The following is a 124,250-nucleotide window of genomic DNA, read 5'->3' on the forward strand; positions in this document are numbered from 1 at the left end:
TTAGCCAATACCCCCTAGCCCCGTTACAACCCTTGACTTCAATCTTGAGTGTTGTGTGTTTCAATTTGTGGAGTTTGAATTTGGTATGAGCATATGGTGTCACTGGTTCTCGCATTAAAGTAGTAGCATTCCATTCATGAGATCATATCTAAACATGCTTACTAACTCCAGAAATTGCTTTCTTTGTTATAACATATGTGAGTACTAGTCTTTCATGTTTACATTAATCTTCTCACATATAACTAGTGTAGGGTGTGTAGTCAGAAAATGTGTGTGAAAATTGAGTGCATATCTAGTAAGGAATTGAGCAAATTGTCTAAGGCATGTTGCTACATTCAAAACATCGTTTTAACTAGTTAAATGTGAACTAGAAAGTGGTGATTGTGATTAAGTATGTGCTTAAGTGTGAAGATGACTTAAATATGTGGGAATGATGATTTTTAACATGTCATGTGCATTGGAAATCCCTGAGGCAAATGTTGAAAGGTTTAGGTTGTGTTTTGTTTTGTTTTGCTTTGTTTTGTTTTGTTTGTTTTGTTTTGCTCGAGGACTAGCAAAAGCTAAGTGTGGGGGAATTTGATAGGAGCATATTTATATGACTTAGTTAGCTTGTTCTTGTGCATTTATGTTGTGTTTTCTTGGTTAAGTTAGTCTTTTAAGCCATTTTCATGTGTTTTCAGGTTTTAAGGGCAAAGTATGCAAAGTAGTGCATTTTGGAGCAAAATTGAGCTTGGATTGGATATCACATGCTTGGAGCGAAAGGAATGGACGAAATTGAAGATTTGAAGATTTGAAGGATTCCTAGTTGAAGAAGGGTTCCTAATCAACGAAGGAGTCCTAATCGAAGAAGGATTCCTAATCGACGTAAGATTCCTAGAAGAATGAAGATTCCTACTCAAACAAGGTTCCCTACTTGAAGTAGGAAAGTTAAGCCTAAGTTTCCTATTTTGGTTTGATATTTCCCAAACCTAAAAGGCCTAAGTTCCAGCAACATTGAAGGCTTCCTAAGCATTTTTTGACACAAAGTAGAGGTTCTAGACACTTTTCCCTCCCTTGCCGTGCCTTTCCTTGTGTTTTAGGGTTTCTAGAAGCCCTATCCCTTCACACCCATCCTTTGCCGCACCTATACCCTTCTAGAATCCTTTTTCCTTGCCTTGCAAGACATTCTAGAAGCCCTATCTAATCTGTCGCACCTCTTAGCCCTTTTTCCCTTTAAATTCTGATTGTTTGGGCCCTAATCCTTATTTTCTGCTAAGTCCAAGTCCTAACCTGATTTCCCTAGGGTTTTATGTGCCTATATATACTCATATTAACTCTATGCCGCAACACCACCTCCCATATTCACAATTCATGCCAGAAATCGTTTTTCCCTCTTTGTCGCAGCCATCCCTCACCATTCTCCATAGTTTCTAATCTAAAACACCTCTTGCCGCACCATACACCTATCCTAGCCTTAACCCCATCCTTACCATTCATAACCCCCAAAACCTAACCCTAAACCTTGTGCCGCAACAAAGAGGAAGGAGGGAAGTTCGTAGACGTGCTTGCTGTTCAGTTTGGATCGCTGGAGCGTCTAAGTGTTTTCTTTCTTTTGTTTTCAATGTCTAAAGTTATTTATCTTTGCTTTGTGAGTATGAGGAACTAAACCCCCCTTAGCTAGGGGGCATTCGAAACCATGTTCATGTTTGCAATATGATTTGATTACTTTCATTTGTGATTCATAAGTTGTGAATTCAATTTACTTATCCGTTTGAATTAGAACTGATTTGTGTGTGTTGGTTGAAAATGCATGCTTAATTTTCATGCATAAATCTGATGCTAGGATATAAAGGAGTTTCACCTAATCGTTATGAACTTATATCCACAAGTAGTGAAGGTTGCTCGTCACAACCGTGTTAAGTAAATTCTTGGCATAAGTTTCATGCAATTCATAGTTACAAGTGCTTCGTCAATGCTTATGATTTTCATAGAACTTAATGATTCTTGCTTTTATCTCTATTATACAATTCATGTAGGGAACTTGTGGGGAATGCTTTGGGTTGTTGTATGCAATCATCCAATTCAATGAAATTAGGAAAATCTGAGGGTTAATTAGTGCAATTCACAGTTAATCTGGGGCGTTGAGAATTCATAGTTTATTGAAAAGCAACTGGAAATCGTTTTTTTTTTTCAAGTGTGTCATGTGTGGAGAAGAACCTCCTAGCTAGCCTTCCATCCATTCAATTTACTCAAATTCGTCCAAAAATCTGTTTTATTTTACAACTTGTTTGTTTTGCTTTCAAATTCGTCAAACACCAAACCCCATTTACTTTGTTGAGTCATATTAGTTAGAAACTTATTTAGTTTGTGTTTTTAAGTGTTTTGAACCAAGTTACAACCTATTTTAGTCCAATTTCACTCTTAGTGGCAGATTTGAGTCTTTTAGCTTGTTTTGTGTTGTTTTGAGTCTTTTGAGTTGTTTTAGTGTTTTAGAGTTTAGTTTTGCATTCTTTGAGTCAGTTTAGAGGTTATTAGCAAACCCTCATAATCCTCGGTCCAGAACAATCCCTACTTACATTCTTTACTACAATTGGTACAAGAGGGTTTAATTTCTGTGCTTATATAATTTGCATCAGGCTTGGCAACACGTTGAGTTCGCGTTCGGCTTAGAGTAACATGGCTTGGGCAGTTGCCTTGGTGCCATGAGCCTTGGATGGCACGGCTCGGGCCGTGGTGAAAGGACCATGGACCTCGCCACTGCGGTGGTTTCCATGGTGGAAACTCGTGGTGGTGGTGCCGCTCCACTTATTGTCACATTTAGCCTCGTGGATCGCTGTGGTCCCATTCCTTAGATATTGGAATTTTCACTCGTGGAATTTTCTAAATTTCTAGTCATTGTATTCTTCTTTTACGTTTTATCAAAGAATCTTTGCAAATAAAAAATTCTAATAATAAGAAAGTATGAAAAAATAGAAGTAGACTAGAAAATAGAGAAAAACCTTTTTTATGCGAGATTCTTCTACGAGTGTGGATTTATGCTTTCAACAAGAGCACCAATTTGTGGATGCAAATTTCTTCCTCCTTGATCTTGGATAAAATTGCACCTACAAATCAATTAACACCTTAGGTCAAGACAAAGAGCCTCACACGCCCACGATGAATGGGGGGGCTTTGGTCGAAGAACCTCCGATGCCAAAGTTAGAATTTAGAGAGAAAAAGTGTTTGAGAATTCTAGAGAATTTTAGAAAGAGTTGGAAGTAGTTTTTGGGAGAGAATGGTGAGCTATATATAGGGATATGGCCGGCCCTATTAAGAGAATAGGGACCGGCCATTTAGGTATTTTTTGGGTGTAAATTGTGGTTAATTAGCCATTAATAGATTAATTAGGTAATAAATCTATTAATTGACTAATTAACATATTTTGAAAGAAATTATGTTGGGAGTTATGGAATGATTAAGATAATTAGCTAATTGATTAGCTAAAAAGGAGAAAATGAGGTAAAAAAATATATGGAATGAAATAGGTTTTGGGAGTTACCTTGTAGAAGGGATTTGATGAGATAGGTTTTGAATTGTTACCTATTTTGGGCACTTTTGACTTGGTTAAGGGATGATTACCCATTGCTCGCACGTAGGAATCCCATTATGCAAGGTATTTTTGTCCTCTTCTGTCCAAAAATCCACGTGTCGCCTTGTGATTATTTTTGGCTCTACATCAACCATTTTGATCTACTATTCTGCCACAAATATAGGTTTAGGGATTTGAACTATTTTTCTTTACAGCTTGAGATCATAAAAATCAGTCAAATAAGGCTTCGTGTTCTCCACTTGTAATATCATTTCATAAAGATTTGAAGCTGATTTCCTATTCTTCCTACTAGGATGAAAACTGAACCTTAAAATATCCTCTATTACACGACAACACAAGCTCTAACACTAATCGAACGAAAGAGAACAAGAAAAACTGACAAATGTGCATGCAGATATTGCATTATTGCAATCTGCATTCCAAGCAATATAAGAAACCAACAGAGATTTACAAAAATATACAAAAAATTGCCACATCATACATACATTCAATTATACACAGAGGTTTAATCATATACAAATATACATACATATACACATATATAGAGATAGAAAGTTAAAGGTGCTGACCTTCTAAGAAGATTGACAAATTCATTTACTATGTTTTACATGGCAAGTCACAAATAAATTGCATTATTCATCATCCGAAATATAATAACTTTCGCTATCGTCGCTATCATCACTTTTGGTTTCCTAATCCTCTTCCTCGATAACTACGTCACCGTCATCATTCTGGCCTACTGCAACATCGTATCGCAGAAGTTCACCGAGGTAAATCGTAATTGAGTGAATCCATATTTCGATTGAAAACATTCATTGTATCTGAAACGGTTCTTGGATAAGATTTGTATCTCAAAATGTTTCCGCATCATTTTCCATTGAAGATTCTAAATGTTGGTCAGCAACGTTGTTGACGTCGTCGTCGTCAATTGGGTCTTGTTCAGGTATATCATACACGTTCTTCTGATCCATCTTCTGAACAACTTTCCAACCTCTCCTGGCTTTATGGTCATCTAGATACACAATTTGTTTTACCATGTTTGCCAAAATGTAAGGGTCATCATCATACCAAGCTCTGTTAATGTTCACAGATAGTAATCCATGGTCAATTTTAACATTTCCCTGCCTATTTGGTTTGTATCAAATCATCGACACTTAAACATAATCACTTGGTATTGGTCTTTGTAAAGCAATTGTACGACAGTTGTTAATTTGCCATAGAAATCAATGTCCGTACTTTCACCTCCACCTGGGACATGGACACCACTGTTTTGCATACAAAACTTGTCATCTAGTGTGAATTGGCAACCCAAGAACAATTCAGTGTGAATTGGGCTGAACGCCAAGTTATATAACTCTTCACTGTAAGTGGGAGAATTTGATGCTTTCAATTTATTCACCTAATATTATACAAAAACATACACATGTTAGTTTGAGAAAATTAAATACTACAGTATATTTCCCAAATAGAAAACACTTATAACTTACATATTCAAGAAACTACTGTGGAAACAATTCTCGGTGTTTCTTCGCATATAAATGTGATGGATGTTCTCGCTTCATCATCTCTTCATGCTCATCTAAGTATGCCATTATCTTGTCACAATTGTTCAGTATGAACCAATGCGCTACCTCCATGTCATTTTTAGAAAACGACTCGCCTCATACAAGATCTCCAAAGGGTCTTACGCTTTGGGCAAAAATAGAAAGTTTCTGCTTTCTCACACCCCCGTCATTATTGCGCTGAGGACGATTGAAAGTCATCTCCACATCTTTTAAATACATTCCACAAAATGTAAGCGACTCATATTGAACCTAAGCCTCTATAATTGATCATTCGAGCTTTGACCTGTTACGTACATTTTTTTTTCAACTCCCCGAAAAGCTTGCCAAAATAAAACAATACGATACAAATTAGTAAGCATGGGTTAATGATGCATAAACAAATAATGAGGATTATATACCTTTCTATTAGATACATCCAGCGATAGTTGACGAATAAACATGACAAGTATAACAAAGTAAAAACCAGACAGAGTAGAGTTTAAGAACGTAAATCTGGTTTTGGAGATAGATGATCTTGTTGACTTTCCACAACTTTGATCTCGAACAGGTTTGGAATTCTGAGTGAGGAATATTAGAGTTCCTTGGTTGTGTGGTCTGCATTCTTCTCTGCTTGTTTCTTCTGCACGGTAGGCAGGCACGAGGTAGAGGTAATGGTCTGTTTCTTTCTTCAATCTTTCCAAGTGCCCATCATTTGCTTTCTTTCTCCTTGTCCCTAGCTGAGGATGAATTATCACATTGTCTCCGCATGCTTCGAGGTATCATTTTCACTTCCCTTATCTGTTACCCAGGCAATGTGGTAGACGAATAGGAAGCATAAGATGTTGAAGATGAGTACTTGAGAGCAAGGCTAGGTAAACAATCAGGAAGGGGTTCCAGGCAGTCGGTTCCAGATCGGAAGATTGATACCAAGTGCTGGCTGATTGCTCTCTTTCTCCTTGTCTCGCAGATGAAAACAACGACAAGGAGAAGGACAGGGAGAAAGCATGATATGAGATACTCTTGCTTTCAACCTTCATGATATGAAATACTTTTGCTTTGGATGAGTTGTTTGCAAAGATACCCCAAGGAATAAGGAACACTGAGTGACTCAAGAGGCTTCGTTGGGAAGGCATTCTCGGAGATGAAGAAAGGTTATGTATGTCTGCCTTGCAATAGAGGGTGAAGGTTGACATGTATAAGAATTAATAACTGGTACTATTCTTTCATTCTTGTCGGCAACCGTTGGATGATTTAACAGTAAACTTCACGTGCTTTCTAATTCAATAGAGGGTGAAGGCTGAGTGTGCATGTGATAGGCGATGACATGTCTGAAAAAGCAGATGCCTCTTCGATATCTGGAATCGGCGCTTCGATAAACTGCCCGTGATTTCCACAAAGTTGAGTGTGCATGTGACAGATGCTGACACGTCTGGAAAAGTATATGCCTCTCCGATTTCTGAGTTTACCTCTTTGAGTTCTGAGCTCACCTCTTCGAGTTCTGATCTCCGTCGAGTGCAGAGGTTGCATGTGACAAGTGCGGACAAATCTGGAAAAAGAAGATTGGCCTGTGGTTTATGAGCAAGCCCAGCTTTAGAGAAAGCTAGCGCCTCTTCGATTTTTGAATTGGCCTCTTCGATCTCTGAAATCCCGTCGAGTGCTGGTTTTTATAGAGGCGTGCAGTACGTTTCAAAGCACACTTGAATTTCTGCCTGTAGAAACTCCCTTCTTGAACTTCTACGATCATGACTTGTCTGACCTCTTCTTTCTTCAACACCTTTGAAAATGTTTCGCCCCTCCGACCGTCGTTTTGACTTGAACCTTGGTGAAGAGGTAGCCATGCCTTCTCCAGACAACATATGGCGCCCATCCTTCATATCCCCTACTGGTCCTCTTACTGTTGGGGATTCGGTGATGAAGAATGATATAACCGCTGCGGTGGTGGCCTGGAACATTGTCACTCCCAAAGATAACAGACTGCTTTCCAAATGGTCTGATGAGTTGGCTGTTAAGGATTCTCTGGCTCTCAGTGTGCAATGTGCAGGTTATGTGTCTAATATGGCCCAACTCCTATTTGCTCGAACCCGTCAAGTTGAATCGTTGGTGGCTAAAGTCATGAGTCTCAAACAGGAGATTAGAGGGCTCAAGCATGAGAATAAACAGTTGCACAAACTCGCACATAACTATGCTACAAACATGAAGAGGAAGATTGACCAGATGCAAGAATCTGATGGTCAGATTTTACTTGATCATCAGAGGTTTGTGGGTTTGTTCCAACAGCATTTTCCTTCGTCTTCTGGGGATGTACTGCGTAATGAAGCTCCAAATGATCAACCTCTGATGCCTCCTCCTTCTGGGGCTCCGCTGACTACTGAGGCTCCGCCGACTACTGAGACTTCTCCTAAACAGCCTTTGTGAAAGCTTCCTCTTGTATTTTCTGCTTAATGTTCCTTTTTTTTCATGAAAATGAATGTAAAAATACCTTGCATAACTGTCAATGTCTCAAAAATAAACCCACACCCAAAAATAATTAAATAAGCAACAAATAAAAATGACAATCATGGCAAAATAAAACTGCAGAAAAGGGAAAGTTTTTAGAAACGCAAAACTGATTGTAGAGCGATTCAAAAATCTTCCTCATTTGAATACATGGGTTGCCTCCTAAGAAGCGGTTGCTTTAACGTCTTCTAGCCGGACGAAACTTCCTTCTAAGCTTAGATAGGGCCCATAACATGGAATTGATCCTTGAATGGAATGTGATACTTGACGTGATCCATCAATGGTTTAAATTCTAGTGTAGGTGCCTGAATCATCAAAATCAGCAAGTTAGTATAAAATAAAATCGAAGTTGGAGAAGATGGCTTACTTGCTTGCTCCGACACAAACTCAATTACGAACACCACATCTTTGAAGGTTGCAGGGATATGGGATTTGGCCAGATTTGCTGTTTTGAGAGTTATGACTTGTCCCGTGTCATAAAATCCAACTTCTTTGGGATTTTTCGTCTCAAGTGTATCTTCTTTGATGAATTCTAGACATTCCCCATCCACTTCTTGCTCTTGATTCTTTGGAAAGGTTTCGAAGATGCCTTTCTTACCCTCTTCTTCCTTGGATTGCTTGATCCTGCAAGGAATAAGGACATTTGGTGAAACGGGGTCAAGACGAATTGAATTTAGGCTTACCTTGGTTGTAGTGGATGGCATAGAGGGCATATGGGGCTACGGCAATGGTGGTTCTTCCCTTACCGTGGCCTTGTTATTCTCCTCTTCTTCGAGCATCAGCTATTCATCCATGTTTTGGCTTGGTTTGGATGTCTTGGGTTCACCTCCAACCTCCATAACACTTCCGAAAGTGATAGCATCATGGATTTCAAAATCTTCCTTTAAATTTTCAATATTTGAGTTGGAGATTTCACTTTGCGCTTGAATTTATGCCGTGAACTCCATAATCTCTCCAAGTTGATTTTTCAATTCGCTCATCTCCTTAGCTTGATTGAGCATTGTTTCATTTTGATTTTGCTACCCCTGCACCAAAGAGGTTAGTAATTGAAAATTTTGATCACTATCCGTGGACATACTTGAATTTGATTGGAATTGTTATAGGGGAAGCTGTGGTGGCTGCATAGGTGTTAAATAAAACTCATCAGATTGCTGCCAATATCCATCTTGTTGAGCCTCCATAGTTTGATTTTGTGAGCCCTGCACCAAAGAATTTATTTCATCAAAAATTCGATCATAATCTATTGACGAACCTGAGTTTGATTGAGCATATTGTATATGAGGTTGTGATGGCTACATAGGTCTTGAATGGAACTCTTCTTCTTGTTGCCAATATCCATCTTGTTGGAATTGTTGAGGTTTCATGTAATCTGAATAATCTCTCCAATCCGAATTGTAAGCGTTGGAAAACATGTTGTCCCATGATTGGCTATGGCCTTGATAACCCCAAGCATCTTCATTCGCAGCGAATTGAGAATATTGCTGAGTTGGATATCCTTGCCCATAGGACACACCACATGTAGGGACACTTTGCATTATGGTCCTTTTGACATATTGTGACAATTGAGAAGTAAGTTCCACCAATTGAGCTTGAATGGTAGCAAAATCCATGTTTTACTTCTCTAGTACCCGAAATCAAGGAAACAAAACTAAATCAAATATCAAAAGTAAAAAAAAAAAAAAGCACAAACAGAAACAAAGCCAGTAACTAAAAACAAAAGACACAAAAATAAACAAAAAGAAATAACAAGGGATTAGCAAAGTTGCTAATCCCCGGCAACGGCGCCAAAAACTTGATGTGAAAATTATCTTAACATACAAATTTAACCCTCTTTTGACAATTGTAGTACAAGTATAAGTAGGGATCGTTCTGGACCGGGAATTATGAGGGTTTGCTAATAACCTCTAAACTGACTCAAAAACATAAAACTAAACTTAAAAACACTTAACAAGACTCACAAGACTCAAAGCAAACTTAAAATACTCAAAACAGCTTAAAACAACCAAATAAACTTAAACTAGACACTAGGAATGACTTTGGATGAAAATTGACTTTTACTTGAATCAAAACACTTAAAAACACAAACTAAAACAGATTTGAAACACTTTGAAACAAGAAACTAAAAGGGGAGTTTTGATTTGGATGAAGTTGAAACAAACAAACAAGTATGAAAAACTAGACAGATTGTAAAACGAATGTGAGAAATAAGATGATGGATGAGATAGCTAGAGGCTTTTTCTCCACACATGACATGTATGCAAATAACTCGATTTCCAGTTACTACTTCATTGAATTATGAACGACAATGCTTCAAATTAACCGTGACATCACTAGTTAATTCTCAGATTTTCCTTGTTTTATTGGATTGGATAACATCATTCGACAACCCAAAACATTCTTCTAAAGTTCCCTACATGACATCATAATAGAGATACAATCAAAGATCATTACATTTAATGAAAATCATAAGCATTGACAAAGCACTTGCAACTATGACATCATGTCACTCATGCTAGGAATTGAACTTAACGCGATCGTTTATAAGCGACCTTCACTACATGTGAATATAAGGTTGTAACGATTATGTGAAACTTCCTTATATTTTAGCAACGGATTTATGCATGCCAATTAAGTGTCGACCCTTAATTAACAAATACAAATAAGTTATCAATCAAATAGTTAAGCCAATTGCATTCACGATTCAAGAGTTCATAACTAGAATTTATCAAATTATATTACACACATAATCATGGCTTTGAAATCACCCCTAGCCAAGAGGGGTTTAGCCACTCATATTTACAACAAAACGAAAGGAAATGAATTTAAACATTAGAAACAAAAGAAAGAAAACACCTAAACGCTCCAATGATCCAAGTTGGACAGCAAGCACATCCAAGCACTTTCCTTCCCTTCCTTTGCTACAGCACAAGGTGTTGGTGAGTGTTTGAAGGTTTGTTTGTATAGAGGAATGGATGTGAAGATGAATGGATGTGTTTGAATGAAGGTTGTGTTGAAATGGGAGTGAATGATCTAACAAAGTATGAACTAAATTTATGTTACACACACTTCCTTTTATAGAGGAAATGCATGGCAATAGAGGGGAACATGGAACATGGAGTGGTGTAGCAATTGAGTGCAATGATGCATGAAATCTGAAATGATGGAGGGAACAAGGAATGGTGTAGCAATTGAGTGCAATGAGTGGTGTTTGAAATGATTCAAAGGTGAAAGTGAAGTGATGATGCAAAGCATGGGGGTAAAATGGAATGGTGTTGCAGCTAGGGAACATGAATGATTATGAACATGGTAGAGAAAGGAAAGTGAGGTGGAATGATGCAACAAATGAGTCAATGGAGGGAACATGGATGATGATGCACGGCATAGGAATCCAAAGGGAGTGCAATGGTGGTGCACAGCAATGATGGAAAGGTGAATGGTGGAGTGACACCCTTTGTGGCTGAGCTCTTTGTCATTTTTACATTAATTCTTCTTTCTCTTTAACACATTCCTAGCCTCTTTAGTCTTCAATTTCGTCCATCCACCTTGCTCCATGCATGTGCTATTCATTCCAAGCCCAAAACTGCTCCAAAATGCATCTTATTACTTTATAAGGCCTATGGACCTACAAACACACGAAAATAGCTTAAAATAAGTAATTAACTAAGAAATAACAACATAAATGCATGAGAACAAGCTAACTCAATCGCATAAATATGCTCCTATCAACAGTCTACATAATTGCTGCCCACAAAGTGAACATCTTCCCAATGGACTTATCGTCCGTGCGTACACCGTTTGTCCATAAATCTTTTAGCTCATCAACCAACAACCTTAAGTAAACATCGATTGACCTACCATTATCCTCAGTTATCAAAAGAGTCATCATCATGAATTCTTTTTTCATGCATTTCCAAGGCGGCAAATTATATGGGAATACGAAAATCGGTCAAGTGTTGTGGTGTTGGTTTAAAACCCCGAACGAATTGAATCCGTTAGTGGCAAGTCCCAATCTAACATTTCGGGGATCAGCAGTAAACTCAGGGAATGTTTGATTGAACTCTTTCCATACCTCTTCATCTGCAGAATGCCTCATCACATCGTCGTCTACCCATTTATCCTTATGCCATCTCATGTTAGTGTCAGTATACGTCAACATATACAATTGCTGTAACCTAGGTTTCAAAGGCAGATAACGCATGACTTTTTGTGGGATCTTAGTCGTTCTATTCTGAGATGTCATTTTGAACCTCGATTCATTGCATACAAGGCATTTATCCAATCCTTTATTCTCTTTGTAGAATAAAATACAATTATTTTTGCAAGCGTGAATTTTTTCATAACCCAATCCAAGACCATTCAACACCTTTTGCGCATGTCTATGGTCTTTCAGCAAACAATTGTCGTTTGGAAGCATTCTCTTGAAAACCCATAAAAATTAATCAAAACACTGGTTTGACATACGATACTTTATTTTTCCGTGCATTAGTTTCACAACAGCCGTGAGAACCGAAAAGCTCTCGCACCCCAGGTATAACTCTTGGTTGGCATTTTTTAATAGTTTTTCATATTGTTCGAACTTTGCACTGTCCATTGGTGTAGACACGTCATCTTCCCCTTCCTGATTAGTGTTTGTCAATGCAAATGGAAAAGCATGATTTATAATATCCATGACTTGTTCATTAGGATCCACAATAGGTTCAACATTATCCACTCTTGTGGCGTTTGAAGATGAAGCATTGTCTAATTGTTCCCAATCATGGTTGTAAGTATATGTCTCAATCATTCTATTCCTTACTAAATGAAATCAAACATTTTCAATTGTCTCCCTTAACGTGTTGTTACACCTCCTACAAGAATACCGAATTCTAGTTGCACCCGAGTTGTGTGTACGTGCAAAGTCAATAAAATCCTCGATTTCATCCAAGTATTTGTCTGCGCATCTATTCGAGTTCTGTATCCATGTTTTGTTCATAATTCCTACAACCACAATAATAGTACAACAATCAAAACAACTTCATACAAATCATAGTGTCACCTTACGCCTCCGGTAAGGGCTCTATCTCATTCGGGAATGCATAGTTATGTCACATAATTTATGGCTACATCATATTATATTTCAACGTTGATGAATTTCGATAGCATCTCGGTACAGTTCTTCAGATGTACGATGTATATACAAAATACCTATGTGCCACCCGAAGAACGTACAGAGATGACACCGAAATCTCCACAACCGAAACTTAATCCTGCAACCATAAACTATGCGCCATAACTATGCATTCCCAAACTATTCAAATAATGAGACAATTAAAGAATTAATTAGACCACAGTCATGCTTTCGCATTCATGCACGAAATCCAACTAATTCTCAAACAGGAAAGTGTGTTTTACTAAAAATAAAAAACAAGTACGAAGTTAATTTCAATTAACTTCATACATCACAACACATATTTGTACGTCACATACAAATTTAACAACATAATATAAACATAATTTCACAACACAATATGAACATAACAACATAAGTTCAACATCATTTAATTAATTTGATATTTTGAAAAAATATAACAAACAAAATACCTTCTCAATCGTTCCCCACCAATCGCTAATCACACACAATATCCCTATAAACAACAAAGTTCATGGTGTTAATATGAATTTACATTAATACTTTTACCCTAACAAAAAAACGCTTACCAAACACACTAAGATAGCTCGATCAACCTAGGAAAAAAGATGGAGGGAGTATTAGATGATGAAATTGAGAGAAAATGGAAATGACGGATGCCAGAACCGAAGGGGATGAGTGCAAAGGCTAAATCTGTAAATTTTGTGCAGTTTGCCTCTTCACTTTTGGACAAATGATTTTGCGTGATGAATATCCATTTCGTCGCTCAAAGAGCCTTTGCGCAACTAACAAATACTTCGTCGCGTTGCGCGACAAAAATAACATATTCATCGTGGAAGTTTACCATTTTTTTATTTATTTCCTTTACTTTATAATTTATTCTTTTCAACTGTGCAGCCTCTGCACAATCTGAATCCAGATTAATTATAAAGTTGATTTTTGGACAAATATTTTGCACGACGAACAAGGTCTTCGTCGCGCAAATAGCCTTTGCTAAACAAAATTAATTTATTCGTCACGCAAGTTTACATTTTTTTATTTTATTTCCTATACTTTATAATTTATTATTTTCAACAAATTACGCGACGAAAGCATGTATGGTCACGCAATGCATATTTTTTAACTTTTTTTAAAGCTTTTCCATTTTCTTTTTATGTAATGTAAAATTTAATTTTAATCTAAATTATAAACTCAAACCTAATTAAACATGAAATTAATTACCAAAACTAATTTACTATCCCAAATACAAATTATAATTAATGTAAATATTAAATATTCATCCATATAACATAAATTTATTAATAAAAATAAATATAGAGTACACAAAATCTTATTTAAACAAAAAAAAATATTTAACAATTCAACTTCAAGCCTCATCCGCCTCTGCATCCCGCAGTACATCAAACTTCCACTACCGGAAACAATGCCTAAAAGCCCATCCAAATGCTTATGCTGCTTCTCATCGGTTTCGTCAATATCCTAATGAATCTACATTAATGCCAATAACAATAAATTAGTAATTTTAAAAATACTACATTTTAACAAAAATAAATATACATTATTTAATACAAACTTACCGATAACTCCCCCAGCATGGACTTCTTCAACTCCTCAGGCACATTTTTCCAAGACTCAAACTCGACAGAACATTCCCTTCACATTAAATCGCCAATATCATAAATAAGTTCGGCGTACGCCTCATCCATATTTTTGTCTGCAAAGTACGGCACTTGCTTTCGTCGATACCTCTCTAATCGCACTATAACTTTCTTTTTGCTAGAACCTTCTCCATAATTGGCCATTGCTTTTGAAACAAAAAAAAAATATTGAAATTTAGGGTTCTAAAACTGTGTTTATATAGCAATAAGAACCCTTTGCGCGACGAACATATTGGTGACGCAAAGGCTGTTTTTGTCGCGTAAACGCGTCATAACTGCGCAATAAATAGGATCGTTTGAATGCAATCTAACATTTTTCTTGCATGACGAAAGAAGATCTTTGTCGCGCGAAGTGTGCTTGAGCGACGACATTTTCGTCGCGCAATCTCTTTAGCGATGACATGATTGATTGTAATTATAAAGTTTACGTAAACATAGATATCTATGTTTACGTAAACTTTATAATTAGAATCAAATTTCCAGTTAAATATTTATTCTAAAAATAATTAATACCATAATCCATTCAATTCTTTAAATAACCAAGCAGGAGTTAAAACCTAATTAAGTCCAAATACGTAGCTTAAAAAACCTTAAATTTAAATATTGTTATACAAAACATAAATTTAAAACTACTATTTTGATGGTCCTCTATTCCGCTAGACGTCATAACGTCAGCGATTATAGTCTCCCTCCAACGCATCCTCCATCAACTTCATCAACTATTCGTTTGTATCATCATCAAGAGTATACTTACACTGTTAGACATATATGCAAATAATTAATTCCAACCTATAACAACAAATTTCACCAAATTAATTATTGATTCATCAACAATATACTTACTAATAATTCATCCATCACCGCCTTCTTCGCATTCTCGGGCACAAATTTCCAAGAACGCCACTCATCAGTATGACAATTATTTCGCATGGCTACAGCAATGGCATGCGTGAACTCAAAATGTTCCCTTAAATCATGTGGGTTGGCGTCACGCACACTTTCATCCTTGTTTTTATCCTCCATCCCAGCATGAACATAATTGTGAAGAATAAGGACAGCAGAAGCAGATATTTATAGGAAAGTTAGGGCCTTTGCAAGACGAAGGCTTCGTCGCGCAAACATGTGTACTAAATGTGGTACAGATTCCTCTGATTCACCTGCAGTGAATGGTTTGAGTGAAAACTAATAGCAACTTATGTGACAAACCTTTTGTCGCGCAAGGTTTTCGCGCCAAAAAAATTACCTCACGTTTTTTTCTTGTTGACTTTGTGCGACGACAACACTTATTCGTTGCATAATTTTTCTTTTCTTTCCTCTCTTTTTTGCGCGATGACAAATATTCTTTTGTCGCGCAAGGACCTCTTGTGCGACAAAATTCTCTTCGTCGTGCAAGCTATTTTTTTCTACTAGTGTGCAAAGATCATCTTTTTAGAGCATCTCCAATGAGAGTCCTACTTATGAATTCCCACCATGAACTTTGAGGACTTATTTAGGGGCTTTAAAATAATATTCGAGTTCTTAAAAGAATATTGTCAATAATGAAAAATCCTTATAGTATAAGTCCTAAATGTAGGGACTAAAATATTAAAAAATTATTGTTCATTTTGTTGGAGTATTGTAACCATTGATAATAATTAAAAAGCTATATCTACCATTAATTTTTCAAGAGTTAATAAAATAAAAAGATACAAGAGAAAATTAATGATAAATTGTCCCATGTGGGTGGGTTCAAAAAATAAGGAAAAACACATAAAGAGCAGTAGCATTCTCACTAAAAATTAATATGGGTCCACTGAGTCTCTATATGTAGTCCTTATATTTGAGAATTTCTTTTAGGTATCCGGCATGTCCCTATATATTGAGATACTTTAAGGACTTCAATTCTAGCCCATTATAAGCTTTTTGTCCCTATATTTAGGGACTATACAATTGTAGGGACTCCATTGGAGATGCTCTTAGTTACTTGAGCTGAAGATTCTAAATGGTTATTAGGAGTGTTAAAAATCCAATCTAATATTAAAAAAAAAATTGTCAAAATTAAATGGTTCTAATTCAGCAAAAGCCTTATTGAGCTCTGGTTATAAATGTTTTTTTTTTTTAACAAACAATATTATCTACTCTAAGAGGGAGAATGATGAACTTAACCTCACAATGTGGTTTAAATTTGGCTTTGGCGATAATCGAACTTAAAACCTCTTACTTACTTACAAGTAAAAAGTAATTTCATTAGATCGTAGTAATAACTGACACATAGTAAAGAAGAGGCATGGATGCCCATATAGCACATAATCCAAAGTGTTTCCTTCTCCATCTCCTGCAAAACTCATATCAGAAGCTTTGGAGCCTTAGACCTACTTTATCCTATCCGCAAATATTTCTCAAATTGTTTTACCTTTTCTTTTCAATCTAAATTGTTCTTCACGCATTTTGTTATAAATTACTGCTTGTGATAATTAGGCCTCATCCATGCTAAACCCGTGGGCTAGCTATCTGAGACTTAAAGCATCTCCTCCTGTTTTAGGAAGACAAAGACAAGGGCAGTGAAATTAATTATCTTTATTGTTCATTCTAAATAATAATTGTTTTTGTGCAAATCTAATCGTTTGAGAAGAGAAAGAACAAGGGCCAGGATAATTACTATTCTTTTTATAGGTTTTACGGACCAATGCCTGTTGCTTCATTGGGGAGAAAAAAATCATAAATATGCCAGTCAATAGAAGGAAGAACCGCCATCACAAATATATTTTTGTACGTTTTGTGCCTTGTAATTTTGTACTTGATAAGTTTATTCTTTGAAAATAAAACTCCGAGATGAGAAGTGGGCTAAACCTTACAATAGGCTAGCAATAATGTGATTCAAATTCGTTTTTTACGAGAATTTATCATTAGACTTCTCACTTACAAGTAAAAAAGAATATCACTAAACCGTACACTAAATGCTAACATTTTGATGTTAATTACAACTTATAAATACGAGTCGATTAGTTTTTAAATCAGATTCAGGTGGAGAATAAACACACATTCAATCATAACTTAGATGAGAAACAATTAAAAATAAGAATTTCTCGAACGCAACTCTGTTCTTTAGTAAGTGATTGTCAAACAAAATAAAGATAACTTGTTGATATGTTTTGTTGGCAATTGACATCTACACATGATTTTTTAAAATTTTAAATTTTGGTAAAACGTCTACACATGATTTACGACATATATTGTCATTAGGGCTGGCATTTTGAACCCGACCGGTTAACCCGATCCGACCTGACCCGTTAAAACTAGTATTTGGGTGAGTGCTTAACGGGTTGGGTTGTTAACGGGTCAACCCGTTAGTCACCCATTAAGTAACGGGTCATTTTGGGTCAACCCGCGAAACCCGTTAACACCCGTTAAGAAGGACTTTTGTGTGATTTTATAGTTGGAATAGAAAACCTAGCTCTCTCTGTTCTCTCACGTTCGAACCCGACTGAGTGGCGCCGTTCTCTCCCTCATCTTCTTCCTCAAAGTTGGCTGCCGTTCACTAAGTTCTACCACCCTCTCTCCGGTAAGTTCCGATTCCCTTTCACCTCTTCTTCCATGGCGATTAATTTTCTTTTTTGCAGATTATATTTTTCGTCTTTCTCAGTTTTTGCTTGAGCTTGGTTTGAGGTGGTACTCTTCAGATGAGCTTCGAATTAATTTGGAATTAGTTGATTTGTGTTTGATGATTTCGATTGCGATTGTGATTTTGTTGTGCAAATGGTGCTTTCTGTGTGTGATTGTGCTTTTGTTCTCTTCCTTCGCAACTTAGATAGAGAGAGATCTTACCACTTCTCCATCCCATCACACACTCGATTCATACACACACACATACATACGTTATTCTTCTATCATAGGTTTGATGGTGATTGAGGAGGAGAAGCAAGCGGTGGCCAAGCCCTTCGACGAAATGGGTTTTCATTAGAATTGGGTTTTGATTAAAATACGTGTTCTGTTTTCGCATTGGAAAAAGGTCATTGCTTTTCTCTTTTGCTTTCCCTTTTTAGTTCCTTTGTTTATTGCTTATTGTTTAGAAAAAGTAAGGAAACCTCATTCTGCAGCCTACGGTTTCTTTTGCCTTTTGCCTTTTATGGGTCCTTTGTTGTTCACAAAATCAAGAACTGGTGGTGGAGATAGAGAGGGAATTTAAGATAGAGATGCTCTTCTTGTTACTTATAAATTAGAAAGTGAATGATTGATTTAGACCTACAAGCAAAAGGCGCATTCGAGTTCACAAAGTGGACTTTGTGAGAGATATTTGCTTCTACCTTTTGGTCATTGTATGTTTGGGTGTTATCTTGATTCACAAGGAAATAGATGTGTGGGCTGCAATGGCTTTCTCTTTGCTCTATATTGCTTATGTGATTGTGGTTTACGTCTCACACAAGCATCGGAAGAAAAGTGTAGAATTGAGCTGTAATTCGAGCAATGAGAGTGACTTAACTGTGCCAATTCTTAGCAGAGGAATGAGCTGCACAAGGCAGTTCTAAAGTAGTAGAAGTTAAGAAATGATGCTCTGATCTTAGATCATCTGTTTTTTTTTACACCGACTGATTTTCATACTTGAGCTACCGCTTTATCTGCCTAGGAGATTGACTATTCCTGTTGTTTGTGAAGCAAGATGGTGTAAGCCATATGTAGTTGCTTCAGTGACACTAGCACCAGTGCTTTTGTCAACACTTTGGAACCATCAATTTGGAAATTTTAGCTTCAAGACAAAGCTTGCAATCTATATTATCGGTTTGATTTTTGGAATTACTTTTGGAACCATCAATATGGTCTTCTGCTGCAATTGATGGATATCTCGCACTCACAACTCACTTTGTTGACAAAGAATGGAAAATGCACAAAAGAATTTAAAATTTTTGTCATATGCCTCCTCCACATACTGAGGTTGCTTTGTCTGAAAAAATTAACGCCTTATTAGTTGACTGGGGGATTGAAAAGAAACTGTTTTCCATTACTTTGGATAATGCCTCTGCAAATGATTGTTCTGTTGAGCTATTGAAGAAACAATTAAATTTTAAAGGTTTGCTATTAATGGATGGAAAGTTCTTCCACGTTCGTTGTTGTGCTCACATCCTAAACTTGATAGTCCAAGATGGACTAAAGGAAATTGATGGATCAGTGACGAAAGTTTGTGAGTGCATCAAATATATAAAGTGTTCAGAAGGGAGAAAAAATAAGTTTTTTGTTTGCGTTGCACAAGTAAGATTGGCAGGTAGTAAAAGAGGGTTGAGACAAGATGTGCCTACTAGATGGAATTCAACATATACAATGCTGGATAGTGCTATTTTCTATCGTCGTGCTTTTCTCAATTTGGCACTTGTTGATTCTAATTTTAGTTCATGTCCTTCATTGGAAGAGTGGAATAAAATGGAGAAGATTTCCAATTTCTTGGGGTATTTTTATGAAGTTACTTGCTTATTTTCTAGAACAAATTACCCTACATCAAACTTGTTTTTCCCAAAAGTGTTCAAAGTCCATTATTGTATTCAAGATGCTATGAAAGATTGTGATGATTTCATGAGACAGATGGGGAGTTATATGAATTTGAAGTTTGAAAAATATTGGTCAGAGTATAGTTTGATCCTTGCCGTTGCAGTGATTCTTGATCCTCGCTATAAATTGGAATTTGTAGAGTGGGGTTATAATAAGCTTTATGGTAAGGATTCCAGAGAGTTGAAGGATGTTAGTGGCACATTATTTTCACTCTATGGTCTTTACATAGACAAGTTCTCACATCTTCTTGTATCCAACCCAGTCAATCAAACTCCTACTCAAATAAAAGTTGGAGACAAACTTTTTGAGGTAGTATTTATATTTGTTATTCCTGTTTTTATACTTTTTATATGCATCTTTATATTGTTCGTTGACGTCATAGTTTCTATTTTGTTTTTATATGTAGGAATTTGATAATATTTACCAAGATGGGTCAACTTCAAATGAAAAAACTAAATTACATCTATATCTTGAAGAAAAGAGACTTGATAGAAAACAAGAGTTGGATATTCTTTCATGGTGGAAATTAGAGCAATTTCGTTATCCCGTACTTTCTCGTATGGTTTCTGATGTGTTAACAATTCTCATCTCAACTGTTGCCTCGGGATCAGCATTTAGTATTAGTGGTAGGGTGCTTGATCAATATCGAAGTTCTTTGTTGCCTGAAACCGTTCAAGCCTTGCTATGTACTAGAGATTGACTTTTTGGCAAAGGAGGTAAATTTTATATTACTTTGTATTTTTTTTCTTACATAATAGATTATAATTGTTTTCCTTTTTTAACTTTTATGTTTAGCTTTAGAGAAAGAGGGTGCTGACTTGGAAGAACTCAGGACAATGCTCCAATAGTATTAGTCTTGATTAAGCATGGTATGTATTTTCACTTGTTCTTTTAAAGATATTTTCTATGATGTTTAATAATTAGGATGGATTATGCAAGAGTAATGTCTGATTTTGTATACTTGCTCATTGCTCTTGATTTTGTGGGTGTGTTGCAGATTTTTGGATGTTCGATATGCAAATTCTTCCTTGAAGTAGCGATGTAATTGGGTGGTACATCTTGGTGATGTTGAATACGGCATTGCCCCATGACTTATAGCTATGCTTCACATTTTGTAAAACCCTTATGGAGTTCTATTAATTAGTTGATTTGGAAGATTGTAGTATGATATACATACATATATATATATATATATATATATATATATATATATATATATATATATATATAATACATCTTGGTGATGTATATACATCAGTTATGAGACCCAAAGTCACAATCTTAAGGTCACAATTTGCATTGAGAAGTAGGCTACTCGGTTTCAGGTCACAGTGCAAAACATTTGCAGAGTGTATGTACTTCAATCCCCACAGATATATATATATATATATATATATATATATATATATATATATAATGTTTGTAATTTTGGGTAAAAGATGTGTAATTTGTATTGGAATGCAAAATGTTAAAAAAACAAAAAACAAAAAAAATTATTAACGGATGAAATGGGTGACTTATTAGGCTTAACGGGTTGGGTTCGAGTAACGGGTCAGATTAAACCCAACCCAAATCCAATAAATCCGACCCGTTTACAGGTCTAATTGTCACGCAAGCCTTACATCTCCTCCTAGGGTTTTCAGTACTCTCAACAAACTGCCTGCTACGTTAGCATTAGCCACGGCTTTCACTAACGAATAAGAAAAGACATGTCTGCGATCCGGTAGATTCAACGGTACAGATCTTTTTTCTTTTTTGGGAAAAACAACGGTATAGATTTTTCAATCACTTTTAACTTTTTCGACTCGGCTACAGCCTGGAGCTAAAGCTGCAGCAGCCGCCTGAAGAATCTCAAAACAAACAGCAGCTTGCGTGTCAATTCCACATCCGTTCGATCAAAGTCCCACACCCTAATCCAACAACGCAAAACCCCCCACCTAACCCACACTTATCGAGAAACATACGGCCCAGAAAAATCCACGTTTATCTTCGGATTCGTTATTACCCCTCCAGATCCAACGGACCCCAACGTCTCCCTCTCTCTCCCTCCTCGCCCCCACGACGAAGCCATCCGAGATTCCCAACCCCCCGAAACTCCCGGAATGGCCGATTCGGATAACGACTCGGGAGGGCCCAACGACGTCAGCCACGGGCAGAGCGGGGAGTTGTCCGCGCGTGAGCAGGACCGCTTCCTGCCGATCGCGAACGTGAGCCGGATCATGAAGAAGGCGCTGCCGGCGAACGCAAAGATATCCAAGGACGCGAAGGAGACGCTGCAGGAGTGCGTGTCGGAGTTCATCAGTTTCGTCACTGGTGAGGCCTCCGACAAGTGCCAGAGGGAGAAGAGGAAAACGATCAACGGCGACGATTTGCTATGGGCGATGACCACGTTGGGGTTCGAGGAGTACGTGGAGCCGCTCAAGATTTATTTGCAAAAGTATCGGGAGATGGAGGGCGAGAAGAGCACCATGGGCGGCGGAGGTGGCGGCAGAGAGAAAGATAGTAGCAGCGGAGGCGGAGGTGCGGCGTCTGGTGGCGGAGGCGGAGGCGGCGGTGTCAGCTCTGGGATAAGTGGTGATGGGTATAATGGAGGGTATGGTGGAATGGTGATGATGGGTCATCATAATCATCATCAGGGACACATGTACGGTTCTGGTGGTGGGTATCAACAGCACCATATGGGAATGGGAGGTGGAGGAGTTGGGAAGAGTGGTGGTTCAAGTGGTGGTGGTGGAGCTTCAGTTGTCAGGTGATTCTCAGGTCAAGGTAGATGCTTTACGTTGCGGATTTAATTAAGGATGATGATGACAAATTTTTAGTCTTGATCTTAATTCAGATGGTCAATTTTTCTTGTGTTTTATCTGCATGTGGAGAGAGACCTCTATGGAACGGAATTCACCGCCATCATGGAAGCCCGGGTCACTAAGAGCAGCTCCAGCGGGAGCTCCTGCTCGAGGGACAGGCTCTGGAACAGGGCTTGATTGCCCGAGGGAGGAAGTCCAGCGTTGGCTGGCGAGGGAGCCCGAGCACCCCCGAGCGCCAGGCCCGTCGATTCTCGCCGGCCCGAGAGCCTGAGGTGGGTCTGACGTTAGCTGACGTCAGACGCCTGTTTTAATGTTTTTTTTTCTGTCGAGCCTCGAACTCCTCCAACATCTTGCCGATCTCGTCCACTATCCCATCCTCTCCAGCTCCAGCGGTGGTCACGGTGGAGGAGGAGAAGGAGCTGACGGAAGATTCGGAGCATGCGATTTCGGCACCAAAATTGTGATCTGATGATGCATGCAAGAGAATGAGAGAGATTAAAGAGAGAGAGAGGTTTCAGAAATGAGGGGGGTTGCGTCGTAGAGAGAGAGAGAGAGAAAGGAGAGACAGAGGGCTAGGAAACATGAAGAGTGTTCTGGAAAAAAATGAGAGAATGGTTGTCGGTTGAGTTTGGAAAAATGAAATGGAAAAGGAATAGGAAAAAAGAAAAAGGAAAACAATTAAAAATGATTTTGTATTATTTTATAAATAAAAAAAATACTAATATTTTATTGCCAATTGCCCCGGCTATTCAGTGCAGGGGTGGAGATGCAAAAGACAATTGCCAGGGGAATGCACTATTTATTAAATGCGATTACTGTTCATTGGGTGGATTAAATAGTGAATAGCCTGGGGGGAGGGCTCCTACACTGGAGTTGCTCTAAGGACGATGAACTAGTTCCATCTCAATCCTCTCTGTAGCTTGTAAGTGTAACTGTGGGGAAGGAAAAGTATAGTGGAAGGTAAAAATGTATTTATAGCTAAAGCTAATTGACGGAGAGATGAAGGTTAAGGTGGGTGTGTCTGTAATTGTATCATATCGTGAGCTGAACTTGTTGAGTTTCATTGTTTTCACTAAATCACAATTCAGTTGTTGGATATTTGGTCTTTTACAAATTCAAATCTGTTTTATGAAATCCATGATTAGAGTAATGGGATTCCAACTTTAACTTAGTTGAAGTAATGATCTCTTATTTTGACGGAAGTTCTAAAAGAGTTGACAAAAATAATTATAGCGGTACGTTTTGACGAGTTAAGAGACTCATGATCACATATTTTTAATTAGAGATTATTGCTTTAATTGAGTTAAATTTAAGTGACTATTACTATAATTTTCCCTTAAAAATTTTATAATGGCTCGGAGTATACTAAAAAAATTCCAAAATATTCGTACTGAAAAATCCCTAATGATTCATGGGATTTGCTTCTATGAAAGTGGGTGGTGTTTGTGTTCTTTTGAGGAAAGGCTACTTTGAACTATGACCCAAATCGGCATTATTGTGTACCAAATAAAGAAACATCCTATGTACTTGTTTCCACGGTTGAGTATTTGGTGGCTGTACAAAGACATTGTGTCTCCTTCACTTGCTTGTCTTCCATATGGATAACTCCACCAACCAAAACCCATGTGGAGCATGACTATATGAAGTTTAGGGTGACCTGCATGTACCTCAAACAATATTGGATGCATGACCTTGCCTATTTACGAAAAAATCAACTATGTTTCGGTATTCCAATGGATCCATGGGCCTTGGTTGTGCTTCTATTGTTAAAAACATGTCGAACACTACTAGTAATGCTTCTATTGTTAGAGCACTTCCACCGGGGGTGGGATAGGCCGGCACACAACCAAAAAAATAGCCCGGCACTTAGGGAAGTCTCTCCAACCCACGGGATTATCTGGCACCCAGCCCAAACTAGTCTCCAGGCCAACCCAAAATTGACAGACCTTAGAACAGGCCCGTATGACGCCATGCTGACATCAGGGATGGAATTGGCAGCTTATCTATGGATGCAATGAAGTTGTGAAGTGTGAGTCCACCGCGAAGAGAGAGAGAGAGAGAGAGAGAGAGAGAGAGAGAGAGAGCGTTCGAACCCGGAGAGGGATTCGAATCGCTGAGAGAAATCTAGCAACACTGAAACCCTTGGACCCGCAAAAGTGAACAAAGGGAGAGAGATCTGAGGAGAGCTCAAGCTCTCAGCTTCAATGGTAGGACCTCGCACTATGCACCGATGCCACATGCAAGGCTATGGTTGGGTTCCTTGAGCTCCAGGGATTACAAAAATAATATTTTGTATTTGATTTGTTGAAGGTTTTGAAGAGGAAGGAGAAGGAGAGCTCATGGGAGTGAGCTGGAAAAGAGAGAGGGAGAGAAAATAGATAGAGAAGAGAGACATCTGGTCAAATGATTGGGTAAGGAAATAGGTTTTTAAAACCTATTAAAATCATTATTTTAAAGGTCCAATTGGATATTCATTTTATTTAATCATATTTTAATAAAATGGACTAGGTTATTTTTTGTTAGGGATGGAGATGCATTTGGCCTATTACTGTTTATTGAGGTCTATCACTGTTCACTGAATGAATAAATAAGTTAGGTGTTGGCACAAAATCTTTAGGGGTGGAATTGTTCTTAAAGACATGTCGAATCCTGCTAGTAATGCTTCCAACTCATTTTGTTCCGTACATCATGCTAACTGTAGCGGTGATAGACGGAACAAATGGCCCATGTATTTGTAAATGGGTGAGCTTGTCATTGGTAGCTTGAGTCCTGTGTTTTTTCGTAATCAACTAACTTTTAGTTTAGTGCCTCTTTTCATTTCAAAGTTCAAACAGAAAGGTTATATTAGTAACATATTTTTATTTATAGTGATTTCCATGCACTATTTGATTATTTTTTGTTATTAAATTAATTGAATTAAAGAAGAATAAAAATAAATAAATAAATATAATGTAGAAAGAGAACAAAATGTACAAGAATCATTTCTCTTTATGTAAGAATCAAAGTAACGTTCCGATGAATTAGACTTTTAAATTGGTTTTTTAAGTTGTTCAAGACATTTTACATCTTTCACCGAAGATGTTACAACTTTTGAACCCCCTAGCAAAATGGAGGAGAAAAACCAAAAAGTTCAAGGTTTCGTATTCCTTATGGGTCAAGGGTTTCTATTCCTTCTAGCTAAAGGATATTAATTCCTTAATGCTTATAAATGATAACCTCTTTTAGTACCGTCGGCATTCACGCATGCATACCCAAAAGAGAGAAAAAAACCCCACAACCTAAACTCCATCATAACCAAAACGGTTATGGCCGTCGTCATGCCATTAGAGTTTCACTTACCTGACCTTGTCATCCAAAACATCATCCGAATCCTTCCCGCTAAAACCGCTGTCCGGATGAGCTTTCTTTCTAAGCAATGGGACCGCGCCTGGTGTTTGTGCTCCATATTGGATTTCGACGAGGGTAGTGATGACGAAAATCTTGATCATGATCAACACAGAAAGTTCATCAACATCTTGAAGAAGTACCTGGAACTCTTTGTGAAGGATGAGCAAAAGAAACATACATTAGATAAACTTAGGGTTCGCATGACAGGGTACCTGTACAAAGAGGACGCCAAGATCGTAGATAAGTTGTTGAGTTGCTCGTTTGAGAGAAACGTCAAAGAGTTAGACATAACCCTAGGTAGATTATTTCAGAGCGATTGGGACTGGAGTCACTACTACATCATATCTCGAATGAGTTTGCTTGATGCAAAATCTTTAACTACTCTCAGTTTGAAGTACGTGAGAATAAAGAACATGGACATACATAATGAGGGGTCTGTGCATATAAGTCTTCTTCCCTCTTTGAAAATTATGAGCCTCAAAACCGTGCGCTTTGAAAGTGATGCTCTATTTTTCTTAATTCAGGAGTGCCCTTCCATTGAGTACTTGTCATTAACTTCCTCCTATTTTGAAAAAGACGATAACATTAATCTTGTGAGTTCTAGTCTCAAGTTCTTGGAAGTTAAACATTGCAATGCTCAGGTTATCGTAGTTTGGGATGCTCCAAATCTTGAATCTTTTACGTTCATTTCATTGAGCTTTTCGCTTCTTGAGAGTATAATGTTGTATGATTCCTACAACTTGAAGAATATCGATGTTCATGCTCAGCACCTAAAACGATTACATATATGGGGATGTCATGATAGTTTGAAAGCCACAATCACTGCTCCAAATCTAGTTTCTTTTGATTTCTCTGGTTATTTAAAGTCCAAAGTTTCTTTGATAGCTCCAAGCTTAAGGGAGACCACCATCTCACTGAACGAATTTTGGGACGAAGATTTACTCAACGCTTTCAACGGACCATGGAAATATTTCCCTACACTGGCAGATTTGCTTAAAGAGTTTTCTTGCTCAGAAAATGTGACCCTCATTGCTTGCAATTTTAAGGTACGTACGTATCCCTTTTTGCTTTCATCAGTCTACGTTGTGCAGTTATATGTTGAAAAATTCCACTTTTTGGATTTCTAATTTGTTGATTGTGAATTTGGTGTAGGTTGTAATCTTTCCAGATGAATTCAGACACACCTTCTCTTCGCCATTGCCTGGTCTCATAAAGTCCCTTCGGTGTTGAGAAAGTCAAGGATCATCATCAAGATACTTGCCATATATTGTAATTAATTATATTCCTATTTTGTATTATGAGCTGTCTATTAGTAGCTAGTTTGTAGGAATTGATTGTAAATATATGACTACATATAGTAGTATTGTAAAGAGATTATTTATTCAATAAGAATCAGTGAATTACTACCTTCCAAAATTTACATGGTACCAGCGCCCTTCCTGGGTTCTTAGTTTCTTTTTTTTCTTGGACTATGGTGGAGGATTCAACGTCAGCAATGGCTAAACTTGAACCATCCAGTGATCCTGCTAGTCCTTTCTTCGTTCATCATTCTGATCACCCGGGAATGATGCTCGTTTCAACCAAACTTACCGGTGAAAATTATGGCACTTGGTGTCGTTCCATGTCAATTGCACTCAGTGCAAAGAACAAATTAGGGTTTGTTGATGGAAGTGTTGAACAGCCATCTGCGAAGACAAAGCCCACAGAATCTGCTCTTTGGCAACGGTGCAACGACATGATCCTTATGTGGATTATCAATACACTTTCCAGCAACCTGGCCACCAGTGTGGTGTACATGACGACAGCCAAAGATGTTTGGGATGATCTACGAGAACGTTTTTCTCAACAAAACGTGTCTCGTCTCTTTGAAATCCAACGTGAACTTGCACGTCTTACACAGAGTCAACAACCTATCAACGTGTATTTCACCAAGCTTAAAGGTTTGTGGGATGAGATGGATTCCTACCAAACTTTAAAGCCGTGTTCTTGCGGGGCTGTTCAATCTAATAACGAACAGGTGGAGAGGACCAAGGTTTTGCAGATTTTAATGGGGTTAGACGACTCGTATTCTGCGATTCGTGGGCAGATCTTACTTATTCAACCATTGCCTTCGATTCGATCTGTCTATTCCATGTTGACACAAGAAGAGAAGCAGAGAGGCATGGCTGTTGGGCCTGGCCTCGTTGAACCTGCAGCTATGGTTGTTCAAACGAACCGTGGCAACAATGGCAACCATGGAAAAGGAAGATCATCCGAGAGGAAGCCACTGCATTGTTCATACTGCGATAAGGATCATCACGTTATTGAAACGTGTTGGAAGCTCCATGGCTATCCACCGGGACATCGTCTTCATGGTAAGTCAAACAGTTCGAGTGGTTCTGGTGGGCGATCCACCGCTGCACCGAGCGGCAAACCAGCTGTCAACAACGTGGCCTCTCCCGCTGCACCGTCCATGCCCAACCTCACCACCGACCAATTTCAGCAACTCTTATCCATGATGAGTCAAAAGATGGGTCTTGATTCCAAGGCTAATCTAGCAGGTGGGCCTTCTTCTTTCCAATGGGTTATAGACAGTGGTGCCACTGACCACATATCTAGTCTCCCATTGACTAATGCAACCTCCAATCCTCCTCTACCACCTGTGGCATTACCTAATGGGACTCGGGTTCCCATCAATTCTATTGGCACCTACAATTTTGGTTCCCAAATATCTCTTTATAATGTGCTTGGCATAGCTTCTTTTTTGATCAACTTAATTTCCGTTAGTCGGATCACTCGATCATTGGGATGCTCAGTAACCTTTTATCCTGATTTTTGTATTTTACAGGACCTGGAGACGAGGACGATGATTGGTTGGGGGCGACAACATAATGGACTTTATTATTTGGTGGACTCCAAAGGGCAAACATCACCTACACCTCCCAAGGTTTTTTCCGTCGCGTGGCACCAACGACTTGGTCATCCTTCACCCTTGAGACTCCAACTTTTAGCTAAACATTTTCCTGAAATTTCCCTTTCTGAAAATAAACCTTGTGACATTTGCCCTTTGGCAAAACAAACTCGATTGTCTTTTGGATTAAGTCATATTAATACTAAGCATGCTTTTGAACTTATACATTGTGATATTTGGGGTCCCCATAGAGTAGCATCCCGTTCGGGTGCTCGTTATTTCCTTACTATTGTTGATGATTTTACTCGTTGCACTTGGGTTTACCTCATGCGTCATAAATCAGACACTCAATCTTTGCTTAAATCTTTCATTGCCTATGCCGAAACACAATTTCACCACAAAATTAAAACCATTAGAACTGACAATGGCAGTGAATTTGTTTCTATGCTTCCTTTCTTTAATGATCATGGCATACTTTTTCAACGCTCTTGTGTTTCCACCCCTCAACAAAATGGGGTTGTGGAGCGAAAGCATAGACATATTCTTCAAACTGCACGAGCTTTGCATTTTCAGTCACATATTCCCTTGCATTTTTGGGATGAATGCATTCTCACATCCATTTACCTCATTAATCGCATTCCCACCCCTCTCTTATCGGGTCTTACGCCTTATGAGAAATTATTTGGTCACCCTCCTTCATATACCCATTTACGCACTTTTGGGTGTTTAGCATATGCCACTAATCTTCACCCCCAACATAAGTTTGATGCTCGGGCTAAAAAATGTGTTTTCATTGGGTATCCTTTTGGCCAAAAAGCTTACAAATTATATGATCTTCATTCCAAACAAATTTTTACTAGTCGAGATGTCACCTTTCATGAGCATATTTTTCCATTCCACCCAAATCCTCACCCACATACTGACCCAAACACTGTCCCACACACCGACCCCTATACTGATCCCCTTGCCGACCCAGGCCCCATTCCCTCTCCACATGTTACCGTCCCCATCCCTTCCCACATAGACCATTCCTCTACCAACCCGGGCCTTTCTCCTGGCCCAGCACCAGTCCCTAAACTACCCACCTCTGCTACTGATGGGCTTGACCAAGTCTCGGTTCTTCCTGGTGGGCCTGCTCTCTCTCTGGACCCGTGTCCACCATCTGCCCAGCCTGCCGCTGCATCCCCTGCTCCTTTGCGCCATTCCAGTCGCATCCGAGTTCCGCCGACCAAGCTCCATGATTATGTTTGTCCGACTATTCCGTTGCCCCTCGCCAACTCCTCGTCTTCCGGTCCTCGTACAAGGTATCCTCTTTCTAATTTTTTATCCTATCAAGGGCTCTCTCCTAAGTATCAATCCTTCATTGCACAATTGTCTACTGTTTTGGAGCCTACCAGTTATACAGAAGCTGCCAAACATCCCCATTGGTGCAAGGCCATGGACGAGGAACTCCAGGCTCTTCAGGCCAATGACACTTGGACACTTTCTCCTCTCCCTTCCGGGAAGGTACCCATTGGTTGTCGGTGGGTTTATAAAATCAAAAGAAAATCTGATGGGAGTATTGAGCGTTACAAAGCTCGGTTGGTTGCTAAAGGTTACACCCAATTGGAAGGTATTGACTATCATGATACCTTTTCTCCCACTGCTAAACTTGTCACTTTCCGCTGCTTACTTGCTCTTGCTGCTACTCACTCCTGGTCACTTCATCAACTTGATGTCCATAACGCATTCCTTCATGGTGATCTCATGGAGGAAATCTACATGCTTCCCCCGCCTGGTCTTCGGCGACAGGGGGAGAATTTGGTGTGTCGCCTTCATAAGTCAATTTATGGGTTGAAGCAAGCTTCTCGGCAATGGTTTTTCAAGTTCTCACAAGCTATTCGATCAGCTGGTTATGTTCAATCTAAAGCAGACTACTCACTTTTCACTAAGAGAAGAGGGAAGTCATTTACTGTGCTTCTCATCTATGTGGATGACATACTGATAACGGGGAATGACTTGAAAGCAATTGATGATCTCAAATCTTTTTTGAATACCAAGTTTCGTATCAAAGATCTTGGTAATTTGAAATATTTTTTGGGAATTGAGGTGGCACGATCGAAACAAGGTATTTTCATTTCACAAAGAAAGTATTTATTGGATATCCTAAATGATGTTGGTTTTCTAGGATCACGGCCTGCAAGCTTTCCTATGGAACAAAATCTCAAATTACTCCCTGATGATGGGCATGCATTGGATGATCCAGTCAAGTACAGAAGATTGATTGGTCGGTTGATATATCTCACTATAACCCGACCGGATATTACATATTCAGTTCATTTATTGAGTAGATTCATGCAATCACCTCAAAAGTCTCATTATGAAGCTGCTTTACGCATCTTGAAGTATTTGAAAGGCACACCAGGGCAAGGCATGATGTTTCCATCTCAAAATTCATTGAAGTTAAAGGCATATTGTGATTCCGATTGGGCAGGATGTCCTACCACTCGACGTTCCACTACTGGTTATTGCGTTTTCCTTGGAAATAGCCTTATTTCATGGAAAAGCAAACGACAGAAAACTGTATCCTTATCTTCTGCTGAAGCAGAATATAGATCCATGGCAGCAGCATGTTGTGAGCTTGCATGGCTCCAAAGCCTTTTTCGAGATCTTCAAGTTCAAGACCAAGGGCCGGCTACCTTATTATGCGACAATCAAGCCGCTCTTCATATTGCGGCAAATCCGGTATTTCATGAGCGAACAAGGCACATTGAGATTGATTGTCATTTTGTTCGAGATAAGATTATGGAAGGAAAAATTGTGATGGGATTTGTTCCTTCCATATCACAACTTGCTGATTTGTTCACTAAAGCTCTTGGGAAGGAAATATTTCATTCTTTGCTTGGCAAGTTGGGAGTTCGAAACATTCACTCACCAACTTGAGGGGGAGTGTTGAGAAAGTCAAGGATCATCATCAAGATACTTGCCATATATTGTAATTAATTATATTCCTATTTTGTATTATGAGCTGTCTATTAGTAGCTAGTTTGTAGGAATTGATTGTAAATATATGACTACATATAGTAGTATTGTAAAGAGATTATTTATTCAATAAGAATCAGTGAATTACTACCTTCCAAAATTTACATTCGGCTCATGGCGCTTAATCCTCCAAGAACTGAGACAGAATATTCTGACACGATAAACTCCTTGTGTTGGGTTGCTCCTTCTGCAGAGACAATTTTTCCACAGTTAGTTGACGTTGATCCACTGGATGCTTTTTGACCCTATGTTTGGATGAGGATTTGCAAATACCAAGAGATTGAGGATATATTGTTAGAGATGAACTATGAAGATTGACTTTTTTCAAGTAGTTATTTGTGAATCCATCTGCATCATATCCATTTATCTACTCGGTTTATATCCCTTTATATAATCTTTCTGCACAGCATATATGACTTAGTCTAAAATTCCTTGGTATGTCTGCCTTCACCATTTTTTTTTTTTTGGGGGGGGGGGGAGGGGGGAAGATAAAGACATGAATTTCTCAACCCAAACAAATAAAACAAGAAGAAATAAGGTTGGGTGGCATCTTGGCATACATCAATGAAATAAGGTTGATTGGGCTCCGTAGCCAAAATTGAATGAGCATATATTCTTGTTATCTTCAAGTTGAAGACTTATACGCTCAATTCTAGGCTATAGTTGGATAAAATTAAGTCCAAGCTAACTATATAAAGTTTTACCGCTTAAGATAAAACTTAGAAGACACGATATGTTGGAATATTATCTAATTTATTAACCCTAGTCTTAACATCTGTGACTTTACCAAACAAAAATTGCGTCATCGAAGGAGCCCTAGTTCACTTTGTAGTAAGGATCTAAAAGACGTTAGGCGTTATTCAGGCGGCAGGCTAGGGTCTAGCGCCTAGATGAAACCTATGGGGATTTACTTAAATTTATTATATATTGTGTAAATGAGAATTGCTGCAAAATGAGAGAATTGCTGCAAAATGAAAGTTATCGATTTTTTGTCTAAATGAGAATTGCTGCAAAATGAAAGTTATCGATTTTTTGTCTAAGTAAGAATTGCGCCCTATGCGGGTGCTTAAGCGAGTATAGGCATACTTTCTTAATTTTCAAACGCCTAGGGACTAATTGGGACGGTGGTTAGCCACCTAACGCCTAGGCGGCGGTAAACAGAAATTTTTAAAACAGTGCTTTCTAATGCATATTTAACGACTTAGCAAGTTTTATGAAGTTTTGAAGAGTTTTATTAAAGCCTTTCTTGATTTTTCTTTTCCTGTGGCCTTTTCTTCTTCTAATAAATTTTCAAACATTGGGCCTTCTAATTATCAATATCCTTGTATTAAAAAAGGTTACCAATAGTCGACAAATAATGGTTGAGTTGGTAAGGATTGTTCTGTTTGTTAGACAAATATTTAGTTTCGAATCCCACTACAAACAATCCCTTTTGGTCAGTGATTTGTAAACCAAAAAAGGACTAAGACCCCCTTTTAAATCTTCAAAGAGACTTGCGGTATGAGCTTCACCTCCCTCTAAACTTTTTCAAAAAAAAAAAATATATATATATATATATATATATTTATATCCTATGGTGTGGCCCCATACATCAGTTAACTTCAACAAGGTCCTACAATATATACCTACACCCACTAAACAAGCAAATAATCACCTACCTTAAGTTCCTTTTTTTCTGTACAGAAGTTCATTAATTTATTCAATCTGCAGCTGAACAGGTTGCGTTAATATATTCATAGTGTGAGGATAGCTTAAGTTAATATATATTCACACAAGAAATGGACCGTTGGAACATGAAAAATGCCAACAAAAGAAAATTAATTTAACTTGTTAGAGAGAAGACAATGCCACCATTAAAAATATGAACAGCCTGGATCCAACACAAGTCTGAAAATAAAATGCTAACCATCATAATATTATTGAATTCTTTTTTATACATTTATTTATTTTGTGTATTTGTATTTTTTGTTAAGGAGATCAAACATCGCTGTCCATGTTGTCCCTCAATTTCTTTCTTCAAACCAGTCTGGCTTTTCTGGAATACACTTCTGCCGACACATGTTGGCTTAATTTATTCCGTTTTATTTGTCTTTTTGCTAATCAGGATTATTATATAGCGTAATCACCTCATGCATGAGCATAATTACTTGCTTGGCAATATGCATGAGGACAATGATGTAGCCATTTTATCTGCTTTAAGTTTCTAATCAAAATTATCTTTTGACATCCCATTTGTTCAAATTTAGTGACCCATAGGCCATATGGGAAGCCAAAGTCCTTAATTATATTCAAATCTGTGTGATTAACCAGATTAATCTATGGAAAATTATGTATCTACTAATTCAATCTTTTCTGTCTCTTACTAATTTATTCACCCCCCATCGCTTTCGTGTTTCAACCAATATGGTTCAATTACAGCTTCAAAGCAATCATTGCTCTTTTTAGGAACTTAAACATGCATTTGAGAGTTGACCCTCACTCTCTTGGCAATGTTGTTGTTAACTCTAGTGTGTGGTGACCACTAGGTGATTTACCTTTTATCAAGAGAATGACTTACCTATATTTTTAGTATGCAACTACGACACTTTAGACTGATAGCACGATGTTGTTTATTTGAACTCACCTAACATTACATTATTAACCCGAATGCCACATATGTGTTTCTAGTTACGCATATGCAAGGCATGAGAAAAGAACTTTCATATAACGAAGATGTCACTATAATGGTATATTAAGTTAACCCCGCACTATTGTGTGTGAAATTTAAAATGCATGACAATGCTTAATTGACTAAACATACCTTCACAATACATCTCTATTTTAAGTAAATTTCTCTCTAAAATGAATCAGTTATTACATGTGGGAGCATGAGTGGCTGATATTACCATAATTATTTTGTGGTTCATTGCAATATTTGACCTTTACTCGGCCAGATATTGCTTATGCCGTCAATACAGTTTGTCAATTCATGTCCTCACCAACTGAAACTCATTTTGGGGCTGTGAAATGAATTATGCGTTACTTGCAAGGGACAATACATACTGGCATCATGTATTCTGCAGCTACAAGTCCACAGTTAAATGCATTTTCATATTCTGATTGGGCAGCCAATTTGAATACAAGGCGATCTGTTACTGGTTATGTCTTATTTTTAGGCAATAATCCCATTTCATGGCAGTCTAAAAAGCAAACTTCAGTGTCTCGCAGTTCAACAGAAGCTGAGTATAAAGCCTTAGCTCATACTGCAGCTGATATAGCTTGGGTCAGAAATATACTCAAGAATCTAGGAGTGTTTTTATGTCATCCACCAAGTCTTCACTGTGATAACATGTCTGCTATTGCCCTTAGTGCAAATCCAGTTTTTCATTCACGTATTAAACATCTTGATACCGATTTTCACTTTGTTAGGGAACGAGTACAGCAAGGTGATTTGGAGATGTTATATGTTCCCACAGAAGATCAGATTGCAAACATATTGACCAAAGGATTACATAGTCCTTCTTTTGTTAAACACTTTCACAATCTCAAACTCGGAGATCCTAGTTGAGCTTGAGGGGGGATGTTGAATGTAATGTGCCATGTCAGCATAAGTTGGAGTGCCATGTAAGCAAGGCAGTTAGAAAGATTGTTAAGAGTCGGTTATATAGTTAGAGTAGTTGCTTAGATATTAAGTGTTGAAGGAATATATATAGCAACTACAGCTATACAATTGTACTCATTCAATATCATCAATAGACAACATTTCATCTCTCTCTCTCTCTCTTATTTCTTATCACTTGTTCTTAGTTCTTGCTCTGCTTTTGTGCGTTCTTCTGCATATTGTAAGAACTGTTATCATTAATATATAGGGGCAGAGCTATAAGGTGACTGGGATGATCGTAGGCCCACCCTGACTTTTTTTCACGCAGAAAAGTTGTGTTATGCTTATGAATTTCAAGGTATTATGTAGGCTCAGGGCCTCAATCCAACCTTTTTACTCTAATTTCTTTCATCGAGTTTGATATGAGGTTGGTGGCTCCTATAGAGTTAAGGTAATATGTTGCTTATGAGCTTTGAGGACTTTGGTCTGGGGAACAGTGTAGGGAGAAAGGAAGAAAGTCATAGAGGCTTGGAGTTTAAGTTTAAGGAAGAGGATGATGAGCACAACACCTTACCGGACTCAAACAATGTTAGTCGGTTGCTCACCATACGGCAAAATAATTTTTGTAAAATCAGGAGAACGTTTCAGATTGAAACATTTGGATCCCTCCTAGATTAAAATTCTAGCTCCACCAATCTCATAAACTTACAATTATATAAATGCAACTATCATCCCAAGGACCCACCACTACATCATATGCCCTCATCCCTACCTAAACCAAGCTGGCACCACTTTGAGGGACCATATACACCACAATACAGCACTACAAGTCTACAACACTACATGCTCATCACATATAACCACACATCTCCTCCTTCTTTTCATTCCCCTTCTTTGCCCTTAAACCCACCTTCAATTCTCCTCTACATTTCACAATGCAGAAACCACCAGCCCTCACCGCCACCCTAGCCCTGTCTGCCCTCTTCCTCTTCCTCCTGTCCTCGACGTCCCAAGCGCACAACATTACGCGCATACTCGACCAGCACCCCTCCCTCTCCACCTTCAACCACTACCTCAGCCTCACCCACCTCGCCACCGAGATCAACCGCCGTCAGACCATCACTGTCCTCACCCTCGACAATGCCGCCATGTCATCCCTCATTTCCAAAGGACTCTCGGTATACACCATAAAAAATGTGCTCTCCCTCCATGTCCTTGTTGATTACTTTGGCGCAAAGAAACTTCACCAGCTCACCCATGGCACCACCTTGGCTAGCAGCATGTTCCAAGCCACTGGGGTGGCGGCCGGGACCTCTGGGTACGTGAACATAACCAACCTCAAAGGCGGTAAAGTCGGGTTCGGAGCTGAAGACAATGGTGGGACACTCAATTCCTTCTATGTGAAGTCTGTGCTGGAGATGCCATACAACATCTCTGTCTTGCAAATCAGTCAGGTATGCATATTTTAACTGAAATTTTGATATAATTATCCAAATTAACGCTATAACCCTAATGTTATGATAATTAGCAAAGGAAAACTAAAGTCAAAGAAAAGTATCAATTTTATTTTTTGTATATTGTTAATGTGTGATTTTTGTCACTCAGTACTATGGTTCGGTGGTATTTATCTTCCCTTGGAAATGAGAGGTTTCGAATTCGATACCAAATTAGGCTGCCCATTGTGTAGTTTAGCTAAACTTCACCTCCCCTAGTATAAAAATATCAATGTATTAAAAAATATATATGATTTTTATTAATTAGGATGTTATATAAGTCTTTTTTATCAATAGTTTAATTTGATGGTCTACTAAGATAATGTGTTAAGCCTCGGTTGGGTCCGCTTTTAAATTCATTGAAAATGTTTTTTTTTTTTGAAAATATGCTTTTAAAATCAATCTTAATTAATGTCTGATGGTAAAGGCTAGACTATATGATTGTTTTTCATATTTAAAAAATAATAATAATTCAACCATTTCTTGAAATTTATATTCTTATTTGATATGAAGAAATACAAAAGTTCAAAATAATACACATTTAATTTTGTCCACTGGACATGTACAGCCACTGCCCATAAATAAATATATAGAATTAGTCCAAATTATTGCCATCACTAAAAAAAGTTGAGATATACGAGTGCAAGTTGCCATGTTACTCCACCGACAAAAATCAGATTTTGAAAAAGAAAGGAAAAGAGAAAATGTGTCCCTTGAAAATTAGAATATTTCGTGTGTTTTTTTTTTTCAACTTGTAGTTCATTAATGTCTATTTGTTTCTAAACACGGTCATATATGATCGACTTAATTTTACGTGCATTGAGAAAAAGGATTGAATCAAATTGTGTAAGGGGTTAACATATTTACGAAATTGTCGATATTTTTTTATCAAAATATTTTAAAAATTAAGGATTGATATTGAAATGTGTGAAATGTAAACTTTATTTTATATCAGTGAGATATAAAAAAATTAATGAATATCGATTATATTTACCAATTCACTACAAAAATTTTGCCACAACCTACCACCTATTTCGAACTTTTGATTATTTTTTTTTTTTTGTTATTTTGAAACTTTTGTCTAATTTCGATTATATCTGAATGAGTTAATATACTTACCCATTGCAAATTTTCATAATTCCGTTGAAGACAATCGATATCCGTATCGATATATCCATCGATATTTTTATAAATTTGTATATCTATATTTTTATCTATATTGATATTTTAAACTCTTCTTTTGACTCAATTTTATAGAAGAAAAATATTAGTTAAAGTTGAGAGAAAAATTGGTTGACAATATAACATGAAACGTTCAGGCACTAACTTCTGCTGAAGCCGAGGCGCCAACTGCCGGACCAAGCCAGCTGAATCTAACGGCCATCATCTCAAAGCAAGGCTGCAAAGCCTTCGCCGACTTGCTCATCGCTGCCGGAGCCGACTCCACCTTCGAGACCAACATCGACGGCGGCTTGACGGTCTTCTGCCCGACGGACTCTGTCGTCAACGCCTTCCTCCCCAAGTATAAAAATCTAACGGCGTCCCAGAAGGTGTCGCTGCTGCTCTACCACGGTGTCCCCGTCTACCAGTCCCTCCAGGATCTCAAGTCCAACAACGGTCTCGTCAACACGCTCGCCACCGACAAGGCGAAGAAGTTCGAGTTCACGGTTCAGAATGACGGCGAGGTCGTAAGTTTGGAGACGCAGGTGGTGACGGCGAAGATCACGGGGACGGTGATTGATCAGGAGCCGTTGGTGGTTTATAAGGTGAACAAGGTTTTGCAGCCGACTGAACTGTTTAAGGAGACGGTGGCTCCCGCGCCGAAGGAGGTGGCGGCGGGGCCGGCTGATGCGCCGTCGGATGATACGCCGGCGGATCAGACGGCTGATAGTGAGAAGAATGGAGTTGCGGGATTGGACGGTGGGAGATTGGTCACGGTTATTTTGAGTTTTTGTGTTGGGGTCTTGCTTATGTGATTGGTTTGGGAAGGGTATGTTTTGTGGGAAATTGAATTTTGTTTTTTGTTTTTATTTTAATTTAATCCAGTGAATAATGAATTGTAAAGATGTATTGTGCTATACAATTATTTTGCATGTTATACCATTTAAATACAGAAAGAATATTGTTGTGAAGAGTACTTAAGGTGTATAATGATTTGCACAATGAAGAAATTCACGTATTAAAGATATTGTACTGGTATTGTGAATGCAAATTTCGTATAAGGTTAGATTGACGACCCTGTTAGCTTAATTCATGAACACCTATAAAGATATTGAAGGTATCCGCTAAATGGCCCGTTAATGCCTAAGTAAAAAAAGTAGTTTGAGAGAAAACAAATAGAGAGAATTCTGAGTAATAAGTGGCAATTACTGATTTCCATGTTCTAAGGCAGCACAAGTGCATGCGCAGTTCTGTAGTGTTTGGAGCTCCTAAAGCAGCGCGTAGTTGGTCATACATTTATTAACTCTAAAAATTTCTTAAGTGTTTGAATGTTACATCAATTTATGGCTTACTATAAAACCAACTGCGCAGGTGTTTTCTTCCTAAAAATAAGTGCTTTTGCAGTCCTAAGTGTTTGAAAGTCCTAAAGCAGCACACATTTGTTCATATATTTATTGACTCTAAAAATCTCTTAGGTGTTTAATGGTAGCTACCTGAATTGAACTCTGACTTCCACTCTGCATTTTCATTGCAGCAAACGTTACTGGTCAGTTTATTCTTCAATTCCAACAGAAGAGAAAGTGAATTTTCACGAAACCATGCTCATGTATGAAGGCCCTTGCTAGCGATCGGAACTCCGTCCCATCGCGAATTGTTTCGAAGACATGGAAAGAGAGCTAAAACAAAGGAAGTTTGAAACTAAAGAATAACTCTCCCTTCTCCCTCGTTTGCTGCTGCAGCTTCTCTCTGTTATAAGAGCTGAAAGTCCAAGTCTGGCAATTATTTGGCAGCTACAACTTGTTTGTAATTGTAGCAGGTGAAAGTTTTCCTACTTTTTTTGTTTTTTTTTTTTTCACTTCCATCACTTCTTGTCTTCACACATGGATGAAACTCTCCTTCTTTTATAATTTAGTGAAAAATTACTGCAAGTTGCTACTGCCTCTCATTGCTCTCAGCTCTTCCTCCGTTCATAGAAGCTAGAAGTCCGACTTATGCATTTTTTGGGCAGCTGCTACAGTTTCCTTAGAGCATGTCACTGTTTCGAGCACAGAATGATACAGTGAATAAATTATCATCAAATTTGTATATGTTACACTAGACACAATTTGGAGAGAATTTCATGAAGTCGTTTTAAGTTGATCACTTTAAGTTGACTTTTTGAGGCCTACAATCTAACTGAAGACCATGCGAATCTGAACATCTATCGGTGTGGGATGAACTGGGAATTCTACAGAGATTACATTGGCACCAATTTTGGATATGTTTGAGTAAAAACAGTTTAAAACCACTTTCATGAAGAAACTCGTTGCTTAGGTAATGAAGAAAATTTACACATACTCATGAGTCTCGAGATTATTTCAAAACAAAAACAAAACCAAAAAGCCAAAAATAAAAATTACATTACCAAAGAAAAGAAGAAAAACGAAATACAACCTAAATACCCAAACTCCATTTTTTACATGACATCAACACCATTACTCATACATCCCATGTCTATTCCCCAATCATTTACCATTTTCCAAATAAGGAGTGAAGAAATGAATATCACCAAGTCGATCATTAGTTGGTGAATTCCCACCATACACCAAAAGGCCTTCTTTCCCCTCCCACTCCCCACGGGCGAACGCACACCAACCGCGAGGCCCGGGATGATGGTCCGAGCCCAAGCCATCATCCCACCTCTTCCACAGCAATGTTTCAGTGTCCAATGCATAAACCTCAGCAGCAAATTTCCCAGCACCCAAGTGGCCCAAGTCACTTGGGTCCACTTCACCGCCGTATATGATTATGTATTTACCAATTGTTACTGTAGAAAATACGCTCCGAGCCGTTGGTTTCTCGCCACTTGTCTCAACTTGGGCCCACTTACCCTGGGCTGGATCAAAGATGTGTACATCATCCACTTCCTCTCCAGCAAAGCCATACACAACCCATATTTTCCCTTGGACCTCTAGCAGGCCCGGCCCACCCCTCCCCTTCAAACTGTCACCCGGATTTGGGTATTGCATCCACTTTTGATCAACGACATTGTAGGCCCATAGATCATTGAGGCGACCGGCGACACCACATCCACCAAATATGTATACATGGCGGTCATCGGAGGTGACTGAGTGGTAACTCCGGTGAGGGGGCCCAGTGTCCCCACTTGAAATTAGAGTCCACTTGTTTGTGGATGTGTCAAAGGAATAGAGCTCATTGAGTTCATTGTGTTCATAATCCCTACCTCCAAATACATAAATAGTTTCTCCAACAGCTACCAGTGTCACACCAACACGTGGAGGTGGGACATCCCCGGTTCCTTCTATCACAGACCACGTCAGCTCCTTGATGTCGAACACGTGGAGCTTGTTGTCGACCGGGACACGTGGCGTGAATTCGCCCCCGAAAACATAGGCCTTCTGTCCTACTAGGGTAATGGCATGTGAGCTTCTTGCTCCAGGACCAGTCCCCTTTTGATCAAGCTGACACAATGATACAGATTTACAAATGGACACAAGTAAGATAACTTTGTAATGAATACCACCATTTGTTTCATATTTTTAAACTATATTTTTCATATGATTTTATGAAGGAAAAAATTGGACAAATGCAGAAGAAACCTTCAGTGGCTTTATAATGGATCTAACCAAGTAAATGGAAACAAACAAATAAGGGCAGTGACATTCACACACCCCTTTCTACCTTCCACACACTTTTGTTAATTTTTATATTTCGATATTCTTCAATTCATTCGATCCGAAAGCAAGAAATCGGGAGAGATATGGGAGAGGTAAAAATGAGTGTGTAGATAGCAATATCCACAAATAATATGTTAACATTGTGGGGAAATGGAAGTCATGCTAGCATCAGAGTCACATGTTGCAACAAACAATATACCAATTGAGATCACACCACATGTTATAATCTGACGATGTAGAAGAGATTCTACCGTACGTAATGGATGAGATATTCACATGGGGGTTCAAAATTTCTTATGTTGTGAGTCTAAACATGTAAAGATTCTACCTTAAACGCTCTTCGGGTCACCTCAAGTGGGTGTTTGCAGGATGATGAGTTAGGATTAAGATGAAGAGTTTGATTTTCTTCCAACGTAACCAAAAACAGAGTATATCTACCAGAAAAAGCAACAAACTTCTAACTCAATCTCTTAAATCAGATTATAGTTGTAACCTCTACAACAAATCATGGAGATTTTCTCGTGTTTTCATTGACTTTAAGGAAGATGGGCAAAAACAAGATAAGCTGAACATGTAACCAAACAACCTAAACCCTAAACCCTAACAAACTTACAAAGGAGAAGAGAGAAATAAAATTAAAAAAAAAGATATATATGCACCACACAGAGATTGGATAAGCATTTGATGATAAAATATAGTACCACTGTAATTAGGGTTTCATTTCATCAAATTTTGAGAGATTAATCTTTGAAATTAAGCTGGGGATCTAAATAAAACACACGTTGAAAGGAAATTAGTGAAAGGGAACGGACCTTGATCCATTTGCCTTGAACCAGAGACATTGCTGGAGAAGTCTCACTCGCTCTTGAAACTCTGTTTTGGTGGCTTTCTCAAATGCCTTGATATCTGTTGGAACAGACTCTACCTTGTACATATATATATACACATATACATACACACATGTATTCGTATCATATGTATATCGTGACAAATTCTCGGTGACAAATTCTCGTCGTTTTCAATGTCTTAGTGCTCTAGTTCGGTTAAGTTGCATTTCTTGCCCTCGTATTTTGATTCAATTTCCAATTTGGTTAATATTACTTTAATATTCACGGTTTTAGCTCCGTAGTTTGGTGCAGTTTACAATCTAGTCCAAATATTAAATTATGCTGAATTTGAACGTTAGATTCAAAGCTTTAAATAATATACAACTACCACACGTGAGGGCATTTTGTTCTCCCCACATTTGCAATCGACTCAAGCCTTTAATCATATCGTTCTGTTTTTTTCTTAACAATTTTAGACTTGTAGGACTTAATTGCTAACTAAACAAAACAACGGGATTCAAATTTCGAAAACTAAAGGGATGGGGATCAAATTGGAAAATGGCTCCAGTTAGAGGACTAAAAATGCGACTTGACCTTGAGACTAAAGGCATGGAATGTACCTTCTCATATTATATTTTATAAGGTAGTGGATTTGGATGAAAGATCTGTTTTGTTTTTTTTTTTTTGTTGGAAAAGAATCATTTAATCAAACTGCCTCGTATATTTAAATATTTTGTGAAATCAAATCTAACCTCCCCTGGTAGAACTCGTTATTTTCTTTTAACTTTTCTGGGGCAGTTTTATTTTTTATTTTTATGACATCAATGTATTTTAGAACCATTGGAGGTAGAAGTTTAAGGTTGTATTTTTCAAATAAGAATGAATATTAAAATAAAAAAAAGAGAGTAATGTAATGTCTACTTGTTGCACTATATGACATGCTATTTAATTTATGTTATCAAATTTTGATTTGGAGAGATTTTTCATTGTGCCTAGAACACAAGCATATGCATTATATGTCAATACATGAGTAGGGGACACTTGAAAAGAAAAAAAAAAGTAACGTTAGAGAGACTAAATTTTTCAAACTAAATGATGTATTTCTAATAACAAAAAAGCACGTTAATTAACACTAATAATCAAATATCAATTTTCATGTCATTCAGTTTACAAAATTTAGTCTACAAATTTAGTTTCACTAGCAATACTCGAAAAAGAAAAAAACCTTTCTCCACTTGTACATAATATCATATGGCGTACTGTCCCGTAATCCAAGCATATAGAAAAATATCTCCAAACTTTGGAGTACGCACATCTGGTAGGTCATAAGAGGAGAGGTGTTAGTGATTGGCCTACAGGCAAAAGCATGGTGTCCCAATTATCTCACAAGAAGTGCTTAACCAAGTGATGAACCTGTTTGCAACTGCATTTAACCGTAGTTAAAAACACTTTATAAACCAATACTCATTAACCAAATTATAAGTTATAAGAGTATCTCCAATGGGAGTCTCATCACTATCCTTGAGGACTCATTTAGGAGCTTTAGAGGAGTATTCGAGTCCCTAAAAGAATATTATCTACAATGAAAATTCCTTACAGTATAATCCCTAAATATAGGGACTAAAATATTAAATTATTATTATTCATTTCATTGAAATATTGTAACCATTGATAAAAATAAAAAGCTATCTCTACCATTGATTTTTCAAGAATTATAAAATATAAAAAAAATAAATGAGAAGTTGCTCCACTTGGGTGGGTTCAAAAAACAAGGGAAAAAAACATAAAGAGCATCACTCTCATTCAAAATAAATATGAAGTCCACTATTTGAGTCCCTATATATAGTCCTCATATTTTAGAAGTCTTTTAAAGTATTCGGCAAGTCCCTATGTATTGAGATACTTTGAAAACTTCAATTACAGCCCATTGGAAGTCATTTGTCCCTATGTTTAGAGACTATACGGTTGTAGGGACTTCATTTAGGGTCTTCATTGGAGATGCTCTAAAAGCACTTGGAGAAACACCTAGATCTCCACTTTAGGTTTGTATTAAATTTTTGGCTTAAATATCAAAATGGTCCTTGTGTTTAACCATTTAGTCAATATAATTCCCGTGTTCTAAATTTAGCCGATTTTAGTGTTAAAAATCCATTTCAAAACATTAAAACTTTAGTTATTTAAAGAAATAGACTCCAATTAAAAAATGATAACATTTTTGCAATAAAATAAATAAAAGTTCAACATATGAAACTATCCAAAAAGCATCATACCCAAGAGGGGTACAGGGGAAGGGAAATCAGGGAAGTGGTGCAGATTGATGCTATGAAGGTGGCACGGATGGGGGAGGGTCATCGCATTTTCATCTCAATCTGTTTCCCGCCCTATCGAGTGGATATCAACTGCTTTAGCATACGAGTCAGGCGCATTCAGTCCTGCTCTCATAGGGAACCGTTGGGTGAAGATTTACGAGAGGGAGAGTGAGTGGTTGCTAGGATAATTCACAGTGATTGGGGTGTTGCCTTGGGTGTGTTCGATGGTGATGGTGGTGTTGCTAGAAAGGACTACTTTGATGATAAGCACTTTTCCTTCCTACAGAAGCGCTTTTTCTAAAATCTGTTTTATTTAAGGGCTGGTTTGGTATTACCGTATTTTGAAAAAAAACTGCTTCTGCTGTGCTGTGAGAATAAGCTCATTTTTTCTATTCATGTTTTCAGTTTTTTTTCACCCAAAATTGTGAAAATAAGATGTTTTTAAGTGTTTACCAAACACATTTTAAAGCTTAGTTTTTTTTTTATATCCACTTTTTATAAAAGCACCTTAATACCAAACCAGTACTTAGAAGCACGTCGGATCAGTAATGTAAGTTGTAAACTTGCAAATGGATCTCTATTATTCGTCAAAGGCAAGATACAACAAAAACAACTTGTGTATTTTATATTGAAGCAAATAGCAAATGCAACATACAGTGTTGAGAACTCAAATCAATTAGCAAGTTCTTGAACTACAGTCCCAAGAGTAATACAGCTTGCAGTAAAAAAAAATGAACGAATATATCCTATCTGTGACTTAGAACACAAGTTATTTAGCATATCATTACATAACGCAAGGTAAATGACATCAATCTATACAGGAACCAATATTCAGATGGCTAGGAATCCACAGTAACTGCTGTTACAACTATATATGTTATTGGAGTATAGGTCGAGGTTTCTACTGCGGATCACCGGTAGCCTGTGTGTTTTCCATATCCCGGTTGTTATAGTACAAGTAGCTTCTTTTTCCAGAGGATGTAGTTGTACTCAGCGCAGTAAAACCGGCATAGTCCTTGTCTGAGTTTGCCAAGCATATTTCTGCTACGTAGTCAAAGAGTTTGTTTTTCTTAACAAAGGGTTGAGCTACATAGTCCCCAACTGGCATCCACTGAAAACAATCCCCAGAAAGTAACACATTAGAATAGCTTCGAATCATGTTAATGATACCTTGAAACACTTGGAAGATATGATCACATTTCCAACGAATAGTTTAAAGAAGATTAACGATTATACTCAATGATAGATTTTTTGTGCTCCAGGAAATTACCTGGGCTGCCTCAATCTCCGAGTTCTGCTTTTGGATGTCGAAGGATTTTGGGGTCAGCATGCAAACAAAGAACAAATCTGACTTTCGAAAGAATGACTTGTGGCTTTGCCTGTAGAGAGATGGAGAGGGTATAAAGAGGGATTTCTATAGAATTATATGCATAATAGTAACCTGATGCATGGCTTGTATAAATTCATACAACACTTGTTTAATTGGAAGGCAAGTTTCTTACCTAAATGCTAAAACCTCCACGAACTCTGTATCAATCTGTAAAATAAAAACAGACGGTGTTTGATTTACATTAAGTTTGATAGCTTATGTATGATCGATACTATGTTCAATCAGTTATATACTTACTCCTGTCTCTTCTTTGACCTCTCTAACTGCAGCTTTACAAATATCCTCACCCTGTCGATGGATAAATTTTTTAATCCATGAGGATAACGTAATTGTAAATTATTAAGAATTTGCTATATAGTTGTGCTGGTGTTTTTACTCACCTCATTAACAGCCCCAGTTGGCAACTTCCACACACCTGTATTTCTGAATCTGCCACTGATCTCCTGAACCACAAGTATCTACCCAAGCGAACAATTTTAGTAGGCAAAGATAGAATGCGGCAATGCAAACATAATGTCGTTGGAAGAGGTTTCAACAGTAAGAAACTTACAGAATTACTTAGAATGATGTCAACGTGAACTATAAGTGCTTTATCAGAAACATGACAGCCAATCCTATTTTCTGATTTAGAACTTCTAAATTGTCTATGCAAATACGAAAGGAATATGCATAGCTTGCATGTATATTAAAAGAAATTTTCCTTTTAAGTTTTAGATTACGATGGATATCAGTACTCTCTCTCTCTGTGGTTATCTGATCTAAAACCTAACAACCACCGCAGGAAAGTATATAAAAGGACCAAGTTACTGTTTGATAATCTCTTTTAAATAGCAGGTTTCAGATCGAGTGAACAATGTTAGAAACTGTTCACTATTTTCTCGTTAAACCGAAGATGAAAGGAAAATGTTAAAAGTTTGAACTTTAATTTTTACATGTCATATATTGTTAAGAACACTAGGGAAACTAGATTCATGTGAGAAGGAATACCTCTCTCTTACTGTTCATGACAAAAGCGCCAATGCCTACTCGGTGCGAAGCATTTGCAGGAAGGGTATCCTCAGTTTCGGGAAGCCAACGTACAAGCATTAAATAATCCGATTCAGCATGGTGGTACCTAAATCCTTCCTGCACAAGTAACAAAAGAAGCCTGAGTGTCGTGGCGCCAGATACCAGGAACAAAACAGCTATACTTTTGCAGCCTGAGAGGTGCCGAATTGCGCGATTATACTAATACCTTTTGTCATTTAAAAGAGTAAAGGATAGTTGATCAAGACAATAAGACTACTTGACAAATAATATTCAGAACAGCTTCAAATAATTGATCAAAAATTCAATCTTTGAGGTGTTTCAGAAGAGATAGGCCAGTAGAATCTCTTGTACCTTAACTGCGGCATCAACAAGATTTGACCGTGCGATAGGCAATTTGATCCAAACGCCCCTCTTCCCCTACAAAATACAATGAAGTAAACAACCTTCAAATCATCAGCATCAAGTGAACACGAGACATATAGTGAGATCGAATAAAATAAAAGTAACAATTACAAACCTTATGCCTCCAATGCGATATGGAAGCTTGAAGCAAAGAAGCAAAAACCACAGAATCCATAGGTTCGGTCATGTCAACAACAACTCCTCCATGTAAATCCTCAGTTGCAGTGAGTAACTCAACCTGTTCGACTTCATTTTCAGGCACGGCTAGTTTTGCAACGGAGGATGAATTCGTTGAAACCGACACGGCTTGAATCAAGTGAGGAACCTTATCTTTTGAATATGAAGAAATAAGTGAAAGTCACACATCAACATTTACTTCAACCATCCACCACAAATTCTTCAGAAATAAAACTCATACTTTTCAATTGTTAGAAGACAGAAGGGATGACAAAAAGAAATTGTTAGAAGACAGAAAGGATGACAAAAAGAAGTAGTTGCACCAATAAATGACATTTCCATCGAATGCAATTTTTTTTTCTTAAAACAGCACTTCAACATTGCTATCATTGAAAGTAACTATGAGGAGAATTTATTAATAAAAAAGAAAAATACAATATATCAAGAGAGACGTAGCACCATTTGAGGAAGAAAAAAAATGCGATAGACCATCAGAATAATGAAGTCTCACAAGACACCCTTTTAAAACAAGGCAGAGCTTCGTTTCTACCACACCACCATTGCACCATGCCAACATGGATTCACGAGGCATTTAGTAACAAACAACTCTTAGTTCAGAAATCCAAACTTTTGTCCTATTTAGAGTTTAGCCTCGAATTATTTTCCTTTTTGTATATTTAATCCCTAAAGGTAGCTTAGCACTTCAAGTTGACTTTTATATATTTTATTTCTCTCATTTATTTATATCTTTTATTTTTGAAAGAAGTACAAGATGAGGTTCAAGATGAAGTTTTTTTTAGTGTTAATAACAACTCTTTAATGTTAATAATTACTTCTAATTCCCAGTCCACATAAAAAGCTCTTCATCATTGAGTCATATTATTCAGTAAGATATGGTTTGACCCTTTCTCATTCTTTTTGTTTGAATCTTGTTAAAGCAAGCCGGTAAGTTGATTTTTAAACAGAAAAACTAATGAAAATGACTTGAAAACTTTGAGTTTTAAAGATAATAATAAAATAAAGAGTAAAGTGAATAGTACCAGGATTGACTTTTTAATGTAAATATGTAATTTTTTGTTAAAGTGAACAGTACCGGATACTTTTCGTTAAAGTTCACTTTTTAAACAATATTTTTCCACTCACATAGTTTAGATTAGAAAAAATCACTCGAATAAAAAGAATATGAAATAAAATTGAAACCTACCTTTGTGATTGCCAAGCAAGGATAACGAGGAAGGTGAAAGAGTTCCAAAGCAAGGCCTCTTTGTTAATGAATGATGAAGGGCTGCAACAGAAGCACCATTGTTTGCAGAAGAAAGATATGGCATAAGCTTGGTGGTGGCTCTGAACCTCTGCATCAACATATTGTTATTTGTGTGTGATTCTGTACGTAATTAAGAATCTAAACGCCTGTTAATTAAGAATTTAAACGCGTGTTAGCAAGAGAAAGTTGATTGTTCTGTTGTCACTTCGTAAGGGAAGCGAAGCGTTTTATACTTTATGCTTTGGCTGCTCGAAAGACATGGTGAATTTTCCTTGGTGGCTGCTGCTGCAGCTTCTTTTGGGTTTGCGACTTTGAACGAGTAAAGTCTTTGCTCTTTTGGCACGGTATTTGGTAAATCTTTGTCAATTTCCAAGAGACAAATATGATAGTTCAGATTAGAAGACACATGGCAAAGTGCCTGCATCTGCTCGGTGTTTTCTTGGCACTTGGTGTGTTCACATGCAGAGAGCCTGCATCTACTCAGTGTTCTTGAAACTTGTGTAATTAATGATATCCCATAGTTGTCTTCAATGTAACATAAACTAATTAGCCAAAAAAAGGATATTCTACGTTAATATATATAGACCTACTGGGTTAAAAATGATATGTTACTAATAGAAAATAAGCACATTAATCAATATTTAAGTAATAATTCAATCATCAACAATTATATCATTTGATTTATACAATTTAATTTAAAAATTTAGTATTCTTAACATTACTCTCGTATAAATATTTGCATTCTCTAGAAAAATTAGAGTACTTATATGGATATTATCTGGTAATTTGGTGTTGAAAACTTCAATGTAAATTGATCGTTGCATCTAACAACAAGGAAACATGAGAACAGGCAAATAGTATGATTGATCAAAATACTCATTCAAATCAAAGTCAATTCTTGTGTCATGGTTTAAACATGTTTTGACACGTACACTAGACAAACACGTTTGGAAATACTTCGTGACTTCCATGCATGGTCAGGGATTGGATAGAGAAACCAACTAGAAGTCAACAACAAACATATTTAGGGTTATTATTCACTTGGACTGGGCCATCACACGAAATAAATGCCTAATTGATTTAAGGTATACTAGTCCGGGTTGGTATGATTTGGTTTGGTTTGGTTTTTCCATTAAACTGCGGTCGAACCAGTAGATAAAGGTTAAGCAGCAGTATAGTTTAGTTCAATTGAGCTAAAAACAATATAGAAACCAAATCACTATTAGGCGGTTCGTGCTTAAGGCAATTAGGTTATGAATACTTCTTTTTCCTACTGCTCTGGCTCAATTATGGTACAAAGTCATAATTTAGAGTTTCGTCTTTCATTTCGCATCATCATGTAAAAAAATAAAAAATAAAAAAATAAAATAAAAATAAAAATAACCGGTGGCGGCGGTGGGTAATTTTGTCTGCTTAAGTTTCTTGAGAAATGCTACAACTGCTGAGAAATTTTGATGTAAGAAGATTGGTATTTTCTACGCATCTTAGTTTCCTATTCTATGATATCCATATGTGCATGTGACATTTTATATGGTTTCTGGTGGCTCAACCCAAATCACACACTTTTTTTATGTCCTTAATCTCTGTATAAATGTATGGCAATTTTGGACTTATAAATAAAAAGCTAATCATAGGGGGCTGCCCATGATGCTTGATATAATGCTTCTCTAATTTTCTTTATCATTGTTTATATATTTGTACTTATTGTCACTAAATAAAGTTAAGGACTTATATGGAATAGCATCTCATTCCAATAAAACAATGACATGTATAAGTTTTTCAACACATGAGATTGTATTATTGAATCAGGATATCACGTGACAGTGAACATATTTCATGTAAGTTGCTTCCCTAAATAAAACAAATTTATGTAACTAAAAGGAATTAAAAACAAATTTGGCTCAAATCAAATTCAACTCCAAACTGCCACGCCATAGGAGTACCTAAAGCCAAATGTTAGGAAGCCCCAACACGTACCAAGTTACCAACCAACTGAATCAGCTAGATATGCTAGATTCACAGGGTTTTAATCGTGCTCGAACTTCATCATGCGCTATTGAAGCATGCCTGATCCAGGTCAGGAAATTTGTTGTTCTGTCGACCAGCTCACATGACTACGCTCATCTTGACATGAATACGATGACTATTTTGTACTGAATGAATGCATCTATTCCTCGACTGAGTCTGTTTTACTTTGATCACCATAATTAACTATTAACCATCTTATCTAAGTGCTTGATTAGCTGGACCTTGCTATTCATGCAGATACTCAGAACCGGTTTCTTCCATGCTGATCCTCATCCATGAAATCTTGCCATTGATGTGGATGAAACGCTAATCTATTACGATTTTGGTATGATGGGCGTTATTAAATCTTTCACCCTGGAGAAACTGCTTGAACTTTTCTATTCTGTATATGAGAAAGATGCAAAAAAGGTGTTATTTCTATGGCATAATCTAAAGGAAACCGATTAAAATATGAACATTAATCGTCTAATATTAATTATCCCTTTTCGCTTTGCTTAGCATATGATGGCTCGGAATCATGCATTTGAATTCATTAGGAACGATCAAAATATATCATCATGTCTGCGTTAGAATATGAGTACGACAAAGAGAAGTTTTAGGGACCGGCTATAGGTATTCAGTTTGATGGAAAAGTCTTGTTGATAAGAGGAGTGCTAGTCCTTGACAAGGATTTTGTATAGCATTGAGATCAGTTCTTATGGCACAAGGAAACAAGTATTGTTTCCCATAGGGATTTTAATAGGGAATTCTATCTGTTATGGAATAAGTATCTATATATATATATATATATATATATAGTAGCCTCTCTTCTCACTGAACACACGCTCATATTGGGACTTAAACCTATTTGTAAGTCGAGTTCTTGATTGTCTGCGAGAGAGGAGAAGGTTCACTGAAAGCTTGGTGTCATGGCTTCAAGTTCTCGAACTGCTGCAGGTATGTTTCTCTTCTTGGTTCTATCATACACGAATTCTGGTTAGTTCTTCTTAGGTTTGTGAGATTTAAGCTGCATACTAACTTGGAATCAGCATTGCAGATGACTATCCTGCATATGAAATTGGAGAGAATGATGAAATCGAAGAACTTTGAAGAACTTACTGATTATAGTAATAGCCGTTAGAGTTTAAGTTTGTAATGGCTAGTTTTTCTTTCTTGTTATAGAAACTTGAATAGTTGTTATTCTTATATGTTACAGTTGTACTGTGACCTTTGATCTCTCCCAAGTGGAAGGATCATAGCCTTCGATGGCCTGAATGGCTGGAGATCTGTCCTTACTCCCTGAAATGTAGGATTTGAGCAATGGACCAAGTTAGAGTTGTAACCTTGTATTTCCCTTTCTTCGATTTCACTACAGAAAATACATACAACTTCTCTCTTTGTGTTCATCTCTCACCATTGTTATATGTCATCTACATGCCTGATACCATTTCAACATGATATCAGAGCTCTGTGGTTGGATTCCGAAGAAGAGGCGTGAACTGTGAGTGAAATTTATTTATTTATTTTAACTCAGAAAAGCTAAAGACTATACCTTTGTTGAAATTTCTTGCTTGAATAGTCTGAGAGATGGTTGGTCCTAGTTCTTCTAGTTGAGATTTACGAACTCCACAATTTAATGGCAACAATTATGACTTCTAGGCTGTCAAGATGGAAACCATCCTCATAGCACACTATCTATAGGATGTGATTGAACTTAGGGTCTAGCAACAGACAAATCTCAGAAAAGAAATCTCAGATGATGTTGGAAATGGGTCGGAGCATGTTCCAGTGGAGCCTTCAACAATCTCAAAGGAAGATAAGATCAAGAATGCCAAGGCATTAAGCCTCATCCAAGGAGCAATCTCAAATGAGCTTTTCCCATGCATCAGAAATGAGAAAACAACAAAGGGGGCTTGGGAAAATTTTAGAAGATTGTTTGTACTATACTTAGGGCCTCCGTATTTAGACCTCGTATAAATACTCAAGGGACTCAAATGTAATTATGTAATAAATGAAGGGGCAAATATGTAATAAGAGAGGCGCCCTTATTCTATAAAAGGACTCATCACTCTCCTTATTAAAGGAGGCCAAGTTTTAGGCCATGGGAAGAGAGCACACAGAAAATAGGCTAGAGAGCACATTGCCTCTAGCCTTCTTGTATATTCACTATTCAGAGTGAAACAATATCAACATCAGTGTGAACGTAGCCCGAACATTGGGGTGAACCATGATACATCTTGTGTTCTTTACTTTCTTGCAGATTCACGATCGGATTTACGTTGTTCCAAGACCCCTCCGGTTTTGTGCATCAACATTTGGCGCCGTCTATGGGAATCGACAGAAAAAGCTATGTCGGTTTTCTTTCATTTTTTTCATCAAACCTCCACCATGAATCTGCAGAATGAAGGGAAAATTATGAGTTTTCACATATAGGGATTTCAAAATGACTATCATGCATATACAAATCAAATTTAATATACGAAAGCAGCGGAAGCATTTATAACAAATTATCAAAGCTATAGTCATGCAAATCCCCTTCAAGGTTCATAGGTTTATATATAATGCATCAAAACAATTTTAGAGAAGAACAAAGTGAAGGTTTAGTCTAATACCTCTTGATCTAGACTTGAGACCAAGGATGGACCACCTCCAAGCCCTTTGTTCCTTGAACTCCTTGAGCCTAGCTTCCCTCCTTGCCTCCTCCACTTTGTTAGAATGAGTGCTCCTAGGTTCTCTTCAAGTTTCCAAAGTAGGAAACCTCTAAAGATCCTCACCCACTAGTGTAGTGAGAAGGATGAAGGAATAACCAAAAGGGTGAAAGATGTGTTAGTAAAAACACCCCTAAGGTGGCCGGCCTTTGTAGTGTTAGAGAGCTATTTTTCTTTTGCCTCTTTGTTGTTTTAACACTTCAAAAACCCTAATGAACAATATCTCTATAAAGTTCCTTATATAGACAAAAAGAAACCTAGTCAGCCACTTGACTAAATATCTCTCCCTTTCCACTTAAAGTGGCCGGCCTCTTGTGTTGGATTTGGGCTTTGGGCTTTTATATATTTCAAGTCATCCAATGCTTGAATAAAAGCCCAATGGGTTTAGGCCCAATGGGCCCAATTAAACCCGAACGTTTCTTTAAACCCAAAACGATCTTTATCGCTTTTATGATTTCTTTAGACTTTCTAAATTAATCACAACACTTAATTAATCCAATTAATTATTTCCATCATCCATTAGTTACTCACTACAATAGTGTATTGGTGAACAATCTTTTAGGTTCTAATTAGCAAGGCAGTGAGGTGATTGGCACCAATCCAATTGATTATATTTAATCCAATCACTTAGTGAATTAAAACATACTTTTAATTCACCTTCTTCTTTGACGACTACATTTAATCATTTAGAAGAACTCACAAGCCATGAGTGACATCTAACCATATATCATGGCTACCCAAGCTAATGTAGAAGTTTGTTCGGAGAACCTATTCAGTTGGAATTACAATGTAATTCGATCATTCTCTAAAACAATACTCTCAATCACATTACTAGGGTATGGAAATATTATGTCAAACCCCTAATGTGATTATTCCTTCTTATATGATTCTTTTGAGTCGTATAAGAACGCTTTCCTTTATTACGCTCGATACTTCGGCCGAAGATTCCCGAATCATATCTTAGAGTATTCTTCCTCTCTTATCGAGGATTAGAGATTCCTTGTTGCGCATACACTTGCCTTCATGACTAAGTGGCTTAACCCCAATTATGCCGTGGACACCCGCGAATGGGGAGACTTTGACATAATCAAAGATTAAGTACTTAACCACAAGACAACGACGATGCCTCAGGTCAAAGGACTACTTACATTATTCCAACCATTAGAGTTACTTGCTTGACATGTGAGTAGACCTCCATGCAAGTACTCTCGTTCGATTGTGTTCAGTGAACTCATTCCCTTAATGAGCACCTACATACTTGTCTTAGTGTCACAACACGAATGGGATGAGACTTTCCATCCTTCTATTTGAAGCAGACACAGTATGTACCGGTCTAAGCATTGTCAGTATCCCTCCGACAATCCAATGACCAGGAATCTTTTTGGACATTTGGTTATGTGAAGAAGGTCTCTGTAGTCTAACATCATTAGATTACTTCTTCAATCGATCCATTGTCCATGGATACACTATTTAGGACATATATCGTTTATTGAGATAGTCCTAATTAGTATCTTTGCCATTTGATGTATAAGATTCATCTATACATCGATTTATTTGTCCTGAAAGGTTTCTTCCAAAGATTGACTTTCAGGGCATATTTCCAACACAGAAACCCAGAACTTCCCCCTTGGGCTTTTCCAGAAAAACCTTCGCAAATCTCTATCTCATCATCCACTCTCCCTCTCTAGAAAATCCGAAACTAAGTACCGACAAAGCAAACATGGCAGAGAACAACAGCGGAGGCGGCGGCGAAGTCACGGTGAACGAGACGATCTACATTAACAACTTGAACAAGAAAATAAAGCTGGACGAACTGAAAAAGTCACTTATGGCTGTGTTCTCGTAGTTCGGGAAGATTGTGAAGGTCTTGGCTTTCAAGACGCTCAAGCACAAAGGTCAAGCCTGACTAGTCTTCGAGGACGTCTCCTCCGCCACCAAAGCCCTTCACCATATGTAGGGTTTCCCCTTTTACGACAAGCCTATGAGAATACAATATGCCAAGACAAAATCGGAGATGATGAGGTACCAGAGAGTGGGCCCAGGCACATACTGTAGACATCGAAATTTCGGTAAATAAATGTTGACCGATAAATCAAAGTTTCGACGCTCATGTATTACATAAATTTTACACGTAGCATATGTCTAAACAAAAAATCGAAATAAGTTGGAAAAGTCATCAAATAGGACACGTGTCAACACCTGGCAGAAACGACTTATTTCATCTGGAATATTATATTCAAAATTATGCCTTGGAAAATTATATAAATAGAGGCCAATTTCATTCATTTGGGGGGGAATTCATATTACACCTTGAAGCTCTGAAGCTCTGAAGCTCTGAAACTCCGAAGCTCTCAAGCATCCAGATTCCCGAAGAATCAAGAAAGCCTTCTTCGTTCTTCGTTCATCGTTCTTCCAAGATCAAGCCCCGACGGCCCCTTGGATCAACAATCCACTGATTCAAGATCAAGCCTCGACGGCCCTTGAAGAAAGTGTTCTTCGTTCTTCGTTCTTCGTTCATCGTTCTTCCAAGATCAAGCCCCGACGGCCCTTGGATCAACAATTATCCACCTTCAAGATCAAGCCCCGACGGCCCTTGAAGAACTTCCACCAATTCAAGATCAATCCCCGACGGCCCTTGAAGAAAGTGTTCTTCGTTTTTCGTTCTTCGTTCATCGTTCTTCCAAGATCAAGCCCCGACGGCCCTTGGATCAACAACATCAACAAATCCACACATCCAACCGTTCTTCAAGATCAAACCCAAAAGCCCTTGAAGATCCGTTCATCACTGTTCTTCAAAGATCAAGCCCAAAAGCCCCTTGAAGATCCGTTCATCACTATTATTCAAGATCAAGCCTCAACGGCCCTTGAAGAAACGCTCATCCTCAAGATCAAGCCCCAACGACTCCTTGAAGATCCGCTCAAATCCACCTTCAAGATCAAGTCCACGACCCTTGAAGAACGTTCATCCTTAGATTAAGCCCAACGGCCCTTTAGATCAATCGCACATCCACAAATCAACACCTTACGGAGATCGAATCAGAGGATCAAATTTAAGAGAGATTGTAACCTAAAATCATCAAATACATATTATTATTTTGTGCACGTTGTTCTTGTCTCTTTCCTTTCAGGAAATTTTCGTGTTCACAAATTTGGCACGCCCAGTGGGACCATCTCTACCTCTCATCTCTTTCTCCGTTCAAGAAATTCGAGCACACTTCCAAAATCAATGCCATCAAGGAAGGCTCAAGCTGTTCCCACAACCAACACGAAGAACAAGAGCATCCTTGCCGCAGGCGGCGCCATTTCAGGCATCGTAACTCGAAGCAAGGCAAGAGCTCTTGTTGCCTCCTCTTCCACCCTTACATCAACCCTGCCAAAGGAACAAGAGTACCTGAGGTACGAACCTGTGATCACCCTGGCCTCGCTAAGGGCACCAAGGGAGGAAAGCCCGAAGAAGTACTCCGAGTCTTTGTTTTCCGATGCTAACTCAAGCGACAGCACATCCATGCAAGTTATGGCTACCGGAGCAACTTCAATCGATGAGCAGCTGGCTCAGATGAATGAAGCAATTGCAAGGTTAACCCGAACTGTGGAAGAAAAAGAATTACAAATTGCAGCACTCGTCAACCGACAGGAGGCGCAGGATGGCGAGAAACCCAACCCGAAGATTAATCATCTGAAGAAGGAAGACGACGAAGAAGACAAGCCCCCGGTGAAGAAAATCGATGTGAAGCCGGAGCCAGACCAAGCAGCGGCACTCATGGGATCTATTTCTATCTAGCAGCTGCAAGAGATGATCACCAACACCATCAAGGCACAGTATGAAGGAAGCTCTCATGCCTCCACGTTGTACTCAAAGCCTTACTCCAGGAAGATCGACGCCTTAAGGATGTCGAAGGGCTATCAACCGCCGAAGTTTATGCAATTTGACGGAAAGGGAAACCCAAAGCAACATGTCGCACATTTCGTCGAAACCTGCAACAATGCAGGGACGGAGGGTGATTACCTCGCCAAGCAGTTTGTGCGCTCATTAAAAGGAAACGCCTTTGAGTGGTACACAGACCTGGAGCCCGAGTCCATCAATAGCTGGGAACAGTTGGAAAGGGAATTCCTCAACCGTTTCTACAGTACCCGCCGCACTGTGAGCATGCTGGAGCTGACGAGCACGAAACAATGGAGGGAAGAACCAGTCATGGACTACATCAACCGATGGCGTAATCTAATCCTCGACTGTAAGGACAGGCTCTCCGAGATTTCTTCAATCGAGATGTGCATCCAGGGCATGCAATGGGGTTTACAATACATCCTTCAAGGTATCAAGCCACGGACTTTTGAAGAATTAACCACCCGTGCCCACGACATGGAACTGAGCATCGCCCACCATGGAAAGAATGAGCCAATCACCGATTTCAAAAGGGATAAGGTGTTTACTTCAAGAGCAGATAATCATGGGAAAAAGCCCACCAATGAAGCTTTTACCACCAAAACCATCCCTATCAAGACCTCGTCCGCACCCGTCAAAATCTCCTTCAATAACAAAGCAAAGGAGATAAAAAGAAGTGAGCCTTCCCATACCCAAGATAGGTACAAAAACACCTTGAGGGGAACTGGAGCAGAAGGTATACCCTTTTCCGGACTCCGACATGGACGCAATGCTGGATGACCTGTTGGAGAAGAAGGTGATTGAGTTGCCTGAATGCAAACGCCCCGAAGAGATGAATCGCGTTAACGATCCCAAGTACTGCAAGTACCATCGTATCGTGGGTCATCATGTGGGCAAGTGTTTCATCCTAAAAGAACTCATCATGAAGTTGGCACAGCAAGGGCGGATTAAGCTCGACCTAGAAGACACAGCCGCAACGCACACCACTATGATCGTGTTCGAATCCTTTAATCTCGTGCCTCTTCAAGAAATGCTCGACCAATCATATCAATGCACAAGCTACACGACACCTTCTGCACAACCATCATTGGGGGCAAACGACCAGGATACACCTATCAATAATGAAGAAGGGTGGACATTGGTGACCTATAAGAAGACGAGGAAGCCAAGACCACAAGCTATAAGGCCAAAAGGGGAGCAAGCGAGAAAGCACCGTCGCCGCAACAATAGGAAGCCTAAAAGAAACATAAGAGCTACTAAGCCAACATATGCTGGGGAACCTATGGAGCAAAAGCCACGTATTCCGGTCTCATTGCACGAATACTTCCCGGAGGACTTCTTCCAACAGTGCACTATCACTGCATGTCACATGGTCGAAGTAGAAATGGAAGAACCCTCAAAAGGCAAAGCTGTCACCACTGAGGGGGAAAAGACTCTTACAACTGAAGAAGGTCTGCCAACACACCTTAGTATCGAAGGAGCGCTCCGGTTGCCAAAGGAGATGCGAAGAGCACTGGCAGTGGTCTTGGCAAGTCCCGACGACCAAGAAGTGCAAGAAAGCAAGAACGAAAGCTTGAAGCTTCGGCCATATGAATGTGCCACATGTTGTGCCGCCGAGGACGTAATCCACTTCACCGATAAAGACTTGCTGCTAGGATCCAAGCCTCACAACCGACCTCTCTTCGTCTTTGGGTACGTAAGGGAGCATAAAGTCAGCCGCATGCTTGTGGATGGCGGATCAGCCATAAATATCATGCCAAAGTTAACAATGACCACAATCGTCATCAAGGTGGATGAACTATCCCTAAGCCGTCTACTAATCCAAGGTTTTAACCAAGGAGGACAAAGAGCGATGGGCATGGTCCGAGTGGAGATGACCATTGGTGAACTCAAGTCAAGCACAATATTCCACGTGATTGATGCAAGAACTTCCTACGGTTTGCTCTTAAAAAGGCCTTGGATCCATGCAAATGGAGTAGTACCGTCCACTATTCACCAATGCTTAAAATTTTACCGAGAAGGAGTGAAGGTGATCTATGGCGACACCAAGCCATTCACTGAAGCCGAATCACATTTTGCAGACGCCAAATTCTACATGGATGAAGACATGGTGCCCGAAACTCTTCGAAAAGAGATCAAATCCATGGGCAAAGCAACACCTAAAAAGCAGGAGTGGAAAGCCGTGCCAAAAAAGCAAGAAGAAGAAGTTATGCCATCTTCAAGCAAAAACAACGATGAACTTGCTAAACCTGCAACAACCAAAGGGAGTAGAACGCCCTCAAATGGACCAAACATACCCGTTTTCCGATACATCCCGACGTCTAGAAGAAAGAATGGTCAATCCCCTTTTGAAACTGCAGCAAGCAAAGCCGATGCACAGCGGCACATGGATAATGTAAAGTTGCTTAAAACAAATGCAATTCTGCCTTTAACACAGCTAGGCGACACTAAGGTTGCAGGACCATCACAAGGCTTCATAAAAGGCCTGCCAAAAGGGGTAGAACCAAGCTTTCTCCCAACCAAGAGGATCGAAGAAGGTTTTGATCCAAATGCCTACAAACTCATGTCTAAAGTTGGGTACAACTTCACCTCCTCTGCAAATTTGGGAAAGAAGGGTTTGAACACCGTTAAAGACAACAAACGTGATCTCACTAAAACTCAGAAGAAGTTGGAAGAACATGGTTATGGGGTCAACAACAACAAAGTTGGACTTGGCTTCACACCAAATGCACCGGTGAAGATCTCCAGCAAGACAAAAAATGCTAGCGCTCAACACATCAGCGTGAGCATTATACAAAATAAAGAAGAGCCTCAACCTGCCCCCTAAACGTCAGTATTCGATAGAATGAATCGTTCAAGGCCTAGAGTTTCGGCAACTAAACTTATTGGCGGTCAAAACAGAACTTCCGTCTTCAAAAGGCTTAACACGTCAGCATCTCGAAGCTCTGTTTTCAAAAGGTTGTCGAAACCTAAGAAGCAAAGCAATACGACTAGCTTTCCTCCACGACAGTCAGTTATGGAAAGACTTGAAGAAGCTAAAAAGCCTTCCAGAAGGAGAAAGACGACACCAGAAGTAGAAAAGATCGATCGTCTGGCATAAAAAGATGACGTTTGAAGTTCCATTCCTTCAAGAATGAAGCGCCAAACAATTTTGGAGGTTAACATAGTTGGATCACTGAAAGTAAAAAGGCGCACCATCATCCACACTGGACAATCTTCATGCCAACAAACTCAAGGGGTCAACACCGAAGAAGAGGCCCAAGACGTCTTCCACATCACAATCCAAGAAGGTGAAGAAGATGAAATCCTCGAGGAAGATGTCATTACAGCGCCGTCACAACTCGAAGATGGGGGGCAAGCCACAGTTGACGATCTCAAAGAACTCAACTTAGGCACAAGTGAGGAACCAAAGCCTATCTTCGTGAGTGCATTACTAAGTGCAGACGAGATAGAGAAGTATTACCAGCTGCTATTAGAGTATAAGGACGTCTTTGCTTGGACCTACAAGGAAATGCCCGGCCTCGACCCCATCATTGTTGTGCATCATCTTGCAGTCAAGCCTGAAACGCGACCAATAAAGTAAACTAAAAAACGCTATCGATCCGAGCTCATCCCACAAATCGAGGCCAAAATTGACAAGTTGATCGAAGCAGGCTTCATTCGAGAGGTGCAATACCCCAAGTGGATCTCCAATATCGTCATAGTTCTTAAGAAATCTGGACAAATACGTGTTTGCGTAGACTTCCGAGACCTCAATGATGCTTGCCCAAAGGATGACTTCCCCTTGCCAATCATTGAAATCATGGTGGACGCAACCATTGGCCATGAGGCACTATCATTCATGGACGGCTCTTCTAGATACAATCAAATTCGTATGGCTCTTGAAGATGAGGAACTAACAGCATTCCGCACTCTAAAAGGTATCTACTGCTACAAGGTGATGCCCTTTGGTCTGAAGAATGTTGAAGCTACATATCAACGCGCAATGCAGAAGATCTTCAATGACATGCTACACAAGAACGTAGAATGCTATGTAGACGATGTGGTGGTCAAGACAAAGAAAAGATTAGATCACTTAAAGGATTTGCGAGTAGTGTTCGAAAGGTTGCGAAAATACAACCTCAAGATGAACCCGTTAAAATGTGCATTTGGCGTCACATCTGGAAAGTTCCTTGGCTTCATTGTCAAGCATCGTGGCATTGAAGTGGACCAATCAAAGATCAAGGCCATTCAAAGCATGCCCGAGCCAAGAAACCTGCACGAGTTGAAAAGTCTACAAAGACGGCTAGCCTTCACCAGACGCTTCATCTCCAACCTTGCAGAGCGTTGTCAACCATTCAGTCGACTCATGAAGAAAGATGTTCCATTCGTATGGGACAAAGCATGCAACAATGCTTTTGGAAGCATAAAGAAGTATTTATCAATTCCACCTGTCCTGGGGGCACCTGTACCAGGGAAACCGCTCATATTGTACATCGCTGCTCAGGAAAGTTCAGTTTGAGCACTCTTGGCACAGGAAAACGAATCCCAGAAAGAATGAGCGCTCTACTACCTCAGTCGAACGCTCACCGGTGCTGAGTTGAACTACTCACTAATAGAAAAAATGTGCCTTGCCTTGATGTTTGCCATCCAGAAGCTCAGACATTACACGCATGCTTACACCATCCACTTGGTTGCTAAAGCTGACCCGGTCAAATATGTCATGTCCAAGCCAGTTTTGACAGGACGACTAGCTAAATGGGCATTGCTTCTCAATCAATACGAGATCATCTACGTCCCAGCTAAAGCCGTCAAGGGACAAGCGCTAGCAGACTTCCTTGCCGACCATCCAATCCCAGCCGATTGGAAAATCTCAGATGACATGCCTGACGAAGAGGTGTTCTACATCGACATATTCCCGACATGGACGATGTTCTTCGACGGATCTGCACGAGCAGACGGAGCGGGGGCAGGAGTAGTATTCATGTGGCCACAAAGGCAAATACTACCTTATTCATTCCAACTAAGCGAATTATGCTCCAACAACGTCGCTGAGTACCAAGCACTGATCATCGGGCTCCAAATGGCAATCAACATGGAAATCATAGCCCTTGAGATATATGGCGACTCCAAGCTCATAATCAATCAACTCTTGACTGAATATAAGGTTAGGAAAGATGATCTCGTCCCATACTTCCGGCTGGCAATGTAATTGCTACAAAGATTTGAGGCCGTAACACTAGAACACGTGCCAAGAAAAGAGAATCAAATGGCAGACGCTCTCGCCAACCTAGCCTCGAGCATAACGTTAGAAGAAGACAAAGCCACAAACGTGTCAGTCTGCCAAAGATGGGTAATCCCGCATGTCACTGAAATGGTACTAAGTGATACAAACGTTATTTCCATACTTCCGGTCAACGTTGAAGAATGGAGACAGCCGCTGATCAACTACTTGGAGCATGGAATACTCCCAGATGATCCAAAACACCGCTCTGAAGTACGTTGACGAGCGCATCGCTTCCTCTATTACAAAGGGACACTCTACCGGCGATCTTTTAAATGAGTACTTCTGAGATGCTTAGGCGAGGAAGAAGCCAATCAAGCCATGGAAGAAGCACACTCAGGAATATGTGGAGCGCATCAATCCTGACCGAAGCTTCATTTCCAGCTCAAAAGAATGGGTTACTACTGGCCAAGCATGGTAAAGGACTGCCTAGAACACGCTAAAAGGTGCCAAGCCTGCCAATTTCACGCCAACTTCATACATCAACCGCCTGAACCATTACACCCTACAGCTACTTCATGGCCATTCGATGCATGGGGATTAGACGTAGTATGACCAATTGCGCCAAAGTCATCTGCAGGAGAAGCTTACATCCTGGCTGCAACATATTACTTCTCCAAGTGGGCTGAAGCCATACCCCTGAAGGAAGTCAAGAAGGAAACTGTCGTCCGTTTTATCAAGGAACATATCATCCACCGATATGGTGTGCCTCGCTACATTGTCACTGACAACGGAAAACAGTTCTCTAACCGACTCGTGGACGAGCTCTGCGAGAAATACAAGTTCAAGCAACACAAATCCTTCATGTATCATGCTCCGGCCAACGGTCTTGCAGAAGCATTTAATAAGACATTGTGCAACCTCCTGAAGAAGGTAATCAGCAGAACAAAGAAAGACTGGCATGAAAGAATAGGCGAAGTACTTTGGGCATACAGGACGACATATAGAACGCCTACCCAAGCTGCACCTTATTCTCTCGTATATGGCGTGGAAGCTGTTCTACCGCTCGAAAGTCAAATCCCCTCGCTAAGGATGGCTATACAAGAAGGCTTGACTGACGAAGAGAATGCAAAGTTGCGCCTTCAAGAGCTGGAAGCGTTGGATGAGAAAAGACTCGAAGCCCAGCAACACTTAGAGTGTTATCAAGCACGACTCTTCAAGGCCTTCAACAAGAAAGTTTTCCCTCATTTTTTTCAAATGGGAGATCTCGTCCTTTCATTGCGTAGACCTATCATCACAACTCACAAGACAAAGAGCAAGTTCACGTCAAAATGGGATGGACCATACGTAATACAAGAACTCTACACCAATGGCGCCTACTTAATCGTGGCGGAAGACGGCTTGAAGATCGGCCCTATCAATGGTAGATTCTTGAAGCGCTACTACCCCTGAAAGGCGACAACTCATGCTCTTTGTTCGCACGAGCCTAAACTGCATGAACCAAAGCTCCTGGCCCGCAAGAGCATAAACTGTGTACGGTAAAATCATCCTCAAAATCACTGTTAAATTCATCACTTATTTGAACTACGTCATGACTTGATCCCTCCTCAACCGAGGGTACGTAGGCAACTTGAAACTTCAAAACTTCAAGTACAGTCGCATCATTAACAAAATCACAAACACTTTGAAGAATAAAGAGCAAATCCAAAATACGAATACTTTATTTCTTTAAAGGAATGAGTTAGCAGGCGGCATGGTCGGTGTGCACGGCGACGTCACCTCCGAGGAAAGTTGCAACAAAAGGCACTACACAGCATAAACTCGCTGCAGTTTTTTGCACAACCCCACACGGTAAAAGCGACGTACTGGAACGAGCTCCAAGCAGCAACAGCAGTACATTCTGGCCACCATGCTCCAATCGACGAGGAAACTTCAATGACCGCCGTCAAACGACTAGCCGGTCATGAAGCTCGACGCTTTACATTTTGCCTCGAGCACAAAGCAGCAAGACCGTCGACACCAACTTCGTCACTTTAGCCACCATGCTCCAATCGACGAAGAAACTTCAAAGACCGCCGTCAAACAACTAGCCGGTCATGAAGCTCGACGCTTTACATTCTGCCTCAAGCTCCAAGCAGCAACGGTAAACAGCAAAGCTGCCAGCACCAGCTTCGTCACTCTGGCCACCATGCTCAAATCGACGAAGAAACTTCAATGACCGTCGTCAAACGACTAGCCGATCATGAAGCTCAACGTATTACATTTTGCCTCCAACTCCAAGCGGCAAGGGCAGCAGCAAGGCTGTCAACACCAGCTTCGTCACTCTGGCCACCATGCTTCAAACGACAAAGAAACTTCAATGATCGCCGTCAAACGACTAGCCAGTCATGAAGCTCAACGCATTACATTCTGCCTCAAGCTCCAAGCAGCAAGGCTGCCAGCACCAGCTTCGTTACTATGGCCACCATGCTCTAATCAACGAAGAGACTTCAATGACCGCTGTCAAACGATTAGCCGGTCATGAAGCTTGCCTCCAACAATCACACCTCTGAAAGCTTCATGAGGGTCCCAGCATCATGCTCTGCCTTCTTAAAAATTAAGGATTCCTGATGTCACAGCAAAGAAATCCATCAGTGGGGGCACAAACATATTGTGCATAAAAATAGACACATTATATGGTATTATATGTGTGTGTGTATATGGGTGTGCATATATATATATATATATGGCTTGAAAAGACGCAAATGGTGATGGTGATGGGACGATTGAAGGAATGTATATATATTCTGGCATCCTAAACAGATTATATATATATATATATATGAGGTCCAAAAGATTGAAATCGTCTTCAACCTAAAACATACCTAAAAACTTGCTGTTGCTGCACCACAATGTCACCCGTCTGCATCCTCCCTCTGCTCAATCTTCTACCCATTGCCAAGCAACATTGGGGGTATTTATAGAAAAAAAAGAAGAGAGGGTGATGATTTAAAAAAAAAAAAAAAAAAAAAGGATGGTGCGGATTGCACCATCTAAAAAGGAAAAAATAAAAAAAAATAAAAAATAATATAAAAAAATAAATAAATAATAAATAAATAATAAATAAATTTAAAAAAAAAAGGGATGGTGCGGATTGCACCATCTGAAAAGAAAAAAAATTAAAAAAAAAAAAGGGGATGGTGCGGATTGCACCATCTGAAAAGAAAAAAAATATAATAAAAAAAAATTATATATATATATATATAAAATAAAATAATAAATAATAAATAAATAAAAAAGGGATGGTGCGGAGAAAAGAAAATAATAAAAAATATAAAAAAATTAAAAAATTAAAAAATTAAAAAAAAAGGATGGTGCGGATTGCACCATTTGAAAAGAAAAAAATATAATAAAAAAAATATATATATAAATAAAATAAAATAATAAAATAATAAAATAATAAAATAATAAAAAAATGGGGGATGGTGAGGATTGCACCATCTGAAAAAAAAAATAATAAATAATAAATAATAAAAAAAAGGGATGGTGCGGATTGCACCATTGAAAAAAAAAATAATATAAAAAAAGGGGGGATGGTGCGGATTGCACCATCTGAAAAGAAAAAAAAAATAATAATAATAAAAATAAATAAATAAAAATAAAAATTAATTAATTAAAATAAAAAAATAAAAATAAAAGGGGATGTTGCGGATTGCACCACATGAAGAAAAAAACAAATGCATTGAGAGAAATAAAGTCCATTTCATTGATTTCTCTGGAAAAATTACAGACGGAACATTTACATAACCAAAAAAAAAAAAAAAAAGTGCAAACAAACAAAAGCCGTCATTGATCAGGTGGCGCCTCAGTACTCGGAGGAGCCCCAGATTGGAGAGGCACCAAAGGGTGATTATTCAGAGCCTCAGTACTAGGCAGAACCCCAGGAGGAGTAGGCATCGAAGGTTGATCATTTGGAGCTTCATTACGCGGTACAACCCCAGAAGACGAAGACAAATGCTGTTGGAACAAGCCCACAAACCTCTGATGATCAAGTAAAATCTGACCGTCAGATTCCTGCATCTGGCCAACCTTCCTCTTCATGTTTGTAGCATAGTTATGTGAAAGCCTGTGCAACTGTTTATTCTCATGCTTGAGCCCTCTAATCTCCTGTTTGAGACTCATCATTTCAGCCGCCAATGATTCAACTTGACAGGTTCGAGCAAATAGGCGTTAGGCCATATTAGACACAGAACCTGCACACTAGACACTGAGAGCCAGAGAATCCTTAACAGCCAACTCATCAGACCGTTTGGAAAGTAGTCTGTTATCTTTGGGAGTGACAAGGCTTCGGGCCACCACCGCAGCGGTCATATCATTCTTTATCATCGAATCCCCAACGGTAAGAGGACCAGTAGAGGATATGAAGGATGGGCGCCATATGTTGTCTGGAGAAGGCGGGACTGCCTCTTCACCAAGATTCAAATCAAAACGACGGTCGGAAGGTCTAGACATTTTCAAAGGTGTTGCAGAAAGAAGAGGTCGGACAAATCAAGATCTTAGAAGCGCAAGAAGGGAGTTTTCTACAAGCAAAAAAATTCAAATGTGCTTTGAAACGAACTGCGTGCCTCTATAAAAATCAACACTCGACGGGATTTCAGAGATTGAAGAAGCGAGCTCAGAATTCGAAGAGGCCAATTCAAAAATCGAAGAGGCAAGCTCAGAAATCGGAGAAGCATCTTGCTTTTCCAGACGCGTTAGCACCCGTCACGCGCAAACTCAGCTTTGCGGAAATCACGGGCAATTTGTTAAAGCGCCAATCCCAAATATCGAAGAGACGCCAGTCTTTTTCAGCCTCGTCAGCACCCGTCATGCGCAAACTCAGCTTTGCGGAAATCACGGGCAATTTGTCGAAGCGCCGATCCCAAATATCGAAGAGGCGCCAGTCTTTTTCAGCCTCGTCAACACCTGTCACATGCACACTCAGCTTGACGGAAATTACGGACAATTTGTCGAAGATTTCTGATAAAGAAGAAAGCACGTGAAGCCATACTGATCAATCACGCATTGGTTGCCGACACGAGTGAAAGAATAGTACCTCTACAAGTATTAAAAGACTTCCTATAACTGTCCACCTTCACCTTCCATAGCAAGGCAGACATACAGAACCTTTCTTCATCTCCGAGAACCTTCTTCATCTCCGAGAATGCCTTCCCAATGAAGCCTCTCGAGTTACTCAGTGTTTCTTATTCCTTGGGGTACCTCTGCAAACAAATGACACCAAAGCAAAAGTATCTCATATCACCAGGGTAGAAAGCAAGAGTATCTCATATCATGCTTTCTCCCCGTCCTTTCCTTTGTCCTTGTTCTTACCTGCAAAGACAAGGATAAAGAAAGCAATATGTCGGAACCTCCACTCAAACTCGGGTAAGGATTCGACTACCTGGAACCTTTGCCTGGTTGTTTACATGGTATTACTCTCGAGTACTCGTCTTCCACTGCTGCTGTACTTCCAAAGAAGTTGCCACATCTGCCTGAAGAATAGATAAGGCAAGTGAAAATGATACCTTGCAGCATGTGGAGACAACGTCCAGAAGGAACAAGCAGAGAAGAATGTGGTCTGCACAGTCAACTCAGCAGAAGGAGTCCGAGCTGAGGAACTCAAGAAGCTGCCACATCTGCCTGAAGAAACAAGCAGAGAAGAATGCAGCGTGCACAGTCAGCTTAGCAGAAGGAGTCTGAATTGAAGAACTCGAGAAGATGCCACATTTTGCCAGAAGAATGGATAAGGCAAAGGAAAAAGATACATTGAAGCATGTGGAGACAAGCACAAAAAAGCACGTACTGATTCATCCACAACTTCTTCAAAAGCAAAAGTACCTCATATCATCAGAGTCGAAAGCAAAGATATCTCATGGCATGCTTTTCCTTTACCCTTGCTCTTGCCTGTGGGACAAGTAGAAAGAAAGCAATCAGTCGGCACTTGGAAAGATTGAAGAAAGAAACAGACCAACACCTTCACCTCGTTCCTGCTTGTCATGTGTTCGAGTCAACCTTCAAGAATCAAGCCTCAACGGCCCTTGAAGAAGCTTCTAGCCAAATTCAAGATCAAGCCTCGAAGGCCCTTGAGGAAATCACAAGTCCGATTCAAGATCAAGTGTCCACCACCCTTGAATCAAACCCAGTTCAAGATCAAAGTTGTGGAAAGTCAACAAGCGCAAAAACAAATACGTGCCAATTCATCCACTACCAAAGCCAAAGATCATCTACCACATGAAGTTCCTTGTGGTCCAAATTCAACCTTCAAGATCAAGCCTCGACGACTCTTGAAGAAATCTCAAGCCCAATTCAAGATCAAGCTTCAACGGCCCTTGAAGAAATCTCCAGCCTAATTTAGGATCAAGCCTCGATGGCCCTTGGATCGACATCTACAGTAAGGGACTTCAAAACGCATCTCCTACACGCGACAAGCACATGTATACGACACGCCTGGAAGTGGGGGCATTTGTAGACATCGAAATTTCGGTAAATAAATGTTGACCGATAAATCAAAGTTTCGACGCTCATGTATTACATAAATTTTACACGTAGCATATGTCTAAACAAAAAATCGAAATAAGTTGGAAAAGTCATCAAATAGGACACGTGTCAACACCTGGCAGAAACGACTTATTTCATCTGGAATATTATATTCAAAATTAGGCCTTGGAAAATTCTATAAATAGAGGCCAATTTCATTCATTTGGGGGGGAATTCATATTACACCTTGAAGCTCTGAAGCTCTGAAGCTCTGAAACTCTGAAGCTCTCAAGCATCTAGATTCCCGAAGAATCAAGAAAGCCTTCTTCGTTCTTCGTTCATCGTTCTTCCAAGATCAAGCCCCGACGGCCCCTTGGATCAACAATCCACCGATTCAAGATCAAGCCTCAACGACCCTTGAAGAAAGTGTTATTCGTTCTTCGTTCTTCGTTCATCGTTCTTCCAAGATCAAGCCCCGACGGCCCCTTGAAGAACTTCCACCAATTCAAGATCAATCCCCGACGGCCCTTGAAGAAAGTGTTCTTCGTTCTTCGTTCTTCGTTCTTCGTTCATCGTTCTTCCAAGATCAAGCCCCGACGGCCCTTGGATCAACAACATCAACAAATCCACACATCCAACCGTTCTTCAAGATCAAGCCCAAAAGCCCTTGAAGATCCGTTCATCATTGTTCTTCAAAGATCAAGCCCAAAAGCCCCTTGAAGATCCGTTCATCACTGTTATTCAAGATCAAGCCTCAACGGCCCTTGAAGAAACACTCATCCTCAAGATCAAGCCCCAACGGCTCCTTGAAGATCCGCTCAAATCCACCTTCAAGATCAAGTCCACGACCCTTGAAGAACGTTCATCCTTAGATCAAGCCCAACGGCCCTTTGGATCAATCGCACATCCACAAATCAACACCTTACGGAGATCGAATCAGAGGATCAAATTTAAGAGAGATTGTAACCCAAAATCATCAAATACATATTATTATTTTGTGCACGTTGTTCTTGTCTCTTTCCTTTCAGGAAATTTTCGTGTTCACACATACGTTCGATTTTTCAGTTCAACTTGCTCAGCAAAAGCACAAGCCCACCCAGGCTCACATCCAGAAATCCATACTGACAGATTACAGTTCTTGTTCGGTTTTAAGTATATGGTCTTCTTGGTTTGCAATATACCACCAATGTAGATCCGCATTTCTGCGGCTGTGCACAATCAACCAAAAACCTCCCCACAATCCGCTCCGCCATCTCCCGCACTAAAAAGGAATAGACCATCGAGACCATCAAGGAAAACCTCGAGAATTGCCACCTAATGGTCGGAATCCGTTACAAGGGCCTCACCGTCAAGCAATTCCAAAACCTCCAGAAAGTCCTGCCGGAAACCACCAAGCTCATTGTGGCGAAGAACACCCTGGTCTACAAGGCAATCGAAGGGACGCCATGAGAGACGCTGATGCCATGCATGACGGGAATGAACGCCTAGCTATTCGTCCACAGTGAAGAAATCATGTCGGCCATTAAGCCTTACAGGGATTTTCAGAAGGAGAAGAAGCTCGACAGCAACGACTTCACCAGGGCGGTTTTCGAAGGGAAATTTTACGATCATGGGGACTTTAAGAGGCTAGAGACAATGCCGATGAGGGCGAAAATTTACGTTAAGTTGCTTGGGATGTTGAATAGTCCGGTGTCGAGCTTGGTGGGGACGATTCAGGCGCCGGCGAATGAGTTAATCATGCTTTTGAAGGCATATGTGCGGAAATTGGAGGAGGAAGGCGGCAGCGGGGGGCAGTAGTGGTGTGGTAAAAGGAAAGCCATCCTTGTCCTCACGGTCGGCTTCTTCGTGTCCATGTGTGGGTTTGGCGTCGCGGAATCAATCATGATATTAGAAAAAGAAAAAAGAAAGAAGATAAAAAGAAAGAAAAATGAGAAGGAGATCAGGGTAAATGAATAGAAAAAGAAAAAGAGCATGATGTTACTAAAGAAAAGAAAAAGAAAAAGCTAATGAAATTTCTGGGCCACAATATTAAAAAAAATGAAAAGCATCAAAGTGACGGGACAACAGTCATCCACCATCCACTAAAAAAACACCCATATGCAAAAGCAGGGAATAAAGGAAGGCTATCCTCCGTGAGAGCACATGAGGGACACTGCAAAAGCAACTTCCAGCTGCACATGTTATCCCACTATCCAACCATCTGCCATCCCCACCTTCTGCAGCAGCTTTTTTGAATGGTGTGATTTACTTTTCTTATCTTTCGAAGACATCTGTATAACCCTACTGGAGAGTAATCATAAATAATGAAAGAAGGCAGCACACCAAAAAAAATACTGCAAGCCCAATATAATGGCCTGAAATGTTATGTGGAGGGCGAAGGCTCATATGCCCAAAAGAGCCAGGCCTTATGGCTTCAAACTCCAACCTCCACCCCTCCACTTAAAGTTCACCCTCTATTATCACCAACTAGGTGATCAAAAGTACGCCCAAAAGAGCCAAGCCCTATGGCTTCAAACTCCAACCTTCATCCCTCCATTTAAAGTTCACCCTCTATTATTACCAACTAGGTGATCAAAAGTACGTCTAGTACTCAAAAAATATTCGGCAGCCTGGCGTTATTATCACCAAGCAAGTGATCAAAAGTACGTCCAGTACTCCAAAATTATTCGGCAGCCTGCCGCTATTATCACCAACTAGGTGATCAAAAGTACGTCCAGTACTCCAAAATTATACATGAGCATTACTCATGTCAATCATACATAAACATTCATGAGCATCACTCATGTCAATATTCATGAGCATCACTCATGTCAATCAACATAAACATTCATGAGCATTACTCTTGTCAATCAGCTTCGAAACCTTCATTTACAAAGTTCCGACTTCAAAACTTCATTTACAAAAGCTCTAGCTTCAAAGTTTCACTTTCAAAGCTTCACCTACAAAACTTCAGTGCATGGTATACAACGACCACATCTGAACAACCGCCACTTCGGCCTATACATGGATTGAATTTGAAAGTCTCCAGCCAACAAACTCTATTGACTGAAGACTTGGGGGACTACATTATGTACCATATATTGGGCTTCCGCAACTGGGCCTCATGAAAAATACTTAGGGGACTTAGCCCATTATTTATGTACTGAGGAGCGAACTTTTATTCTATAAAAGGGACTTCATCACTTTCATTAGAGAGCACCCATCACTTATGTATTGAGGAGCGAACCCTCATTCTATAAAAGGGACTCCCTCACCTTCATTAGAGAGTATCACCGCCAACTGAGCAACCCCCTCGTCACGAGCATCAACTCTAGCCCATCATTTATGCATTGAGGAGCGAACCTTTATTCTATAAAAGGGACTCCCTCACCTTCATTAAAGAGCATCGCCGCCAGCTAAGCAACCACCTCACCGCGAGCATCACTCATAACCCATCACTTATGTATTGAGGAACGAGCCCTTATTCTATAAAAGGGACTCCCTCACCATCATTAGAGAGCATCGCCTCTGCTGAGCAACCACTTTGCCGCTAGCATCAACTCTAGCCCATCATTTATGTATTGAGGAGTGAGCCCTTATTCTATAAAAGGGACTCCCTCACCTTCAACGCCACAAGCCGAGCCAACCAAGACAACATAAGCCACAAGCCGAACCGTCTCGCAACATGTGCTACTTCTAGTTGAGCATCATTTCACATATCGAGTATCAGTTCTAGATGACATCTAGTTATTTCGGCCCACACATGGATTGAATTTCAAGTCTCCAGCCAAAAGACTTTCTTGACTGAAGACTTGGGGGACTATTGTTTGTACCATACTTAGAGCCTCCGTATTTAGACCTCGTATAAATACTCAGGGGACTCAAATGTAATTATGTAATAAATAAAGGGGCAATTATGTAATAAGTGAGGAGCCCTTATTCTATAAAATGACTCCTCAGTCTCCTCATTAGGGGAGGCCAAGTTTTAGGCCATGGGAAGAGAGCACACAGAAAATAGGCTAAAGAGCACACTGCCTCTAGCCTTCTTGTATATTCACCATTCATAATGAAACAATATCAAAATCAGTGTGGACGTAGCCCAAACATTGAGGTGAACCACGATACATCTTGTGTTCTTTACTTTCTTACAAATTCACGGTGGGATTTACGTTGTTCCAAGACCCCTCTGGTTTTGTGCATCAACATTTGGCACCGTCTGTGGGAAACGACACGAAAAGCTGTGTCGGTTCTTTTTCATTTTTTCACCTCAGCCATGGATCTGCAAAAGCTGCAAAAACCCAAGAACAACCACACCAATATTCTAATTTGTCCACCTCAGTACCAGTGTTTTTCCACTTATTTTTCGATCCACCTTCTCTTACTTAGAATGGACTTCATCTCCTCTGCCATCCATGGCGTCTGCAAGCTCTCTCGAAGTAACCTCGTCCCTCTATTTCTCCCTCTCAGAGCAACAATAACTGAGGATGAACCAACCAGAAGACCCGAGTTAGATCTCTCACCATTCAGTTGGATGGTTACAGATCGATACGGATGGTTTTGAAGGCCCTATCATTTCCGGGACGGGTCAGGGTAGCGGCGAGTACTTTTCCTTAATCGAGATTAGAAAACTGCCAAGTCAGACCTATGTGTGGCTCGACATCGGGAGTGACATCAGCTAGGTATAGTGCGCACCTCATGCCGATTGTAAACAGCCAAACACAATCCTCCCATAACTTGTATTCTACACGTCCCTTCCCCTCTACAAATCATCACCAAGTTTCGTGCTTTTTGCCACCAATAAATCCCCTATGTCCACTCCCACCATACCCACTTCTCTCTCCTCAGTTCTTCAAGCTTTCTTTCTCTACAATTGATGTGTTCTGTTTGACTATGGGTGCCAGTTTCTCCTCTGTCTCCAAATCGGAAAACCCAGTTGCAGTCCTATGTTTGCCATCGAAACCCGGTCTCGGCGATCTCCTGGAGAGCTGTGTGGTGCTAATTCTGGGGTATTTGGACCCATTGGAGATTTGCAAATTGGCAAATCTGAATCAGGCGTTTCGCAGCGCTTCTTGGGCTGATTTCATTTGGGAATCGAAATTGCCGTCGAATTATCAAACTATTATGGGTAAAGTGTTCGGCGATGGATTGGAAAATGTGGGTAAGAGAGATGAAGCACAGAGAGAGTAAGACTACTTTACAAAACCGCAGCAGCACTCTGCCACTCTCTCTCACTGCCGGTCACTCTTACACTTACTGGAAAGTCGATCAACTTCTTCCCGACTCTGCAATCAAAACAATACACTCCGCATTTTGATCAAATCTCAGCCCTCAATTATTAGCCTTGATGTAAATCTCAGCCCCCTCACTCTCCTCTGCCGATTCGCCCATTTGGATCTCTACAAATCTTGTGGAGTACTGAAGTTGGATACTTGAATGGAGATCCTATTATAAGGTCCAAGGTGGTGTTGATGGATTTGAAGCCACTGCTGTGGAATCTGATGAAAAGATTGACACAACTAGACCTTGCAAAGCAACATGGGTGGGCAAAGAAGGAGCGGGGAGATCAAGAAAAGCAAAAGATGACCTTGAAAAGCAACATAGGTGGACAGAGAATGAGCGGGGAGATCAAGAAAAGCAAAAGATAAGCTTTCTATTATTAATTCTATCATGATTCCTTTTCTCTGCCAGGTGGAGAGACAGAGAGAGATGCAATAGAAAAGAAAAAACAGAAAGTAAAAGCAAGGAATAAAGGGAGGAAAATAATGAAAAAGGAAAAGATGTATGGAGATGGAGAAATGCCGAGGAAACATGGCACACCCATACCTACTATCATTGATGAATATTTTATTAAGTTGTCTTTTGCAAACTGGAGCAATTATTGTATAGTTATACTGACAAAAGAAAAAGTATATCCAGTACTCCAAAATTATTCAGCAGTCTGCCGTTATTATCACCAACCAGGTGATCAAAAGTACGTCCAGTACTCCCAAATTATTCGGCAGTCTGCCGCTATTATCACCAACCAGGTGATCAAAAGTACGTCCAGTACTTTAAAAATTATTCGGCATCATGCCGCTATTATCACCAACCAGGTGATCAAAAGTATGTCCAGTACTCCAAAAATTATTCGGCAGCCTACCGCTATTATCACCAACCAGGTGATCAAAAGTACATCCAGTACTCCAAAATTATACATGAGCATCACTCATATCAGCATTCATGAGCATCACTCATGTCAACATCCATGAGCACACTCATGTCAATCAACATAAACATTCATGAGTATCACTCATGTCAATCAGCTTTGAAAGCTTCATTTACAGAGCTCTAGCTTTGAAAGCTCCATTTACAAGAGCTCCAGCTTCGAAAGCTTCATTTACAAAATCTCAAACTTGAAAGCTTCATTTACAAAAGCTCCAGCTTCAAAGCTTCACTTTCAAAGCTTCACCTACAAAGCTTCAGTGCATGGTATACAAAAACCACATCCGAACAACTGCCACTTCAGCCCATACATGGATTAAATTTGAAGTCTCCAGCCAATAGATTCTATTGACTGAAGACTTGGGGGACTACACTATGTACCATATATTGGGCTTCTGCAACTGGACCTCATGAAAAATACTTGGGGGATTTAGCCCATTATTTATGTACTGAGGAGCGAACCCTTATTCTATAAAAGGGATTCCCTCACTTTCATTAGAGAGCACCCATTATTTATGTATTAAGGAGCGAACCCTTATTCTATAAAAGGGACTCTTTCACCTTCATTAGAAAGCATCGCTGTCAACTGAGCAACCACCTCGCCGCGAGCATCACTCCTAACCCATCACTTATGTATTGAGGAGCGAGCCCTTATTCTATAAAAGGGACTCCCTCACCATCATTAGAAAGCATCGCCGCCAGCTAAACAACCGCCTCGCCACTAGCATCACTCCTAACCCATCACTTATGTATTGAGGAACGAGCCCTTATTCTATAAAAGGGACTCCCTCACCTTTAACGCCACAAGCCGAGCCAACCAAGGCAACATAAGCCACAAGCCGAGCAGCCTCGCAACATGTGCTACTTCTAGTTGAGCATCATTTCACATTGAGCACCGCCTCATATCGAGTATTCAGTTCGAGACGACATCTAGTTACTTCGGCCCACACATGGACTGAATTTCAAGTCTCCAGCCAAAAGACTCTCTTGACTGAAAAAAAAACTTAGAGGACTATTGTTTGTACCATACTTAAGGCCTCCGTATTTAGACCTCGTATAAATACTCGAGGGACTCAAATGTAATTATGTAATAAATAAAGGGGCAAATATGTAATAAGTGAGGAGCCCTTATTCTATAAAAGGACTCCTCACTCTCCTCATTAAAGGAAGCAAAGTTTTAGGCCATGGGAAGAGAGCACACATAAAATAGGCTAGAGAGCACACTGCCTCTAGCCTTCTTGTATATTCACCATTCAGAGTGAAACAATATCAACATCAATGTGGACGTAGCCCAAACATTGGGGTGAACCACGATACATCTTGTGTTCTTTACTTTCTTGCAGATTCACCGTCGGATTTACGTTGTTCCAAGACCCCTCCGGTTTTGTGCATCAACAAAGATAATTCAAAGGTGACAAAAAGATAAGAGCTGTTAAACTTTAAGTTATAAGGGCTGAGTTTGAATACTTGAGAATGTCTAATAATGAAACTTTAGATGACTACTTGGCTAGGTTTTTTGAAATAGTGAATAACCTAAAATCTCTAGGTGAAGATGTGCCAAAACAAAGGGTTGTACAAAAACTATTGATGAGCCTAAGTAGAATATACAAATCTATAGTATCCATCATAGAGGAAACTAGAGATCTAGACACCATTAGAGTTGAAGAAGTGCTAGCTTCTGTCAAAATGTATGATAAAATATAATACTTACATGATGAAAGGGAGAAACTCAATGGCACTGAGGGCTTTCAGTAGTTTCAAAGTTGGCAGCACTAGCAACACTGCAGGACATACAAAAGGTCTCAAAACAAACAAAACAACAAATGGGGATAATACAAGAAATGGAAAAACTTGTCTCAAAACTCAAGCTGGAATAATCAAGGAAATAGGAACTGGAACAACAAATTCTCTACACAAAACAGGCAATCTGGTAACAGTCAAAATGGAGTGAAACCTCAATGTCAAGTGTGAGAAATATCATTTTGGTGTGTGCAGATACAAAGGAAAACCTAGGTGTACTAAGTACAACAGATTTGGGCATTTAGCTAAAAACTGTGATTGCGGCAAGTAAGTGGCAATGCCATGGAAGAAGAAGTTGTCACATGAACAATGTTCTATGCATGCCATTTGGCCTCAATAGCACAAAATTCCTCTATGTGGTTTGTTGACTGTTCATGCAGCAACCATATGACCTTTCAAGAGTCACTACTTATCAACCTTAACAGAACTATGACAAGTAAAGTTAAAATGGGGACTGGAGACTTGGTGCAATCTACCGGAAAAAGAACTCTGGTTGTTGACACAAAGCATGGAAGGAGATACATTAATGAAGTACTATTGGTTCCTGGTTTAGATGAGAACTTGTTGAGTGTAGAGCAAATGATAGAGCATAGATACTATGGTCTATTTGGAGGTAATATGGTTGTGACTTTTGATGACAACAACCTTAAAAATGTTGTGCCAAGAGTAGTGATGACTAGGAACAAGTGATTTCCTCCAGCTTTGGAATCCATAAACTATGTGGCTAGAAAAGCTACAATTGAAGAAGATTCATGGAAGTGGCATAAAAGGCTAGGACACCTGAATTTTAATAGTATGAAAATGATGCAGAGGCTAGGACACCTGAATTAGTAGTATGAAAATGATGCAAAAAAAGGGTTTGGTACTTGGCTTACCTGAATTTCAAGACAAGAAATGAGTATGTAAGAGCTGCATCTCAGGGAAGCAACATAGAGAGTCTTTTGGCAAAGAAGTAGCATAGAAAGCAAACCAGCCACTGGAACTGGTGTACATAGATGTGTGTGGACCAATGAAGAATTAATTTGTGGGAGGAAACATATACTTTATCACATTCATTGATGATTTCTCTAGAATCTGTTGGGTGTATTTCCTCATTAACAAGTCTGATGCCTTTAATGTATTCAAGAAGTTCAAGGCTTTTGTGGAATTATAAAGTGGTTTCAAGTTAAAGAAGCTCAGAAGTGACAGAGGGGGGTGAATATACCTCACTTGAGTTTCAAGATTTCTGCACAGACATGGGAATGGAAAGACAACTGACTATTGCTCAGCAAAATGGAATTGCTGAGAGGAGAAATATAACTATATGTGAAATGGGAAGATCCATGATGCTAGACAAGAAGATCCCAATCAAGTTTTGGGCAGAAGCAATGAGCACTACAATGTATATTTAAAACAGGTGTCACATAACTACCTTGATAGAAAAAACACCTTTTGAAACTTTCACAGGAAGAAAACCTGGTATAAAACACTTAAGAGTGTTTGGATGCATATACTCTACCTTCATTCCATCTCAGTTGAGACAAAAATTTGATGAGAATGCCAAGAATAGAGTCTTTATGGGTTATGACAGCTGTGAAAAAGGCTATAAAGTCTATGATCTGCTGTTTAACAAGATTGTTCTATCTAGGAGTGTTGTATCCACTGAAGATCAAACATGGAATTGAGAGAGCAAGAAAATTGTGACAATCTCAATACCTCTCAGTATTGAAACTGAAATTGAAAAATGTGAAACTCAAGCTGGATCACAAGAAGAATCTCATTTTGATGTTGCTCAAAACACTCAAGCAAACTCAAGTCATTCTAGTACATCAATAAGTGATCTAGAATCAAAAAGTCAAAACTCAACCCCAAGCTCAATTCATGTGAAGTTAAAAAGTATGGAAGATATATATGCAAGGTGTCTCATGTGTATAATTAAACCTGAGAACTATCATGAAGCTGCACAAGATAAAGTATGGCAAGATGTAATGAGTGATGAAATTGAATTGATTAAGAAGAATGCTACATGGGAACTAGTTAAGAAACCTGCAAACAAGCCAGTTATTGGAGTTGAATGGGTGTTCAAAACCAAACTAAACTTGGATCTAACTATTCAAAAGCACAAAGCTAGGCTTGTGGCAAAGGGGTATGCACAGAAACATGGCATTGACTATAATGAAACCTTTGCCCCAGTGGCAAGGTTGGATACAATCAGGTCCCTCATTACACTTGCAACACAAAAGGGTTGGAATTTGTTGTAGTTTGATGTGAAATTAGCCTTCTTATGGAGTGCTTGAGAATGAGGTCTACACTAAACAACCTGAAGGTTTTGAAGTAAGGAGTGCAAGACACAAAATCTATAAGTTAAAAAGGCTCTACATGGTCTAAAGCAACCTCCTAGAACCTGGTACAGTAAATTTGACAACTATCTTAGTAGCTGCAACTTCAAGAGAAGTGCCAGTGAAACCACCTTATACACTAGAACTGATGAAAAAGGGAAAATGATCATAGTTTCAATATATGTTGATGATATCGTGTACACTGGCAACAGTGATGTACTAATCAGTGAGTTCAAGAAAGAAATGATGCAAAGATATGAGATGTCAAACTTAAGACTCCTTCACCATTTCTTGGAAATAGGATTACTACAGTCTGAAAAATGAGTGTTTATTCATCAAAGCAAGTATGCAAAGTCTCTACTTTTCAAGTTTGGACTTAAAGATTGCAAGCTTGTGTTAATCCCCTTGCCCATCGAAGAAAAACTTAAAAAGGTTGATGGAAGTGAGCTAGCTAATGAAGCTTTATACAAAATCATAGTTGGCAACCTGCTATACTAATAACAACAAGGCCATATATATGTTTGTTGCAAGTTTGTTATCAACGTTCATGAATGGTCCTACAAAGAAACACATGGGAGTAGCCAAAAGAGTTTTAAGATACATTTAAGGACACTCAGCTATGGCATTAAATTTGCAAGAAACAAAGATGCAATTCTAATTGGATTCTGTAACTCAGATTGGGCAAGAATTGAAGATGACAGCATGAGTACTTCAAGGTATGCATTTAGTTTTGAGAGTGGACTGCTTTTATGGGCCTTTGTGAAACAAGACGTTATTGCATTATCAACTGCTGAAATTGAGTATGTCTCAGCAGCAGAAGCCACATCTCAAGCCATTTGGCTAAGATTTGTTCTTGATGATTTTGGTGAGATATAACCTGATGCAACTCCATTATTCTATGATAATATGCCTGCAATATCTATGGGAAGAATCCTATGTTCCATCAAAGAACAAGACACATCAACAGGAAATACCATTTCATATGGGAAACATTATAGGAAGGTGAAATTGATGTGAAGTATTGCAGAAGTGAAGAGCAGCTTGCAAACATGTTTACAAAAGCCTTGCCAAGAGAAAGATTTAATTATCTGAGATTAAAGCTTGGAGTGAAGCTAGTAAGCAGCTTAGGAGAGGCTGTTAATAGTTAAGCTGCATACTAACTTAGAATCAGCATTGCAGATGATTATCCTGCAAATCCAATTGGAGAGAATGATGAAATCGAAGAACTTTGAAGAACTTACTAATTACAGTAACAACGCTTAGAGTTTAAGTTTGTAATGGCTAGTTTTTCTTTCCTGTTTTAGAAACTTGCACAACTGTTACTCTTATCTATTAGAGTTGTACTGTGACCTTCGATCTCTCCCGAGTGGAAGGATCATAGCCTCTGATGGCTTGAATGGTTGGAGATGTGTCCTTACTCCCTGAAATGTAGGATCTGAGCAACAGACCAAGTTAGGGTTATAACTTTGTATTTCCCTTTCTTCGATTTCACTACAAAAAAATATATACAACTTCTCTCTTTGTGTTTATCTCTCACCATTGTTATATGTCATAAAGCTTTGTTTTTTATCTGTCAACTATATGTCTGATACCATTTCAACAAGGTTGTGGTTCATGTTTTAATCTTGTTTCATGATTTAACTCTTACAGTCTGGCCTTGTTGCAAATGTTTAATCTCACAGAATCCACTCGCAGGTTATGCAATGCCTCATAGATCTTGGAGCATTTCAGCCTACCGGAGTTTTGTCATCTATATGCACCATCCCCGTACTCATTGTACTTTTTAAAGGGAAAAGTCACTTGATAGAGTGATTTCTAGAAACATTTAGTGCTCTCTTTCTCACTCTTTCTACCCCCATTCTCTTGGTACAGAGGTCCGTTCAATACTTTTTGAACAATTTGTTAAGCCAAACACCAGATCAGTCAGAGTCTTTATCTGCAATTGGAGAGGTATGCATATACTGTTTTGTACAGTTCTTGTTAACTTGTCTTATTTGTGTACACTATTACGTGCTATTAAAGAAGATGCTCGGTAGCACCACGGGTAACCAATCTACTAGTTTTAGCTCTTAGAAAAAGGGCTAGAAAAAGGGTAAAATAGTAGAAACAGGTTCTGCGAGACAATGAAATTGACTGCAATTCCGTTACAGAATGATGTCCTGGTTACTAGTGCCACTGCGCTGATGAAGATGTCAAGTCATTTTATCTTTTCATTCTAAATATTCTCTTTTTAATGTAAGTTATTGGCAGGGATTTTCTTAATCACAGGATTTATTTGCAATAACACAAGATCAACCCTTCTGATTTCCATCCACATTTACTTTTGTCCTAATGGCATTCTCAATCCTGAAAGATACAACATTAAAACTTTAAAATCTTGATTCTATGTTTTCCCAAGTTAAAATGAATTTTGTTTTTCATCCAACGACATTATCTAATGAGCATAAGTTAATATGTGTTTTAGGTATAGGCTATATTCTTGATAAATACTTTTCGTTTGTGAAGATTGATGCACCTTATGCTTAGGTTCACAACTATAAATTACTATTTTGTGCGTAACGAATTTCGTGTTTTCCTTAGCAATGGTTTAGAAGTACATCGCTTGATATTATACGCCATATGCATGAGCTTTTAGATTTAAGACAGAAGGAGCGTACGGGGAGACAACTTGTGAATGAAATAAGGAAACAAACTAATGATGTACAACCTAACTCTCTTTCCTTGCTTTCGTTCCTTGTTCTAGTTTCTGTTGTGCTAGGATAGCACCAAACCAATTGGAACAAACTCAAGCTAACCCACATGAAATATATCAAATAAAATGCAACAAAAAAAATAGAAAAAGACACCAAGATTTTAACGAGGTTCCTCAACAGTCAATGTAACTGGAGTACGTCATTGGAGCAATAGGAGCTCACCCAATAATCCACTATTAACCAAATGGGTGTGTTTACAAAGTGTTTAACAATCTCACAACCTAAAATCCCAATACACCTAATAGCTCTCCTTCACCAAAGAAACAAATAGAGAATAAAATAAAGTGAAATTTTTTTTCTCTATACAAAGCTTAATGCTAATACAACAACTACAACTTTGATGGAGTGATTGCTAACAAATGAGAACAACGACTCTTCCTCCTTCTCACATATGGGGCTGCGATACCCTTTTTCTTTTTCTTTTTTCTGTTGCTCTACATTAAACAAAGGCAGCAGCTGCAGCCTTAAAAAGAACCCTAGCCACCTCATGGCTTTTCAAATGGGCCAAATAAAAAGGCCCCTTATATGGGCAGTTGGGCCTACAAACAAAGGCCCACAATAATTTGGCCATAATTCAACAATGTTCACCTTGGCCAAATTCCCAAAAGCACAATGACGAGCCAAACCAACATAACCAACAATCAACACAAAACCACTCCCGAAAGTAGTAAGAGAATAACTCATGCCGAGCCAAAATGCTCAAAAACTCCTACTGCTCAACACCTTCTTCAAATAGGCAAAATGTAAGCCAAGTTCAAGCAATGAACAAACTTGGCTACACCAACAACCTTCGTCAACATATCAGCGGGGTTGCCTTGTTGGAATTTTCTGGAGAATAATCTCTCTTTCACCAACAACTTCACGAACAAAGTGATAAAGCACAACTATATGCTTGGTTCTCGCATGATAAACTTGATACTTAGCCAAATAAATGGCACTCTGACTATCACAATGCACCTCCACCTGCTTCTAATCAACCCCCAAATCTCTAATAAATCCATATATCCAGATGGCCTCCTTTATAGCTTCAGTAACTGCCATATATTCAACCTTTATAGTAAACAAGGCAACATATGACTGCAAAATTGACCTCTAACAAACTGGCCCTTTAGCCATAGTAAATACATAGTTTGTAGTAGACTTCCTTCTATCCAAGTCACCTGCATAATCGGAATCAACATAACCAACTGCAAAGTTGCCAATACCAGAGTCATCGCCCTCGAAGCATAAACCAACATCTCGATGACCACATAGATACCTCAATATCCACATAGCTGCATGTCAATGCTCTTTACCAGGATTATGCATATATCGATTCACCATACCAACTGCATAAGCAATATCCTGTCTAGAGCATACTATTGCATACATCAAACTACCAACCAAATTTGCATATGGTATATTTTTCATTTGCAACTTCTCTTTATCAGTTTTAGGACATTGTAGATAACTCAATTTAAAATGAGGAGCCAAATGGATACTAATCAGCTTGGTTGAATCATGAACTCCAAATTTCCGAATCAACTTCTCAAGTTATTGTCTTTGATTCAAGCACACATCTCTATTGATCTTTATTCCAATGATCTTCTTCGCTTCACCTAGATACTTCATCTCGAACTCATTCTTCATTTGCTTCTTCAATCTCTCAATCTCTTCGACATTCTTTGAGGCAATCAACATCTCATCAACATATATCAACAAATAAACGAAAAACTCGTCTTGCAACTTCTTCAAGTACACACAATGATTATATTGACTTCTAGAATAATTTTGGCCTCTCATAAATCTATCAAACCTCAAATACCATTGTCTTGGAGATTGCTTCAAGCCACAAAGTGATTTCTTCAACTTGCAAAACAAATTCTCCTTCATTTTCACTTTGTACCCATCCGGTTGACACATATAGGTCTCTTCATTCAAATTACCATGTAGAAAAATCGTATTCACATCAAGTTGCATAAGCTCAAGATCATATTGTGCAACAAGAGCTAACATAATGCGAATTGATGAATGCTTCACAACCGAAGAAAAGATTTCATTGTAGTCAATGCCCTTCCTTTGTGCATACCCTTTAGCAACTAATCTTGCTTTAAATCTCACATTTATTTTCTCATCAACGTATTCCTTCTTGGCATACACCCATTTGCAACCAATAGTTTTCTTACCCTTAGGCAATTTAGCTAACTTCCAAGTCTTGTTCTTCAAGAGAGAATTCATCTCGTCATCCATGACATTGCACCACTTCTCCTTTTCTTCACTCTCGATGGCTTCCTTAAAATTAGATGGAATCTCATCAGTGATAATAGGAAGAGCAAAAGCAACATAATCACTATACCAAGCTGGCTTGGTAATATGTCTCTTTCCTTTGTTCTTGGCAATAGACTCTTGAGGTGAAACTTGTTCTTCATCTTGAAAAGAGTCTTCAACTTCAACTTCTTCAACATCTTCATGGTCTCCCACTTCTTCACTTGTAGTGGCTTTAACATCAGCGGAAATAGGATTTGAAGTACTAAAGAGAACTTTCTCAGGCTCTACCTGTTGAACATCTTTCACATTCTTCTCATAGTCTTTGAACATACTTTCTTCATCAAATGTCATATCTCTACTGATCACAAGTTTCTTGATCTTTGGGCACCACAACCTATAACTTTTGACACCACTACTAAAACCAAGAAAGATAGCATTTTTGGCTCTAGGATCAAGTTTATTTTCAGTTACATGAAAATAAGCAAGTGAACCAAAAATATGAATATAGTCATAATCAGAATAAGGTTTTCTAGTCTATACCTCAATTGGTGTCTTACCTTGAATAACAACTAAGGGTAATCAGTTGATGATGTGACATGTATAAGTAACTGCCTCTGCCCAAAATGATTTGCTCAAGCCCAACTGAGATAACATATATCCAACCTTCTTAAGCAAGGTTCAATTCAATCTTTCTGCAACTCCATTTTGTTGTGGAGTTCCCCTGACACTGAAATGCCTCACAATCCATTCCTCTTTGTAAACTTTAAGGAAAGGGTCCAATGTGTATTCTCCACCATTATCCGATCTCAAAATTTTAATATTTTAATTTTCCTCCCAGTCTAGTTCTCAACCATTTTCTTCTAACCGAAAAAAATGCTAATACCTCACTCTTATGCTTCATAGTATAGACCCATGACCTTCTAGAATAATCATCAACAAAGGTCACGAACCAATGTCTACCACTCAAAGAGGGAGTCTTTATAGGACCCCAAACATCCGAATACATATGTTGATGCACAAAATCGAAGGTCTTGGAACAACGTAAATCCAACCATGAATCTGCATGAAATGTAAATAACACAAGATATATCGTGGTTCAACCCAAGGTTTGGGCTACGTCCACACTGATTATTGTATTTATCTATGAGGTGAGGGAGAGAATGTGAGAGCCTCTGTAATGAGAGTGAAGCTCTGAAAGGGGGTGAGAGGGCCTAGGGATTGGCCTTCCTCAATTGTGAGGGTGAGGAATCCTTTTATAGACTAATGGCTCATCACTTATTACATATTTGCCCTTTCCTTTATTACATAATTACATTTAAGTCCCCCAAGTATTTGTACGAGATCTAAATACGGAGGCCCTAAATATGTTATAAATAGTAGTCCTCCAAGTCTTCAGTCAAGAGAGTCTTTTGGATGGAGACTTGAAATTCAGTCCATGTGTGGGCCGAAGTAACTAGATATTGTCTTGAATTGATGTTCGATATGAGGCAGTGATCAATCTGAAATGATGCTCAACTAGAAGTAGCACATGCTGCGAGGCTGGTCGGCTCGTGGCTTATGTTGCCTTAGTTGGCTCGGCTTGTGGCGTTTGAAGGTGAGGGAGTCCCTTTTATAGAATAAGGGCTCGCTCTTCAATACATGAATGATGGGCTAAAGTTAATGCTCTCTAATGATGGTAAGGGAGTCCCTTTTATAAAATAAGGGTTCGATCCTCAATACATAAGTGATGGGCTAGAGTCCCCAAGTATTTTTCATGAGTGCTCTCTAATGAAAGTGAGGGAGTCCCTTTTATAAAATAAGGGCTCGCTCCTCAATACATAAGTGATGGGCTAAGTCCCCCAAGTATTTTGTATTTTTCATAAGGCCTAGTTGAGGCCCAATATATGGTACATAATGTAGTCCCCCAATTCTTCGATCAATAGAGTCTGTTGGCTGGAGACTTCAAATTGAATCCATGTATGGGCCGAAGTGGCGATTGTTCGGAGGTGGTATTTGTATACCCTGCACTGAAGCTTTGTAGGTGAAGCTTTGCAATTGAAGTTTTGAAGCTAGAGCTCTGTAAATGAAGCTTTTGAAGCTAGAGCTTTTTGTAAATGAAGCTTTTGAAGCTAGAGCTCTGTAAGTGAAGCTTTTGAAGCTAGAGCTTTTATAAGTAAAGCTTTTGAAGCTGGAACTCTGTAAATGAAGCTTTTGAAGCTAGAGCTTTTGTAAAAATGCTTTTGAAGCTAGAGCTCTATAAATGAAGCTTTCAAAGCTAGAGCTTTTGTAAATAAAGCTTTTGAAGCTGTAGCTCTGTAAATGAAACTTTTGAAGCTAGAGCTTTTGTAAATGAAGCTTTTAAAGCTGTAACTCTGTAAATGAAGCTTTTGACGCTAGAGCTTTTGTAAATGAAGTTTTTGAAGCTAGAGCTTTGTAGATGAAGCTTTTGAAGCTAGAGCTTTGTAAATGAAGTTTTCGAAGCTAGAGCTTTTGTAAATGAAGCTTTTGAAGCTATAGCTTTGTAAATGAAGTCTTCGAAGCTAAAGCTTTTATAAATGAAGTTTTTGAAGCTGTAGCTCTGTAAATGAAGTTTTTGACGCTAAAGCTTTTGTAAATGAAGCTTTTGAAGCTAGAGCTCTGTAAATGAAGCTTTTGAAGCTATAGCTTTTGTAAATGAAGCTTTTAAAGCTAATTGTCATGAGTGATGCTCATGAATGTTGACATGAGTGATGCTCATGAATGTTGACATGAATGATGCTCATGAATGTTTATGTATGATTGATATGAGCAATGCTCATGAATGTTTATGTATGATTGACATGAATAGTGCTCATGTATGTTTATGTATGATTAACATGAGTAGTGCTCATGTATAATTTTGAAGTACTGGACGTATTTTTGATCACCTGGTTGGTGGTAATAGCGGCAGGTTGCCGAATAATTTTGGAATACTGGGCGTACTTTTGATCACCTGGTTGGTGGTAATAACGACAAGTCGCCAAATAATTGTGGAGTACTGGGCGTACTTTTGATCACCTGGTTGGTGGTAATAGCGGCAGGTTGTCGAATAATTGTGGAGTACTGGGTGTACTTTTGATCGCCTGGTTGGAGCTATTTTGGGCTTATGGGCCTTCACCCTCTACACAACATTCCAGCCCATTTATTTTAGGATTTGCCCTTTTTTTATTATTATTATTATTATTACCCTCTGATGGGGTTTATACAGATGCCTCCGAAAGATAAGAAAAATAAATTACATCATACAAAAACCAGAAAAATAAATTACATCATTCTGGTGGGGTGTTTATTCCTTGCTTTTGCTTTCTCTTTTGCTTTCTGCTTTTGCTTTTCTTTTGTTTTTTTTTCAGAAAATAGGAACATGCATGATTCAGAAGTTGGTGGTCGACAGTTGGTTTTCAGAAAATGGGCAGGTTCATGATGAAGAATCTTATCTTGTCTCTTTGCCCATACTGTCGATGACCCAATCACCTTTGCCCATGTTGTCCATGACCCAATCACTGCTGGCCTTGACCCTAGCCCTGGTCGACTCAGAGAGCATCCATTGCACTTGCAGATAGAGGGAACCTTGTGCTTGGAGAGCAAATTGTACTCAAGCAAAATCTTCTAAGGTTGAGGGTTCTTTCTCTTTAGTTGTTCTCTGTGCTCCACCAGGTCCATCTTCACTCTCTTTATTCTTATAATCATTAGGTCGCAGTTCAGGACCAACATCCCGCACCCAGCTGGCGGCATAAAGCATAGAAGCCTCATGTAACTTCGGAATGTACCTCGCTCAAACTCAATGGGGTTTTCATACCTGAAATTTTGAAAAAATATGGGTGTCCAGAGAAAACCAAAGTGAGTAAGAACGAAGCAGACGAGGCTGGTGATGGGTGCCATAAGTAAATTTGATTAACTTGTTGGTAACTTTTGCAGTTGAAGTTTGAAGAAGTGGCGGTGGGCGCGCCGTCACTGCTGAGAAGATCGCAGCCTTGGTGAAATCTGCTAATGTGTTGGTGGAGTCATACTGGCCTGGCCTCTTTGCCAAGCTTGCGACGGAGCGTGATCTTCGTTGTCTCAAATACAGAACCCGCGGTCTCCAACTCAAAACCTTGAATGGAATCGACTAAATAAAGTTGTCTCCGGTGTCGCCCTGCATCATTGGACCGTGATCTTCGTTGTCTTCGGATTCCAGGTCGACTGAGTCGTGAACTCGGTCGTGGTTAGGTGGACTGAGTCGGGATTCCAGGTGGACTGGGTCGGGATTCCAGGTGGACTGAGCCGGTGGAAGATGGCGGGAAAGGTCGACCGGAAGCAGAGAGTTGGAAGAGAGCACGGGAGGAAGAAGACAGTGGGTGGAGTCAAACGAGTTAACTCTCAAGACAGTAGAAGAGGCTATGACAGCCACGTGACGGTTGTAAGCGTCAACGAGATGGGGTTGACCATTAGTTGATGATGGTTCAATTTCGATGGGCAGCGGTGGTGCCATTACAGCTTACAAGGCTAATTAGAAAAGGAGTTGAATAACAGTAGCAGTACTGATGGAATAATGGAGCTAGCTAGGGTTGGATTTTTAGATCTGGGTCCTTATCTCCCCTAAATATTCGGGTCCTCCTCTGCCATTCTGTAGGTGTTTGATTTCTTGGATTTTGCAGATACACGGCGGAGGTAAAAAATTAAAGAGAACCGACATAGTTTTTTGTGTTGATTCCCACAGACGGCGCCAAATGTTTATGCACAAAACCGGAGGTCTTGGAACAACGTAAATCCGACCGTGAATCTGCATGAAATGTAAATAACACAAGATGTATCGTGGTTCGCCCCAAGGTTTAGGCTACGTCCACACTGATTATTGTATTTATCTAAGAGGTGAGGGAGAGAATGTGAGAGCCTCTGTAATGAGAATGAGGCTCTGAGAGAGGGCGAGAGGGCCTAGGGATTGGCCTCCCTCAATTGTGAGGGTGATGAGTCCTTTTATAGACTAATGGCTCCTCACTTATTACATATTTGCCCCTTCCTTTATTACATAATTACATTTAAGTCCCCCGAGTATTTGTACGAGATCTAAATACGGAGGCCCTAAATATGGTATAAAGAACATATAATCAAGAATGCCCTTCATCTGATATATTGCAATACCAAACTACACTTTAGTTTGCTTCTCCAAGACATAATGTTCGTAGAAATTAAGCTTACAAGTCGTGACACTTTTTAGAAGACTTTGTTTCACAAGCCCTTGTAAAGCTCTCTCTCTGGCATGGCCTAATCTCATATGCACATTCTAGTAGTATCTGAATAAGATGTGCCTATATTTTTTGAGACTACAGACGCTTCACCTATCACAGTGCTTCCTTGCAATAAATACAAATGACCACATCGAGGAGCTTTCATCACAACAAATGCACCATAAGTAACTCTCATTGCCTGCCAATCTGAATGAAACTTGAAGCCCTTGGATTCTAAAGTGCCCAAATAAATAAGATTTTTCTTCAAATTCGGTACATACCGAACACCTGTCAACTCTTTAATCATATCATCATGCAACTTCAAATGAACTGTACCAATCCCTTTTATTGTACAAGAATTGTCATCTCCCATGAAAAAAGACACCACCATCAAACTCTTTCAAGCTTGAAAACCAATCCTTGTGAGGAGTCATATGATGAGTACAACCTATATCCAACACCTACTTAGTAGCACAATCAAATTATGATGAAGCGGTTAAAGCAAAATCAAAAAAATCAGTTTCAAGCTCAGCACCATTAGCTTCAGAACTCACTTTGCCTTTGGTCTTCAACCTAGGACAATCTTTCTGCCAATAGCCCTTATTATGACAAAAAGCACATTCATCCATTTCCAAGCTTTTTCTACCTTTAGAATTTCCTCTAGGTCGAGACTGTGATTTTTTCTTACTAAAGAAAAATCACTTCTCTGATGATCTACCTCTAACAAATAAAGCTTCAGAGGTACTATCATGATTCTTATCTCTATGCCTCATTTCATAATTCATCAAGGCATTTGATACATCTTCAAATTCACAGTTTCTTTACCATGCATAATAGTGATAACAAAATGCTCATAAGAAGGAATTCAACAATATTAAAGCCATATTTTCATCCTTAATATCCTCATCCAAATTCATCAAATCGGCAATTAACTTATTAAAAGCATCAAGGTGTCTAATCATTTTTGTACCTTTTTTATATTGGAAGCGGTAAAGCTTTTTCTTCAAGTGTAGCTGATTCTTTGCACTCTTCGTCAAGTACTTGTCTTCTAATTTTTACCACAACACATTTGCTAATGTCTCCTGCATCACAAAATACTTCTGAGTTTTTGCAAGACACAACCGAATTGTGAAGCAAGCACATAAATTTAATTTCTCCCATTCCAACTCTGACATAGCTTCCGGCTTATCTCCCAAAGCAGCAAGTAGATCTTGTTGAGCCAACACATCCTTGATCTTACATTGCCACATCCCAAAGTTGTTTGTGCCATCGAATTTTTCCACTTCAAACTTTGCATTTTGCATCGTAGTTCTCGCAAACCCTGAGTTGCTTCCAAAAGGATTTTCATTTTGCCCGTCTAATATCTTTAGCTACTAGATGGTACCCAACAGCAATCAATGCTCTGATACCAATTGTTGTGATAGGATAGCACCAAACCATTTCGAATCAACTCAAGCTAACCCACAAGAAATATATCAAATGAAATGCAAAAACAAAAATAGAAAAAGACACCAAGATTTTAACGAAGTTCCTCAACCGTCAGTGTAACTGTTGTACGTCCTCGGAGCAATAGAAATTCACCTAATGATCCACTATCAACCAAATGGGAGTGTTTACAAAGTGTTTGGCAATTTCACAACCCAAAATCCCAATACCACTCAATAGCTCTCCTTCACCAAAAAAACAAATAGAGAAGAAAATAAAGTAAATAATTTCCACTTTATACAAAGCTCAAAACTAATACAACAACTACAACTTTTATAGGGTGATTGCTAACAAACGGGAACAACTACTCTTCCTCCACCTCACAAATGGGGCTGCGGCACCCTCTTTTTTTTTTTTTTTTTCCTGCTGCTTCACATTAAACAATGCCTTACAAAGAACCTTAGCCACCCCGTGGCTTTTCAAATGGGCCAAATAAAAAGGCCCCTTAAATGGGCAGTTGGGCCTCCAAACAAAGGCCCACTATAATTTGGTCATAATTCAACAGATTCCGTTAAGCAAATAAATTTGATTAGTTTAATTTCTAGTTCAGGAAAATAGTAAAACCAAAATGTTTATCAGTATTCGCCCTAAGTGTACTTGTGCATGTAACTTTATAGGCACTTTAGGGTTGAAGCTATACCATGTCGATGCCATACAGAGTTCAGCTGATAAAGGAGTTTGTGAAAGAGCTCGAATCAGGGATCTGAAACTCCGAGTCCGGGGTACTTGAGGTATTCAATCTTGACTATAAGTACGCTTCTTTAGCAGTCCAAACTTCCCATCTAGTTATGTACACGAACACAACTACACAAGTTCAATGAACATGAATAAAACTACATTTGGCAGTCGGAAATCAGCACGAAAAGCAGCAATACTAGATATGATGACGATGTATACAGTCTTAGGAGGTACCCTGGTGAACCTCGGGGTCACGTTGAGCAGTCAAGGCAGTCAAGCTTTCGCAATCAAATGGATCATTCATCGGTGCAGGTAACTTGTCAGTCTTAGGAGGTACCCTGGGGAACCTCGGGGTCACGTTGAGCAGTCAAGGCAGTCAAGCTTTCGCAACCAAATGGATCATTCATCGGTGCAGGTAACTTGGTACTCAAGAAAACTTTGATATAAACACGCCTACAGCTCTATTTCGTTGCATTCATCAAAGCTTTTGACACTCTGCAGGACTCTTTATCACGCTGTTAGCTAGCTAGGTCTATGCAAAGGGTGAACAAACTTGATAAAATCGAGAAGATTACCTAATTTCTCAACCCCGAAAGTCCAGACCCCGTCTTGCCGTTGTGCGGTATAGCGTATATACACGATTCTTGGTTCATCTGTCAAATGTTTGATCAACTTATAGGCTTCATCTTCATATAGTCTGATTTTTTGCATACACAAGAGTTGTATGCCTTGTATACATGCACACAAACGTGGAAAATAGCAAAGAGTGCCTCAGAAATTTGAGCCCTGTATAGGTAAGCAATTGGTGACTGTACAAAGTGGTAATATCTTTTATCCCAAATATTAGAAAAATAAATACAAGAAAGTGACTTGAGCAAGTTTGTGGTGTATTAATACTACAACTACCTTCAACAACAAAGGTTTGGTAGCATCCCATCGTATTTTTATGGTTTAGATTAACACAACATAACACGTCACGACTTTCTAATCGAGTTTTTATTATGATAGTACAACATGTTAGATTATTTGGATGGTATATTCAAATAATATTCTAACTAGTAAGTGGTCTACATCAATAGTTTGACAATATAATGTATTGACTATATGCCAAACACCATTATGATAATGCAACATGTTAGATTAATAGTATGAGCGGAAAGAAGATTTTTTTTTTTTAAAGAATTGTTATTAATTGTTACACATCATATGTATCGGCTATATATTAATCTACTTATTTTCTATTGGTGACACATCATATGGTTTGCAAGTCTCGTCTAAAAAATTTGTCTACTTAACATTAGTCGCTTGTAAAACAACAAGAGAAAAAATAGACATAAAAAAATATATGATGACAATTTTGAAATGTCAATATCAGCTTTTATTACGATAATTTTCAGGACATAAATGTGAAAATTAAAAAAAGGGTAAATTACATTTTATCACCTCAGGTTTGGGGTCTATTACAACCACATACAACATCTTCAAAACATTTTACTTTCATACCTCACCTACTATTTTATTTCAATATAGTACCTCCGTTACATTTTTCATTCATTGATCCGTTAAGAGCTAACATGGTTGCCGAATTTGTGCCCGTGGCAAAAAAAATTATTCATTTAAAATATTATAATAATTTACCTTATTTATTATTATTATAAAATAAAATAAAATGAACCCCAACCCAGAACCTATCTTCCCCCGACCCACCTCCTTCTTCTCCACCATCTTCACCTCCCTTGCAACCCCTCACCCCACCCCCACCTCCCCCGCAACCCCTCACCTTCTCCCTTTCCTCCCTCTTCACCTCCATAACCTTCGTCCCCCTCCCTTCACCACCAAAACCTCAACTTCTCCCTCTCCGTCACTTTCCCCGACCGCAAGCCCCTCCTCGAAGTAAAACCAAAGACGCATGACGAAGATCGAGAACTCAATTCAAAATCGTGTGAGGCATGCGCTTTGATCTGTCATCGAGTTGTAGGAAGGCGATGGTTGTCGTGGTGGCGGGTAAGTTAAGGAGTGAGATAGAGAAATGGGTTGTGGCAGGGTCAGGTCAAGAAGGAGACCAAAGGTTTGGAAGAGCTGGTGGCAAAAGGTGGTAGGGTCACCGAAAAGATCTCATCTTCCGATTGAGATGCCAGTGGATGTCGGAGTGGATGGACGAGGGGGTTTTCACTCGTGGCACTGGGCTAGGGGGTTGGCGGAGTGGATGTCGGCGATGCAAAATGCGGTGGCGTCTGCCTTGTAGGTGATAGCGGCAGGGGCCTAGTCACAGACCTCGTACATCCAGACGCGCTCATGGATCATGGCGTCGCAGGGCAGGAAAAGAATGAATCGGGAGGGGGAGATCTTGCAGGAGTCGCAGAGCTTGGAGGGAGGAGAGGGAGGGGATGAAGTTCAGGGAAGATGGGTTGCCGACGAGTTCGCGATGGTGTGGGTAGTTGCGAGGGCGTTGGCCGTGGAGACAGAAGGGAGGGAGGGTTGTTTAGGGGTTACGGGGGAAATGGGGGTGGGGGGCTGGGGTTTTAGGGTTGCAAGGAAAGGGAAAGGCTCGGGGGAAGAAGATAGTTTTTTTTTTTTTTTTAATAAATAAGATAAATTATTATAATATTTTAAATGAATAAAAAAAAATTGCCATGTGGCACAATTTTGGCAACCACTTCAGCACAAATGTGGTAACCACATCAGCTCTTAACGGATCAATGGATGGAAAATGTAATGAATGTATTATATTAAAATAAAATAGTAAGTGAGGTATGAAAATGAAATGTTCTGAAGATGTTGTATAAGATTATAATAGATCCCAAACCTGAGGTGGTAAAGTGTAATTTACCTTTTAAAAAATTAAAGGGCAACGCATCTTTTTTTTTGTTTTGGTCAATGAAAGGCAGCACATGAGTAGTGGCTGAAGTTGCAAAAAGGGGACATGCGCATTTGAATTGTTGGAGTCAACAAAGGCTTGCATAAACTGTCATACAATTTGGTGGTTGGTAAACTTTGACTCCAACTCTCATTATCCACGAAATTTGGTAACATTTCGAAAATAATCCCAAGAAGTTATAGCATTCATATTAAATAGCACCAAATTGATGAACTATTAGCTACCTAAATTTCATTCATTTTGTCGTAAATATGTCCAAACTATTATTTTTTTCATTATGAAACTTATAAAACCATAAAATATACTAAATTATAGCGATTGGCTCATATATACACAGGTCGGATCTTTGGCATTATTTTTTTTGTACGACTTTTGACACACATTTTGTGGAACTCACTTCGTAAAGTATTTTAACGATCCAAATTGTTTGTCTTTTAAAACATCATTTATAGATCATCTTTGCAAAAATTAGACAAATCTAAAATTATTAAAACATTCATTTATAGTAAAGAAAATGAACGAATACTATTCTACAAAGAAATCCTAAAATCTTAATCCAACGGCTATATGGTTTCAGATTGGATGACTTTTGCAGACATGATCTTTGAGGGAAAACGTAAAAAATAAACAATTTAATCATTGAAATGCATTATGACATACGCGCAAAAAATGTATCAAAAGTTGTGTAAGAAAACTAGTGTCATGGATCCGCCTTTATGAGCGCTCAAGTATATAAATATATGCAAGTAGTGAATTCTTTTAGTTCATTCTTTTTAAATTCATTGCGTATTGAGTCTTTCTTTTTTTTCTTTTTTTTCTTTTTTTTCTTTTTTTAACTTTAGTGTAGTGTAGAGAAAAAATATCGTCTGTAATATACATGCAAAGAGGAACCTAGTGAGATTCGTACTCATTTGGTCATTGGTGGTTGACTTCACCGTCCAAATTCTGAACTGTTTCTGAATGGTCGTCATGTTCATAATAACTCATTTCACAAACGGAACTAAAATTCAATATTGTGTCTTTAGTTATAGAACTTGCAGTCTTTTTTGTTCATTCATGAATCATAGTTCAAATTCAAACACTGATTTTGGGCTGGACATCGTTGAACACTTGAACTCATCCCTACCAATATCAACTTCAACTTGATAATACTATTATTTCTGATCTAGTCCAGCTGAGTTGACAATGATTGCCACCAACTTAACTTATTAAATGATTACTAGTTCAACAGACTCAAGTTGGTAAAAGTTTAGCAGCTATATACATAATAAATATAGTGAATAGGTGTCATAGCCTCGCTTTCTTTCGACAACAACGAGGTTAGGACGGCTACGCTGTGGCATGATATTGAAATGAGTAACTGGGATTTCATCACATACCCCAAATTAATCAATGCTTTTTTTTTTTTTTAATGTTGATCACGTACACATACTATTTTGTTTGACTTAGAATAGAAATATATTGTTTTTAGAAAATGATTTTTTTTCTTTCAAAGGTTAAATTTATTATAATCAAATAGAAAGATTAATATCTTGTGCCAAGATATTAAATAAAAACTCCGGACCAATACAATCCCATAAAAATGTCTTTTTCTCCTGAAACACAAACTTAGCCACTGAATGAGCAGCACCATTACCCTCTCTAGGCACAAAAGCAAAAGTGACAGACCTCATATGTTGCACCAGACTCTCAATGTCACCAAGAATGCATTCTAAACTAAAATTAGGTTGCATCTCCTTCCTTAACATTTGGATAATGACCCATGCATCAGATTCTACCACCAGTTGATCTAACCCCAGCATACAGCAAAACTCCAAAGCATCCCGAACAGCAACAGCTTCTGCTGTAGCAACATAGTGACAAAATAGCTCACCCGAGCCACCCGCAGCCTGCAGCAACCGCACAAAATCATAAAAAAAACCCAGCCCACACCTGCCCGCAACGAATCCTTGCACCATGCAGCATCAGATTTGATCTTTAAAGTCCCAAACAGCGGTGGCTTCCACTGCACCCTTCTCGGCACCGACTCTATTGCCACATTCCCCATCCGTGGACTCCTCTCCACACCTTCCTGTGCTCTGGTACCCCTAAATTCCGCAATATTCTGCTTCCATGCCTCGACCACCTCCAAAGGCTGACGAGAAACACCATTAAACACAACCTCATTCCAATTTGTCCACAATCGCCATAACCCAAAGATAAACTCCTGCATGATCTCCACTTCATTTGCCATACCTCGAACCCGATTACAGAAATTCTCCCAACTTCCAAGAAAGTTAAGACCTTCCAAATGAAAGGAATTGAGTTGGAAAGGAGAGGAGAACCAAAACATGTGACTAAGCTCGCATCAAAAGAATAAATGGTTCTCCGTCTCATCATACACCCCGCAAACATTATCCACCCTCATACGTCGTCTTTGCAAATTACGACGAACTGCCAAAGCACTATTACAACACCGCCATACAAAATATTTCATTTTATTAGGAACCTCCAAATTCCAAATCCTATTCCACACCCGAGTACGTTCTGACACTCCATTTGTTGCACCCCGCCCCTTCCTCCCTAGGCCTCCATTCTCCAAAAGACTCCAAGCCACCCCATAACCACATCTCACCGTATATACCCCATTAGTTGTGTGGTGCCACACCATCTTATCACAACACCCCATTCTACTTATCGGTATGCTAAGAATAGGCGCCACATCATCACAATTAAACCCAGCGAAGATCAAGTCCTTGGTCCAAGCCTTTAAATCCTTGTCAATAAGTTCATTCACCATTGTTGCCTACAAACCCTCTCGTGGCCTAACCCTGAACATGGAAGGCTTGGGAAACCAAGGATCAGCTCTAATATTAATACTCACCCCATCGCCTACATGCCAACGTAAACTGTTTTCTAGCACTTTACGTACTTTAAATATTCCTTTCCAGCCCCAAGACGTTCTTCTCCCACCACTAGCCTCCCTGAAGGTCCTACCTGGAAAATACTTCTCCCTCAAAACACACCCTAAAAGAGACTTCGGATTGTGAAATAAATGTCACCCGATGTTTGCCAAAAAAGCAAGATTAAAACATTGTAAATCTCTAAAACTCAACCCTCCCCCTATTCTTTTTTTGCTTAGTTAACTAATCCCAAGCAACCCAATGGACCCCCTTCACCAATAGTTCCTAATGGCCTTTTCTATGTCATGACATACACCAATAGGGAGCTTAAAACAACTCATGGCATGGTTTGGCATCACCATGGCCACAACCTTAATAAGAATTTCCTTCCCTACAGGCGAAAGAAACTGCTCAGCCTATCCCACCATACGAGATTTAATTTTCTCCTTAACCTCCTCAAAAACAGCTTTCTTTGAATGCCCGAAGTCCGCTTGTAGCCCTAAATACCTCCCAAAGTCGTCGTTACTCTAAATATTCAGAATTCTCTCAATCTTCTTCATAGTTTTTTAGCCAAAAGGATCAGACTCTTAATCATATTGATTTCTTGCCCGGACCCAACCGCATAAGTCTTCAACACCTCCACTACACCCTTCGATTCCTCCACCGATGCATTACAGAACAATACTGAATCATCCGCAAAAAAAAATGCGATATTGGTACACCAATAGGTGTCACTTTAAACCTGTGCAAAGCACCTCTATCCATCCCATTCCGAATTAAAGTAGAAAACCCTTCAGTGCATATAAGGAACAAATATGGGGAAATTGGATCCCCCTCTGCGAATGGATGTATCCCTGAAGAGTCCCATTCACCATAACACTGAAAAAAGCCGATGAAATACATTCCTTAATCCACCTACAAAATTGTGGTGCAAACCCCAATTTAGCCATCATAGCAAGCAAAAATTCCCATTCTACACGATCATACGCCTTTGCCATATCCAGTTTTATAGTCATACCTGCCATAACCTCCTTCGTTTGATGCGTTAAGGAATGTAAACATAAATGTGCAAGGGAAGAAAAAAGTATGTGGAACATTCAATATAGACTTTTAACGAGTCAATAAAAGTCACCAAGTATTAAATAAAGACTATTAATGACTTCTAAAAAGTCTATGAAAACTTTGTGATATTCAGTTATAATTTTTCATAAGTCCACAAAAATTTATGTGTATTGAAATTCAATGATTTTGAAGGATTTTAAAAAGTCATAGATTTTGATGGATTTTAAGTGCTTTTGTAGGAAGTTTTTTGTCATTGCAAATTCAACCTCTCCTTCTAAGATTTTGCAGGATTCCATTTTTTTTTTAATTTCTAATGCTATATTCCACCACTCACCAAAATGCAACGTGTCACAACCCATCCCGAAATATTATATTTTTAGGTGTTAAATGTCAAATATGCCATTGGGCGTTTGTGGTGTTGTGTGGTTTAAATTTTGGATTTGGACCAATTCATTAAGTCCCTAATATTTTGGGACCAATTAGAACAAAAGGACTTAAGGTTTTGTGCTAGTTTGTGACCAACTAGGACCACACACAAACACCCATACCCTATCTCTCTCTCCTTCCTCTCGGGTTTCTTTCCATTTTTCGTACAACATACAGACCAATTTCATAACCCCTTGATCACTCACAAATCAAGGCTAAAGTTAGTGTCTTTGAGTTCCTAGCAAGCTAAGGATCACAACCACACCTTTCTTTAGACATGAAACCCTCGTTTTCCCGAGAACCCAAATTCAAGGTACTGTTCATGCATGCATAAATGTGAAGGTTTCAGAAGATTGTAAGCCTCTAGGAAGCTTTAGAACGTCTTCACGAAGCTCGGAGAAGAAAAACGAGGTGTTTTGGACGTCGGGAAGTCGAGTTTAGCGAGTTTGAAATTTGGTCGGGATTATCGTGCCTTCTCCGGCGAGATCCCGTGATTTTTGGAGCTTGAAATTGGTAAGATTATATCATTCTAGTTACAAGCTTCATTTTGGGACAAATTTGAGGTAATTCGGTTAAGAAATGACTGAAATATCAAGGTTTTTCAAATTTCCAGTTTTTCGGTGACGGCAACGGTCACTGGAGTCAAAGGAAGAAAACGAGCAAATATTCCGTCAACCTTGACGGAATATTCTAACGGCGTCAGGTTAGTTTTAATGGTATATGCTATTATTTAACGGAATATTCCCTAACGCCGTTAGGGTTACCATCAGTGTGCCTGGCATGTGCCCGCGCATGGGTGGTGCGTCTGGCCGTGCCTTGGCCGACGCGTGACGGTGCGTGGGACGTCAGAAAATTTCTCTAAAAATATAGGAATGTTCGTGAGGTTGTGTAGTTCATGTTGGTATATTCAAACATCCCATTTGAGCATTGTGTGATAAGTTATTAGCCAGTATTGGTTATGTGCTTTAAATTAACGTTTTTATAATTGTTTCGCATATAGGGAAAACTTATCCAGAGGACGAGCGCAGTCAAGGGTGACTCGGGGGCTACGACCATTCGACATACCAGTGAGTGGGCTTTTGGTTTTAAATATATATGTATATGCTTGGTATCTTTCCCAGAAAATGCATTTAAATGAGTTATGACTTAAATTGCCATGCCAAATGTTTTACATTTAGAATATGCATATGATGTTTGCATATATATGTAATTGTGGTGATGTGGACGCTCAGGTAAGTCCTTCGTGAGTTTATGAATTGTGAATGTGAATATCGGTTGTGATTAATTGAGGAACATTGAGCTCATAAACCTGCACCCCGGTGTTAGTGAGTTAGCCAGAGATATGGCACAGGCTTGTATATAATGTCACCTCCCGCACCATATGCTCATATTGGATCCAATTTAGGTGCACAATATTGTCGTACAGACCATTATATGTGGTTCCAACTCATAGGTGACTAGCGATTTATCGCACAGTTATAATAAGAATGTAGTAAGGAGCATAGTTATATTACATCCAGTCCTGTCGTACAAACCATTACAATGGTTTCGACTCATGTGCAGTGTAGTGCCATATAGGTCACTTGTAGTGACTCCGGCTAGATTGACTAATGAGCTATGAATTCAACCGTATAGACCTTTGCAGGGGTTCCAGCTAATATGTTATTTTCCATGAATTTATTATCACCTAAGTTACTTATTCTGTTTTATATTTTGGCATGGCATACTTATGAAAATGGATATGTGAAGCATGAATTGAAATATATGTATATGCTTATATATTTATATTCCTTTTTATGTGAAAATTATACATGTTTTACGGCAAGGGGTTAGATCATTTGATAATGAAATGGTTTTGAAAAGCTTTATTTTTGCCCACTCACACTTTCTGTTTTGCGCCCCTCCAAGTTTTAGATAAGCTTGTTCGTTGGTGGCTCACGAGGATTAACTGGAAGTTCTGACAGACTATCACAAATGTAGGGCATCTTTGGGTGTCGTTTAATTAGTGCTTGTTTTCTGGACTAAAGTTAGGCTACTTATGCTTTGATTGTGTATTCACACATTTTCTAGCATTTTCCTTAGCTAGTACTCTTATGAATTGGTTTTTAATTATTCGTATTCTCTATTATCATTATTGCTTCCGCACTGTGCACATGGCTACGTCACGTTCACGTGACGGCCAACATGCCCTGATTCGAGTCAGGGTGTGTTACAATGACTATCAATACCACTACTTTCACCACAATGCCACCACCACCACCACCTTACATGACCATAACTCTACCACCATCATTACCACTACCCCACCCCTACTCCTCCACCACCCAAGCTCCATGCTGCCACCATAATCACTACTACTATTACCACCACCACCAATGACACCACCATCACTACTATCATCTTGCCAACAATCACCATGTGGCACTTCCACCACTATCGTTGCTGCCACCACCTCATATAGTCACACTACCATGGTCATAGTTATCATTTCAAATAATAAAAATTTAAAAATAGCAATCCCTATTAATAAATTGGTTATGAAAAAGTTGATGACAATTCACAAATTTCTATTTAAATATGCGATACTACCATGGTCATACTACCATAATCACTACTACTATTACCACCACCACCAATGACACCACCATCACTACTATCATCTTGCCAACAATCACCATGTGGCACTTTCACCACTATCGTTGCTGCCACCACCTCATATAGTCACACTACCATGGTCATAGTTATCATTTCAAATAATAAAAATTTAAAAATAGCAATTCCTATTAATAAATTGGTTATGAAAAAGTTGATGACAATTCACAAATTTCTATTTAAATACGTGATAAAAGTTTCACAGACTATATTAAAATCCATCTACATTTATTCAAAACCACAAGAATTCTATGGAAGTGGGCCCCATTTCAGAGGGGCCGCCAATTTCTATTTTATTATATGTATATATTAATATTACAAATTTGTATCTGTTCAAGTAAGAAGTTTACAGGTTTTGAGTCTTTGCTTAAAGAATTTTGTTAACCATACCAATTACAGTTGTCTTTGCAAAAAGTAAGTTTCAAAATTAAAAGTTCAAATCTTATCTTTAATTAACTATGTCACAAGAAAGATTGATTGAGTTAGTTATTTTGTCAATTGAAAAAGAATTAGTTGAAAAATTAGATTATGTAAACTTGATTAGTACATTTGCGTTTAAAAACATGAGACGTGTAATATGTAGGGATGGCAACAGTTTAGTTTGGAGACGGAAATGCTATATCCATTCTCATAACCACAAAAATTAATCATATCTATAACTGCAAATTAACCATCAGGTATTATCCATAATCATCCACATCGGATAACGGATTCCCCATCGATTAACCGTTATATCCATCTTTGTCAATACAAAAATATATTCGTTCAATTAACGCATAATAATTTAATAAATATTAATTTCGTCATTAAATATTTGATGTATAAAATGATTCAATGAATAGAACTTGTGGAACATAAAAATTAAAGTTAAACATTCATAATGTCGACTGATCTTTGATATATCCCATAAGTACCATTGAATTCTCATAGATTTTGATTTATATCAAAACTTATGAACATTCCCACAAAATGCAACTCACATAATGCAATTTTTGTATTTACACTCAAAGTAAGGGATTTGGAGAATAATGAATATACATATGTGTGTGTATGTATATATTTTAATACTTTACTATTATGAATAATTATATTATATATTATTCGATTCGGGGGACAAATACGAATTGGGGACCCCTATAACCATATCCAAAACCATAACCGAATAATATTCACAGTTTTTCCCCATACCCAAAATATACCCGAATTTTCACATCCAAATCCAATACATTCGGGTCGTTATCGACGGTTATCGGATTTAATAGTTAGAATTGTCATCCTTAGTAAAGGGCCACTTGTAGGGATGGCAACGGTTCGGTTTGAGGACGGAAATAATATATTCATCCCCATAACTAGGAAAATTAACCATATACATAACCGCAAATTAACTATCGGGTATTATCCATAACCATATCCACTGACACACCCCGTCCCGAAGGAGGGCATGCTGGCCGTCACGTGAGAGTGACGTAACCATTTGCACAGTACGGAAGCTTTAAAGATACAATTTATAAGTTGATACACCCGAAGGTGAGTCCTAATTTTGTCCAATCTGTCAGAACACCGTCGAATTCCTCGTAGTCACCACACCTTTGTGATTCCTGAACCTGGAGGGGCGCAAAACCAAAATTGAGTGGGTCAGTAAAACAATTCTTTTCCAAATCCAAACATTTCTCAAAACGTTGTAACCCCTCTCCGTAAAACCTGTATACTTTCCCAGAAATGTAAAATATAAATATACATATATATTCTCAAACTTCATTTTTTACTATCTCAACATTTTTCTTTATCAATCATGCCATGCCATGTCTAATTCAACAGTTAAGTATGGATGCATCAACAATAATCATATCAGGTGCAAGAAAGTAATCAACCGGATGCCCTCTAATAGCCCTGCACGGTTGAACCTAGAGCTCAAAATCTATCACTCTCACACTCTGCCGGAGTCACTCCGCGTGACCTGTCCGGCCTTCTGCACATAAGTTACACTCTAGTGCTTCTCATAAATCATCTGTGCACATAATCTAAGGTCACCCACCAGTCGGAATCTCACTAACACTCTCGCGACTGGCCTGTCGTACCCACTCCGCGTGGACTGTACGACTAGCATCTACTTGGATCCAAGACGAGCGTGCGATGCGGTGAATACTATAAGCACTAAACTATGGTGCAGGATTTGAGCTCAATATACATCAACATCATCATAACAGAAATAAATACTCACATGTGCGTCCACCGCACCATTTCATACATATGCATCATAAATCAATTCTTACCCGTGCGTCCACCGCACCAATTCATGCATATGCATCATAAATCAATTCTTACCTGTGCGTCCACCACACTAATTCATACATATGCATCATATATTAATTCATGCATGGCATTTCAACTCACATTTCTATATACTTTTCATATCAATTCTATGCATGGTATTTCACTTCCCGTTTTTCCACATAACTCATATGCATTTCATTTTAAACATATTTTCATTTCAATTCAATTTCTGGGAAACGTCAAGTATATATATATACGGAAAACAAAACTGCCCACTCACAGAATACATCGACGTCTCGTAAGTCCCTGAGCATCCCTTGGCCATGCCCGATGCCCGCATAAACCTCACCTATACAAGAGTAACCAATTTGACGTTATTTAACGCCTAACCCAAATCTTAGTTAATAACTCCTCATATATTGCTCAAATTGGGTATATGAATATACCACCGTGACCTACACAACCTCAGGATCATCCCCATATTTTTAAAATAATTTTTGGAGTCCTCACGCGCCCCCACGCGCCTGACGTGGCACGGACCTACGCGCCCCCCACGCGCGGCCACGTGACATGCACACTGACGGCTACAGTGAACGGCGTTAGGGAATATTCCGTCAAATCCTAGTATATTCCGTTAAAAACTAACGGTTTCCGTTAAAACTGACTAACGGCGTCAGAATATTCCGTCAAACTTGACGGAATATTCCGTCACCTTCAACCTTCAGCTCCGGCGACCGTCGCCGGCGCCGGAAACTGGGTAAATTTTCAAAACCACTAATTTCACTCGTTTTTGGTCCATTTTCTTCGAATTTTACACCAAAATGAAGCATTTAACACCTACTATCACGTTGGAAGGTTTTTAAGGTCCAAAAACAACAAGATCATACCTTTCCAAATTTCACCAAATTCGGCCAAACTCGAACCCAACGATCCCGACGTCCATTTTGTTCAAACGAGGCACTCCGAGCCTCCTCGTGAGCTCCTTAAGCTCACTGTGAGCTTTGTTTAACCTAAAACACGGCCATATTAAAGTTTGTGAACAGTGCTTAATCACGGGGTGTTTTGAAACTAGGATTTCAGAAATGAATCTTACTCGAAAATGGTATCCCCGTGTTCGTGAAGTCATCAGGAGTGTCGTGGTGATCTTCACTTGGACGTTCGTGAATGTTTTAGGTAAGTTTGTGTGTGAGCTTGTGAGTTCGAGAGTAAGAGAGAGAATGAGAGAGTCTGAAATGAAGAAAGAGAGAGAGAGTGTGTGACTGAGAAGGATAAGAGCTGAGGAAGAGACAACCTACGGGTTTTGGGGAAGGAATTCGGGAGGTAGGACCCTACCTAAAGTCCAAATACAAAATAACACATACAATTATAAATCTAACCCTAGTTTAGGATCTTAAAGTAAAACAAACACCAAAATTACGCACCTTAATCCCGTTTAAGGGCGTTTTTGTAATTTCACGTCCTCGGTATTTAGTAATTTTGGGACGGGCTGTGACATCCACCATGTAACGGATTTCTCATCGGTTAATGGGTATATCTATCTTCGTCAATACAAAAAATATATTCGTTCAATTGAGACATTATAAGTTAGTGGATATTAATTTCGTCATTAAACATTTTATGTATAAAATGATCCAATTAATGGATCTTGTTGAGTATAAAAATTAAAACACTGATGATGTTAGCTTGTCTTTGATATCTCCTATAAGCACTATTGACTTCGCATTGATTTTGATTCAAAACTTTACTTTCCTACAAAATGCAACTTTTGTATTCTCAAGGTAATGGTGAATAATGGATATACAAATACATACATACATACATACATACATACATACATACATATATATATATATATATATTATACTATTATATTATATATAAATTATATTATTTACTAATTGGATCGAATTCGGTTATGGATACGATTTGGGAACCTCCAAAACCATAACCGAATAATATAAACGGTTTTTCCCTTATCCATAATATACTCAAATTTCCATATCCAAATTCGTTTCATTCGGCTGGTTATCCATGGTTATCAAGTTTAATGGTTAGAATTGTCATACCAAGTAATATGTAAGTAATATTTGTATATCTTTTTTCTTTTGATATTAATTTTAAATGATATTGATGTAGAAGTAAACCTTTTCATGTATTTAGCAAATCAGTTATCCCCTTCTGGGGTCCTCATTTTGAGAACCTGTAAGAACCAAATGCATATTAGCCATAAAATTGTATTAGTTTAGATCTCAAAACATAAAATATTTGACAATTTCATAAAGAAAAACTAACTTAATATCTATGAACCATTACAAAACTCATTTTGTTGTTTTTCTTTATTAAGTTGTTAAATATTTTAAGCCTTTAGATGTAACCTAATATAATCTTGTGTCTAATATGCATTTGGTCCTCACATATCGTCAAAATAAGAATCTTAGGAGAGCAAAACTCTTTAACGAATTCTGTTTTATACATATCAATGTTCAAAAAGTCGTGAATTATAGAACTTTAAAGCTCCACTTCAAAACCTCGCGCAGCCGCTCTCTGGAAATGATGCTGAGTTTTGAATCCATTACAAAAAATAATATTCAGTTTTGTAATTATAAAAAATTTAATTAAAAGTTTAATCCATCTGCATCGATTTTACCATCTAGTCTGCAACTAAAACCAACCAAAGGAATATATTCCAAGCCATCACGAAAACCATAATATTAATTAAAAATTAAAACCATCTGAATTAGAGGTAGTTAGCCGTTTGCCGCTGCAAAATTTAGATCAGCTCTCCTTAGTTGACCAATTTGTATTTCCCACCACCAACAACAAACAAATAACAACGTCAAACTTGGCACCTCAACCACACACACACAGAGTGACACATGTAACATGGACCAAATCCCCATTTAATTGTCACATTTTGGTTGGTGCCCCCAAAGCAGCTCTACAATTATTATTCAATACTACCACTTTTCGGTGTAAGATTTTCTTTCTTTTAAATTCTTCTTTCTTTTGATTTCCTTCTTTGAACGATTATGATTAAATTACATTAACATCTGATGTTGACTTATTCATAGATAAAAAGAAAAAGAAGAAAGGGAGAGAGGAGATTGAAAGAAGAGAATTTGAAGGACAGACCCCACCAAAGTATAATCTACATGAGAATCTAACTAAACAAACTTTTTGTTATGCATTTTTCCCTAAAGAAAATACTTTAAAAAAAGTTTCGAACCTAGAAAATATTGGGTATCAAAATATCAATGTGCTCTTATTCGACTGTTTACTAACAATACGATTTTGTTACCATATTGAGTTTTATGCTGAATGTGTGATTAAGATTTATTTTTTAACAATTCATAAGAAAACACTACTTGTTAAGCACTTTTTTTTTTTATACAAGCAATATTGAGAAAAATGAGAATAAAACTTAGGATCTTGGATGCAAATGTAAATGCTGTTAATCACTGAAACTACAAATTATTTGCATTAAGTACACTCCCTTAATTATATAACCAATGAACAATCAGTCGTGTTAGTTTTTTGTTTTACTGAACATGTTGTCAAGATTTACCATCTAATAATATTAGCATCTGTCTACAAGATAACACTACTAATTTTATTTTATTTTATTTTTTAGAAACAAATATAACATTAGCAGTTGAGTAGCTACCCCTAATTATATAGCATATTCATGTCACTCACCCAACTCACTACCCAGGAAAACAAGAAGGAAACTAGGGAAGAGGATCATGGATCCATTTTGTGGGGATCATAGGGATCTCTACATCTTAATCGTTTATCGTACAGCTAGTTTTCGTCAGGTACTATTTACGTTTAATTGTAAATAAAAAAAATCAAATAATTTGTAACCACATAATATACAATGAATGATTAAGATGTGGGTGATTGTAAATAAAAAAATCAAATAATTTGCAACCACATAATACATAATGAATGATTAAGATGTGAGAATAGAATCCTTGCAATTTAGATCCAGATGAGATCTAAATCCGGAAAGTAGTACATAATACACATCAAATCAAAAAGACGAAAATAAAAAAGAAAGAAAAAAATTATTAAAGCGGATCTTCATTGTTCAGGGGCATTTTGATAATTTCATTTTATAACCATTCGTGCTCGCGAGCGCTCTCCCCCGCTATTTAATAACAGGCGAGCCGTGCTTTTGCATTTGCAGCTGACCAACTCCAATCCAGAGAGACTTGCCAGTCAGTTGTCTTCTTCCTCCCACCAACACCCCTAACCCAAAAGGTAACAATTCTCTCTCTCTTTCTCGTTCTCGATTTTTCTCTCTCACTCAGCTCACCACTCACTCGATTCATCCATCCGATGGATAGAGTGCGATCGTTCTTTACACTGTTTGTTTTTCTTAGCATTTGCATCGTTCGATTGATTAGGATCTGTGATTTAGTCGAGAATTTCGATAATTTTGTAGAATTATAGTGATTTTTTGCATGCTTTGTTTGTTTGCTTATGATAGATCTAGCTCTGATCGAAAAACAACTCACTTTCTGTTTGTTTCCTGAGAAAAAAATTGAACTTGGCATTGATTATGGGAAAATGGAAACTGGGTTCTCTTCTAGTTTTGTGTGAAATGGAATTGGATAACTTTTTTTATACGATTTTCCAGAATGTTTAATCTATATATCGTTAAAATGGCCGAAATTTGCTGGATATATCGGAATTTTGAGCCCTCGACATGGAAAAGGTGTGTGTGTGTTTGAAGCTTATTTTTTCACCCCATATCTCCGAATTCAGCGATTATCGCTAGAAATATCGGAAATATCGGCTGAATCGGCGATGTTATAGACGAAAATGAGTTACCGAAAATTTTACCTCGACAACGACGACGTTTCTGTTTGGTTCTGGTCCAGGCTTCGCGAAGAAGAAGAAGCCACGCAATTTTTCCTTATTTTTATTGGAACTTTAACGAAAAGCTTTCGGTACTGTTTATTTTAACGAAAAATCATATTTTTACTCTAAAAAGTCAATCTAGTATTATTCAATTTACCCTTTATTTTGTCCTTATCGTTAAAATTCAAAGTTTTCAAACATTTTTCATTAGTTTTCCTTATTTTTATAGCCTAAACGTGCGTTTTGATTAGTTGGATAAAAAGAAAATAAAAGGCAAAGCCGTTTGTTTCTTTTTTTAAATGAAGCTTAAAAAGTCCACCAACAGAATTTAATTGGGGTAAAACGAAAATAAAAAGCACTTTTCAATTTTCCCTCTAAATTTTGAACATTTGATGGTTTATTTTGAGCCTTCGCTTTGTTCTACTTGTAATTCGACATAGTACTCTGTCACGTATTCAGTTTCGTTCCTCTGTTTGATTCACTAACCAAGTACCGTGTAATTATTGCAGATTTCCATTTGCTTGTATCAATGGCTCCAGTTGCAGCAGAAGCATGTTCTGATTCAATCAAGCCGAGAGGTATTTATTTCCCCTTCTTTTAAATGTTTTTCTAAATTTGTTGGTTATGTGGTGAAGGCGCTGCAGTAGAATATCTAAGTTTCAAATTTTTTTTCTATGGTTAATATTATTGATTCAAATGCAGATGTTTACATTGTTGGTGTTGCAAGAACACCAATGGGTGGTTTTCTGGGTGCACTTTCATCTGTACCTGCCACCAAGCTTGGGTCTATAGCTATTGGGGGTGAGCACAATATCTCCTACTTAAGTGGATATTATTTCACGGTTTTTAGTTTTTTAAGTTTTAGTAGGTAGCATCGACTGATTTTACATATTGTTTTATGTCAACCTGCAGCTGCTCTCAAGAGGGCAAATGTTGATCCAGCACTTGTAGAAGAAGTTTTCTTCGGCAATGTTCTCAGTGCAAACTTGGGGCAGGCCCCTGCTAGACAAGCTGCACTAGGTGCAGGACTCCCTAATTCAGTGATCTGTACCACTGTTAACAAAGTCTGCGCATCAGGGTTGAAAGGTGCAACACCCATTTTTTAGAATCTGTTTTTGTTTTTAGGCGACGATATTTGTTTTTCCGCAGGAAAAAAGGTGACATTAGAATAACACAAATTTAATTTCGATGATTGCAGCTACTATGCTCGCAGCACAGAGCATTCAGTTGGGTATCAATGACGTTGTTGTGGCTGGTGGCATGGAAAGCATGTCTAATGTGCCCAAGTATTTTGCCGAAGCAAGGTTAATACTTCTTCTGATTCACAACTCTTTTAAACTTTAAATGAAACTTTGACAGGCACTGATTTGATACAAAAAAATGCAGGAAGGGTTCTCGACTTGGACATGATTCTCTTGTTGATGGAATGCTGAAGGACGGTTTGTGGGATGTCTACAATGATTATGGCATGGGAGTGTGCGCTGAATTATGTGCTGAGCAGCATTCAGTGACAAGGGAGGAGCAGGTAATATATAAGCCCTTTTGTGCATTTTAAATACTGTAGCGCATACCATTATTCAAGGTTATTCATATATTTGTTTGTGACCACTGCAGGATAACTTTGCTGTTCAGAGCTTCGAGCGTGGTATTGCTGCCCAAGGCTGTGATGCCTTTTCATGGGAAATTGTTCCGGTTGAAGTTTCTGGAGGAAGGGGAAGGCCATCAACAATTGTTGATAAGGATGAAGGTCTAGGCAAGGTAATAATTAATCATGTTTGTATCAGTCAGACACGTAGGCATATCTATGTTTTTCTTGCACAATATAAAATGTCCATCAGGTGTCCCCTGCTAACTGGAATGCAGTTTCTAGAGTAGATAGTTTTGATGCTTCACAGTCGAGATATCTCATTTTTATCATTTGCAGTTTGTTTAGCCAGCGTTTTTATTTGCATAGAGAGGAAGACGGGGTGGGGAAGTGCATTCTACAAACTATTTTTGAGTTCCAGTCTATTATCTAATGTTGCCAAGTGATTGTAATAAATATACCATATACTCAGAGTCTAGGATGTATCTGAATCACATTACGTGAGTTTACCCATCTCAGACGTCCTTATTGTTTGCTTTGCTATCATGTCAGTTTGACGCTGCCAAATTGCGGAAGCTCCGACCAAGTTTTAAGGAGAGTGGAGGTTCTGTTACTGCCGGAAATGCTTCTAGTATCAGGTTATTAGTTTGTATATGTTTCTGTTAAATGATTGATATTTAATCACCTTCATCTAATTATTTAATGTTAATATTCGTTTACTTGAATTAGCACAAAAGTCACTTCTTAACTTGTAATTGGTTTGATTTTAAATTGATGGAACCACCTTCATTTTTGTTTTCATAAGTCTTTACAATGCTAGTTTTTCTGAAATTTGAAACTCCTTTCATCAACAGTGATGGTGCTGCAGCATTAGTTTTAGCAAGTGGAGAAAAGGTATTAAAGCTTGGGCTACAAGTGATTGCAAAGATCAGTGGATTCGCCGATGCTGCTCAGGTACTGTAGAAGTTTTTATATATCTGAACAAGATTGTAGAGCTTTAAAGTGCATTTTTGTTTTCATATCATTCATACCACTACGCTTACATGAGATTGACTGCACAGGCACCAGAACTATTTACAACAGCTCCGGCTCTTGCGATTCCAAAAGCTATTTCAAATGCTGGGTTGGAAGCTTCTCAAATTGACTTCTATGAAATTAATGAAGCGTTTGCTGTAAGCTATCATAATTTGTGGCAATCTTTAAAATAGGGTAAAGCATCCCAAGGCTGCGAATATTAATTGGACCGATTTTCTGTGTACAGGTTGTGGCTCTTGCAAATCAGAAACTTCTTGGACTTAACCCAGTGAGTTCTCTCTCTCTCTCTCTCTCTCTCTCTCTCTCTCTCTCTCTCTCTCCCCGACCGAATGCTTAGAATGAATCAAATTTAATTTTTGTTTAATGAAGCAGTCTCAACTCCTTCTGTCGGGCTTTTACCAGCATAGGAATCCGCATTTGTTCCTTAACTCATTTTCTGTTCTGATTTCAGGAAAAAGTTAATGTGCATGGTGGAGCTGTAGCATTGGGACATCCTCTTGGTTGCAGTGGAGCTCGTATCTTGGTCACCCTTTTAGGGGTACATTTCGCTTCCTATTCTATTAAACTAAAAGAGAATATGTTAAACTTTAAGAATGAATAGGCTCTGATTTACTTTTTTGCTGCTACTCTCCCGCACCTCTCCTTTCCGTTGTAGCTTACCTGGAATTATTTACCATCGAACGATATCTTTTTCTTTCAAACCCCTTATTCAGAGTGCAATCCTATTGTAGGTACTGAAGCAGAAGAACGGGAAATACGGTGCTGCTGGTATTTGCAACGGTGGAGGAGGTGCATCTGCCCTTGTTTTGGAGCTTTTGTAAGCCACTTTCAAGTCGATAACTGGTAAGTGTCGCATGTTCCATGTAATTTTAGCTTGGTGGTCTTGCTCTTGTGCGAAACAAGAGTTTTTCATATACTTGATTTGTATCCTCTGAATGTCGATGTCAGTTCGCTTATCAGTATACATGACTTGTGTTTCAGGTCAGAATGGCCGAGGTCGGACCTTGTTGGTGTGAGAGATGAAACTGCCACTAGCAAAGTTCCCTGTTGTGCATTTTTTCTTCCCCTTCGTTGTATTTGATTTGCTTCCCCAATAAATTACAGAAGGTGTTTAGATTGTAGAAGTATATTCCCAATACAGTTCAGTTTCACCATTCCTCTCTCTCTCTCTCTCTCTCTCTCTCTCTCTCTCTCTCTCTCTCTCAATTGCTTAAATGTTGTATTGGGTTGGATACTTGGATGCTTGGTACTGAGCAATAATGTGGAGCTAATGGCCTGTACGAACAAAATTGAAAGGGAAAGTCGAAATACGGACATGCGGTATACGTAAATTATTTTTTATCTTTTATGATATGAGAGGACCATGAGTTTATATTTTGTCAATAATTGCATGGATAGTTGCGTCTATTTTGTTGGAATAATTCTTCAAGTTTAACTCACATAAATATGAGAATAATACATATTTGTGATGAATTCGATTTTTAATTGTAATTTGTGGCTGACTATTGCTGTAATGTAGTTGATGAATTATCAAATTATGAAAATTGTCCCGCAAATATCCAAATGCGACTTCAATGTAATATGTGTTTTAGCCATTCGATTTGTCTATTATTTTATATGAAAATGAATAAATGCAATGAACATTCACACCACTTTTGTTTTTCAATTTTTAACTTTTTTTTCTTTTCAAAACAATATATTATTTTTACACTAAGAGGATAGGGAGTTTAGCTAAGCCACACAATGAAGAGCCTAATTTGATATTAAATTCGTCATCTACGAGATTCAAACTTAAGACCTCTCACTTCAAAGTGAAGAGGAATACCATCAGATCGTAGTACTTAATGATTTCAAAACAACATTTTTATTAGTATATTCTTGAGGGAGAGGGTAATATAGTCAATACAGTCGTGGGGTGCAGACAAAAGCTGTATGGGATGCATAGCCGGAAGCACCACACACCGTCTAATTGGTTCTTCAAATGGTGGGCCCCCATTAACCACATCCATCCAATGGCCCACTTCACACTCAATCCCACGGCCTCCTCTCTCTTCCCCCACCCCTCCCCCCTCCCCCCTCCCCCCTCCCCCCTCCCCTCTCTCTCTCTCTCTCTCTCCCTGTCTCCCAACCATAGTCTGAAATATCGATAATATCGACGAAATATCGAGGATATTTCGGTTTTTTCGAATTATAGATATTTCGGAACATATCCATGTACATATCGTACAAATATCGATAATATCGGAAAATATCGGTGTAATGTCGCTAAAATATCGAAAATATCGATGTAAAGGAAGCAAAAAAAAAGGAAAAAAAAAGAAAAAAAGGGCCTCTCTCTTCCCCCCCCCCCCCACCCTCCCCCCTCCCCCCTCCCCCCTCCCTCCTCCCTCCTCCCTCCCCCTCTCTCTCTCTCTCTCTCTCTCTCTCTCTCTTCCAACCATAGTCTGAAATATCGATAATATCGACGAAATATCGAGGATATTTATGTTTTTTCGAATTACGGATATTTCGGAACATATCCATGTAAAGGAAGGAAAAAAAAAAGGAAAATTATCGTTGATATTGTCGCTAAAATATCGAAAATATCGATGTAAAGGAAGGAAAAAAAAAGGAAAAAGAAGTAAAAAGGGGCTTCTCTCTTCCCCCCACCCCAAAAAAAGGAAAATTATCATCGATATTGTCGCTAAAATATCGAAAATATCGATGTAAAGGAAGGAAAAAAAAAAGGAAAAAGAAGAAAAAAAAAGGGCCTCTCTCTTCCCCCCACCCCTCCCCCCGCTCTCTAAAGAAGAAAAAAAGGGAGGAAAAAAAAACACAAAGGGGATGATTTGAACCGCTCCCATTTTACTCCTTCAACACCTTAACCACAATATATCACTTATGTTTTAGTGATAATATGTTAAAATATTTATATTTATATGAGTGGCATGTTAACAATTACATGCAAAACTATTTTATAGATTTATCATTTGATTAATACTATTCACAATAAACTTACTCTATACATAGAGATGATGAAGATAATGAAAATTTTGAACCTCATAGGAACTTTATGTGGTACTAAATCACTCAAGTATCTTACTATGCAATGTATAAAGTGTAAAATATTGTAGTAAATCATTATATATAAATAATTATGGTGTGTTTAATCTTTTTTTCATTAATTACTACATATTTTCTACACCCACAGTGTTTGTCAGCTCGCTGTATAATCAACTTAAATCAGTTAAATCCATCATGTAATGCTTTTCCTTCTAATTTTTTTTATAAACTAATAGATAATTGACTAAATAAACATTCTCCAAAGTTTCAATAAAAATTTCCAAGTTTTTCTTACAATTTTCATGATTTTTATCAATATCAATAATATCTCAATATTTTCATCAAAATTTCCATATTTTTGAATCTCAATATTTTCGATATCATCTATTCCAACCCCACCAGAAAAAATCAAGACTCATCAATCCATCATTATCTCATTCCTCACCACCTTTATTATTCAGACCCCACCACCTCAAATCCCTACAACCAGAGCAAATCACTCGCCGTTTTTCGTCGCTACTCTCAGAAATCTCGAAGCAGAAGTCATGGGGGTATGCAAGCTAGTCTCTCTCTTTTTGCCTTTTAATTTAGTTATTGAATTTGTATCGGTGTATGTATGCGTGTGGTTCTGTGTTTGATCTGAGACTCTGAGTTTTGTTTGTGGAGCGATTCGATTCGTTTCCAGCTCCAGCTTGGTGGTGGACTTGAAATTACTGTATTGTCCTTCGTCCGATGCTTTCTGCTGTCATTTCATCCTTCTGGTTTCTAATTTTTCAGCAGAAGCTTGTTCTGTATGAATATCATGTATCTAGCTGGTGTTTGCTATCTGGTGTCACTTTTGCTTTCTGGATTTTTATATTTTTTAGATAAAAGTTTGTATTTTTAGCTTCTTGTTTGGTTTATACCAACCAGACTTTTGAGTATTTGGGAATCAAATTGGACGTTGTATGTCAGTAGATTCGGCTTCGACCGATAAGCAACTTATCTGATTGCTAACTTGTGTGCAAAACTTTCTCTGTGTCTGTTGTGTTGAATGGTCAAGTGTAGTTTAGTGGGTTGATGGGATTCAAACAGCTGACCCCACTTAGTGAGATAAGGCTTTGTTGTTGTTGTTGTAGATGTTAAAAACTTACAATGGGTTCTTACCTGAAGGTGAGCCTAGCTCAATGGGTAAGGTTTGTTCTGTTGCTTAGTTGCAGGTCAATACTCAGAATGGTCGAATGGTTCAATGGTCGGAGTTTGGTGCACTTGACTGTCCTTACAATGGACTATTACGTAGTGTCCTGTGTAGTAGTTATAGTGTCACCCAATCTGACTTTACAAAAAGAAGATTTCTTTCTGTTCATTTTAGGCATGTATCGAGTTGATAGTAGATCTCTTACAAGCTTGTCGAATTTCGAACCTCTTCTTCTTTTCGGAATACCTTCATATTGAAGAATAATTTACAGGCATCGGTGTTTGTAAACCAATTCATGAATACATATTACTTTATATATCTTGGTGTTGTATTCTTATGCAGTAGGATTGAGGATACGGTAGGATTCATAAGTTGTTTTTCTGCTGATGCGTGGGAGACAGCCTTCACCTTAATCTTAATCATCTTCGTTACTAAGATTTTGTTTGCCTAAATAATTTCATGCAAGAACATATGAATCATTGAACTTTGTACACAATTGTGTTATTTATACATCTCAATTTGGTATGCATTGACTATAGATGATTGATTCCCTTAATCAAAATTATGTAAATCCACAGGAAAAGGGTGTACCGTTGCCAAAATTTGGTGAATGGGATGTCAATGATCCAGCATCAGCTGAGGGATTCACTGTAATCTTCAACAAGGCTAGGACTGAGAAGAAGACAGGTGGCAGACCTGACTCACCATCAAAGGAGGATCGCACGTACAAGCATGAAGCAGTTCTCGGAAAGCCTCCATCTGTAAGTTGGATTCGCTGACCTTATAGTTCTCCGCACTTTGGAACGCCTTTATCTCTTTTATACTTGACGCTGTCTGTATTACATAGTCATATCTTTCCCTAAAGCCTAAAGGGTGGTTTAGGTTGAGAACATAGAAGAATTACTTGGACCATTATGAGCTTTGGATGCACAGTACATTGGAATCTTTACATCTTTTGCATCACATTTTGCATGTGACTAAGTTTGCATTTAATACTTTAATTTCAAAATTAGATTGCTCAAACTCAAAATATGATTAACTACCCTTTTTTTTCCTCCCAGGAAATTGCATTTTTATCACTTCCAACTTCATATTTGGATTTCTCTGAATTCTTCTCAACATGCTTTGTTTCCCTCTTAAAATTTGGATTTTTTGGGTGCTGAGTAGTTCTTATTTTCCCAACCAATCTATGTGCAACTGGGAAATTATCCCTTTGTGGTTTCACAATATACACAATATTCTTCATTCATAGTAGTGAACTGCAAGTGACCTCAATACGACTTGACAATTTCCTAATCCAAGCTTAGGGCTAGTTATAAATCTTTGTTATACATGCCCGTGGATAATGCATAATACTTCTCAATCAGATCGCCAAATCGCCTTAGCACTTACTCTTTTCCTGTCTAATTAGTTTTTGTTACGTGCAACTTTTATTCTCTCAACTTTGAAAATGTCTGCATTCACCCTCACTGAACCATCTTAAACAAATTTCTCTTTTGCTGTCCTCACTCTGGTGGCACCCGTTGATTTTATAAACCTGTCTGTTTCATATTTTTATCTTTTCGCTCGCAAAAATTTAACATCCTGATTTTGGTAAAGCACGAATCTTGCTTTGTTGAATGATGTCCAACTAAGCTGGCACCAAAAAAGAAAAAGAAAGAGGGAAAAGGAAAAGAATGCTGCCAGTTGAACTTAAGCCACCCTAACCCTAATGTGATGAAGAAAAAGATGATAGCTTCGAAAATATAATGGTTGGATTTTTTATGCTTTTCGTGCTTTGATGTGTAGAAAAAATGGTTTTGCTGCTTGCGTGCGGAGTCATGAGGAGGCACGTACCATGTCATAAATTTTACAGAAGATATTACTACGTATCTATGCCCCCCATGACGATATATATTCCAGAAGACTGGAGCTGTGTTCATGTGTTCAGAAGCCATGATTGGTCCCGCTGGAATCTGTTTGCTGTCCTTCTGAACATTGGTAGAAATTCTGGGCTCGTTTTGGGAGATGAATGGTTGAAAAATGCTACTGTTTTATGTTTATGTAAACTGGTGAACTGTATTTGCAGCTTCCTCTTCTTGAATCAATGCTTGATACTGAAATAATCGTGACTGTTTGTTTCCTGTTATCGATTCAATTTGAGTTTCGTTCGTGTTTAACTGCATTTTTGTGCACTGTGAAACTTTGGATTTTCTTTTACGAAACCGTCTTTCCCCTGGAAATCTCTCTGAGTTGGGAAGTTCCAAGCTTTTACGATTCAGTGATCCATTTTTCGGTCGGAGATGAACTCAAGATCTACAGAATTTTCAATGGATGCACCACAAAACTGAATTGCGTGGTATCGTTTCAATCAACACCTATTTTCAAGGCCAAAGCTATCAACCACTCGGGCATCTCCCCGAAAGAGAAATTTCTATTTCATCACTAGTGCTCATAGCAAACGTGCTTATAAAAAGTACTTCCTACACAAGCAATCACGGAAGGCCCCCAAATAAGCATCCAAAAATCTGTTAGTACTGACAGCAAAGTGTCTTGGGTCTTGCTATCTCCAGTTAAACATGTAAGCTACCATTAAAACTCAAGGCAATAAGCAAAACTACCATCTTCAAAGTATTAAAACTCAAGCCAATGGTTTCAGTATATAAACATTCTTTCCATTTTCTAATAGTACAACCAGTAAATACCCGAAGGCAAGTAGACAACCGACTAATCTAAACTCTAGAGGATCCAAGCTTGCGTTCAAACAAACGTTTCAAAAGAAAAACCTGGAGGCAGCTAGCTCCAATAAGTGCTGCTGATTCTATCAATGCCTTGTGCGTTGCTCTACGGCTCATTCCTTCATTCACTGCATGAAAATCCAAGATCAAAAGACTTTCGCTTTGTGTGCGAGTGCAAAATCATGTACTTCTTGAAGTACTACAGTTGAAGTCGTATTCATAACTTTTAAATATCGTTTATGACTTGACCTTAGCTTTGTGTGCCCGTGTGTGACACAGTGACATGCAGATGCAAGTGCAAAATGATGTACTCCTCGAATTACTATAGTTGAAATCATACCCAAATCTTTTTAAAATCGTTTATGCAACCCAACTATGCATGAGACTCCAACTTCTGTTAAAAGGTCGTACCCAGCGCACAAGGCTGCCGCTTTACGCAGGGTCTGGGAGAGGTGAATGTCGGCTAGCCTTACCCCCATTTATGGAGAGGCTGCTCCCAAGTCTCGAACCCGAGACCTACCGCTTATGGGCGAAGGCACTTGCCATCGCACCAAGTGCGAGACTCCAACTTCTGTTAACGAAAATAAATTAAAATTTGACAGAGAAAAGACGGTTCCTCAGATTAATACCTATTGCCTGGCGGTCAGTCTCAGCTTCCAACCAATGTTGTTCGAATTGGATGTTGTAGAGGGCTTCCTCCAACTTTTGTATCTGATCCAGCAAGGGTGTGAAATGCTCTGCATAAATTCAAATAACATTCAATGATCATTATTCAGCTATAAAAAAGATTCCTCCAGAACGGAAATGGAATAACAAGTAATGGCCTCTCACCGTCTTTAGCATGCTGGTCATAGTATGTAAAGTGAGCAGCATGTACATCAAAGTCAATAGTTTCGTGGTAAGGAGACTTGTTAGTGAAGCAGAACTGGTGAACACCTTGCTTCTCAACCACAAAGTCATACTTCACGCTTGTCTTGTCGCGTATGTCATGAATTTGTTCACCACCAGGTCCCTTTATCTGATATTGGCAACATAGTTCACAAGTATAAGAAAGATTTCAGAAACAGGAACCACTACCATCATCATTGAACCAAAAAGCAATGTCCTAACCGAAAAACCAATTGGGACGGTCTTATAAACCAACAATAACGACATTCTATTCAATCTACCATTTTATTTATTTCTTTTTCTGATACAATCGATATTGGGCAAACACAGGACCTCATGTACAGGATATATCATGAATGATCTTAACGGGTAGAGCTACATGCGCCGTTCTTTCTCCCTGTTTTCGAAGGAAAAATATTATTTACCCTCTTATAAGTTATAACCAACGAATCATAAATGAAAACCCGCAAGCTTAATCTTGCATCAAAATTCAACTTGCCAACAACAACAAGCCTTATCCCACTAAGTGAGGTCCCTATATGAATCCTAAATCGCCACAGCGCTCGGTTTTGTGCCAAGGCAGAAAAAGTAATACAAATCAGCAACAACCATTAAATCTTCTCCACAACAAGATCAAACAGACAAAATTCTGAAACATCAAACAATTGGGAAAAATAAACACATATGAAACATCATAGTATTCACTCATACCACGAGATCAACGCCGTCGTCGGTGTAATGCCAGGTCGAATCGACTTTGATTACCACGAAAGAGACGTGAATCGTGTCTCCCATGTACTTTGCATCATGAGAAAAGCACTCTTCCCTGTCTATCACGAACCTCAACCCTAACGACCCTTCGAACCGGCACAGAACCAGAAAACCCACCAGCACCAAACTCAGGGACACGTATCCTCCGCCCCAGAACTCCATCTTCTTCCCTGCAAATCCGTCAAATTTCCAGCACACAAAGTCAACAATCAGGGGGTTTTTAGTCACAAATAATCGTTACCCAGATTGGTACTCCGAGATGTAAATACACAGATCGAGAAGAAGGTGAAAAATCACCTCGGAAATAGGTTCTAGTTTTGTATTTGGCGGAGGTTTGAAGTTTTTGGGATTTTAGGATGAACTGGGATTTAGGAAGTGCCGAACTCGAACTCAAACTCGAACTCGAACTCGGCTGTCGGACCAGGCACGTCTTGTTGAACCAGACCAGAATAAAAGCACTAAGGACGATGTCGTTTCGTTTTCATTTATGAGCTTAAGCCAGCGAGGCGGGGTGTGATTCAATAGCTTGACCCATTGGCCAATGGGAACGCTCCACATAGGATGATGTTTTGCCAGGTGTAAAAAAGCACGAATTTCACTTGAGTGGGCTGCGATATCAAATACCGCCATTCTTTTAGAATATTTTTTTGGAAAATTAATGAAAATGGTTTGAAAATTTTGTGTTTTAACGATAAGGATAAAATAATTGGTAAAGTAAATAGTACCATGATTGACTTTTTAGTGTAAAAATATGATTTTTCGTAAAAATGAACAGTAATAAAAGCTTTTTGTTAAAGTTTCCTATTTTATTTCTATTTATTTTGGTAAGTCAAGTGATTTGATAATATTTTCCCAAAAAAAAGGAGCGATTTGGTTCTAATTTGGGGTCAAGCTACAATGCTACGTGAGATTCGGCTACAAAACTATGTCCCACAATGCAGTACGGATTTATGCAAAAGCTAAGAGCAACTCCACTGTGGGTTGCTGCTCGGGGGACAGTGGACCCAACAGGGCATGATAGCTTGGATGAAGCCTTCCAGTGTGGGGAGCCCGAGGGACTGGGCAAGCCCGAGCAACAGGCCTATGAGGAATCGCCAACCTGCGAGCCCGAGGTGGACCTGACGTAGGGTGATGTCAGCCTAGCGCTAGTCCCATTTTTTAATTTTTTTATGTCAGGCGCGTGCGCCTCACCTGCGCGTCAGCCAACAAATTTCAAACCCCAAGGGACCGCGATGCAGTCTGTCTCAGTTACCGTTGGGAAGCCACGTGGCTTCCCACGGTCCGTTCGATCTCAACGGCTCTTTAAAATGAGCCGTCCAATTTGCAACGGTAATAAAAATAAAAATAAACTTATTTAATATCAACCGTTGGATCTGAGATCGACGGTTGATATTATTCTGCTTTATAAATAAATAAATAAATAAAAGAAAAAATAGTTTTAAATTTAAAAAAAAGTTACCGTTGTAATACGTGGCACAATTTAGAGTGTTGGAATTCAATTTTTTTTAAATCCAACGGCAAAGATTAATTAGTTCAATAAAAAAATTAAAAATTGTAAAAAATCCGAAAAAAATCTGAAAAATTTTTAAAAAAATTGTTTTTACTTTTCTATAAGTACCTTCTCATTATCATCTACCTTACACCATAATTTCATATTTTCTCAACTACTTTCAATCAAATTCCTATCTTTCTCTCAAAGTTTCAATCCAAATTTTTTCAACAAAATGACTACTGATGCAGGTACAAATTTGTCGCTTCTTGAAGATGTTGGGTTGTGTACTAGCTGGGTTGAAGTTACTCATAGTTCGCTTACGGGTAATGAGATGCAGTTGCAAGAAATGTGGAGTCTTATTCATACCAATTATCTTGAGAAAATGAGTGGGAAAAGAACCAAAGAATCAATGTCCAGTCGTTGGAAATTACTTAGCCAATCGTTTAGTACGTGGAGAGACACCTTGGCACAAGCTAGTGCTAATCTTCGAAGTGGGGAAAATTACACGGATCAGGTAACAATATATTATTTATTTGTTTGTACTATGCCCAAATTTACATTATAATTATTTGTTTGTATTATTTATTTGTTACCTACTTTCATTATAATTATTTATTTATTTGTTACCTATTTATTTGTAGCAACTTCAAGCACAAGCTTGGTATGGTGCCAAAAGCAAAAGCAAAAATAAATCATTCAGCTGGTGGGAATGTTGGAATATTGTCAAAGATTGTCCTAAATTCAGAGTTGTGCTTGTCGGTCCAGAAGTTTTCATGAACAGCACCGCTCTACACTCTACACCCGATCATGGCTCACATGTTCATGAAGATGATGCAGAAGAAGTGCCTAAAACGCCCCTCCCTGAACAAGCGTCGGATTCGACCCGTTATCCAATTAGGCATGAAGGTAAGAAGGCTTCAAAGAGAAAAGGGAGTGCTTTCAAGAATGATTATGCAAAATACATTGAAGAACTTGCTCACCAAGGTGAATTGACTTTGGCGCGAGAAATGGCGAAATTTGAGGCTGATAAGGCTAAAGATAAGGCAAAAGCTGCAGCTATGAAGAGAGAATTTCAAGATAATCAAAGAGAAAGAGAGTTACTTAGGCAAGAAAGAGAACAGGTTAGAGAAGAAAGGGAACATTTTCTTTTAAATCCCCTGGTCTGCAGATGCTCCATATGCAAGCATCCAGAAGGCAATAATAATTTTTTGCTTAGGTAGGAGACTCATAGCACCAAAAGCATCCGACTTTTGCACAAAGTAAGAATCATGGTTGCAAACAGCGCCCATGATTTTGTTGAACAAATGACGTTCCATTCTAAAACGACGTCTAAAGTACAAATCAGGGAATGCACTGTTACGGACAAAATAATCGTCCAAGAGATACTGACCTCATTGTTGCCTGTCTCTATCAATGTTTACAGCACGGCTGGGCCTGCAGATTTGAGCCACAACTTGGATGACTCGACGGGAATGTGAGGCTCTTGCCATTCTTGATTTGTCGTCTCTCCATCTACGCTCTACATCCTCTTCCCTCTCATTTTGGGCCGCCTGGCGTTTGAACATTCCTTTTGATTGGTTAAACAAGTCTTCCTCTTGCTGATCGATTTCCCACATCATCCTTGAGGAAGAAGAAGACATTGTAAGAATGAAGCAAAAACTATGAATAATGATAGAGATTTAGGTGAATAAGGAAGCAGAAACTATGAATAATGATAGAGATCTTGAGAAAATTGGTGTGAGATTTGTGAGAATGGATGGTGGATTATATGGAGGATTCAGAAACGATTAGGTTGTAGATAATGCCACGTGGCATACTGTCATTCTTTAAAAATATGATGGAAATCTATCCTCAAAGATTGTAAACAGATTATGACACGTGGCACGACGTGATTGGTTAATAATCTTATCGGAAATCCATCACCAATAATTGTATTTTCAGATAATGACACGTGGCACAACGAGAACGATTAAAAATCTTATCGGAAATCCATCACCAATAATTGTCTTTTTCGGATTATGACACATGGCGCAACAAGAACGATTAAAAATCTTATCCGAAATTACAAATAAAATTATTTTGTATTATTTTATAACTTTTTCAGATTATGACACGTGACACAACGAGAACAATTAAAAATCTTATCCGAAATTACAAATAAAATTATTTTGTATTATTTTATAAATAAAAAAAATACTAATATTTTATTACCTATTGCGGGGG

The 124,250-nt window shown here is 38.7% G+C and overlaps 10 protein-coding genes, 3 long non-coding RNA genes and 2 pseudogenes across 13 annotated transcripts; 10 read left to right on the plus strand and 5 right to left on the minus strand.

Moving 5' to 3' along the window:
• Window positions 1–21,920: 21,920 nt before the first annotated feature.
• On the plus strand, window positions 21,921–23,811 carry LOC126609596 (nuclear transcription factor Y subunit B-3-like). Its single transcript, XM_050277450.1, has 3 exons — window positions 21,921–22,677; window positions 22,785–22,833; window positions 23,594–23,811. Exon 1 carries the CDS (start codon window positions 22,014–22,016, stop codon window positions 22,662–22,664), a length of 651 nt encoding a protein of 216 aa, XP_050133407.1. The 5' UTR covers window positions 21,921–22,013; the 3' UTR covers window positions 22,665–22,677; window positions 22,785–22,833; window positions 23,594–23,811.
• Window positions 23,812–26,020: 2,209 nt separating this feature from the next.
• On the plus strand, window positions 26,021–27,332 carry LOC126611769 (putative F-box/FBD/LRR-repeat protein At3g59240). The gene is made up of 2 exons (XM_050280134.1): window positions 26,021–27,148; window positions 27,255–27,332. The coding sequence occupies exons 1-2, from the start codon at window positions 26,021–26,023 to the stop codon at window positions 27,330–27,332; spliced, it is 1,206 nt and encodes a 401-aa protein (XP_050136091.1).
• Window positions 27,333–27,503: 171 nt separating this feature from the next.
• Window positions 27,504–29,016, plus strand: LOC126612060 (uncharacterized). The gene is made up of 2 exons (XM_050280361.1): window positions 27,504–28,642; window positions 28,930–29,016. Exons 1-2 carry the CDS (start codon window positions 27,574–27,576, stop codon window positions 28,971–28,973), a joined length of 1,113 nt encoding a protein of 370 aa, XP_050136318.1. The 5' UTR covers window positions 27,504–27,573; the 3' UTR covers window positions 28,974–29,016.
• A 7,416-nt stretch (window positions 29,017–36,432) lies between these two features.
• LOC126612601 (fasciclin-like arabinogalactan protein 2) lies at window positions 36,433–39,274 on the plus strand. Its single transcript, XM_050281060.1, has 2 exons — window positions 36,433–37,047; window positions 38,406–39,274. Exons 1-2 carry the CDS (start codon window positions 36,529–36,531, stop codon window positions 39,060–39,062), a joined length of 1,176 nt encoding a protein of 391 aa, XP_050137017.1. The 5' UTR covers window positions 36,433–36,528; the 3' UTR covers window positions 39,063–39,274.
• Window positions 39,275–40,535: 1,261 nt separating this feature from the next.
• LOC126612469 (nitrile-specifier protein 5) lies at window positions 40,536–42,882 on the minus strand. The gene is made up of 2 exons (XM_050280891.1): window positions 42,737–42,882; window positions 40,536–41,708 (listed from the first exon to the last, which is right to left on the minus strand). The coding sequence occupies exons 1-2, from the start codon at window positions 42,764–42,766 to the stop codon at window positions 40,752–40,754; spliced, it is 987 nt and encodes a 328-aa protein (XP_050136848.1). The 5' UTR covers window positions 42,767–42,882; the 3' UTR covers window positions 40,536–40,751.
• Window positions 42,883–45,659: 2,777 nt separating this feature from the next.
• LOC126609929 (nudix hydrolase 2-like) lies at window positions 45,660–49,531 on the minus strand. Its single transcript, XM_050277864.1, has 9 exons — window positions 49,263–49,531; window positions 47,997–48,211; window positions 47,831–47,896; window positions 47,438–47,575; window positions 46,831–46,908; window positions 46,688–46,738; window positions 46,563–46,597; window positions 46,331–46,439; window positions 45,660–46,171 (listed from the first exon to the last, which is right to left on the minus strand). The coding sequence occupies exons 1-9, from the start codon at window positions 49,420–49,422 to the stop codon at window positions 45,962–45,964; spliced, it is 1,062 nt and encodes a 353-aa protein (XP_050133821.1). The 5' UTR covers window positions 49,423–49,531; the 3' UTR covers window positions 45,660–45,961.
• A 1,744-nt stretch (window positions 49,532–51,275) lies between these two features.
• LOC126611770 (protein ACTIVITY OF BC1 COMPLEX KINASE 7, chloroplastic-like) lies at window positions 51,276–92,859 on the plus strand (annotated as a pseudogene).
• On the plus strand, window positions 58,681–71,482 carry LOC126612622 (50S ribosomal protein L10, chloroplastic-like; annotated as a pseudogene).
• LOC126609613 (uncharacterized) lies at window positions 88,621–89,978 on the plus strand. The gene is made up of 2 exons (XR_007618211.1): window positions 88,621–88,750; window positions 88,829–89,978. It is a non-coding gene; the product is annotated as an uncharacterized LOC126609613 (long non-coding RNA).
• Window positions 92,860–93,544: 685 nt separating the features above from the next.
• Window positions 93,545–95,197, plus strand: LOC126609924 (uncharacterized). The gene is made up of 2 exons (XR_007618323.1): window positions 93,545–94,251; window positions 94,342–95,197. It is a non-coding gene; the product is annotated as an uncharacterized LOC126609924 (long non-coding RNA).
• A 1,472-nt stretch (window positions 95,198–96,669) lies between these two features.
• Window positions 96,670–97,391, minus strand: LOC126611771 (uncharacterized). Its single transcript, XM_050280135.1, has 2 exons — window positions 97,095–97,391; window positions 96,670–97,047 (listed from the first exon to the last, which is right to left on the minus strand). Exons 1-2 carry the CDS (start codon window positions 97,389–97,391, stop codon window positions 96,670–96,672), a joined length of 675 nt encoding a protein of 224 aa, XP_050136092.1.
• A 6,169-nt stretch (window positions 97,392–103,560) lies between these two features.
• LOC126611676 (uncharacterized) lies at window positions 103,561–105,731 on the minus strand. The gene is made up of 4 exons (XR_007618924.1): window positions 105,548–105,731; window positions 105,342–105,464; window positions 104,735–104,803; window positions 103,561–103,784 (listed from the first exon to the last, which is right to left on the minus strand). It is a non-coding gene; the product is annotated as an uncharacterized LOC126611676 (long non-coding RNA).
• Window positions 105,732–108,560: 2,829 nt separating this feature from the next.
• LOC126610892 (acetyl-CoA acetyltransferase, cytosolic 1-like) lies at window positions 108,561–113,094 on the plus strand. Its single transcript, XM_050279044.1, has 14 exons — window positions 108,561–108,717; window positions 109,830–109,898; window positions 110,023–110,121; window positions 110,233–110,406; window positions 110,519–110,624; window positions 110,707–110,845; window positions 110,935–111,078; window positions 111,458–111,543; window positions 111,760–111,859; window positions 111,967–112,077; window positions 112,167–112,208; window positions 112,392–112,478; window positions 112,672–112,783; window positions 112,922–113,094. The coding sequence occupies exons 2-13, from the start codon at window positions 109,850–109,852 to the stop codon at window positions 112,759–112,761; spliced, it is 1,227 nt and encodes a 408-aa protein (XP_050135001.1). The 5' UTR covers window positions 108,561–108,717; window positions 109,830–109,849; the 3' UTR covers window positions 112,762–112,783; window positions 112,922–113,094.
• Window positions 113,095–115,366: 2,272 nt separating this feature from the next.
• LOC126610814 (protein NOI4-like) lies at window positions 115,367–118,318 on the plus strand. Its single transcript, XM_050278949.1, has 3 exons — window positions 115,367–115,533; window positions 116,738–116,920; window positions 117,948–118,318. Exons 1-3 carry the CDS (start codon window positions 115,528–115,530, stop codon window positions 117,981–117,983), a joined length of 225 nt encoding a protein of 74 aa, XP_050134906.1. The 5' UTR covers window positions 115,367–115,527; the 3' UTR covers window positions 117,984–118,318.
• Window positions 118,319–118,746: 428 nt separating this feature from the next.
• Window positions 118,747–121,000, minus strand: LOC126610812 (transmembrane emp24 domain-containing protein p24beta2-like). Its single transcript, XM_050278947.1, has 5 exons — window positions 120,833–121,000; window positions 120,476–120,705; window positions 119,708–119,894; window positions 119,506–119,613; window positions 118,747–119,004 (listed from the first exon to the last, which is right to left on the minus strand). Exons 2-5 carry the CDS (start codon window positions 120,695–120,697, stop codon window positions 118,871–118,873), a joined length of 651 nt encoding a protein of 216 aa, XP_050134904.1. The 5' UTR covers window positions 120,698–120,705; window positions 120,833–121,000; the 3' UTR covers window positions 118,747–118,870.
• Between the last annotated feature and the right edge of the window lie 3,250 nt (window positions 121,001–124,250).

This window comes from Malus sylvestris, chromosome 17, assembly GCF_916048215.2.
Source record: "Malus sylvestris chromosome 17, drMalSylv7.2, whole genome shotgun sequence".
Taxonomy (NCBI): domain Eukaryota; kingdom Viridiplantae; phylum Streptophyta; class Magnoliopsida; order Rosales; family Rosaceae; genus Malus; species Malus sylvestris.

What these genes read in the sequence shown, in the direction of transcription:
- LOC126610892 (XM_050279044.1), top strand. Translation starts at nt 109,850, where the DNA reads ATGGCTCCAGTTGCAGCAGAAGCATGTTCTGATTCAATCAAGCCGAGA. An exon ending in TGATTCAATCAAGCCGAGAG is followed by an intron (nt 109,899 to 110,022) that starts GTATTTATTTCC and finishes ATTCAAATGCAG; the next exon opens with ATGTTTACATTGTTGGTGTT. An exon ending in AACTTCTTGGACTTAACCCA is followed by an intron (nt 112,209 to 112,391) that starts GTGAGTTCTCTC and finishes TTCTGATTTCAG; the next exon opens with GAAAAAGTTAATGTGCATGG.
- LOC126612060 (XM_050280361.1), top strand. Translation starts at nt 27,574, where the DNA reads ATGGTGGAGGATTCAACGTCAGCAATGGCTAAACTTGAACCATCCAGT. An exon ending in TTCCAAGGCTAATCTAGCAG is followed by an intron (nt 28,643 to 28,929) that starts GTGGGCCTTCTT and finishes TGTATTTTACAG; the next exon opens with GACCTGGAGACGAGGACGAT.
- LOC126610812 (XM_050278947.1), bottom strand. Translation starts at nt 120,697, where the DNA reads ATGGAGTTCTGGGGCGGAGGATACGTGTCCCTGAGTTTGGTGCTGGTG. An exon ending in TGACCAGCATGCTAAAGACG is followed by an intron (nt 119,614 to 119,707) that starts GTGAGAGGCCAT and finishes GAATTTATGCAG; the next exon opens with AGCATTTCACACCCTTGCTG. An exon ending in GACTGACCGCCAGGCAATAG is followed by an intron (nt 119,005 to 119,505) that starts GTATTAATCTGA and finishes ATTTTCATGCAG; the next exon opens with TGAATGAAGGAATGAGCCGT.
- LOC126611769 (XM_050280134.1), top strand. Translation starts at nt 26,021, where the DNA reads ATGGCCGTCGTCATGCCATTAGAGTTTCACTTACCTGACCTTGTCATC. An exon ending in TCATTGCTTGCAATTTTAAG is followed by an intron (nt 27,149 to 27,254) that starts GTACGTACGTAT and finishes AATTTGGTGTAG; the next exon opens with GTTGTAATCTTTCCAGATGA.
- LOC126609596 (XM_050277450.1), top strand. Translation starts at nt 22,014, where the DNA reads ATGGCCGATTCGGATAACGACTCGGGAGGGCCCAACGACGTCAGCCAC.
- LOC126609929 (XM_050277864.1), bottom strand. Translation starts at nt 49,422, where the DNA reads ATGTTGATGCAGAGGTTCAGAGCCACCACCAAGCTTATGCCATATCTT. An exon ending in CAACTGGGGCTGTTAATGAG is followed by an intron (nt 46,739 to 46,830) that starts GTGAGTAAAAAC and finishes ATCCATCGACAG; the next exon opens with GGTGAGGATATTTGTAAAGC. An exon ending in GTGGAGGTTTTAGCATTTAG is followed by an intron (nt 46,440 to 46,562) that starts GTAAGAAACTTG and finishes ATCTCTCTACAG; the next exon opens with GCAAAGCCACAAGTCATTCT.
- LOC126611771 (XM_050280135.1), bottom strand. Translation starts at nt 97,391, where the DNA reads ATGGCAAATGAAGTGGAGATCATGCAGGAGTTTATCTTTGGGTTATGG. An exon ending in GGTGCAAGGATTCGTTGCGG is followed by an intron (nt 97,048 to 97,094) that starts GCAGGTGTGGGC and finishes CGGTTGCTGCAG; the next exon opens with GCTGCGGGTGGCTCGGGTGA.
- LOC126610814 (XM_050278949.1), top strand. An exon ending in TTCTCGGAAAGCCTCCATCT is followed by an intron (nt 116,921 to 117,947) that starts GTAAGTTGGATT and finishes TTTGATGTGTAG; the next exon opens with AAAAAATGGTTTTGCTGCTT.
- LOC126612469 (XM_050280891.1), bottom strand. Translation starts at nt 42,766, where the DNA reads ATGTCTCTGGTTCAAGGCAAATGGATCAAG. An exon ending in TTCAAGGCAAATGGATCAAG is followed by an intron (nt 41,709 to 42,736) that starts GTCCGTTCCCTT and finishes TCATTGTGTCAG; the next exon opens with CTTGATCAAAAGGGGACTGG.
- LOC126612601 (XM_050281060.1), top strand. Translation starts at nt 36,529, where the DNA reads ATGCAGAAACCACCAGCCCTCACCGCCACCCTAGCCCTGTCTGCCCTC. An exon ending in CTGTCTTGCAAATCAGTCAG is followed by an intron (nt 37,048 to 38,405) that starts GTATGCATATTT and finishes TGAAACGTTCAG; the next exon opens with GCACTAACTTCTGCTGAAGC.